Source organism: Rhineura floridana, chromosome 2 (genome assembly GCF_030035675.1).
Source record: "Rhineura floridana isolate rRhiFlo1 chromosome 2, rRhiFlo1.hap2, whole genome shotgun sequence".
Classification (NCBI taxonomy): domain Eukaryota; kingdom Metazoa; phylum Chordata; class Lepidosauria; order Squamata; family Rhineuridae; genus Rhineura; species Rhineura floridana.
Window position 1 is genome coordinate 209396717 of NC_084481.1, and position 121896 is coordinate 209518612.

Sequence of the window (121896 nt, forward strand, 5' to 3'; positions counted from 1 at the left end):
GAATCATCTAGATCCGCTGCAAAAATTACCTGAACATTTGGCAAATGAGACACTATCATCACAAACAGAATATCCAGACAATCAAACAGAGACTGATACAAATCAGGTAATAAATTTAATACAGAACCATCATTACTTACCTGAAGAATTGCTCCTCATGGATTCATACGGCGAACTTGACTGGAAGTCACAACTTGAGATTCTTGGCAGACTGAAAAAATTAATCACAACCCTGGAAAATAAAAGAAATCCTGGTAGTCAACATCCTTTACTAAAGCCTCTGGTAGAGTCAAACTCTCAGACTAACTTAATACTACCAGAACAAGAAATAAATAATCGACACGAAATTCATTTACCATCATCAGCTAAGACATCTACACTGACTCATGTAACCTTGCAAACGAATCATTTAACATCTTCTGATATTTGACTCAATAATAGTCCATTAATGAACAAATTAAAGATAGTATCCTGGAACATTGAGGGGTGGAAAACCAAGATAAACGATGAATACATAAGAAATTTCTTGTGCAAGCATGATTTTATTTTATTACAAGAAACCTGGGCGGTGGAAGAAATCAGTCTAGAAGGCTATACACCTTATTTTAGCGCCGCATCTACAAATGATAAGGGTGGACGCCCTAGTGGAGGTCTTACCATTTATATTGCAACTTCACTCAGAGTCAAGTTCATAAGGCAACACATCCTAAATAAATTGGCATTAGCCATCGTTTTAAGATTCCCAATTTTTTCTCTAATAATGGTCAACGTCTATCTCCCTCCATCCAGAGACAAAAAAACGACTAAAATCCAATTGGAGTTATTAGAACTCGAATTAATAAATCTGACCTCAATTTATCCAGAAATGCTGATGATTATAGCTGGCGATTTTAACGCCAGGATCGGATCATCTGATCTGTCTCTTTATACTAAATATCATCAGCCATCTCCAACATTCAAAAGTGAACAAAACATCCCATCTAGAAAATCAAAGGATGAACGAATAACTTATGCTGGCTTTTGCCTAATGACCTTGACTACTAAACTTAATCTTGTTTTACTAAATGGTCGTTCAAATGGTGATACAGAAGGTGAACTTACCTATTTTTCTGTTAGAGGCTCCTCCACCATAGATCTAGTTTTTGTTTCTGAAGAATTATTCCATTTAGTTGAAAATTATCGAATTATGAACCGCCCTGAGAGTGATCACTCCCCAATATCTTTTCTACTAAATCATAACGATAATTCTATACATCTAAAACAAAACACATTTCCAGACGGAAAAGTGGACATTCGTGCTGAGAAGATTAGATGGCGGCCCAAGATAGAAAAAGCTATAACAAACAGTTTAAATTCCCCCGAATTACAGGCTATAAGGGTTCTTCTTTTATCCCCCTTCTCCTTGTCTGAACCACTCCAGGATTTCCAAAATTTGATGGGAATTATACAAACAATTATTCAACAAAATCGAAATGCTACAACTAATGGGGTTGCCCATAAATCCAAACCATGGTTCGACAAGGAATGTAGAGATTCACATAATGATTTGGTCGATCTATATCATAGGTATAAAAATAGTAGATCCCTGACTCTCTTGCAAACATACTGTGAAGCAAAAAAGAAATATAAAACCCTGATAAAGAAGAAAAAAGAAATAGAAACAGCAGAAATATGGCAACGAATATTAATGGCTGTCAAATTGAAAAATTCTAATGTTTTTTGGAGCTTAATTGCCCATCAGTGGCCAAAATCTAGTCTTAAAATAAACTGTGTAATTCCATCTACAGATTGGGAGAGTTACTTTTTAAATTTCTACCAAGCAAATGACGATATGCCAGCTCCGAACCAACATCCTCTAAATGAGGTACCTTCTTGGCCTCCAGTAGCTGAAGATGAAATCTTAAAGCTGATAGCACAATTAAGACCAAATAAAGCTCCCAGCCCTGATAACATTCCCTCTGAGGTTTTCAAAACAAACGCAAAATGCTGGGCTCCTATTCTGGCAGCCTTTTTTTCATACATCGACCATTCAATGAAGATACCTAAGGACTGGGGTGCTGCAATAGTCATCCCAATCTATAAGAAAGGTCCACAATCCAATCCGGCCAATTATAGGCCAATAAGCCTCCTTAACATTATAAGTAAATTATATACAGCCCACCTCTACTCTAAGCTGACCACATGGATGGATCAAAATTATATATTAGCCCCCGAACAGGCAGGTTTTCGTCCTAATCGATCAGTATTAGATCAAGCTTTGATTTTACACCATTTAGTACAAAAATATGCGAATAGGCCAGACGGAGCTTTATACACTGCATTCATTGATTTAAAGAATGCTTTTGATTCAGTGGACAGAGCCAGATTGTGGGTAAAACTAACTAAGTTAAAGATAGACAAGAGATTACTCTTACTGATTCAAGAACTCCATCATAACACCTCTCTTCAAGTAAGAACTAACAACAAGGGCTACCTCACAAACCCAATTCCAACATTTAAAGGTCTTAAACAGGGCTGCCTTTTGGCACCCCTATTGTTTAACATCTACATTAATGATGTAGTATATAAAATAGCTTCCATATCTTCTCACTCGCCGATCTTAGCAAAGATCCCAAGAAACATCCTTCATTATGCCGATGATATGGTTCTTATTTCTAAGACCCCAATAGGCTTAAAACAACTAATGTCACAACTATCTGCATATTGCTCGTCGGAGAAGCTGAATATAAATTATCAAAAGACAAAAATAATGACCTTCACTAAAAAAAGATCTATGCACCGTTGGGTAATTAATGGCAACGCCATTGAACAAGTTAATTCCTTTAAATATCTAGGAATAACCTTTCAATCATCAGGCAGCTTTCAGCTACATAACAAACTTGCGATGATTAACGCAAAGAAAACATCGAAAGCATTAACAACCTTCTTTTACACCAAAGGAGGACAATCTATCAAACCTGCATTGAAAATTTTCAACGCAAAAATTATTCCGCAGCTTACTTTTGGGTCCCAAGTGGACTCCAATGACAATCTATCTGAACTAGAAACAGTTCAGAATAATTTCCTGAGAACAATTATGGTGGTCCCAAAATGTGTTCCCAACTGTGTACTAAGACTTGAGTTGGGTGTACAAACCATCGCAGCTAGAGTATGGTGGTCCAGAATCAATATGTGGTTAAAACTAATGTTTGAACCGATAGACCTAGCTCCCCATATTCTAAAGGACAATTGTGAATCGACCTGGGCAAACAACATACAAAACAGAGTAAAAAAGCTTGGCTTCTCTATTCAAGCAATTAACGAATTAGGTTTACTGGCCGCTCGATCTAATATTAGACAGCGCCTAAGTGATATTGACGTCCAACATCAGCTAATGCTAATTAAAAAACAAAGATATAATTTAAGCTTTTTAAAACCGATGTCGTATATATCGGACCTCACAATTCCAAAATATCGGAAAGCGTTTACTAGAATGCATCATAATGTCCTACCCTCATCGCTGCTAGACGGAAGATATAATAATATACCCTATCAAGAGCGTCTGTGCCCATGTGGATCTGGAGAAATTGAGACGAATGCACATGTTCTGTTACGTTGTCCATTTTATCACTCCCTAAGATCAGGTATAATTCTCCCTCTTATAGACTCTAAACCGCCCAGATCAGAAGTCCAAGTCACCTTGGACTAGTAACTCTCTTAACCACAGTTATTGTGAGGATAAAGGGCAGAGAACCAGGTATGTTGCCCTGAGCAACTTGGTAGAAGGACAGGATAAAGAATGTAATAAACAAATAGATGTTGAGCAGACACAGTGCTGCTGCTGCCGATTTATCATTTATTCGTTATTCTGCCAATGAGAGAGACCAGAGGTGCCATCAGTACACTAATGACACCTTTTTGTCTTTCCATTCCATTGGAATCCAGTGAGACTGTAGAAGTGCTTGACTGGTGTCTGGAAGTGATAAAGGGCTGGATGAGGGCCAAAAATTGATGCTGAATCCCAACAAGATTTAAACTTTGCTGGTGGATGGTTTCTCAGTCCAGGAAGTAAGTAGACAGCCTGAATTGGATGGCTTTGCAGTCCCTTGAAGAATCTGGGGATACTCCTAGATCCATCTCCACTGGAAGCTCGAGTGGTCTCAGTGATTAGGAATGCTTGTTTCCAGCTACACTGATCCACACACCCTGGTAACCTTGTACTTACGTTACTGCAGTGTGCTTTATGTGGAGCAGTCCTTGAAGACTGTTTGGAAGTTGCAGCTGATGCAGAATGCTGCCACCCAGTAATTGAGTGGCAGGCCATTTCAGAATCAAACTACACCTATTTTCCATTTTAAAAGACAACAAGCGGGGTGGGAGGACACACATAATAATGGTTTATACCTGGGGTGGAGAAAGTGGATAGAGAGACTCTTGCTCATAATACCTGAAATTTCATCTTACCCCTTGTATTCCCAATCAATCACTGCGCTCTGCAGGTGAGGGCCTCCTGCAGATATCATCTTATCAGGAATTCCGTTCTGCACAACATAGGAAATGGACCTTTAGTGTAGTGACACCTACCCTTTGGAATTCCCTCCCCTTAAATATTAGACAGGCACCATCTCTGTTATCTTTTTGGCGCCAGCTGAAGACCTTCCCTTTCAACAAGCCTTTTAAGCAGAGCCCTTATCCCAGTCTGTGGCTGTGTTGGAATTGTTTTGAGATTTTTAAAAAAATGTTTTAAAGATTTATTTTTTAAAGATGTTTTTAGTGTTTTTGTTTGCTGCCCTGGATTCCTTTTGGGAGGAAGGGCGGGATATAAAATTTAGTAAAACAAAACAAAACAAAACCACAGCAATGGAATTTGGGATAATCCAATGAAACTGATGACTGCAGGAGATATAAGAGGAGGAGGTATTTATTTATAGGGTACACTGCAACCTAGGAGACTAGAGTTCAAATCCCCACATAGCCATGAAGCTCACTGGGTGACTTTGGACCAGTCACTGCCTCTCAGCCTCGGAGGAAGGCAATGGTAAACCACTTCTGAGTATCGCTTACCATGAAAACCCTATTCATAGGGTCTCCATAAGTCGGAATCGACTTGAAGGCAGTCCATTTCCAATTCCAATTCTTTAATGAAACTTTCTCCCACAAGATGCGGTAATAACCAATAGCTATTAAGTCATGATGGTTATAGAGAACTTCCAGGTTGAGAGCACCATGCTCCTAAATACCAATTACTGTGGAGCAACAACGCAAGTGGGCTATTGTCCACATCATGCCATGCTTGTGAGCTTAGTGGAGGCAACTGGTTGGCCACTGTAGGGAACAGGATGTTGACCTAGATCAAGCTTCCCCAACCTGGTGCCCTCCAGATGTTGCTGGGGTACATTTCCTATCATCCCTGACAACTGAGCCATACCTGCCTGGAACTGATGGGAGCTGGAGTCCAACAACATCTGGAAGGAACCAGGTTGGGGAAGGCTGGTCTAGATGTCCAGTTGGTCAGATCCAGGAAGACACTTATGTTTCTACACTCTTATAAGGTGGAGTCATTTTTAAATTTAACATATGAACTTTGGTTTGACACTGAAAGAGTTGCTGTTGCTTGTTTAGTGATTGCTTGATCATGGCAGTGCTTTGGGTTGGTGGTAAAGAGGATTTGAAAAGAACCAAACCTTCGGTAGGTAACTTGGTTCAGCAAGATTCCATTCATCTGTGATACAGCCTGGAGATCCACTGATGGAATATATGCCTGTTTTATCTCCATGTGCTCTGCTGACATGGACTTCATTATTTTTGACAAGACAAGAGTTTTTGAGGGACATTAATCCTAACTCAATATTTCTCAGGTGTTTTATCCTGTCTGAAAGGCTACCAATCCCCAAGGATCCTTATTTGCTTCTTGCCCTTTTGTTTGTGCGCTCTGGGATTGATCAGCATTGCGCTCTTTCCAGACTCTGCCATGGGGCCAATTTGTCATATTTCTCACACAGAGTTCTTTCGATGAGGGCAAAGTGGACAGACAAATGATTGCCCTCCAGACAGTAATATGATGCACAGCCAGAATTGTTCTTTTGCCTGTGTATGTTATACATATGAAGACACAATTCATGACTGAACAATTGCACACACTGTGCTCTTCTTACGGAGTTCAACAAGAACCCATCACTAATGGCTCTTAGGAGGCTCAAGAGCTGATCCATTTGCAATGAATCCTTCAGGATATGCTGCAGTCTAATCTGTCACTATTCTTACAGCTGTCATTAAAGGTGGTGGATACTCAGGTGCTGTCACATGGCAGGGTTCTAACCCCTTTAAGAAGTCTGGACAGTGTCATGTGACTGGAGCCAGACCTGTAAATAACACTCACCAAGCAGCACTTTTGCATGTCATGCCTTTATTACACAGTGCAATACTGTTTCCTCTCTGTAATATCATGTTGTATTTTCCAGTATTCCCTGTAGTCTTTAGGTCAGTACTTAGGAAGCTTGAGAGCCTTGGAGTTTCGTAAAATCAAATGGATTTTCTAAAGCTAATGAAAGAACTAAAGTAGGGCACCAGATGTCTGTATTTGACCTGGGAAGCACAATAATTATCTGCAAGAAAGCCTTTGTCCTTGATGTATAATATCCACTATATATATATATAGTATAATATGGATTGTTGCTTTCTTCTAAGTTATATGGCTGCTTTTACACTGCACTTTATTCCATTATTCTGACGATTTCTTACCTGATCGTTTGCACATTATATTTGAACTTTCACATGACATACAAGCTAGTTCTGGAATTCTGTAAGAATATAGTGCAAGTTTTGCACAAATTTTCATGATAAATGGTACCAGAAACAATCCGTTTGCAAGCTTGAGAACCCAGAAAATCATGGGAGATTTTTGCTGGCTGCAGCTGCTCACATGACAGGCATCCCAGCATGCAGTGCATTCCTTCCTTTAGGTGCACCTTTAAACAAAAATTTGCCCGACAAAAATTGTACCAGTATTCCGGCATAGGCACGGGTAGCAAGCAGCATTTCCCACACACTCCCCTGTGTCTATACAACTACAAAAAAGAAAAACTCAGATGCTAAAGGGAGAGGGATTGCGGCTACAGGACAAGATCTTAAGACTTCCTACACAGTGGGAAACTACAGTGCACATGTGTATAGCAGGTGAGGGACTAAAATGAGACATTGTTCATTGCAGCCTGTGAAAGACATTTGTGCGAAATGCCGGTATATCGGTTGAAAAAGCTACTGTTCCTTAACACAACAGGTACTGCAGTGGGAAAGGAATGTTAGAAATCGGGACAGAAGTGCTACCATTTTCATCCATTAAACTAACGCAATCAGCCCCTTGTCTGAAAGCAACTCATGTCTCTCTCGTCTCTTCCTCCTTGTTCATGTACTGTTGGCATCTCCAGTTGAATTCTATTCTAGTAATAGTGCTTCCATCTCTGAATAATGTTCAGAGCGCTCCTGAGTGCTGGGTTGTTGTTGTTTAATCCTCTCTTCTAGAGGGGAAAAAACAAAATAGCTTGTTCATCTGAGTGAGAAGCAACTAGGAAAGAACACCTGACTCACCAGGCAGGGAGGAAGCATAAACTGTGCATATATGCCCCCTTACTTGGGAGTGCATCCACTGGAATTCGGTGAGACTTACTTCCAAGAGTCCCCTGTTTACAACTAGAGACAGGGTAGAAATTTGGTGCAGTTTGCATTTTAATGTGAACCTACCTATTTTATTTTATTTTATTATTTATTTGTTATTTGTTTATATCCTGCCCTTCCTCCCAGCAGGAGCCCAGGGTGGCAAAATTTGCAGTTCCCAAAATGATATACGAACCCAAACACAGCTATGCTTCAGAATTCACACTTCCTTGAATGAGGAGATTCAGTTCAATTCTTCACCCAAAAGAATGTATACCAAAATTACCAAAATATTAGGGGAGAATGTGCATAAACACACATATATTCATGAACATAACATGCAAAATGGCATTATATTGGGGGGTGGGGAACTGCACACAAAAATGTGTATTAAGAGAAATGCAAACTAAAATGCTGACAAATTTTCATGAGGACTTTTTTCTTTTTTGAAGCAAACTGATGTGGAAATGCAGTGAACTGAACTTAAGACTGGGAAAATGAGAAACCAAAGTGGTCAGATTTATCCATTACTAGTCGCAGCAGCTTCATTAATTGTATGTCAGATGTCTTGTCTGTTGTAAACCGCCCAGAGAGCTTCGGCTATGGGGCGGTATATAAACTGAATAAATAAATAAATAAACTTCCAGTTGGCTTCCAGTGTCCATGCACAGTTGAAAGCATTAGTTACAACCTTTGGGTTGCAATCTTATACATTAATACCTGGGAGGAAGCCCCAGAGAACAGCGAGACTTACTTCAGAGTAAGCGTTCACAGGATTATGCAGATACGGCTATGAACAGTTTAGGTGATCAAAAAAGAAGAGACTGGCTCTGCTGCTATGTAATGATTTATTGTAGTGCTCTGTGCGTTTCGGAGAATATATCTCCTCCTCAGGAGCTGTGGAGCTGTATATTTCCTTTGCTCTGTCCAAGCAGTAAAAATCCTTTGCCGAAGCCTCTCGCTGAACACATTGCCAAATGCGTCAAACTCTCCTACATAGCACCACAGCCAGTCTCTTATTTTTTGATCACCACTTGGTGTTTTTTTCCCCTTTGTTCCTATGACCAGGTTAGCTGAAAGGTCACCTCCAATATGAACCTGCCAGGGTATTGAGACCTTCTCTGCATCCCACCAACATGGGCCTTCTCAGTGGCTACACCCAGAATCTGGAATTCTCTTCTGAGAGACGCCTGTTTAACCCCCTCTTTCATTGCCTGTCTCCAACAGATGAGGATTTGTTTGTTTAGACAGGTCTTTCGCTTAGTAAGTCTGTAGTCTGTCTCAGAGGATAGTCTTTGTTTTAATTGGCTGCTGCCTGTGATTTGCTCTCATTTTTATTCGCTTATTGGTAGATGTTTTCTTCTGATTTTGCCAATTAGATTATATTTTATTGTGATTCTGTTTTTATTCTTTTGAGCCACCTGAGATGCCTGGTATAGAAAAGTAGGCTAAAAACTGAAATGATAAAATAGCATTATGTATTGCCATTCATTTCCTCTCTAATGGGTAGGTCTGGAGCAGAAGTAAATGCACTGGAGTGATCTAACATTAGACAAACAAACCTGACCCAAAGAATACATTTTCATTGGAGAAAATATGGACACTCTACTAATAATGATGACAAATAGTGCTGCCACTTACAGTAATACCTCAGTTAAGAAAGTAGATGCATTCCATTACTTCTTTAACAGAAACTTTGGTACCAGAAGTAGGAATAACACGGAAAGAACAAGGATAGGTTCCTATACCCGCTCATAGATGGTGGGGCACAGCGTCAACAGGAGCTTTAATGGGTGCCTACCCAGCAACCACCCATTCCCACTTCCACTTCTTCCCCCTCCTCTCCTTCTCCTCCTCTGAATCGTATTTGATCCTTCCCTGCCCAGCCCTGGGAGAAAGCAAAAGATCTCTTTAGTGCAAAGCAAAAACACAGGCTTGTCAATTTCACCCTAGCAAAGCAAAGGCCCAGGCTTATCAGTTTATTGATAGGAAAGCAAAGGCACAGGCTGGACAGCTTCACCTTAAAGCAAAGGCACAGGCTTGAAAGCTTATCCATAGCAAAGCAAAACTCATCAGTTTCACCTTTAAAAAAGCCTTCCTTAAAAAGAGCTTTGTTCCTGGAGGATTCATGAACTGGGGTACTACTATAAGCAATAGTAGAGTTGTAGCTCAGTGCATCCATAATTTATTATGCCATGGGCAAATCTCCAGTTTTCTGCTTTTGCCTTCTCCACCAGAAGGTTCCGGGATCAACATCCTGTGTCTCCAGGTAGGGTTGGGAGAGACTTCCTGTCTGAAACCTGGAGAGCCACTGCCAGACAGTATAGACAGTACTGAGCTAGGTGGACCCGTGTTCTGATCTGGTATAAGGCAGCTTCCTATGTTCCTATCTACTCTTGCCAACTTTGCTGGCCTTGAGTGCTGATGTGAATGGGCTCCCGGGACAGCATCCCTGCATTGTGGCACATAGAAAGATGCCTTATGCCAGATCAGCCTATTTATTTATTTTTACTTATTTGATTTATATCCTGCCCTTCCTCCCAGCAGGAGCCCAGGGCAGCAAACAGAAACGCTAAAAACACTTCAAAACATCATAAAAAGACCTTAAAATACATTCAAACAAAACAACGCTAAAATATTTTTTTTAAAAAGAAAAAGCTTTAAAAACATCTTTTAAAAAAGGGTTAAACACATTATTAAAGAAAACATATTAAAAGCAATTCTAAGACAGACACAGACTCGGATAGGTCTCAACTTAAAAGGCTTGTTGAAAGAGGAAAGTCTTCAAAAGACGCCGAAAAGATAGAGATGGCGCTTACCTAATATTTAAGGGGAGGGAATTCCACAGGGTAGGTGCAGCCACACTAAAGGTCCTTTTCCTATATTGTGCAGAATGAACCTCCTGATAAGATGGTATCTGCAGGAGGCCCTCACCTGCAGAGCGCAGTGATCGACTGGGTATATAAGGGGTAAGACGGCCTTTCAGGTATCCTGGTCCTGAGCTGTATAGGGCTTTGTACACCAAAACTAGAAACTTGAACTTGGCCCGGTAGCAAATGGGCAGCGTATCTATCTAGTCCACTGTCAGCTCTGACTGATAGCAGCTCTCTAGGACAGGGCAGCCAACATCATGCAGGGTGCTACTAGCTACTATCAGCTTATCATGAAACAAATCTACATAAAATTTGCATATGCTGATTTATATTTATAGATGAGTGGGGTCTCACCAGCAGTGTGACCAAATACCCTATAAGCAAAGTTTTTAAAAAGTTTTAAAAGGGGGGAGGCGGGAAATCCATTGTAAAAGACCTAGGCCTCAGTCTCCTAATAACACTCCTGGTGTGATGTCCCCCAGATGTGTGTTTATTTATTTCCTCTATTTATAGACTGCTTTTCACCTTAAATGGTCACAAAGCGGTTTACAGAATAATCAATAAAACAATGCATCCATCAAGTAAAATCGTGTTTTAAACAATAAAAACCACATGTAAAAACATAAAGTAGACATAATACAACATACTTACTGCCTGCTGGAACAGGAAAGTCTTTGTCAAGTGCCTGAAGTTCAACAGGGCTGTCTGATCTCATCTGAGAGGGAGTTCCACAGAGTCAGCCACACAATACTGAACAGAGGCTCCTAGTGGATATGAGCCATGTATCTGGGCCATGGGGGACCACTAACAGAAACTCTCCCAGTGACCTTACTGACTAGGCAAGGATATAAGGTATTGGGTGGTCCTAAAAGTATCCTGGACCCAAGCTGTTAAGGGCCTTTTAAATTAATACAAGAACCTTGGACGTGGCCTGGTAACTGCCTCCAGACCAAACCCAAGGGTTGTGCTCCATAGCGTGCTTTGCAATAATCAAGTCTAGAGGTTACCAAAACATGAATCATGGTGGCCAGGCCATCCCTGTTTAAGAATAGCCATAGCTGGTAAAAGGCACTCATAGTCACAGAGGCTACAGGAGCCTCAAGTGACAGGAATGGATGCAGGAGCACCCCCAAACTAGGAACCAGTTATTTCAGAGGGGGTTCAACCCTGGTCCAGAACAGGCAACTGGCTAATCTCCTGGACGGGGAAACAACCTGCCCACAGTGCCTTTGTCTTTCCAGGGTTCAAGCTGTTGGCCATGCTGGCTGGGACTGATGAGAATGGCAGGCCACCAACATCAGAAATGCACCATGCTGGTTATCCCTGCACTAGGGACAGAGTTTGTTCACATCACCTTTTGCCTGGAAATTCCAGAGACTGAACCAAGGACCTTCTGCATGCAAAGCATGTGGTGTACCACTAAGGGGTTGACTTCCCTCTTGATTTCATTCAACTGAGTGTACTTTGAAGAAAACATCTGTAATGTAAGTGGGTGGTACATATGCTCAGACAGTAACCTGTAGTCACTGTCTTTGCTGTTATGTCTTATGTGGGCAGGTACTCTGGTCTCTGAACCACAAAACATTTCTGTATCTATGATGTGTCTCTGCCCTAGAGCAAGGATGTTTGTGGCTACTTTCCTCCATCACACAATTGGATCTGAACTGGCAAGACAGCGGAGTCTTCAGAGGCTAATGACATTACAAAGAAATAAACAAAAACAAGGCAAGACACCGATTGCTTGTAGTGAAGTGAATTTACAGCATAACCTCACAATCCTCATTAGTTCCAGTGGTGAAACAAGCAATGGCTTACTCTACCATGGCTTAGCCATGGCTAAGGGCCTTTCTAGACAATCAGTTTGTAGTACAGCACATTGGACAGTTGTTGCTCGTTTGTCACAGCTGATCTGCACATTTCCCCCAAGATTTGTGCTTCTGTTGCAGAAGTATAACTTTTCCAGCATTCCAACCACACTATGGAGAGAGATTTCCCTCCACCCTAGAGATGGAAGGATCTGTCAATTTCTGTTTTCTCAATTTCTCATTTTTCCAGTCTTAAATTCATTTCTCCATATTTCTGCAGCAATTTGCTATTATTTTTTTTTAAATCCACATGGAAATTTTTCAGCATTTTAATGCAAATTTTTACCCATAAACACGTTTTTGTCTCTAGGTTTTGCAAACCATCCTAATATAATGCTTTTTTGTATGTTATTTTCACTAATATATTCATTTTGATGCACACTTTCTGCTAATATAACTTTCTGCTAAGGTTTTTAAAACACTATTTGGTTGGAAAACTGCACCACAAAATGTGGATATGTTTAAATTTCAAAGAATGGCTATGTTTTGGTTCTCATATTGTTTTGGAATGTGCGAATTTGATAAATTTGGCTTTAAAAGTGAACTAGATTGAATTCCCCCCCCATCCTTACTCCTTCCATATTGTACCACAATTATTATTGCAAGTCTCGTGTGCAGCATGATTGTGTGTACAGCATGGACGTCTATTGGAAGACTGTACCTGTGATGTCACAATTTTATTTATTTATTTATTTAAGTATTTATAAACCACACCTTCAGAAAAGTACATAAAGGTGGCTTACAACATACAAAAAATTAAAAACCAATAAGAACAATAATAAAAGCATCAAGAAATACTGCATTGGTTGGAAGAATAAACATGTTAAAAGTTTGGTTTTCAAGAGACACCTGAAAGAAAGAAGCCGAACCTTTGTTGGTAGGGAGTTCCACAGGGCAGGACCTGCCACACTAAAGGCTTGGTCCCTGGTGGAGGCCAACCAAAACTCAGGGGCATGGGGAACCACCAAAAGTGCTCCATCAGAAGATTCCAGTGATCGAGATGGAACATAGGGAGTCCAGGTGGTCCTTAGTTCATGAGTGACAACTCCCATCATGCCCAAATATATTTTTAATTTTGAAATTACTGCTTTTAAAATCCATTTGAAACGTTCCTTTCAAAGCTGTGCAGTCTGGCACCCACACTGCCTGAGTGCGAGAGCAACCTCAAAACAATCCTCGGAGGCAATTTTCTCCCCTCCATTTTGAGAACTCTGCCTTTTCATTTCAGTTATCTTTCAAAAAATGTTAATTTATTATTATCTTTTTTAATTCGGGCCTATTTGGAAGGGAGGTAAGCGGATGAGGGCAGTTTTAAATAGATAGTCCCTCCATGTAGCTGCCTCATGGCGAGATTTTTTTTCAACTGTGGGACTTGCCCTCCTGCTTGCTCCACTTGCCAACCCCCCGGTTGCCAACCTCACCCCCTACTTGCTCCACTCACCAACTGTATTGCCACATACATGGTCAGAGCAGGCAAGAGACAAATTAGGTTGACATTTCAGAAGGCAATGAACACAATGGTGGTGAAAAGGTTAACTAATTTATTAAAATGAAGCTAAACAGTCTTGGCTGGCTGGCTATAATGATGTTTACATTGAGTTGTAGGTAGTAAAGAAAACAGGGATCAAAGCAGTCTAACTAATGAATGCACCCACTCTAAGCTGCCAAGCTACTGGACCTCCACCCCTGTTTCACTTACATTTGCTCTGTGAGCTGGAAGTCTTTGAACAGCAGCAGCATGAGATCTCTTGTCTGGGAGGAGTTGCGGCTCCTTATCTATTCAAGCTGGTTTCTCTTCTTTAGAGAATCTTGAGGCTTCAAGCTGATGTTGAGGCTTATCTCCCCAATCTAGGGGTCTTCTATTTATACCAAAAAGGCACTCTGGGAGGGGGTACCTTATACCTATGAGATCATTATCTTCCCAGCACCCAGGCTGCCGGGTTCTTACACAGGTGACTTTGGTTTATCTCTTCTGAGCCTGAATTTGCTACAACCTGGACTGGGAATACAGCTGTGACACTCATTCCCAGCTTTTTCACTCTGCCCTCCCTCCATAGGCATAGCTACTTTATTTTGATTAACAGGAGTCTTTCTCTGACCCTTGTTTACATAAGCAGGATGAGAACATCTGCAAACCAATTAAGCTCATTGTCCCTTCTCAGCTTGGGAAAGCCCTAAAGAAGCCCACCTGGGCAAGCAGGGATGTGAGACGAGCTCATCTAGATTGTTTTGGATAATTGAACAACTTTTCCCAAGCCCTGCTTTTGAACATAGGCAGAGTGATAAACTTCTTTCTTGGCTTGTTGAAAACAATGTCAGAAAGCCTGTACTTTGAGCTCTCCAATACTACACAATGACAGTGTGCAAAAGCAATAAAAATGGAAATGGACTGCCTTCAAGTTGATTCCAACTTATGGCGACCCTATGAATAGGGTTTTCATGGTAAGCGGTATTCAGAAGTGGTTTACCATTGCTTTCCTCTGAGGCTGAGAGGCAGTGGAACTTCATGGCTATGTGGGGATTCAAACCCTGGTCTCCCAGGTCACAGTCCCACACTCTAACCCCTAAGCCACACTGGCTCTAAGCACCCCATAAATCAGGGGTCTCGAAGCAAGAATTATGGGGGAGGAAATGGGGCATGCCAAACTAACCTTCCTCAGCCCTCACATCAAGATGTCTTCTGGAGATATTTGGCACTACACCACCACCACCCCACAACTCCCCCACCCACCCTTCCAGGCACCTCCCACCCTCCTATGCACCTCCCATCACCAATCCACTTGCCTCACCTGTTCCTCCTCCTCCTCCACTGCCCCGGACAAATGGTGCTGCTGCATAGTGCGGCTAGGCTGTACACTGCCCCCCCCATCCAGGCTGCTGTTGCCCCACACTACCTCTGCCTCCCCTGGACAAATGCCACACAGCACACTGGCTGGCCTCCACCCCAGCCAGGCTGTTGCTGCCGCCTTGCCTGCTCGCTAAGGTGGGTGGTGGCGGGCAGTGCGGGTGGGGGGGAAACATTGATGCTACAGTTCTGATGGGAGATTCTAACCATGTTCAGGTAAATGCCTGCATTATCATGGTTTGGGAAGCGTAGCCAATGCACACAGTGAGGTTAGAGGTGGGGCCTCCTTGTCTGATCCCTCCCCACCTTAAGCCTGACCGCATTTACCCAAACGCCTGAATAGGGTTTATGTCAAGGTCATTCTTCTCTCTCCTCACTATGCTGGAATGGTTTCTTAATGTCTTGGATTGTTTGCACCATTCATCCACCAGATTGGTCCATACCACAGGGATGAAAAGTGGGGGAGGGGAGAGGGCCATTATCTCACTGCACCCCCATCCCACTCCAGTTTACATTTGTCAACCATAATTTATGCCCCTGCATAATTCATTGCTTAAAATAAATATTGAAACCCAAGAGAAAAGCTCTGTGCAGGATTTGTAATGTTTTTTAAAAAAAGAGTCGCAAAAAAGTGCCAAGTGAATGCAAGTTGTGGTTAACTTCAGTTCTAGTCTTATTAGCATTCTCTAGGAGTATTGTAAAACAGGCTTAACTTTTTTTTTTAAAGTCTTTTACTAGCCTCTATTGTGTCTGTTGAACTGCTGCTCTGTCTTTAGTACAATCTCTCGCAATCGAAATCTTCTATTAAAACCACCTGCAGGGCTTTGTCAGCTGAGGCGAACTCTGTCAAATAATGGAGCTGCTTAAGCCAATACAAGTCATTAGGACGAAGGTGAATTAGAGATTTTGACGTTGCCAATAGGAGCTATCTATGATCAATTGATACCTTCCTCTGATAAAGTGGAGCTCAGCGGATGACACCAACTCGCCCCTCCCATGGCTCTCCCCTGCCTCATCCACCTAGGCCTCAAGCCCTGGATCCAATTAGGAGTGAGGAATACCAGGCGCAAGTTTGTGCTGAAAGGCCATCAGTAGGCCTATCCATTAATAACTCTCCAGTGCGCTGTACATTGTAATTGTCAGGCTGCAATTTACAGTAATCCTCCAATGCAAAAAAGGAAAATGGGGAGGGGGGCTTAAAGAGTTGCAGCTGATTTGAAATTCATACAACCAGTTGAAAGAGAGAAAAACAAGATGCACGGGTTAAAAGGCCAAAGCGTGCAAGTGTGTGTGTTGAGTGACAGACATTTTAGTACTAGCAGGGGACTATATTTTAAAAGGTCACTGAAAACTTTTGGCTTGGGCCCTCTGACAAACAATGAACTTTCCATATATTTATTTGCCATCTCTTTGTTTTTACAGCAAGCAGAATAAATGAGTTAAATGACGTTGCAGGGGCCTGCACATTGTCAGCACAGGTTATAAGTCATTATTAAACTCCATCAAATCAGACCCAACCCGGTCTAGGCAACGAGACTAAAAGTTATTTGCATTCCTTCTGTCATAAAAAATCATATCCCCTTACCCCAAGACTTTCGTTTCTTTATTAAATACAGCCACAAGAGTATTTCAGGTCTGGCAACGTGAGCTCAGGAAACCTTACTCTGTATAACTCAGTGTAACAGCTTAGAACCGATTCCACTAAAATGTCCCAGTTGAGTGTATCTGGGCACTCAATCAAGAAACACATATTACTTTTAAATAAGATTAGCCTTTCTATTTTGCTGCTTAAGTTAAAACTTTTCATGTCATTCTCTGGCTTTGTGTAAACCCCAACCTTACTTTCTGGGGTGTTTTTTTTTTGGAGAATGTGTTGCACAAAATTAAAAACCTCAGGCTAAAGGTGTCCAAGCACATGTCACCTAATGGCAGGACAGGCTAGTTGATGACAATCAAGTGCCATTAAAGAAGATGGATGTCCCTTGTGCTTCCCTGGATTTGTAATTATGCTGGAGCAGCAAGCATCTTTTCCTTCCAATGGCAAAAGCAGCATCTCCGAATCAAGGACTTAAATGACCTCTAATCCTGGCCTTTCACCTTCTCCACAATTTCAAGTGAGTGCCTACAATTCTTTGTTTTTAAAAGGCATATCCTTCAGGATCCTGTCATACCCTCTACAACAGAGGTGGAGAACCTGTGGCCCTCCAGATATTGTTAGATCCCCAACTCCCATCTGCCGTGGGCAGCACTGCCAATGGTCAAAGATGATGGGAGTTGAAGTCCAACAACACCTTGGAGAGCCACAACTTCACCAGTCCTGCACTATGAAGTAAGCCCTAGATGAGTCCAGTATGCGGGTCCCCCTGCTGGTTGTGCACATATTTGCCAACTGGTAAGATATTTAATAAATGCACTACTGCTCCTGTATGGCCCATACTGGTGACATGGTCTTAGCTTTATCTTTCCCATTACACTTTTTATTTTATTTATTGATATACCATGTAGTGCCCAAATAGGCTTCTAACAGAGCAATCCTAAACACAGAAAGCCGGTGGAACTTATGGTGGCTTAAATTAAGCTGGTGTAAGTTACCCCTGTTCCACACTCTGTTTAGGAGTGGGGGTACTGCTGGCTGAGCCTACCCAAGCCTAGTGGAGGGAAAACAATACTTTAAAATAGAGTTTGATTTGCACCACACTTTTTGCCGGCGTAAGATTTACCAGGTTTCCAGGTCATGTGACTGAGATGAAAGAGGTTTGGAATAGGTGTAAGTCTCCTCTTGCCCCATCCAACCCCCAGAGCACCCTTTTTGGGGGGACTTACCCTGGTGTAAGTTCCGCCTAGTTAAGTTCCACTGTCTGAGCTGGGACAGCCCAAGATCCAACTATTCCAAATGCGCCCATCCTTGTGGAACTTGGGTTTGTATTGCACTCTTAGTGGTTTACAAGTATAGAAAACAATTACACAAGCATGAAAATATAACAATTCATCATTAAAATACCCAGTAAAACAATTCCATTAAAATATTAAAAGATAAAACATTTATAATTAAAACATTAAAAGATTAACACCCATAATTACCTTTCCCCATTTGGCAGGTAAAACCACATTGGTAAATGCCCCTGGTCTTGTTCCAAGGACCATTGGCAAGTCCTTCAAGCACACCTCTAACCCCTTGATGAATGCTGCACTCCAGTTGCTACGGACTGTTTTGATTTACTTTGCAGTAGCCTAACTGCTGTGAATTAAAATATCAAGTAGATGCTGTTTCTTTCGGTTACGCATATTCGAAAAATGTAACTGTCCTATAATATGCCATCCCCAGTTCTAAATAAACCTCAACACACAAGGCCAGCTGAGGTCATTTTGCAGCCTGAGGCAAAGGACAAGATAGCGCATCGTACCCCATTCCGTGTACAGAAGTCAACTGGACAGGAACTTGAATCTTCCCTCATAACAGGCAATGGGACGACATCCTCTGCCACAACCAAGGGCAGCAGACTACCTTAGAGAGACACAGGGCAGGCTGCGCAGCACAAACATCTCTGTCCTCTACCAGAGAGGAATGGTTAGGGTGGGGGCTACCACCTCTGACCACCACAGCTGCCTCAATCTGCCTAGTAGAAGGATGCAAAACAATGTCTTCCCAACAGATCTGCCTGGGCAGTGCTTGCCATGAAGTGGGTGGCAGCACAACCAAGGTCCAACTCAAAGACCTCATTGTTCTATTTATAAAGTCCTCTTTATCAGGGACAGTCTCTGGAAGCTGGCCTCAGTATGTTGCTATCTCTATTTTTTCCATTAGGGGGTGCCAACTTTTAAAAAAGTGGTTTGTCAGTCAGTCTTTCTTCCCAGGGAACTCTGGGAATTGTTGCTGTGCAAGATGAAAAGGAATCTCCTAACAACTCTCAGAAGCCTTCACAAGCTACCCTTCCTAGGATTCTTTGGGGAAAGCCATGGCTGTTTAAAATGGCATGCTGCTGCTTTAAATGTGTAGTGCAGACAAGGCCTATGAAGTGCAGAAAGTAAGCTGAATTTAGGGACGCAAGATATACATGGGTCCAGAAAGGCTGTAGGTGTAATGATCTGTGTTTTGGAGTGTGACTACAGGGGTGGGTGAATTGGTTGGAGAATGAAATATTGAAGTATGTCGCCTAGGGAATATTTTGTATTAGGCGAGTCATAAATGGAGTAAAATAAAGAGGGAGAGGAAGTCTTCTGGAAGGTGGAAAGTTGGGATTTGTCAACTAAAGCAGTTAGCGGGCCTGGGCCAGAGAAGGGGAGAAAACATGGTGTGCTTAAGTTAGGAATAAGTCTAAGAGAGATCACCTGTACTGAAGGTTTCTCTGCAAAGAGTCCGTGCCATAAGTCACACGGCCCTAATCAATAAACATAGCTTGACATTTGTTTTTCATTCTCCCCTGAATAAAATCTATTCATCTGTTAATCCTAGCCAGTCTTTTTTATGGCACTCATTTCTGAAGGATTTGAACACCTACCCCAAAGGAAGGTATTTGTGGTGAGACTGACACAGGCTACCACAAAAGGGGCCACATAAGCACTCTCAAATCCAGTGCTCAAATCTAGCTTTGTGAGCTCTCATCATGTCTGAGAAATGGAGCCACTGTGCTAGGCTCCTCCCCCACCCCTCTGTCAAAGTTGACTCTCACCACCATTTGTTCCGCAGGAGAGATTCTCATGGCCAGCAACACATGCACAGCTTTTTATGGTGTGAGAGCATCTGGGGACTGGGCCCATAGCTGTAAAATGCAGACCTGAGATTTGCTGCTTTAAAATAGAAACTGTACATTTAAAAGCTGGGGGATAAAGAATAAGACTTCTGCAGAATTTCTCCACACAGCCTTCTAATTTGTTACATTAAGGATCATTATATACCGTTAGTGAACAAATTCCAGCTAAAACAGTAACTGCAAACTGCAGTAACTCAGTGGCATAAACTGCAGATTCAAAGTGAACAGAATCAGAATTCATCACCTATGATGAATGAAGCTTCATTGATTTAATAGTATATATCTTTTTTTCCCATACACAGTGCGACCTCTTCAAATCGCATGCAGCAACAGAGCATTCAAGCAATAATAATTGAAATGGACCAGTGGAAAGAATAACCATAGTTCAGTGGTAGAGCACACACTTTGTATATAGAAGGTCTAGCATCTCTAGTATAAGAATCCAGTAACAAGTAACAGGCAAAATCTCTGCCTGAGAACCTGGCTAGTTGGACAAATTGACATATACAAGGCAGCTTCCTATGTGTCTGTATGGCTCATGGTCAGCTCTGCTATTAGGCAGAATGAGTCAGGTGCCTCAGGCTGCAGATTTGGGGGACAGAACCAGTGGTGAAATATTAAGAGGACAGGGCTGGGTGTGCCATTTGGGCTCCCCTGCACTTCCTAAGCTAGCCAGCTGCCTCAGGTGTGATGGAAGGCACTGTCCAATTACCAGTGTTGAAGTAAACTTCAGCCACAAGTCTGGTCATCTTCTGTTGATGGAATGGGAAAGGCCTCCATCTGGTCTGGGCAAAATGTCTTGGGACACCCTGATGTGGCTCTAGTGGGGAATGGAATAGTTCAGACTTCCAACACTGAATGGATGCAGGACAGGATGCTAAGAAAACATACTCCAGATTGCCAGAGGGTAATCCAAAGCACATCATTAAGATAAAGCTCCACCAAACTTTCCCACACTTTGAGAATATGCTCCAGGATAGTGTGCATCAGACATGTGTAGAGAGGATAAATCTGTAAACTAGAGATGGAGAACTTGTGGCCCTCCAGGTGATGCTGGACTACAACTCCCATCAGTCCCAGCCAGTATGGCCAATAACCAGGGTTTATGGGAGCTTTGAGCATACCATGGACTGCAGAAAAGACAAATAATTGGGTGTTAGATCAAATTAAAACAGAACTGTCACTAGAAGCTAAAATGATGAAACTGAGGTTATTATACTTTGGACACGATCATGAGAAGACACGATTCACTAGAAAAGACAATAATGCTGGGGAAAACAGCAGGGAGTAGAAAAAGAGGAAGGCCAAACAAGAGATGGATTGATTCCATAAAGGAAGCCACAGCCCTGAACTTACAAGATCTGAGCAGGGTGGTTCATGACAGATGCTCTTGGAGGTCACTGATTCATAGGGTCGCCATAAGTCATAATCGACTTGAAGGCACATAACAACAACATGGGAGCTGTAATCCCAACATCTGGAAAGCCGCAGGTTACCCATCTCTGCTGTAAACATAAGCTTGTACATTTTCCTCTCTTGCAGGTATGAATCACTGAAATGTACCAAAACAGGGATCCCTAGCATGAGACAATGGAATACTAGTTGGGGCAGGGTGAAGAACACCATGCACACACAGAAAGGAGTACTACCAAAAAGGGTAATATAATGAGTTTCCCCCTCTATTATATCTAGTTTCATTATAATGTACATTTTCCTACTCCACGCTCAACATCATTAGCTGCTTCTGACAGGGCATGGAAATGCAAATTGTAATGATGGCAAGATACAAGAGTAGGTTGTGCTGGGTGTTATAGGAGAGGGGAACTTGGCATATGCTTGCCATTTTTGCTAGCAGTCCCTTTTTTTTTTTAAGCATCCAGAGTTGTATCCAACACTGCAGCACACACAAAAGGACTTCTCCCAGTGCACCCCCAAAATCTGCACCAGAGGGGGCTCCCCCCAGAGCTGATTTTGAGGGCATGAAAGAAGTTCCATTGCATGCACTGAAGATACTTTGGAGACAGCCTGAATACTTTAAAGCTAGGTGCTTCAGTTCTATATTTGTTCACCTTATTGGTAAGTTGCCATGGTTAATTAAATAAACCCAGATGATACTTGGAAGCATCAGTGAAAGGTGTGGAACAGACAGAACCATAACACTCATTTTTGCTACTGAGGGATGAGAACAGGCCTTCCCAAGGTGGATAGTACTGCAAGGAACACGCAGCAGTCATTTTAATTAGATTGCAGCTGCATGTGGGTAACGCACATTTTCCCCATAACTCTATCCATCTGCATGAGGCCCTCCCAAAGCAACTGAAGCAAGCAGGCCACGGAATCAGCACACAAAAGCACTGCTCTTCTACTGTGATAAAAGGCTTTTGAGGAGTATAGCTTCATTCCTAAATTCTTTCTTGCCTGCCTCTAGAAACAAGAAAAGGTATAGGGGAGATATAATTAGTTCCAACCTGTTAGGGCCAGTATATGCTCAGTGATCTTTTTGTTAAAAAAAAATCCATTTGCTTGTAGACATAGGTAGGGCTGGCTAGCTGCAGGATAGCAATAGCTTTTTTCCTACCTTTCAGTCCAGTCACTCAATGAGGAAGTAAGTTATAGAACTGGCTTCCTTGAAATGTACAGGGCACCTGATCCTGAATCAATCCTCAAGGATCCTGAAGTAAGTGGTGCCTTCATCCCTACCCCCAACAAATATGAGGGTGGATGAGATGTCTGTCAGAAGACACCTCATTGATATGAGATTGACTGCTCCTGGAAGAGAATGTACTCTCTGAAAGAGTAGCTCCTGTAATCATCTCCCTGTGCGTGGCTGGAGATGAAAGCACTTTCCACACTGATTTGCCCAGCATGGAATCGTTCCATGCTACAGACTTTTTACATCTAAGGACGGTCCTTCAGCTCAAACTACTTTGGGTTGTGTTTTTCAAAGTGAAGAAAGTAACATCTAATAATTTTGCAGTGCATATTATATGTAACACTTAATTTTCCTGATTTTTTAGAAGAACTCACTGATGTTTTCTTCTTATTGTTGCTATAGTCTGCTGGGTAAAAGCCCATAAATTTATCATGTGCAGTTTTGGAGTGCAAGAAAGCCACCTTGATCACTCAGCTACTCACTTTTCACTCACATATTGGTAATGCTTAAGAGCAACAAATATAATTAACTGTTTTTAAAACTATATGGGTTGATAATATTTGGGAGTGACATGCTATAATTCCAAATACATTTTGCAAATATTTGAAAATAGGTCTCCCAATTCCCCCAGCTTTCAAACCAATGAATGCAGACAATCACATTTAGAAGACTCTGTGTCTGGAACTGTAGTGATTAATGCCTGATTATGACTAACCCCCACTACATTCAGTCTGCTCTCAGTCTAACCTACATCACAAGGGTGTTGTGAGGATAAAATGGAGGAGACGGAGAATTTATGTATGCTGCCCTGGGCTACTTGGAGGAAGGACAAGCTAAAATGTAATCAATATTCATATTAATGTTATCATTACTGAATTAACACGCATTATACAAGGCTTTAAGAAAAAAGAAAACACAAAAATGAACAGACCATAACTTTATTGGAGATATATTTAGCTACAATTATTACAAAAATCTATTAAAGGTAATTGTGATCCATAAGGTGCAGACTGCAAATTTCTGCAGCATGATTACAGTATGAATGAATTACATTTTATGTCCCTTAGACAGCTGCAGCATGTGATGGGAAATATTTTATTGTCCATCAAATTATGTTATTCATTCTATTTGATTTTAACCATCTTTACAGTCAAACTGTTTACAATAAAAAAGCCTGCAATTTTCAATGCTTGTTCAACTTTTGTTTGTCTAGATAACTTGCTGCTGTAGTAAACTGAGTTCATCTATTATATCAGTTTAAACAGTCTGTGGTGGTTATCCAAATTAAAAATACACAAGAGGGGAAGCTATAAAAAGACTTAGGAAGTAAGACTGATAGATTAATGTTGAGTTACTTTTGCATGAAGTTGCAACGGTTTTCGGGTTGGATCCAGACTAAGTTAGTTGAACTTGGGTCCCACTGAAATCAATGGGTCAAGCTAGTCATGACATAGTGGAACATGTCCCATTGGTTTCAATGGGAACTAACAGTCTGGATACAACCCTTTGTTTTCTACCTGACTCCTATGGATATCTGTTATCAAATGTCTGCTGGTGAAAACTTAGGTTTCGGTTACATTTTATCATTGTGAAATCTTAAGGATTTAAAGACATATTTGTACAAATATTAACACACCTTAGCTTACTGAAAGTGAAAATATTTGTCATTAATAGCCCAACACTGTACTAGGTTCAATCTCTCTTTCATTAGTCACATACAACAAATTCTATTACATTCATTGAGGAATGGAGGAGAACAGCATAAGGCTCAAATATGGTCAAATGACTATTTTTCAGTTTGAAAAGACTGTGACTTTGGGGCTAGCAGTTTATGCCACTTGCACTTGTGGTCTTACCTTTTACAGGACTTCTCAGAGTGGTAATAGCAGATCCCACATTCAGTATTATACAAAACAAAACCCCTGTCCTCTGCACTAGACTAGATACCTATAGATTCCTTCACATCCAAAATGCAGAGATTTAATTGACACTATGTATGCATGTTCAATGAAATTACAGCAAGGTAGGGCAAAAGGAGTTATAAAGAGGCCATTTTAAATTTCAATTGTTTCTCAAAATAGTAAAAGAATGGCATAAAAGACAATGGATGGGACCCAGAGAATAGCTCAGCAGAGTTCTGCTTGTGCAGTGTGGATCTCTCACCTCTGTTGTACTTCTTGTATCCACTGAAAAGATATGTCTGTGGGTTAGGGTAGGGGCAACCAGAGGTCCTCCAAATGTTGCTGGACTCCAACTCCCATCAGCCCCAAGCAGCATGACCAGTAGTCAAAGATGATGGTAACTGTAGTTCTGCAACATCTGGAGGCCACAGGTTTCCCATCTCTGGGAAGATCTTCCAGAAAGGTATGGGATGAGTGTTGGTAGCTGCAGCTAGGGGAAGATTCATTGGAAATTGGAGAATACCCCTCCCTCCACTTGCAGAAGTGCCTTCCAATAGTGCAAGGGGCTCTCTGAATCCTGGCCAATAGTTTTAAATCCTTACGATACAGGAAATGTCACAGACAAAAAGCAAACAGATGGCCTATTTCAATTGTGCAATTTAAGTGACAACACTTCAGGCATTCTAATGATATTTTTCAAATTCAGTAAATCAAAGCAGCAGCAAGGCCCGAACCACATTTATTCCTCTAATTAAGCTTATTTCTCCTTGGAATGAGGTAAAGCATGGTACCATGTGCAATGCTTATTTGTGCTACATGAACAGAACAGCACAAAACCGAGCCATAACAAAAATTAAAATGCAGCACAGTTAGAAGGACTGTCTAAGTAATACAGTGTAACAGAACACACACATGAAATTCCAAAATTAGGTTCATGCCAATTAACTCCTCTGCTGTCTACATGAGGAGTCTCTGGCACAATGTGAAGACAGGCTTGCAACCGTCCATTTCCTCTCATGCTTGTAGCATGTCAAGGGATTTTGATTCTAACCTTCAAATGATCAGACCTAGGTCTTAATAGCATATATTTTCCAATACCCCAATTGTACTTAAAAAAAGGTAAAGAAGTTGTACAGCATGGAAACTGTGCGTTTTTGCATTCTAACAGTATTATGAAATATCTGAATTCAATCATACAGCAAAAAAGTTGTGGCATTAAACACAAACGCATAAACAGCAGCAGGACCTACATTTACAATTGGCCCCCTACTCAATATTTTCAGTTCATTAGCTTGATGCAACAGGGAGGCATTGAATACTTCTGATTAGAGAGTAATTATCATATCCTATTGCCAACTTAACCTTTGAAATTATCCAACATTTATCTGAACTGTTTACTATCGATCTCACAAGACTGGTTTTGATTTTACATATGGCATTTTAAAAAAAATCTTATTGGGATAATACATGAACTTTTTTGAACTATGAACCTTGTGAGTTTTTAAAGGATGACCTGGGCATCAGCAGAGAAAATTATCAACATTAGAAACATTCATTACTAGAGTTGCAAAATCCTCACTTTGGGCTACAATTGTAGATTCAACAGTGTTCATTCATAAACTACCTAAGCAGGCTTATTCTTGCATGAAGAGAACTTAGACAGCAATGCTCAATCCACTTTAGCGCTGAAAGGTCATGTTAAAAATCTGGGTGTACGAATACTTTTACAGTATGTCAAATTAGGGACTTGAGAACTATACCCTTACCTAAATGTTGTAACGAAAGTCACAATCAAAAGCTGTATTTGGGGAATATTATGCATGTAGTGAGTTTTCTTTGACATTTTTACAGCAGCTGCTCATATCGAAGCTGAAGAGAACTGCCACTGTTCGTACTGAAAAAGAGGTTTGCTTCTTTATCAGTGCGTGAGGGCTGCAGTGAAAAACTAAGAAATTTTGAGACGTGTGCAGTTCACCCTTGCACAGGATCATGCCTTTTCATCCTTCCATGATATTTTACTTGCTCATTGTGACTGAAGTCACAAAAACAAAATGTTTCACTGTTATTATTAGAAGCCTAAAGAAGAAATTTGTTAAAACCAAATTCTGTATTTCAGAAAAGCTTAATGTCTTCTGTCACTAAAGTACGATTCTTCTCTTTTGCAAAGGTAAACCAGATGTTTTCTTTAAATTTTGAATGCACATGTGTAGGGGAAGGGGGTCTTTAAAAACAGAACACAGTATTATCTGTAATTTAACACATAAAACAGCATCAAGAGCAGACCACTGTGCTGGAAAACATTAAAAACCTTGCTCAGCTCTCTCCCAAACTTCAAGCATAATTAATGGGGTAAAATTGCAGCAAACCTCTATTGATATTGGTGGGAGTACAAGACGACCCACAGCTTTTTAACAAGGTAAAATTAAGAGGTATTATAGTTACAGTGCAAAAATTAAAATTTCAAGCATAATACATACACATAGCACCAAAACAAACAAAAATGCATGCAAAAGGGAAAAGACACAAAAGAACAAGAACTGAGGTATTTAAGTGAAGGGTGCCTACAAATATCTAAAGAAATTTAGGCATAGCCCAAAAAGTATGCTTTCATATCAACTGAAACAATAATGAGCTAGTTATTCTGTGGTAAAGGACCTAAATCACAGATGTATCAAAGTATGGCAGTTTCTCTCACATAACAACTTCCATGGCATTTTAACAGCACAGCTTTGGTAGGTGAAATATGCATGCAATTCTGAAAAGTACAGTAAGAAATTTATGTGGAAATCACTCTTAAAGGTGCTCTATTTGTTAAATATGTATCCAATATAAAACCTGCAGCATATTTTAGGTGTGATATATCAAAAGTTCTTTTTAAAGCAACAGTTTGCACTGTGCAATTAACTATTATTACAAAGTTCCAATACAGGAAACAATGCCTGCTATCCACCAAGAAAATCTCTTGCACAAGTCCTTTGAAGTGAAAGGAGGTTATACAAGAGTGATGGACTGTGCTCAGTCTTTGTAGCAATGGAAATTAGCGAGAGACTTTTTTTGTCTGCAATATCAAATAAAGTCTGTACTAACCATTTTCTCTGAATTGTTAAAAATAACGTCACTACATATATATGAATACAATTTCTATTACAGTCCTGTAGTAAGTTAGGTCACAGCCAAAGTAACATGTTTTACTGTAAATATGGAGCTTTATCATTGTAAAATGCATTCTAAATGTGAAGGGAATGTAATACAATTTGCTCCAAGAGTTCAGAAATGAAAGGTTGCATTAGTGAGGGCTTATGTACTTTTAAGGCAAGAACCTTTTAATGCAAGACTATGTGGCATCAATTTTAAATTTTATCAGATGCCAAACATTTCAGTTAAAAACCTGTCCCTAACAAATAAGTGCAATAATGATTGGGAATGCCATCTTAATGCAAAGATGACATGGAAAGAACAAGGACAATACTGGCACACTTAATCCTTACACCAAATCATCCAGTACAGTTTATAAACTGCTTTGTGACTGGCACTAGTGCACAGATTTGAGGAATTTCAAGATTACTATATATATAGATATAGATATAAATCTAGTAACTGCAAATAAGCATAAGCTCCCTGGCCTTTAAACACTAAGCAAAGCTGCACTGACAAAGTAAACCAAAGATACCTGACAACAATTATTTTGAACACTTGCTAAATGTCATCAATAAAGCACTCTTGTGATTAAACAAAGCAGAAGTGAGGAAAGAAGACAAGATTGTGTTTGCGCAAAACCCCCCTATTACTACATTTAGTTCCAAAAGTATGTGTACATGTTAGATGTTGTTAGCTATTTGTTATCAAACTTTAAATGCTGTTTTCAATTTGTTCCTCTCAACATTTTACTTCTTTTTTTAAAGAGGTGTCTCAGCTATTTGGAACCTGAGGTTGATTTGCTTTGAGGCTTCGTAGAGCTCTTCTTGCTGCTGCAGATTTGGCGATCCGATAACTCCTTCCAACACCTTTGAACTTTCCCTTTCCTACAACTTCCACAGTTACTCTGACCTTTCCATCATAGGTTCTTTCTGCAGGACTGCATGAATTTGGGGGGGGGGAGAGAAAAATAGGGGAAAATATATATATATGAATTACAACCAAGATATTCAAAGTGGAATCCATTCCAAAAGAATAACCATAAACAGTCCTGTTATAGAAACAACAGCTTACTTCATTAGATGCATGAAGTAGGCAGAGACAATGTGCATACACACAGATATCCAGTGGGTGGAAGGAACCAAAATTATTCATGTACTTCAAATGGAAGCAAAAGTGTAGTTTGATGTTCACTACTGTGAGATTTCTTCTCTAGAAGAGTACACCATCAAAATTATTACATTATAATCCATTGTATGGTGTTTAACCTCAGGAATACTGTATAGAAATATGCAGCAGATGAATTCTTACCTAAATTTAGCTGTCTCTGGCTCCATCTCCAGCAGCTCTCGTACTGGGGAACGGGGCACATTTGCAGAGAATTTTTCTGTGATTTAAAAATTATGTTTTTAAACCCTCTTAAGAACAAACAATGAATTACTGAATATTTCTTGTGAAAGCTCTTATGTTACCTATTAACGGCCTCATCATTGGATAGTACACTTGCCAAACCATTTCCAGAGACATTTCACTATCCATGTAAATGGCACCAGCAAGAGACTCAAATATATCCCCCATAGCCTTTGGTACTTCTATGTCTTCTTCTTTTTCTTCATCTTCTTCAGATCTTCGGAGCTAAAAAAAGCAAAGTTGCCTTATACAATTGTTGCAAAGTTTCAATTTAAATAAAGCTACTCACTTTGAACTTCTAACTTTCACCAGCTTGTTTTTTGGTTATTTGAACTCTGGATAAGCAAGAATGGACTGAACAAAGTCTGAAGCAATCAATGTTAAACCATCAGTGATAACAATTCAGACATCTATCCAAACAGATAGATCAATTTGACTTCAGATGTCATTGAACTAGTTAGCCATTACTCAAATCAAACAGAAAGGACATCATCTTTCCCACATAGAAGGATCCTTAGGGCTGAAGAGCCCTGTTTCTTCCCTCAGTCATCAGAGTTTGCAAAAAGAACCGTTGGTTCCCTACCTGAAAGGTAGTTCTGTGTTGCTGGACGGAAACTCATCAACTTGGTTATAACTCCACCTTGTGGTTGTAGGTAGGAAAGACGAATTGAGGGAAGTAGGTCGCTTCCAGCATTCCTCAGTTCGCGTCCTCACCAAGCTCGAATAAGTTAAAGGAAAAACAACCATGCAATGGTGGAGGACAACAACCTACTTCCCTTTATGCTAGACTCACATGAGAAAACATTGGATAAACAAGAAAAAGGAAGGACAGACACAAAGGTGGGGCTAACGAGCTTCTGTCCAGCAACACAGAACTACCTTTCAGGTAGGGAACCGACAGTTCTTTCTTGTGTTGCTGGAGAAACTTATCAGCTTGGGATGATCTAGACTAGAGCTTCCCATGTAGGAACATATGGAAAAGGCTGTCCATCAAACAGTGAGAACATGCTGTAGGACCCTTTGGCCAAAAGCAGCTTCTGCTGAGGTGTATGTATTAATTTTATAGTGCTTGGTGAATGAACTGGGCGATGCCCAAGTGGCCGTTCTGCAGATCTCATCCAATGAAGCATTGGCTGACAGACCTGCAGAGATGGCAGGAACTCTTATAGAATGAGCTATAATTCTAGTCAGGGTGGGCAATTGCTGTATCTCATAGGCAAGTGCTATACACGCCCTAATCCACCTCGAGGGTGTAGAGGAGGTGACCCTCTTTCCCAATGAGGCTGGGTGGACAGAGATAAAGAGAGAGTCCATTTGTCTAAGGGCTTTTGTTCTAGAAATGTAAACTTTGAGGGCTTTCCTTACATAAAGGCAAATGCCACATTCATTCAAGGGGGTGGGTAGGATTAGGGCGCAAGGTGAGAAAAAATAACTCTTGCTGCCTATGAAATATAGTCAGAAGCTCAGGGTGAAAGAAGGGGTCCGTATGGAGGATCACTCTAACTGAATGAAAAATACAAAGGTGTTTAGCCACTGACAATGCATTTAATTCTGAAATCCTACAGGCAGTTATGTTATCACCATGAGAAAAAGCACTTGCAGTGACAGAGGTCTAAGGGAAACCTTACTGAGGGGCTCTAAGGGTGGCTTCTATAAGCCCTGAAAACCTTATGGAGATTCCAAGATGGGTATCTATGCACTGTAGGAGAACATTTAAGAGTTGCCTCCCCCAAGAAATCTCTTCAACAGTAGATGATGGGAGATAAGAACATGGGAGAGATGCAGTTGAGGTACAAAGAACTGCAGGGCGTTGGACTCAGTGGCCTTGTAGGCCCCTTCCAACTCTACTATTCTATGATTCTATGATTCTTTGTGCAGCCCTGAGCTCGAGCAAGGTGATATTCATCATTCTTTTGACCATAGACCAGTGACCTTGTACAAAATGGCCTTGGCAGGGGGCACCCCACCCTAGGAGACTTGCACCTGTAGTGAGGGAGACCTGTGTTGGATCTCTGAAAGGACGACCCTTCTGCAGGTGGTGGAGGCTGGTCCACCAGGTCATTGCTTTCTGGAGGTCTGGAGACATACGAATCTGGAGATGCCACTTGGCAGCAATGGCATCCTGATAAGGTAGGAAAGACCACTGTAACTTGAGAGGATGGTGCCTGGCCCATGGCATCACTTGTGAGGCTGATATCAGGAGGCCCAGAACCCTTGCTAGAAAATGAGAACTGCATATGTAGAGCATGATAGGAGAAGGGCCGCCAATCTGATGATTTGAATTCTGTCGTGTGAAAGTGAGATTGTTCCTTTGGTAGTGTCCAGGAAGGCCCCCAGATTACCCAAGGTCTGAATTGGACTTAGTTGGCTTTTTTGAAAATTCACTAGAAAGCTGTGATCTTGTAGGCAAGCCAAGGTAAGCTATAGACCTCAATAAGCTCTCTGTCTGAACAGGGAGCGAATCAGTAAATCATCCAGAGATGCACCACCAGGGCAACCATTATTTTTGTAAATGCCTTTGGGGCTGAGGCCAACCTGAAGGGAAGGGCCTGAAACTGAAAATGCTGGCCATTGTAGAAAAATCAAAGGAATTTCCGATGGTCAGAATAAATGCATACATGAAGATAAGCCTACCTGAGGTCTATTGACATGAGGAAGTCTTGAGGATGAAGGACTTTCCTGATGGAGGCCAATGTTTCCATCCTGAACTTCTTATACACGGCCCATTGGTTCAGAAATTTGAGGTCAAGAATGGCTCTCCAGGCATTTCGATCCTTCTTTGAGACCTTGTAGAATACTGAGTAGACGATGAAGAAAGACTTGTCTGGAGACACCAGCTTGATGGCTGCCATGGAGAGCAGATGAAGGATAGCATTCTGAATGATGTCCCTCTTCTCCCGAGAGTTGGAAACTTGAGAAGGGAGAAGTTGGAAGAGTGGCTGGGCGCAGAGTTCCAATTTGTAGCCCTGAAGGATGGTGTTGAGATCCCATTTGTCAGTGTTGAAGACTCCCAGGCTGGAAAAAAGTGCTGTAGTCTACCACTGACTTGTGAGACTATGGTGCCATTGTGATTACTGATTCCATCCACCCTCACTGGAGGTGGAGGGCTTGGAGTTTTGCTGAAAACATGGAGAGAAGCAGGATCTGTTCTAGTTGCCTCTGATTGGTTTGGTATCCTTGTATCTTGATGGTACATGGGAACCATGAAAGGCATCACTTTGTTGGTATGATGAGTGCCTGCAAGGAAATAGCCTGTGATTTCAGTGTGAGGAGACGAAAACCTTTCTCTTATCCCACGATTCCACCAGAACATCTTTCAATGTCTCTTCACGAAAGAGATTTCCTCTTGTATAAGGAGCCGTGGAAATGAAGACTCTTGAGGTGGTGTTTGCATCCCAGTGCTTTAGCCGTAAGGTCCTCCTGGTCACCACATCTGCTACAAGGAATCTGGCTGCAAACCAAGTGGCATCCAGATTTGCATCTGCCATGTAGGCTACTGTCCTAGAAATTTGCAACATGGTTTTGTATAGATGACCCAGATCCTAGTTGGGATTGTCAATTAAGTGATCCAGCCAAACTAAGGTGAAGACAGAAGTAGCACAGGATGCATGCATGGCGAAAGCTGTGGCTTCATGCGCTCTACATATGACATAATCCAGGCGCCTCTCATTAGGATATTTGAGCTGAGCATCTCCATCTTTTGCAGGACATTTTTGGCTATGAGAGCCGAAACAGGATGATCAATGGCTGGAATTTTCAGTAAGTCTGAATTCAGAGTCCAGGTCATAAAGGAGTTAGGTATAGGAATACATTTGACCAAGGCTTTTGGTTCCAGTAGCACCGCCTTGCATTTAGACTGGGCTGGAGGCAGGTCAATAGGAGGAGAATTAAGTTCCAGAGTGGTTAATGCTCTGTGCAGCAATGGAGCAAAGTAAGAGTAATGGAACAGGAAATGGGGCGTGCGCTCTTCCCCCATGCAGCCCTCACTTCATCCCCCCTTCCTCCGACCCAGGATCTACAAAGGGATCAAGAGAATCTACATTTATAGAAAGGGTGACCTGGTCATCCCTGAAGGAGATGACCCTGGTTGTACCCCTATCCAAAGCAAAGGGGTCAGGAGAAAAAGAGGTAGAGACATGTTCTGTGGAAGTAGAGGCTTGCCTATTGTTAGAGCAATTAGCGTGTGCCCGCAACTGTCTAGGAGATCTGGCCTGCGATGAGGAAGGCACACCAGGGTCTGCAGAACCACGAGTCACATTGTATTATGCTACAGAAGCAGGAGAAGGGGAACGGGCAGCCCTTAACTCTGCAGATAATTCTCCCATTGGGGCTTCTTTAATTTGCCTCAGTATGTTGGCATTGGGAAGGAACTCTTGGCTAGTGTCATTAGAGCCCTGAGTATGGATTGGAGGCTATCTGACTTCTGAAAAGGCTGGAAAGGTCTGTTAAGCTAGTGGAGGAGACTCCAGAAAGCCCAGAAAGTCCTCCTCTCCAGAAGAATGAGTAGATGGAGACCACTGTTGCTGAACACACCCCATTTCCTGCGGCCAGAGTTCTTACTGGGACAAAAAAAATTGATCATATAACACTTGTCCTGGCCCAGCTGCACTGGCTACCAGTATGTTTCCGGGCCAGATTCAAAGTGTTGGTTCTTACCTATAAAGCCCTTAACGGCATCGGACCGCAATACCTGGCGGAACGCCTCTCCCGCTATGTACCTACCCGGTCGCTGCGCTCGACGTCGAAGGCCCTTCTCCGTGTCCCAACGCATAGGGAGGCACGGAGAACGATAACTAGAGCTAGGGCCTTCTCAGTGGTGGCCCCCGAACTATGGAACGCCCTCCCTGATGAGATACGCCTGGCGCCTTCTTTGTTATCTTTTCGGCGCCAGGTAAAGACCTACCTCTTCGCCCAGGCATTTTAAAAATTTTAAAATTTGAATTTAAAATTGGAAATTTTTAATTATGTTTTATTGTGTATTGTATTTACATCCACTTGTATTTTAACCTGTTTTATTATGCTGTACACCGCCCTGGGAGCTTATTGCTATAGGGCGGTCTAAAAATGTAATAAAATAAATAAATAAATAAACTTGGCCCCCCATATCTCCATGACAGGGAGAAAGGCACCCCTCTCCTTTTGTGCTTCGCAGCTGTAAGTAAATACTTGCTGTTCACAACGTGAGAGAGAAGGCTCCAAGGTACACAGCTTTTTTGCCCCCAAGGCTTGGTTTTTGCCATAGGAAGGCTCCAAATGTCTGCGCTTCTGCTTGGCCTTGCAGGCTGCAGGGAATGTGGCAGCTGTGGATGCCTCTGGTGAATGACTGCTGGATGCCATTACTGCAGACCCAGCTGAGGTAAAAGAGGCAAGTGGAGTGCAATACATGCGCCTGACACAAAGGCACAGTGGACTCAGGTGGAAAAAGGCTAGTCATATGAGAAGAGAAGGGACAATGGCTTCATTCCTCCCCCCTCCCACAAACAAGGCTGAGACAGGAGTAGCAAGCAGAGAAAGCTTAAGGCGGGAAAGAGGGTTGTGGGTTTTTTGGAGAATCACTGGAACAGTATAGCAGGATAAAAGGGAGGAAGAAAGGCTTTAGAAGAGAACCAATGATAGTCAAAAGAAGAAGAAAACAAACGAAAAAGAGGAGCAAAGGCAGAATGCAACCAGTTTGATGGAGGCAGGAAAGTGAACTGGGGAATGCTGGGAGCGACTTATTTCCCTCAACTCGTCTTTCCTGCCTACAATCACAAGGTGGAGCTATAACCCAAGCTGATAAGTTTCTCCAGTAACACAAGAACAGTGGTGCAACACAGTGTTCTAGGAAATGCCTCCTACAGTATGTCCCCATTTAGTCTCTCCTATGTGTGCTATTTAAGCTGAGATTGGCTTTCTTTTCTTAAAGCAAGCAATCAACCCTTACAGTTATGAAGAAGTGGTTAAGTAAAATCTCAGAAGCCAGAGAAATGACCGAATAAGACTTCAGAGTAAGTGGGAGCCGGTTTCAGTGCCCTGCATAATTCCTCCCGACTCCCCCAAATGTAAAAACTAGAATTATTTGCAAAATAATTGTGACATTAATTAAAACAGAGATGGTGTAAATGTGCTCCTGTTATGTAATTTACATGGGTATCAGAATCCTGTTTTGATTGGCACAGAATCTGGACTGCTTGACTATATATATATATATTAATATAGAATACATCAGGGAGCCCTAGCCATAGGGTCAACAGTTTAGAAATTTTCTGAAGTAGTGTTAGGAAGGCCTCTGCTTGTATATGGCACAGAATTTAGAAAGGAGTAAGAATCGAATAACTAGTTGCTGTTCATAATCTCGTATTTAATAGAATGCCTCTACCTGATCTTGCTGACTTGTGTTAGATGTTTAAATTCTTTAATACAAACTTTATATAATAAACTCTCACTAAAATAGGCTTCAACACACACCAAAACTATTTACCAACACCACTAACCTCAGAATCCATTCCTTGCATTTCATTTTTTTCCATCTGAAACTGTACAAAGTCATCAATAACATGAAACAGCTCAGGGGAGACAGCTTTGAAGTATTTGTGGTAGTCGTACTTTACAGCCAATGAGGCAAAGATGGTGTTGTTAACAAGAGCAGATCGCAGATCTGTTAGAACTCCGGGAGAGTGCTGCCGTGGGTCTTCATAAAGGTGCTTGGTTATGAGGTAGTCCAAAATTGCATCTCCCAGGAATTCCAACCGCTGGTAACAATCTTCACACACAAGGGTTAAGGGATTGGCAGAAAACAGACAGCAATACAATTAACATTCCACTTAAATAATCTGAATTTCTTCATATATGCAAGCTTAAGACAAAAACGGATTTTCACATGACTTACCGGTAATGGTGTTGTAATGATAGGAGGCATGAGTAAATGCTTGAAGTAGATAAGCCTTGTTCTTAAAACTGTAGCTAATTTTCTTCTCAAAGTTTTCAAAGCCAGATATAAGATGATGTAAAGTTCTCTCAGCATCTGGATGATCAAACATACATCTTGGCGGAATCTTTAAACAGCCATACATCAAGTCTTTATACAGAGAAGACTCTTGATTGGCTAGAGAGGCAGAAACACAGTTTGCTGAAGGATGTTTTTGTTGGCTGTTGACGTGGTCTCTGTAGGAATACAGAGCACTCTCCCAATCACTTTTCTTAATAACCGGAAGTACTTTCAGTCCCAGTGAACAGAGGAAAAGCTGGGCAGCTCTTTCACCACAGCTGGTCAGATAGCAGCCCAGAAGGGCTTCCACACAGTCTGCAATGCTTTTGTCAGCAATGCACTGTTCTGTATGCAAGTCATAGGAGATGGACTGTTTTCCAGCATCAATACCACAGTTTTCCTCCGATGGATTCCAAAAACCTACTACAAAGTCATCCTCTTCGACAGCCTTGCTAGGGTCTAGATAGCACATTGCATCCCATGAGCTATAATCAAAATCATCAAAATCTGATGAAAACTGAACATTAGTCAAGGTTGATTTTTTGGGTGCTTTCCATTCATAACTGTTATCGGTGGGTGACAATGGGGAGAGAGATATTTTCTTGACAAATGCTCCAGAGCCCATTAACATATTGTCAATAAATTTGATATGCTCCTGATCATATTCCAAAAAGTCATCCTCAAAGTCAGCTTCCTCCTTGGGTACCCGCCACATCAAGTCGTCGTCGTCATCATCGTCATAATCATCATCAAGTTTTCCATTAGACATCAACCCCTCTTTTGTCTGAAAGTAGAAAAATAAAACATGAAGGACCACCAAGTTAAGCTTTCACACAAGTAATTTCACAACTTCGTAAGAAAATAGCTGTGAATAGTATTAACTATAGTAATGTCTTTTGTCTTTTACTAACCAAGTTGGATTCAAATACATTATTATTAATGCTGTCAAAGAACTGTAGATGCCCAGGTCACCTAGCCACAATGCTAGGTATTGGAGACAATGTTTCACAGGTGTTCTCATCCTTTCTGGAAAAAAGTCTCAGAATGTGGCACAAGGGGTTGCTGTTCAACCCCAAAACTTTACTGTTTGGTGAGCTGCTGGATTCCATCTTGACCCCAAAATATGGGGTTACCCTTGAAAATGGTCCGGAAGCTGCAACTGGTACAGAATGCGGCAGCTCACCTGAACAAAGGCAGCCGCTGGCGAGATCACATCAGGGTTGAAGGAGTTGCACTGGTTGCCGGTTATTTTCCGGGTCCAATTCAAAGTGTTGGTTTTGACCTTTAAAACCCTATACAGTCTCAGCCAGTTTATCTGAAAGAGCGTCTCCAGCCTCATCAAGGATGCCGCGCAACAAGATCAGCCTCAAAAGGCCTCCTCTCTATCCCACCAGTTAAAACAGCTAGACTGGTGAGGACTAGGGAGAGGGCTTTTTCTATTGGGGCTCCCACTCTGTGAATTCCCTCCCAAACAATCTCCGTCACGCCCCCGCTATGATGAGCTTCCGCCGGGCCTTGAAGACCTGGCTCTTCAGACAGGCTTTTAGGTTTTTTATATTATTGAGATTTTAATGTTTTAATGTATCTGTATGTTTTTATTCGGTACGTCACCCAGAGTGGCTGGACAACCAGCCAGATGGGCGACTAATAAATCTAATAAATAAATAAAAACTATTAACATCTAAACAGAACAGTTGAGTGACTTCACCTTGAAGTCATCAGTATGCCAATGACACCCCACTATATCCTTTTCTTTTTTTCATTGTAAGATCAAAGGGAAGCAGTGGAAATTCTGAATTAGTGACTGGGGGCAGATTTCGATTGGGTAAAGCTGAATAAAGTGGAACTCCATCCAGATAAGACAGCTGGATCTAATGATGGAGGTGGAGATGTATAGCCTCTTTCGCATTCAGGCTACTCCTGGATGCTTGGCTGAGGAGAGTGGCTGGGAATGCCTTATACCAATTTCATCTGCTACACAAGCTAGACTCTCTTGCTGAAGAAAATGGTCATACTCTCAGTCATGCATGCTCTAGAACAGCATCAGCCTGCCTTGGATGCCCAAATGTTTTTGGACGACAACGCCCATTGGCCCTAGCCAGCTTAGCTGAAGTCTAGGGCTGTAGTTCAACAAGATCTGGAGACCCAAGGTTGAAGAATACTGCTCTAGAATTGTTGTTGTTATGTGCCTTCAAGTCAATTACGACCCTATGAATCAGTCCAGATCTTGTAAGTTCAGGTCTGTGGCTTCCTTTATGGAATCAATCCATCTCTTGTTTGGCCTTCCTCTTTTTTACTCCCTTCTGTTTTTCCCAGCATTATCGTCCTTTCTAGTGAATCATGTCTTCTCATTATATGTCCAAAGTATGATAACCTCAGTTTCATCACTTTAGCTTCTAGTGATAGTTCTGGTTTAATGTGTTCTAACCCCCAATTATTTGTCTTTAGATACCTCTAGTTAAAAATAGAAAAAGACCTCAATGGATAACTGAAGAAACTCTTAAAATGGTTAGAGGGAGAAGGAAAGCAAAAGCAAAAGGAGACAGGAACACGGTTAGAACCCTAAATGCAACAATACAGTGACTAGTACGTAGGGACAAAGAGAACTATTATAATGGTTATTGTATAGAAATAGAAAAGGACAACAAAAACGGTAGAACAAGAGCCTTATTCCAAAAGATTAGAGAAATTAAAGGGAAATTTAAACCAATGGTAGGGATGTTGAATAATCAACAGGGGAACACACTGACTGACTGAGATGAAATAAAAGGAAGATGGACGTAATACATGGAGGAACTCTACAAAAGAGATGCCAGGATGACAGATTCATTCATGGAGGAACCGTATGATGAAGAACCAGAAATTTTAGAATGTGAGTTGAAAGCTGCTCCTAAAATACTTGGAAGAAACAAATCGCCAGGAACAGATGGCATACCAATATAGTTGCTATAAGCTACTGAGACTGAATCTGTCCAAAGTTTGACAAACATTTGGCAACAAATATGGAAAACTAAACAATGGCTCACAGACTGGAAATGTTCAATATATATCCCAATTCCAAAGGGGATCCCAAGGAATGCAGTAATTATCGAACTATTGCCATGCAAGTAAAGTAATGCTCAAGATTCTACAACAAAGGCTCTTACCATATATGGAGCGAAAAATGCCAGATGTCCAAGCTGGATTTAGAAAGGGAAGAGGCACCAGAGATCATATCACAAACATACATTCGATAATGGAACGGAGCAGGAATTTCAGAAGTAAATCACCTTGTGCTTTATAGATTACAGCAAAGCCTTTGACTGTGTAGATCATGAAAAACTATGGAATGCCTTAAAAGAAATGGGGGTGCCACAGCATCTGATTGTCCTGGTGCGCACCCTATACTCTGCACAAGAGGCTACTGTAAGGACAGAATATGGAGAAACTGATTGGTTCCCCATCAAAAAGGGTGTGAGACAGGGGTGTATTTTATCACCCTACTTGTTTAATCTATATGCAGAACATATACAGAAAGCAGGATTTGACCAAGATGAAGGAGGTATGAAAACTGGAGGAACAAATATCAATAATTTAAGATATGCAGACGATACCATACTCTTAGCAGAAACCAGTAACAATTTGAAATGAATGGTGATAAAAGTTAAAGACGAAAGCACCAAAGCAGGACTACAGCTGAACGTCAGGAAGACTTAAGTAATGAGAGCAGAAAATTTATGTAACTTTAAAGTTGACAACGAGGACATTGAACTTGTCAAGGATTATCAATACCTTGGCACAGTCATTAACCAAAATGGTGACAATAGTCAAGAAATCAGAAGAAGGCTAGGACTGGGGAGGGCAGCTATAAGAGAACTCGAAAAGGTCCTCAAATGCAAAGATGTATCACTGAATACTAAAGTCAGGATCATTCAGACCATGGTATCCCCAATATCTATGTATGGATGTGAAAGTTGGACAGTGAAAAAAGCAGATAAAAGTCAACTCATCTGAAATGTGGTATTGGAGGAGACCTTTGCGCATACCATGGACTGCGAAAAAGACTGTTCTAGAATAGCGGTTCCCAAACTGTGGTCTACTGACCACCAATGGTCCATGAGCTTCAACCAGGTGGAAGGTGTCGTGCCTGTGAAGAATGCTTATAATCCTATGCTATAACAGGCAGAAAAATAATTAAGTGGTCTGCCAAGAGCCTCAACAATTTTCAAGTGATCGGGGGGGGAAGCTTGGGAACTGCTGCTCTAGGTATCTTCAGGTGTGCTTTTTTCTGTGGCTGCCCTTGAACAGTTTGGAAAGTTCAATAGGTTCAATCTGGAAGCTACCAAGCTTATGTCTGGGGCCAGGATATCAGATCAGACCTACCCAGACCAACTGCATTGATTACCAATGTAGTTGGATGGGATAAGCTGCTGGTTTTGACCTTTACAGACCTAAACGGCTGGACCAGGATATCTCAAGCACCTTCCTCTTCTCACCCTCACCTCCTATGAACCTGTCAGAGAACTCCATTCCACTTCCATGTCCTCCTACATGTTGCGTAGTCACTGAGAAGGGTGGCAAGTGTGTACAGAAAATAGGATATTTTACACTATGACATCCAGATTATCAATTAGCCTCCAAAGACAGGAGTGCATGTCCTTGTCTCTGCCCACTTTTAAATTGACAGTGGAAACTATATTGTTACATTGAGCATTTTAGATCTGTTGCCTATTCAAAATTTAAGTATTTTTTAGTCTATTCAAAACACAGTGTCTTCTTCCCATTGTGATTTACAGCAGTGGTGGAAAACCTCCAGCCCACTGAATTATTTCAGCCTGCCAGGCCCCTCCAGGCACTGGGCTCCTGATGGGAGGAAGGGCGGGATATATATGTAATAAATAAATAAATAGCCTACAAGGCCATTTCTAGCAAACTCCACCCAACTATTAACCATGTGACATCATTTGACATTACCTACCAATCATTTTCTGTATTTTCCTGGGACTACGTTTAAAATTTTATGTATTTTACATACATTTTACATATTTTATGTATAATCCCATTTAAGAATAAGACAGATGAGAATGTAAATTAGGTAAAATGTATGCCAAATGCATAAAATTCTTATTTGGTCTCACCCACCATTAGAATGTTGCCACCAGAAGGTTGGCCAGGTGTGGATCTGGCCCTTGGGCTGAAAGTGGTTCCCCATCCCTGGCTTACAGCATTTAAAACTATAGGAATGTATCTGTATGCACAAAGAGGAAACATAAATTTAACACCACCATCAGAATTACTTATGTACTTAAGCACATAAAGGAAGGCAGTAAAATGAATTGTATGAACAACTACTGAACAGAAGTTTGGCGCCCTGGGCTCCTGCTGGGAGGAAGGGCGGGATATAAATCAAATAATAATATTAATAATAATATTAATATTAATAATAATGATAATAATAATAATACAACATTTATATCCCGCCCTTGCTCCCAGCAGGAGCCCAGGGCGGCAAACAAAAGCACTAAAACGTAATAAAAACAAACAAATAAATAAATAAATAAAATAAGTTTCAAAAAAGGCTCCTGTGTGCATTCAAGTGACACAACCAGCACAAAATTTATAGAATCCCCCGTCATGTTTTAAATCATATATTGTCACACCAGTGTTGCAATATTAAAATCTGTTTAGTAACAAATTGTTTCAGTGAGAAAACAGAAATCTCTGTTATCCTGGACTACTGTAATTATACTGTGTTTAAGCAGAAAAATGTCATTTTTTCACATTAGTAAATATAGCTTGTTGCAGATCAGTGAGAAACCAATTTGCTCAGCATGAATGAAACCAGTTTAGACAATTGTTAAATTATACCTATAAACAGATGCAAGAGCTGTAGACAAAACATTTTAAGCAAGGGTTGACACTGATGTAAACAATTACTTGGATAGTACTGAAACACTGGGCTAGGAATTTGGTAAAGGCTGTAGGTTTGATGAAGGTTTTAGTTTTCAGATACAAATTATATTTGGAAAAAAATCAGAACAAATTAGGAATTTTTTAGTCTTCATAGATAACATTTCTGATGCAGTTCTGCCAAAATGTTATTCTTCAACTATGAAGTACGACAAGAATGATACTGTATTCAAATCTACAAAGAAAACTAAGGTAATACAGAAATACATCCAAACAGAAAGAAGCCACATTGATATAAACATTTCCTAATTCTAATTTTCAGAGTAGGGCAAAAAGAGAAAACGGAGGTGCCTATGAATCAGCGGAACAAACTTCTGCTTGCACAATGGGATTTCTCCTCCCTGCAACCTGCAACTTGTCGTGTGCTTCCAAAATGTGCTCTGGGTGGTTGGGTGATCTGAGCAATGTTAGATTTCACCCATTAAGAAAAGCCAGGGCTTGGAAGATTACTTTTAAAAGGTAATAAATTACAGTTACATGGCCCCAAAAAGCAGCAGTTGCCATTACAATTACAATTGCTTTGAAAGTAACTGATTACTTTACTTTTAATCGCTACAATTACATTTTAGCTACTTTTTAAAAAAAATGCCTACAGGGTGCCTACAAGGTGCTGGCCTTGGCTGCTGCACATCTAAGTAGCCTAAAACAACATTAAAAACAAGAACACACATACAGAGGGTAGTAGAATAATTTTTTTTATCTGTAAGAATAACAGAATCTCACATCCTCCTACCCCACCTCCAGCAATGGTGATACTAAAGGTGGTTAGGACAATTCATTGAGAGGTTGCTGCATTGTCTATTGCTTAATTGCACTATTTTAATTTGTTTTATTTACTTTAAGTGGATGTTAAATGTTTTAATCTTGCTAATGGTTTAATCTTATTTTAATGTAGAATTTTGAATGTTTTAATCATATGTATTTATGTTGTAAGCCGCCCTGAGTTCCACTGGAAAAAGGGCAGGGTATAAATAAAGATAACAAATAAATAAATAATAAATACCCCAACACACATATAATTCACTTGAAATCAAATTTTACATTTGAAATGCTGCTTTTACAATACATTTCTGTTATGTCTCAAAAGAACAGGACGCTCAAAGAGCACATCAGACAAAATCTGCTATGGGCCAGGACAACTCATACACCTCAAGAAAGAGGGTGTCCTCTACAAGATGCTAGTACGTCCTGCCTGGCCCACAACATTTGCTGGGTGCAGGGCAGGGATAAGGGCATATATGCACAACCAAAAGAGACAAAAAGCAAAGAATAAATATCTGGGGGTGTTCACCACAAAATCTTGTCTGGGCCAAGATAAATCAGACACCCCAGAAAATGATAGGTTGTCCTCTATGCTATGCCAGTGCTTACAATCTATGTGGATTTTAAAAAAAATTGTATTGGTCTTCCCTGTTACTCTGTTATAGCTCAATTATTATTTTTAAAAGCCATTGATGTTGGTGACAGAAGGACTTGCGGCAGGGTCAACAAACAATGATTTCTTGAAGAAGATGTAATTTCATAGATGACACCCTAAAGTATGCATGGATGGCATCTCATAGAACACACTCTCCCAGATGCATAAAAGTATTATATGTGGTGCCCCAAATCATCTTTTAGGATGAGCACTCTCATTTATTTTCTTTCCTCTACATATTCTCTATTTTTCTAATACATATATGCCCTTGTCTGTAACATACATACATACAAAAGAAGCTCTAAACTGGGTAGGAACCCTCTCCTGCATGCATGGAAGTATGACTTATAGTGCCCAAAGCATGTTTCGGGATGGGAACCTGCAGCTCATTATATACGTTCTACATTGCTTGCTGCGCATAGATGCATATATCTGTTTCGCGTGTCCACAAGAAAATCCATTCCAGGCAGGATGCAGTGGCATCTTGTTGAGGACACTCCTTTGCTCAGGTGAATGTTTCATGGCCCACAGCAGATTTTGGAGTGGTCACCCCAAATTACATATTTTTCTCTACTTACTCTTCATTATTTAAGTTCTGCACAGATGACCTTATGGGCACCCTGCACCCAGCAGAAAGTATAGGCCAGGTGGGAAGTACTGGCATCTTGTAGAGGCCACCCTCCCCCTTCCTGGGATGTATGATTTGTCCTGGCAGCAGGGGTGTAGTTGTCTAGTAAGTTGCCCCTTTCTTTTTTGGGAGCAGGGTTCCTTATGTCTCTAGAATCATATGAGCTGACCGGCATGAAATGGGAGTGTGTTAGCCACTGAGAAGAGTCTTCTAATATGCTTCCTTGTCCTTTCCTGCTGATTGGAGCCAATCAGAGTGAAAAGAAGTGAGTCACCCACTGAGAAGACTCTTTTCAGTAGCTAATACTCTCCCCTTTCATACTGATTGTCTCCTAGGGACATCAGTTGTTATGGGAGAAGGCATTAACAAGGACCTCATTCTAAACCCAGGAGCAAAATAAGGGGGGAGGGGGGTCTGGCTGTGGCTGATACTGTCATGAAGGGAACTTGCACTTCTGAATTTGCCACTACACTACTGCCTGGCACAGTGCATATTTTTGAGTGGGCACCCCCAAGTTTCTTATTGTTTTCTGCATATTTTTGTCGCTTTGGGTTGTACATATATACCCTTATCCCTGCCCTGCACCCAGCAAAAGCTCTGGGCCAGGCAGGACACACTGGCATCTTGTACAAGATACCCTCCCCTTGCCTGGGGTGTATGAGTTGTCCTGGCCCAGAACAGACTATCATGTGGGCACACCCAGTTACTTATTTTTTATGATTTTATGACATCATTATGCATTTATGAGCATTTCAGAAGCCTGATAATTTTGACTGAATAAATTTGTTGTTATTCTTGACGGGGAGAGTCCCCAGATCACAGCGATATATGATATGGGGTACTCCAACATATATTTTGGGGTTCAGAGACATGTTAACTTTGGCTTGGAGTTATTGTAGCTGTGAACTTGTACTGGGAACTAGGAACCAACTTCAGCATCATTAAGTTATCTGAGACTGATGGGAGTTGTAGTCCAATAACATCTGGAGGGCACTATGTTGAAGACCCAACTCTCTTCCCACCTACCCGTTTCAAACACATCCAGAAAAGTATGTCTCTTAAATTCTATGTCTGACAGTGCGTTCCTTTCAGAGGTAAAAATTAATCTGCAATCCTATATACTTATCCATTTAACCCAATGAGGCTTAATTTGGAGCAGACATATATAGGACTGGACTCTACCAGAATACATTTCAGGGGCTATACTTTATTAATGCTGTACCAACTACAACTACCAACTGCTGCTTATGTACATATATTGTCTCAGCCTAAGCTACCTCACAGGGTTGTTGCAAAGATAAACGGGGGGAGGGAATGGCAATGGTCATGGCATTCACAAATCAAAAATAAATCTGGGGAGGGGGGCACACACAAGTAATAAGATGTCTGACAGATAGAATGTTAACAGGTGAAACTTTCCCCATAATTGTATTTCCATACAAAAAAGGCTTACTCCATTTAATTTCTACCTGCCCCACAGCTGTCCATAAGAGCCTGATCTCCTGCAATGCCACCCCTAAACCGTGCAAAGAACTCAAGTTAAAAAAATAAACATCACAGAATTTGGGCAATTTTTTTTAAAAAAAGAACATCTGTAACAGTAAGAAATACGACATTCTCAGGCAAAAAGAAGTTATGAGACAGTAGACATGAAAACCCACACACAAAGCATTGTCAAAGAGCGACAAAAATACTCTGAGCATGAGCATTTTCACATTTTAAATTTTTACTCATCATTGTTTTTGCTTATTTATTGCCTTGGGCCAGTCCCTAACTCTCAGCCTAACCTACCTCACAGGGCTGTTGTGAAGATACAGAAGGCAGAATTAAAATGGGGGGGGGAAGGAAACCAAGGCTGCAGTCCATGTCTACTCAGAAGTAAGCTTTATTGGGTTCAATGGGACTTACTCCCAGGTAAGTGTGTACTCAATACACACTTGCCTGAGAATAAGTCCCATTAAACTCAATGGGACTGGATTGCAGGTTAGTCCTTGTATTACATGCATAAAATTTTACTTGCCTTAACCAGATTGATGCATCTTTGTACTATAAGGGTTATATCCCCCCCCCTGCAAATTGGTACATCTTCATCCGGTCCTCATGTTGCCCAATTAGTGCAAACCTATACCCAATTTGATTTACCTGGGAATAAGCTGCATTAAACATAAAGAGACTTACTTCTGAGTAGACTGGTATATATTGTACTGTAAGTCAGCTACACAGTCATTTTTAACAAGTGCCTGTTTGGAACTCTGAATTTGCCATGGGGAGAAGGATTTACACAAAAGAGCTTCCAGGGAATATCTTCCTCACAAGACGAAGATGCATTCTGCTTGTTAGGAAAAGGAAGGGCAGGAAACAAAGCAGCAGCTCTTTAGGACCTGCTGCAACGTCTGCCTGCCACCCTGAAGCCCTGCATTTGGCTCTGCTCTGGTCTCTCAGCTGGTAAGAGGAGCTTTGCTTTACTTCTAACGAGTTACTTCCAAGCTCTGAGAAAAGCTTTCAACAAACTCCCTCATCATAGGATCCTGACTATATTGACAGTCATGGAGTAAGAGGACAGGTCTTCATATGGACCAGGAACTGGTTAAAGAACAGGAATAAATAGTTTTCACAGTGGAGAGAAGCAGTGGTTTTCCACAAGGATCCGTATTATTGTTGGTGCTATTTTAACTTGCTCATTAATTATCTGGAGTCATGAGTGTGAAGTGAGATAGTCACATTTGTGGATATGCAGGATATGAAATTATGCAGGACATGAAAACCCAAGGTAACTGAACAGTTCCAAAAGGACCTTCCAAGTTGGAGAATGGGAAGTCAAGTTCCAAGAGGAAAGTGATTCATTTATTGCAGCAAATAACCCTACCTTCACATAATAGGACCGCCACTGGCTGTAGCTAGGAAAGAAATACTAGAATCATGATGGACAGAATATGGAGAAACTGATTGGTTCCCAATCGGAAAGGGTGTGAGACAGGGGTGTATTTTATCACCCTATTTGTTTAATCTATAAGCAGAACATATACAGAAAATGGGATTGGATTAAGATGAAGGTGGTGTGAAAATTGGAGCGAGAGATCAATAATTTAAGATATACAGACGATACCATACTAGTTGCAGAAACTAGTAATGATTTGAAATGAATGCTGATGAAAGTTAAAGAGAAAAGTGCAAAAGCAGGACTACAGCTGAACGTCAAAAAGACTAAAGTAATGACAACAGAAGATTTATGTGACTTTAAAGTTGACAACGAGAACATTGAACTTGTCAAGGATTATCAGTATCTTGGCACAGTGATTAACCAAAATGGAGACAATAGGCAAGAAATCAGAAGAAGGTAGGACTGGGGAGGGCAGCTATGACAGAACTAAAAAAGGTCCTCAAATGCAAAGATGTATCACTGAACACTAAAGTCAGGATCATTCAGACCACGGTATTTCCGATCTCTATGTATAGATGTGAAAGTTGGACAGTTTAAAAAGTGGATAAGAGAAAAATCAACTCATTTGAAAGGTGGTGTTGGAGGACAGCTTTGTGCATACCATGGACTGCAAAGACGACAAATAATTGGGTGTTTTAAACCAGAACTGTCACTAGAAGCTAAAATGATGAAACTGATACTTTGGACACATAATGAGAAGACATGATTTGCTAGCAAAGACAATAATGCTGGCAAAAACAGAAGACAGTAGAAAAAGAGGAAGATCAAACAAGGGATTGATTCCATAAACGAAGCCACAGACCTGAACTTACAAGATCTGAACAGGGTGGTTCATGACAGATGCTCTTGGAGGTCGCTGATTCATAGGGTCGCCATAAGTCGTAATCAACTTTAAGGCACGTAACAACAACAGCTCAGTGAAGAAGATATCGATGTATAAAGAAGAGGTAGTAAAAAAAATTCACGTTAGAGTTCATTAAGTAAAGGCATGAAAATTAGACTATTACTATTGAAAGGTTAAAGTGTTGGAGTACGACCTGGGAGATCAGGGTTCAAATCCCCACACAGCCATGAAGCTCACTGGGTGACCTTGGGCCAGTCACTGCCTCTCAGCCTCAGAGGAAGGCAATGGTAAACCCCCTCTGAATATCGCTTACCATGAAAACCCTATTCATAGGGTCACCATACATTCGAATTGACTTGAAGGCAGTCCATTTCCATTGAAATATTAATAGCACAGTCACATTTGGAAGATTCTATATACCAGAGTAACCCGATGTTGCCTGACCACTCAGCATGGGGGACTGATGCGAGCTGTAGCCCACATCATCAGGGCATCACGTTGGCTACCCTCAATACACAGTTCTTGTTGCCCAATCTCAACAGAACTTCAGGAACATGCAACCAAAATGATCAAAGCAGCATCATGGATAGGTTGAGGTGAACAAGTTTTTTTAGTTTATGTTTAGAAAAAAGTGACTAAAGGGAGCATGACAGAAGTTTATAAAATCATTAAAACTGGAACGAGACAAGTTGATATAAACAATTTTCTCTTCTGCCTAACAGAATTCCACTGGTTACCCAATGAAATTGACCATAAGTAAATTTAAAGTCAAAGGAAGTATTTCCTGACTAACCTATTTTTACATGAATATATTGCTACAAGATGTGATGATAGCCACCAGCTTGGATAAACTAAAATGATTACTATTAATATTTAGTGCTAAGTGTTATCCTATTATTTCATATTCTATACATTGTTCTCAGATTTATTTTATTGTAGGGAGGGCAAGTGGATGTACAAGACTGCTGCAAGACAGCTTCTTCCCTTTTTGTTTGGGGAATACCTGCAATAATTCTACCCACGCAACTAGGGCCTACTGGTGCTTCTTTTATCCATACAATTCCATGTTGGTTCACTGTGTTGGCAGGATCATTTCCCACCACCACTTTATGCCCCCCTCCCAACTTGTGTGCCCTTCCTTTCTGTAACAGCCTATATACTGCTAAGGGATTATAAAAGACAAGCTGTATTATAAAATATACATGTGTTATATGTGAGAGTTATATCATTAAAACCATTGTATTTTGAGAGAAGCATATAATTATTCTGTTTTGAAGCCAAAATATTTGGAATGTTTTACTCCACAATAACAAGTCTGTCTGAAATAATCTTTATTGTAAATTAAAAATATAAAACAAAACGAAGCATTTTTGGGTAAAAAGCAAGAATAAAGCAAACAAGGTAACTTTAGTGGTAATCATAATACCACCACCACTAATAGCAACAACAATTAATAAAAAAATTACCCAAATGTATAAATATATTTACATATGTGTACATATATTAAATAAATCACAGCAAAGAAAATAATTTGTAAGGATACTTATTCTCAAATACATTTGATTCCAAAACACGATACAGAGTGTCCAGTTCTTTATATATGTTTTATTGTCCATTTTTCTCTCTTAGGTAGTACCGTATATTCCGGCGTATAAGATGACTTTTTAACCCTTGAAAATCTTCTCCAAAGTCGGGTGTCGTCTAATACGCCGGGTGTCGTCTTATTAGGGTTGCCATATTGCCCGGATAGCCGGGTTTTACCCAGATTCTAAGCATGCCACCCGGCGCCCGGCTAGCCCCTTAGGTGGCCCGGATTCTCAGCTTTCATTTTAAAAAAAATTAAGTTTCTAGGTGGTGCGGTTCTCGAGATATATATAAAAACGTCAGGCACCCCCCCCCGGTTAAATCTTTTTTTAAACTACTGTATAGCACTTCGTAGCTTTAACCCCGCCCGTTCAGGATTTCAGCCAATCAGTGAAGTGTTTGTTTGGTGGCAGTGTCTGCAAAACTTCATTGCGAGGCCAGAAAATGGTGGTTTCCCCTCCTGTTTATCTGAAAATCTCATAAATTGGGTAGGTATATACATTTCAGTTTTTCCCCGTTATGTGTAGGAGTCAGATCCTGGGCAGTGTTTTGAAAACCTTCCCAATAGTTGCTTTTGGGGGTAAAAACAGTTCTAATCCCATATGTCCAGAGTAAATCCTATTGAATTCAGTAGGAATTACTTTTGAGTAGACATGATTATGAATGTGCTGAAAATCAATGGGACTTTGGAGTGAATGTAAAATAGAATTGTGTTTGTGTTCTCTTTCTGCCCCCCCCCCAGTCCTATTTTAAAGCAAGTAGGCAGGGCTTACTTAGGTATTGCAGTTTTTATTCTGTAGGAAACTAATACTGATTTTTAAAAAACTAATACTGATTTTTCTGCAATGACCAATTGGTTTGACAATAAACTATTATATGGGCTGTATGTATTTATACATCTGCAGTGTGTGCGTGTGTGTATGGAGTCTTTCCAACACCCCTGTGAGGTAGGGTTGGAAACCAAGGCAGCTCACAACAAGAAATAAAGCCATTTAAAATCCAATAACCATAAAAACAAGTATAAACAGTTGCAAAACAGTGTAAAGTGGCATGATTCGGAATTTTGGGTTGTGTGAATGAAGTTGCTTATCACTTGAGGTTGCATTTCTGTCCCTGTTTGAGTAAGCCCCATTGAATGCGCTGGGACTTGCTTCTGAATAAATAAATTTAGGATTGCACTATAAATATCTTTACAGTTTGTGTAAATAATAAATATATTTGATAGTCATGCTTATATAAATATTTCTTCATTTATCATATTTTTGGTTTTTGGTTAGGAATCCTGACTGGTTGTGAGATGCTTAGTTTTTTGCCTTATAGGAATCTTGTTGTGGTTCGTATGGTATTACATTTAGGAAAGTGTTACTGCCTTCTGTATTTTTTTTCCTATTTGCATTTCACTTATCTTTAACCTCACTCTGTTACAGCCATAGAAGCAACAGCAGCATATGCAAGATAATTAACTCCCATTAGTGATAAGAACAAGAATTTATAATTATTATTTCAATTAAAACAAGAGGCTTATCAATACTTTGAAGAGGACCAGATATTTATTTTCTTTCTGAGCCCAGGACTGGGTCTTTCATGATGCCTGGTGTGTGTGTGTGGGGGGGGGAGCAGGAGAGTAGTCGATAAGACAGACATCCTGGCATTGATAATCGAATTAGCAAGGTATGTGTGGGGTTGTTGTACACTTCCAGGCCCAGTTTCATTTTGAGTATGGAGGTGGAACCTGTGTAGATGTGGTTATCAAAGGGAGAAGAAATTTTGAGTTAAGCAAAGCTCTGCTTTTATAAAACCTAAGAAACATACAGTACTTTGAACGTCTGAGTGCCTGCACCAGTGGAATACTGGAGGAACTTGTAAAACTTGCTGCAACAGTATTTAGAACTGAGCATGTGGTGTGAAAGACTCCTTTTCCTAACATTTTGGCTTGTTTTTCTCTGATTGTGTATTTTTATTGTTTTTACTATATTTGTAAGCTGTGCTGAGCTCTGTTTTTAACAGCAAAAGGGCAGGATATAAATTCTCTTAATCAATCAATAAATACTCCATAGTGTTGGAAACTAGAGTCTAGGCATTTAATGTTGCTTTTAAAAAAAAGATTTCTCACATCTTTCCCCAGTTTTTGGTGGTAATTCCTAGGCACAAAAACAAAACAACTGGACAATCCAAATATTAATATTTATAAGTTTATAAGTGACAGTTTTCCTGCTAAGTACCTGCATGTCATAAGCAGGGGTAGTCTTATACGGCGAGTATATCCCAAACTCTATACTGGAAAAGTTGGGGGTCGTCTTATACGCCCAGTCGTCTTATACGCCGGAATATACGGTATGTTACTTTTATCAAATTGATGGTATCCCAGAATCCATTAACCCAACCAAGGAGCAATGGTGATCTAGATTGCTTCCAATGTTTTGCAATTTTGATTTTTGCCAATGTTGATAAGGTTGTGATTTCTAGATCTGTATCTATGACTATATCTTTTAGATAAATTAACAAAATGATATATGGCTCACGTGGCAGTCTGTATCCACAGTAACTATTCTACAGTACAAATGTTAATAGTCTTTCAGTGTGCCCTCTGGTGGCTTTGTAGTCAAAGTATGCATTTCAGAAAATTGATGAGCTCATTCTTCTTTGAGCTCAAAGAAAGCATTCTTTGCTCTTTATAATCAAGATTTTGACTTTCTGTGAAAGAATAAAGCAAAGGATCATTGGTTTTTCCTTTTTGTACTGCTGAACACAAATATTTAAAAATAAATAGAAACAAGAATGTTATTCAGTTTTAAATCACCCACCAAGTAGCAGAGTCTAGCAATCTTTTTTGTGATTTAGCGTTGGATTCTTTTTACCAGTCAGTATTCTTTGACAGTGAAATAATTCCTAGTAAAAGCAGCATCTGGAATGGTCCAAACGTCTGTGCCAATGTTTTACAGTAAGCTGAGTAAAGGCTTCAGAACCTCAATAACCGTCACCATGCAGTAACAATTTTGGCAAAGCAAAACAAATAATCAGTTCAAATCTAAGATTTCAAAGCTTTTTATTCTTAATGAAGATATAACGAACGGTAATGAGTTAACAATCCCAATGCAAAATGTCAGCAAGATCACATCCCTTCCCAAAAATACTACAAGCAGAACCTTTATCTGGCATCACTAAAACATCTGCTTCAGTCATGCAACAGCATACAAGTCCAAAGATTCTGGAAGTTGGGTAGTAAGGAATTCTAGAATTGTGTGGGTTGAGATATTAGGAAGTTTGGAAAATTTCCTTTATGTGTATACACTCTGGGATAACCATACCAGCCACTACATAACAGAAGTCACCTATGAACCAAGTATATGAAAATACAAATGTACACTAAGAACTTTTCTTCCATCTCTATTTGGAAGGGAGCACAATTGCTTTATTTTAGTAAACAGCTTGTACGTCTGAAGATGCAGTCATACAAATATTTGCATGCATATTTGTGTGAAGAGTCAAAACACTGCTTCTCTTGAGAGGAGGTGGGAGAATGTGAACCTGAGGATCTTGACTGAATCTTAGTTCATGTTACATTAAACCATTGCTGGGGCTAAATCCGAGCCATGTTTTATTCAACATAACAACAAGAGTATGGGAGTCGGGGTGGAGTGGGATATCAAAAGAGAACACTCCGCCATGATGTTCACTAAAAACTGCATAACAGTGTTATACACATATCTAACCCAGACACTATTGCTCTTCTAGTCGCATGAAGCTAGAGGAACTGGAAACTCTTTGTCAATCTCCAAGTCTGGTGCTAGCATCAAGGTGAATAGGGCATCCAGATCAAAACCCTTTTTTTCCAATGAATATTCATGTTCATTCACAGCAAAAACATAAATGCTCTTGAGGGACGAGTTTCTCAACAGTAGGCAAAAGAAAATAAACAGTATATTTTCACAGCAAGTATTTCTGCTCTTTTTCACTTTATTACTAAACCAATTTCCACAAACTGCCCTTCATAAGTCCTCCAACATCACCTTCCTCCCTATTTTTATTAATTAAAGCAATGTTTTAAGAGGAGCTAAACACAAAGATGTAGTAGGTGATATTTTGCTGAAGTATGATAAGAAGCAGAGGCCCCATTTCCCTATTTCACTTGTAATGATATGCTCATACACAGTCATTTAATTTTAAAATCATTTCAACAAAGGCTTACCATTTCATCTTTTTCCCATTTGTCTGTATTACTCTTGTCTTGGTTTACTATGTAACCAGGAGGAAGCCAGTTGACAGGTGGATCAAAAATAGATACCACCATGCGACTAGGAAGCCCTTTCTTTTTTCCAAGACGATACAAGTTACAATTGCTGACCTTTAAGAAAGAGTATTTAACATAATCTATAGATAAATATTCAAAAATTATGAGAAGACATATAAACATAAACTTTGATTTAAAAACTCAAGTTATAAGCTTAGTTGTGTGGCAAAATCTGTCCCCCATATATCTAAACCACAGCAATTAAAAAATATATGGGGTTGTACTCAATGTAGCACTAAGGCTAAGGTTTTGTCAGCACAAAGATTTCTTCTTAAGCAAGAGAACAATCTCTCCCTCCCCTCCCCTCTGTGTCCTCTAAATCTATTCTGAGAGTTCCCCCAACCTTCCGGAGCAGATTTGAGGCTAGCGTGAGGCATATGCAGGGGGAAGAGAAGACAGAAATCCCCTTGCGCTAGGCTACTGCTAATCCTTGTACTAGCACAAAATGTTGAATAAAGTCCATAATTGCACAAGTTTTAGCCCACAGTTAAATTATGTTCAGATATGGACTGGGCTGGGGAAGGAACTGGCAATTCCACCCCATATATACGGTCTGCCTAGTAAACGTCGCAAGACGTCACCCTAAGAGTTGGAAATGACTCGCACTACAAGTGCGGGGACACCTTTACCTTTTATGGATTGGAACCCATTACTCGTGGTTTATAAAAAAAAGTGTATAGTTCCTGCAAGGAAAGCCAAGGAATTAGATCAAAACAACACTGCTCTTCCATTAAAACCCTAGTCATATATAGCCACAAATGGCTGGCAACATGAATCCACAAAATTCACTAGAACAGGTAATATTTAGGTTTTATTTTCTCCAGTATAAAACTTAATGCTATGATATCTCAATTAAGTTTAAGGGGGGAAATTTCACATACCATTATTGTGCAATGGGTAGACTAAAAAAAATCTGATTTAGTAAAATAGCAGTTAAATTTACCAGCCTGATGCCGTATTGTAATGACAGACTTCAAGGGAAAGGACCATAGATCAGTGGCAGAGCATCTGCTGTGCAAGCAGAAGGTCCCGGGTTCAATCCAGGTATAACTGGGAAGGTCCGCTTTGTTAAACCCCTGGAGAGCCACTGCCTTATCAGTGTAGAAATTACTGAGCTAGATGAATCAGTGGTCTGACTTGGTATAGGGCAGCTTTCTATGCTACCAATATTTGCATTGTATCTTCTGCTAAAATCATAGAATAGCAGAGTTGGAAGGGGCCTAGAAAGCCCTACTCATAGCAAGAATCCAAATCAAAGCATACCCGACAGGTGGCTGTCCAGGTGCCTCCTGAATGCTTCCAGTGTTGGAAAGCCCACCACCTCCCTAGGTAATTGGTTCCATGGTTGTACTGCTCTAACAGGAAGTTTTTCTGGTTGTTTAGCCGAAATCTGGCTTCCTTAATGTGAGCCCATTATACTGTATCCTGCACTCTGGGATGATAGAGAAGAGATTCTGGACCTCCTCTGTGTGACACCCTTTCAAATACTTGAAAAGTGCTATATTGTATCTTCCCTCAGTCTTCTCTTCCCGGGTACTCAGTACTCAAGATGAGGCCCAACCAGTGCTGAATAGAGGAGAACTAGTACTGCTAAAATAGCACTTGCCTTTTTTGCAGCCACATATTCATGGCTCATATTCAGCTTGTGATCAACAACAATTCCAAGATCCTTCTCACATACAGGTTTGCTGAGCCAAGTATCTCCCATCTTATAACTGTGTATTTGGTTCCTTTTTCCTTGGTGTATGGCTTTGAACTTATTCCTGTTAAATTTCATTGTTTTCAGCCCAATGCTCCAGCCTATCAAGATCCGTTCGAATTTTGTTTTTGTCTTCAAGATTATTAGCTATCCAATTTTGTATCATCTGCATATTTGATAAGCATTCCTTGCACCTCCTCATCCAAGTCATAAAAATGCTGAAGAGGACTGGGCCCAGAATTGAGCCCTGCAGTACCCAGCTCATTAGTGTACCTCCCCCAACTTTGAGAAGAAACCACTGAAAAGCACTCTTTGGGTACGATTCCGTAGCCAATTGTGGATTCACCTGTTCCATACAACCCACATTTAGCTATTCATTCAGAATATAGTGGGGCAATTTGTCAAAAGTTTTGCTGCAGTAGAGATATATTATGACCACAGCATTCCCACTGTATACCTGGGGGGTTGCCCGATCAAAATAATGAGATTAGTCTGGAAGGATTTGCTCTTGACAAATCCACGTTGGCTTCTAGAAACCACTGTGTTGGTTACAAACTGACCACTTTATAATCTGCTCAAGAATTTTCCCAGGGACTGATGTCAGAATGACTGGTCTGTAGTTCCCAGGTTCCTCCCTTTTGCCCTTTTTGAGGACAGGGACAACATTAGCCCTCCTCCAGTCATCTGGCACTTCACCCATCCTCCATGATTTCGCAAAGATAATAGTGGTTCTGAGAGATCTTCAGCCAGTTCCTTCATTACTCTAGGATGTTCATAGGGCCCTGGAGATTTGAACTCGTTCAAATTAGGTATTCCTTGACCATTTGCCTATCAATTTCAAGCTGCAATCCTGCCCCTTCAACTTGTACTTCATTGTTTAGCAAGAGGGTAAACCCTCTTTTGGGAGAAGATTGAGCTAAAGCAGGAGTTGAGCACTGCTGCCTTTTCTTTGTCATCTGTTATCATTTTGCCATCATTGAGTAGCTGAACTATCATTTCTTTTCTGTTTTTTTTATTATAGATGTACCTGAAAAAAAGCTTTTTGGTTGCTATTAGCATTCCTCGTCTCACCTTTAGCTTTCCTGATGCCATCCCTGCAATTCTGTGCTACATGAGTGTAATCTTCCTTTGTGGCCTGGTCTTTCTTCCACTTCCTATGTGTGTACTTTTAAATTTTCAGGTCATCTCTAAGCTTTTGGTGAAGCCACATTGGCTTCTTCTGCTCTTCCACCTGTTTTCCTTGTTGGAATTGTTTGCAATTGTACCTTTAGAATTTCCTTTTTTAGAAACTCCCACCTATTTTGGACTCCTTTTCTCATTAGGGTTGCTTGCCATGGAATTTCATTGATCATTGTTCTAAGTTTATTAAAATTGGCTTTCCTGAAGTCCAGGATATGCATATGGCTACTCTCAGCTTTTGTTTCTTTTAAAATCAGGGACTCAAGTATAACGTGGTCACTTTCCTCCGAAGTTCCTGTAACTGCCATTTCATCCACTAAGTCATCTCTATTGGTTGGAATCAAATCATGTTCCTCACTCAATTCAAAATGAGTTTTATGCAGGAACCTTATTCAAAGTTCAGAAAAGGGCAACCAGAATGATCAAGGGGATGAAGCAACTTACCCACAAGGAAGGGGTACTTTCAAGGCTTTTTACGTTTAGAAAAAAGGGAGAGTAAGGGAGATGGTCGAGATTATGTGTAAACCAACTGGATAGATAAAAAATATCTCCCTCTCTAATAATCCTAAAACCTAGGACCATCCAATGAAGCTGAATGGTGGAAGATTTAGGACAAAAGGAAAGTATTTCTTCACACTGCACATAGTTTAACTATGGAATTCTCTTCCACGAGATGCGATGGCCACCAATTTGGATGGCTTTAAAGGAGGATTAATAAAATTCATGGAGGAAAAGACTATCAATAGCTATTAGCCATGATAGCTGTGTTCTATCTCCAGGGTCAGAGTCAGTATGCCTCTGAATAGCAGTTGCTGGGAATCAGAAATGGGGCGAGTGCTACTGTACACATGTCCTGCTTGTGGTTATCCACAGGCATCTGGTTGGCCACTGTAAGAACAGGATGCTGGACTGGGGGGCTTTTGGACTGATTCAGCAACATTCTTCTTATATCAATCTTCCTATTTTTCAGAATAGAAGAATCACCTTTCAGCAGTACCCTCAAATACCTTGAAGCTGACTTTCTCTCACAAACAAATTAGTTTAATGACTGCTTCATGTAACAAGCTTTTGAGCAGCATAGAATATCAGGTATATTCAGTCATCCCTTCTGAGTGAAAGCAAATCTGCTTGCCTTTAGAAATCCATTAACAATTAATTGATACTAGCATTGGTTCTGCAACATCAGAAGCTGCCTTATAGAATCAATCTATTGGTCCACCTAGCTCAGTATTGTCTACACTGATTGCCAGCTGCTCTCCAGGATTTCAGGCAGGGGTTTCTCCTAGGCCTTCCTGGAGATGAAGGCGATTGAATGCAGGACCTTCTGCATGCAAGGCAGATGTTCTACCACTGAGCTATGGCCCTTCATCACAGCATCATAATATATACTAACAAATAAATCCAATGACTGAAATGCTTAAGAAAAAAGTGTTACAATGCTATCCATCAATTTCCATCAGGTATACATAATTTTTTTAAGAGTTCTGGATCATGGAAATACTACTCACTTTTTTGCTCCTCATATATGACAGGCGTCCCTCATGAGCATCAGGGTAAGTGCAAAACAAATATGTAGTGATGGCATGCTTTAGAAATGAATCGCCAAGCATTTCAAGACGCTCCAGGTTAAATCCATCGCTAGCATTTGAGAGAGTCAAAGCCTGAAGAATGAGACCAGGGTTTGGGCCAAGGGTTTTTGAGGAGTATCCACTGGAAGGGCTTGTTATAGAATCCATTCTTTCTTTTGAAAGATTACAAGCATCAGAAGCACTAGCGGTCATTGCCATTCTGGGACATCCATCTGAGGTAGATTTGTTAGTATTTCCATCAAGATATTTATTACTCAGCAGAGTACATTCATTGCTGGGCTTGAGCTGGTTCTCACTGTTGTATAAATTCTGAATAGGATATGAGGTAGTTGGTTGTACAGGTATTTCCTGCCTGCAATAATTTAGCTGATTTCCTTGGCAAAAGTCTTGGTTAGTTAAGTCACAATTGCCGTTGGCAAGATTCTTATTGTAAGAAACACCATTAACTGTTGCCAGTTCTACTGAGACATCATTTTGGAGTTTACTAGGTGACTCAATCAATGTTCTGTAGTTCACAGACATTTGGTCATGCTTATCTGCAGAAGAGGTTTTATTAGCACCTTGATATGCAGCATGTTCAGGGACTATAATTGTGCTGTGCTTAAAATAATTTTCACTCTCTGCTAGAGAAGAGTTAGAAGCAGAGATGAAGGATTTGCTGTCAATAGACTTTTTCCACCCAAAATCCAGGTTAGGATATCTGTAAGATAAATTATCTGATTAATCATATGCACACATATATGGGCATAGGGCCACAATGCTGGTGCTCCCATCACATACCCCAACAGCCCTAACGTGATGCACTGAAAACTGCTTTTGGAACTTGTGTCCCAAGTCATGTTGTGAACAGGAATGGAGGCACTCCTAGTAGAATTTAAAAGATGAAGATCCTGCTGCACAGGTAGCACTAACAGTTCAGCACACTTGGTGGTGGCCACAGTATAATAGTTTATTTTATATCAAATTATTTTTATTTATTTATTTATTTTATTATTTGATTTATATTCCGCCCTTCCTCCCAGCAAGAGCCCATGGCGGCAATTTTTGATAGTTGTTAGATTACAAAATGGATCCAAAGAATCATGAGCAGAACAAAATAGTTGCTAGTGCTTTTCCTCAAATACGTATGCCAAGTGCTACTGTTATACGAATTGTGCAATTAAAAAATAGTGCTTACATTTGCTTTTTTCCTTTTCTGCCATGCCTTTTATATTATACGTCTGAGAGAAGAATACCGGTGCATACCGGTGCTTACCGGTGCGTTCCGCTGATGCAGTGGCTTTCAATTCAGGGAAATTCCCCGTTTTAAAGCCAATTTTGTGATTTTACGGCATTTTCGCGCAACGCAGCCCATTATAGTCAATGGGTTCTGCTTTACGGTGATCTCCACTTTACGGCGGGGGCCTGGTCCCTAACCCGCCGTATAAGCGGGGCCCTATACTGTATATATTTTCAATGATGTTGGTATGCCAGCCTGGAATTTTTTTTAGTGGAAGTGTGGGGTAAAAATCCTTCACACACACAGAGTTTGCACAGTGCTATAATAGGCAGGCTACAGAACAGATCTCATACTTGTGCAGGAAGAACATTACGTTTTAATTTAACTTCAATGCTTGCACAGCACAGTAAGCATAAGGTGTTAACAGCAGCCCTTCTATGAGCAGAAGATTCTTCCTACATATGAAAGGTGCATCTTTGGTAATCAGTCCCACACACACTAAATTAAATAACAGAACTTATCTACGCTATCTTATACTCCAACTTGCATGGACGAAAGGCAAGAATGAACTGGAGAGTGGGAGGGGCCTGATGCTCCTAGTCTTGACTTCAAAACATTCTTGCCTTTGGACGATAGGTGGAGCTATGTTACCCGCTTGATGGCAGTCCTCCTGTGGAAAATACAGCATTTCAACACTGTTTAACAGAATGATACAAAGATCATCTACACTAATTCAATACCTGAAATCTGAAGGAAGCGATTTAACTCCTACACCAGCATCAATGGCAGTTTGGGATCTGAGTTCCTCGGCTGTCAAAAGGCAGTGAAGACGATAAAGAATGCTAGGAAGGCAAACTGCTTTTCTCCACAGTGAAGCTGGAATAGGATGTATAGCACAGAGTTCCGGAACCAGAATCTTTAAAATAGAAAAAAAATCCTTTGAAGTATGATATTTTAGAGCAGGGGTGACAACCCTCATTTTGAAGGCCTGACTCCCAAGCAAGCTTTTATGCTCCTCCCGAGACCCAAATAATTTTGCCAACAGCAGACTCCCTTCTAAAAAAAAACATAATAGGAAATGGTGGAGCCCAGTGCCCTGATGGGGTTGCTGATCGCCACCCCACAATCATCAGATTGAACATTTGATGAGCTTAGAGTGGGCAATAACTTATCTCCTCAGCTCATCTAAGTAGGATTGCCTGTCTTTATATGTCTTTTATGTGTGTGTATGTATGCAAGTATGTGCGTTCAACCTCCAACAGTGTCAGGCCCAGGATATGACTCAGGAAGCAGACCAGAGGTTGTAGTTAATTCGTGTTTTATTAGGGTAATGTCCAAACAAAGACTGCGCTTTCTCATGAAGCAATACAAGGATACAGGTCCTGCGACATTGGGAGAAAGTTGACAGAGCAAGGGGCTGCTTCCCGCCTGTTCTTTAAGAAGGGGCTAAACGGGCGCGCAACCTTTCGCTCCTCCTTAACTCCCCCTCAGGTACTGCCCGCCTTCCCCCCCTTCTCTCCTGTCTTTTCAACCGTCTGCGTGTGCGTGGTGAGGGGGGAGGCATCACCTCCTCCTCTTCTGAAGTGTCCGATTCCACTATGGGTGATAAAGGAAGAGCTGAGGGTAAACCATCTCTCCGCCTTTCTGCTGTGATCAGCCCTCCCTCTTGCTCTGAGCTGCGGAGAAGGGAGGGCCTGGGAATGTCTGGGGGGGATTCTAAAACTTCAAGGCTCTCAGGCTCCCCGTTGCTAGGCGACCCTATCTCTGGCATGTCCTCTGTTTCGGCTTCGCTACACAAAGGGTGAGTTCCTCCCTCCTCCCTCTGCCAGCCATCTGAATCTTCTTCCAATCCCCCAGGAGCCCAGCTCATCCTCCCGACACCATCCCCCTTCTCAAGCTGTGCCCCCCTCCCCCTGTCTGGTTTGGGGCGTTGAGGACAACGTTGATGGAAAAGTTTTACTAACTCTGGAGCATGCACATCATCTGCATTTTCCCATGATGTCAGCCACCCCATAGCCCTTCCAGTGAATCAAATACTGCAGCTTGTGGCGTCGGATCCTGGAATCCAAGATTTCCTCAACTTCAAACTCAAGCTGCTCATTTATCAGGAGTGGGGATCCAGGAGGCTCCTCCGGCCGCAGCTCACTGGGAGGGGCAGCTTTCGTCAAGAGGGATCGATGGAACACAGGATGTATTTTAAACGTGTCAGGTAGCTTCAGCCGGTACGCCACGGGATTAATTTGAGTTTCTATTTCGAAAGGACCCACCCTTTTGTCTTGTAATTTTCTACATTTGCCCGGCATCTGGAGGAAACGGGTGGACAGCCATACCTGGTCTCCCGGTTGAAGGAGGGGGGCCCTCCTTCCTGTGCAGGTCAGCAACTCGTTTGTACTCTGTTTTGGCTTCGTTTAACTGCTGTTTCAGTGTTTGTTGCACCGCTTGCAATTCTTTTAGGAAGTCCTCAGCTGCCGGCACCAGCATTCCTTCTGAGCTGCTTGGAAAGACTTTAGGATGGAATCCATAATTCGCGAAGAATGGGGTTTGTTGAGTGCTGGAGTGTAGAGAATTGTTGTAGGCAAACTCTGCAAAATGCAAATAAGATACCCAGTCAGTCTGTTGATAGGACACATAACTTCTTAGATATCTTTCCAAAACGGCGTTCAAGCGTTCCGTTTGCCCATCTGTCTGGGGGTGATGGGCGGAGGAGAGTTTTAATTCCGTCTGCAACTGCTCCACATTGCTCTCCAAAATTTGGCTGTGAACTGAGTTCCTCGGTCTGAGACTACACTGTTTGGCAACCCATGCAGTCGGTAGACTTCTTTGATGAATAACTTGGCCGTTTCCTTAGCCTCTAAGGCCCCTGCACAAGGGAGGAAATGCACCATTTTGGTGAGTAGATCTACCACGACTAAAACGGCTGTCATTCCTTGGGATTTGGGCAGATCAGTTATAAAATCCATGGAGAGATCCTTCCAGGGTTCATGTGGGACAGGTAGCGGTTGTAACAGTCCTGCTGGTTTCCCTGTTTGTGTTTTTGTCCGCAGACAGACAGAGCAGGACTTTACATAGCTTTCAATATCCCTACGCATTTTAGGCCACCAGAAGTCCTTGGCCATGTTCTGAATGGACTTGTAAATCCCAAAGTGTCCCGCTGTGATGGAATCATGGCACTGGCGCAGGATTCTGAGCCTTAATTCTCCTTCTGGCACATATCTGGCTGTTTTGAACCATAATAGTCCATTCCTCCAGTGAAAAGTTACTTCTGAGTCTTGACTTTGTCCCGTCTCCTGCCCATATTTGAGTACGTCTGCATCTTCTTGTTGTGCCTTTTTGAGTTCCTCTTCCCACGAAGACTGGCATGATCCCAACATTAATTTCTCTGGCGGGATCACGTACTGAGGCTGGTCCTCGGATTCACTTTCTTTGTACTGTGGCTGTCTGGATAAGGCATCAGCTCTCTGGTTTTTGGCTTGGGCTTGGTAAGTGACCTTGAAGTTAAACCTGGTGAAGAACTGGGACCATCTTATTTGTCTCTGGTTCAGCTTTCTGGCAGTTTGGAGGCTTTCCAGGTTCTTGTGGTCGGAGCGCACTTCGATCTGATGAGGGGCCCCCTCTAGGTATTGTCTCCAGTTTTCAAAAGAGTCCTTGATGGCCAGCAGCTCCTTCTCCCAAACTGTGTAATTCTTCTCTGCAGGCTTTAACTTCCGAGAGAAGTACGCACAGGGGTGCAGCTCCTTTCCTTCTTGGTCTAATTGCAGAAGGACCCCCCCCCGATAGCAAAATCTGAAGCATCTGCTTCCACGATGAAAGGTCGGGTCGGATCAGCAAAGTGCAGAATGGGCTCGGAAGCGAACCTTCTCTTCAGCTCCTCAAAGGCCTGGGTGGCGTTCTCTGTCCATTGAAACTTCTTCTTTCCCCTTAAGCAGTCAGTCAGAGGAGCTGTCAATTTGGAAAACCCTGGAATGAACTTTCTGTAATAATTGGCAAACCCCAAAAACCGTTGTACATCCTTTTTGGTGACAGGTTGGCCCCAGTCCAATATACAGCTTACTTTCCCTGGGTCCATCTCCACGCCTTCCGCTGAGATTCGATATCCAAGGAAGTCTAGAGACTTGAGGTCAAATCCACATTTCTCTAATTTAGCATACAGGTGATTTTCTCTCAGTCTCTGCAACACCGTCTTCACATGCTGGTCGTGGTCTTCCTGGTTCTTTGAGAACACCAGGATATCATCTAAGTAACAGATTACATATGTGTCCAACAAGTCTCTAAACACGTCGTTCATGAATTTTTGAAAAATTCCTGGCCTTCCACAAAGCCCGAACGGCATGACCAGGTATTCATACTGTCCGTAAGCGGTCAAGTACCCTGTTTTCCATTCATCTCCCTGCTTCATCCTGATCAGATTGTACGCTCCTCTCAAATCCAACTTCGTGAAGATTTTTGCAGAGCGCAGTCGGTCCAACAACTCTGAGATCAGGGGCAGCGGGTAGCTGTTGGGGATGGTGATCTGGTTCAATGCGCAATAGTCGTTACAGGGTCTGAGTTTTCCCCCCTTCTTTTTAACAAACAATAGCGGCGCTCCAGCAGGGGATTGTGAGGGGCGTATGAATCCTCGCCTCAGGTTTTTATCCAGGAATTCCTTCAAGGCCTCCCTCTCAACCTCTGTGAGAGAGTAGATTCTCCCTGATGGAATGCTGGCTCCTGGCACTAGATCAATCGCACAGTCGTAAGGGCGGTGGGGGGGTAAAGTCTCTGCCTCCTTTTCATCAAACACATCTTTGAATTCTTCATACTTTGGCGGCAGGGTCACTTGCTCGATCTCTTGCACTGCCCCCGCTAAGGTGTTCTTGATTCCTTCAGGTTGACAGTTCTCCTGGCAATACTGTGAGGTGAACCACACCACCGCCTCCTTCCAACTTATTTTGGGTTCATGTTTTGCTAGCCAGGGCATTCCCAGAATCACCTCAAAGTTCGAGAGATCTGACACGTATAGCGAAATGAACTCTTCGTGCCAGGGGATTTGAAGTTTCACTTCCTCCGTGGCTTGTGTCACCCGTCCTGACTTCAGGGCTCTCCCATCGATAGTCTCCACAGCTAGGGGAGCGTTCAGTTTCCACCGGGAAATTCCATGACGCTTGACTAACTTTGCATCAATAAAATTTGTGGAGGCTCCACTGTCAATTAAGGCAGTGGAATTAAACACCACTCCTCTGGAAGTTGTAATCCGAATAGGCAAGACCAACACCCCCTTTGAGGGAGGTTGGATCGTTGGGGGGCCTTTATACAACGCTGCCCCCAGTCCACCGGCCTGCACGTGGACTGGGTGTTCTAGTTTCCCGACGGCTCAGCTTTCCCCCCTTTTAGTCCACAGTCCCTGGCCACGTGGCCCGGCTTTGAACAATAAAAGCATAAACGTTCTCGGCGGCGTCTTTCCTTTTCTTCTTCCGACAGTCTTGGCCTAGCCCCTCCCTGTCCCTCAGCTGCATTACCTGCCATTCCTGCAGAGGGAAGGGTCTTGCTGCAAGATGCCGAGGCTGAGTATCTCGGGACTTCCTGCTTCCTTTCCATGCGCCTTCCTTCCATCCGGTGATCTATCTGTAGGCATAGCCGGATGAGCCCTGGTAGGTAAGCGGGGGGGGAGGTCCTGGCCAACTCATCCAGGATTTCAGCATTTAATCCACTCCGGTACATAAACATCAGGGCGGCGTCATTGTAACCCGTTTCCTGGGACAGAATTTTAAAAGCGTTAGTGTACTCGGAAACAGTCCCTTTAGCTTGCTTCAGAGCGCCTAGTTGCCGCGCTACTGTTTCAGCCCTTTGCGGGTCTTGGAACATCTCGGTCATCTCCTGTATAAATCCTCTGTACCTTCTTAAGACAGTATCTTTTCTCACGAGATACGGAGTCACCCATTTTGCAGCTTCTCCCTCCAGGAGGCTAATCACGAAGGCCACTTTAGCCCCATCGTCTGGAAATTCTGTGTGCCTGACATCCAGATATAACTCACATTGAGCCACGAAAGTTGCCAACTGATCACTTTGTCCCGCGTATTTTGGGGGCAATCCAATGGGAACCTTTACTGCGGCAGCTGGAGGGGCTGTTTGCATCTGGTCTATCGTGGCCTTCAAGGTTTGATTATCCGTCTTCAACGCCTTGACTGCTGCTAGCAGGGCTTGGACATCCGTCTGCAAATCAGCTACCTTAGTCCTCAAGAGTTTCACTTCTTCCGTCTCAGAAGTGGGGTTCGTCCCCCCCGCTGCTCCCTTTGACATCTTGTCCCGGTCAAGTGAAGAGAGCGTTGAGGGTGATTTAGGTGGCTCTGTCAAGCTGTCAGGCCCAGGATGTGACTCAGGAAGCAGACCAGAGGTTGTAGTTAATTCGTGTTTTATTAGGGTAATGTCCAAACAAAGACTGCGCTTTCTCATGAAGCAATACAAGGATACAGGTCCTGCGACATTGGGAGAAAGTTGACAGAGCAAGGGGCTGCTTCCCGCCTGTTCTTTAAGAAGGGGCTAAACAGGCACGCAACCTTTCGCTCCTCCTTAACTCCCCCTCAGGTACTGCCCGCCTTCCCCCCCTTCTCTCCTGTCTTTTCAACCGTCTGCGTGTGCGTGGTGAGGGGGGAGGCATCACCTCCTCCTCTTCTAAGTGTCCGATTCCACTATGGGTGATAAAGGAAGAGCTGAGGGTAAACCATCTCTCCGCCTTTCTGCTGTGATCAGCCCTCCCTCTTGCTCTGAGCTGCGGAGAAGGGAGGGCCTGGGAATGTCTGGGGGGGGGATTCTAAAACTTCAAGGCTCTCAGGCTCCCCGTTGCTAGGCGACCCTATCTCTGGCATGTCCTCTGTTTCGGCTTCGCTCCACAGAGGGTGAGTTCCTCCCTCCTCCCTCTGCCAGCCATCTGAATCTTCTTCCAACCCCCCAGGAGCCCAGCTCATCCTCCCAACAAACAGGAAATACAGCCCTCAGACAAAAAATGGTTAGCCACCGCTGTTTTAGATTAAGAGGCGCTGAGCACCATAAAATGGGAAATTCTCCATTACCTGCTTATTCTGCAGACTTTCCCACTTAGCTTTCCTCTTCTCAGCACTGCTTAATGGAAGAGCTTTTCCCTTCTGATTCAAATGACGAGGCGTCAAAAGATTAAGTCTAGAAAGAAAATGTTCTTTAACATAGAATCATAGTAGAGTTGGAAGGAGCCTATAAGGTTATTGGGTCCAAGCCCCTGCTCAATGCAGGAATCCAACTTAAAGCATACCTAACAGCTGGCTGTCCAGCTGCCCCTTGAATGGCTTTAGTCCAACACATCCTTAGGTAATTAGTTCCATTGTCGTACTGCTACTGTTACAGTTAAGAAGTTTTTCCTGATGTTCAATCAAAATCTGGCTTCCCATAACTTGAGCCCATTATTCAGTGTCATGCACTCTGAGATGATCGAGAAGAGATCCTGGCCCTCCTCTGTGTAACCCCTTTGAAAGTATTTCAAGAGTGCTATCATATCTCTCCTGTTTTCTCTTCTTGAGGGTAAACAAGCTCAGTTCTTTCAGTCTCTCCTCATGGGGCTTTCTTTCTATTCCAGTAATCATCTTCATTGCCCTCCTCTGAACCCGCTCAAGTTTGTCTGCATCCTTCTTAAAGTGTGGTGTCCAGAATTGGACACGGTACTCAAGATGAGGCCTACCACGGCCAGATAGAGGGGTACTAGTACTTTGCGTGATTTGGAAACTATACATCTGTTAATGCAGCCTAAAACAGCTTTTGCTTTTTTTGCAGCCACATCACACTGTTGGCTCATATTCAGCTTGTGATCAATAATAATTCCAAGATCCTTCTTGCATGTTGTATTGCTGAGTCAAGTATCCCCCATCTTATAACTATGTATGTGGTTTCTTTTTCCTAGGTGTAGAACTTTGCATTTATCCCTGTTCAATTTCATTCTATTATTTCAGTTCAACACTCCAGCTTATCAAGATCCTTTTGAATTTTGTTTCTGTCTTCCAGGGTATTAGGTATCCCTCCCAATTTTGTGTAATTTGCAAATTTAATAAGCATTCGCAGCACCTACTTATCCAAGTCATTAATAAAAATGTTGAAGAACACTGGGCCCAGGACTGAGCCCTGCAGTACTCCACTCGTTACCTCCCCCCAAGTTTGAGAAGGAACCGTTGATAAGCACTCTTTGAGTACAATTCTGTAGACACAGTATGACAACTCTGCATTTAGTGCAAAGTAATGCTTGATTAAAAGATGTTAAATCCAGGTAAGACTAGTAAAATATTTATTTTTGTTTCCCTTTAAATTCCCCAGATGTTTCGCCTGAGCAGGAACCTCCAAATTCACTTTAGGTCAATGTCAACTCTAGTTAACAAATGGGGCCTGCAACAAAATGTTGCAGAATGGAGTGCTGCTGTTCAGGACTCCAGACATTCCATCTTTTCCCCTTCCCATCTTTCTCTCTCTCTCTCTCTCATGCACACAACCCCCCTACCTACCTCCCACAGCCCCAGCTGGCATTCTGTGGCCACTTTTTCTGAAGTATTCTGTATTTTTTCAAATCTTGGGATTCCAAACCTTGAGTTTCATTTTGACTACTTAAGCAATGACACTTGCAGCTTCAACATTGGAAATAGAGGGAAAGATACTTTATTTCTAAAAAAATAAGTACCTATTGTTTTTTTAAAAGTTAGAGGAGCAACATCTAAAATCACTACTTAATTTGAAAAAATTAAGCTATGTACTTTTAAATTAACCACACAACTAAAAAAATAATATTTATAAACTGCTGCAGTATTGAACAATACAAATTAGAACTGATTGTAAGGTATCAAAACCCTCTTTACCTTGAAGATGTGTGGTCCACATCCAGCAATGGCTGGTTGAGATTGGTCAGGTCAAGGTTATACTTGGTTTTATAATATTCAGCAAAAGTTTCATATTCTGGGGAAGGAAATTTGCTCAGTGGAGTAAGATCTGTGTAGACATCAGCAACATAAAATCGATGAGGCTGATCAAAATTTCGATACCTAGACAGGAGTAGATATATGGGTTGCAATGTCAAATGTTCTGCTGAACAAGCTCCCAAAAACGTCCTAAAGTTGGACATTAGAGTCCTAGCATGCAGCCACATGCAAGTCCAAAACAAAATATAAAATAGCTCCATTAATGCTGAGCTCATTGGCTGGATTTACCAAAATAGCCAGTTAAACATCCTATAATTATTGGTCAGGACACAAAGAGCTACTTTAGACATATCCAGAACCTTGTGCCCAATGGGATTTTTTAAAAAATGCAGACACTCTGTCTCTGTATCTCAAAATATTTTTAAAGTGTCCTCTCTTTCAAAATGAGTCTGCCATGTGATACTGCAGCAGAAGGTGTTTTCAAACCAGTATGAGGTGCAGATCAACTGCCTAGATCTTTTCATCTGGACTACTGTGTTTGTTGGAATTGGAAGCAAGTATCATTTAAAAAACACATATTTTTAAAAGCATGAGTAGACATAAACATATTTTAGCTTTTATTCCTGTTTTAAATCTCATTATAATCTTTAACAGAGAATCTTCATTGCTTTCAATTTTTGCTGAACACTTGAAGTATTCCATGAGTTGTACCCAATGTTATTCCTGCTCAGAGAAGACCCATTGAAGTCAAAAGGCAAGTCGACTTATTTCAATGAATCAACTCTGGGTAGGAGTAACATGTGATACAACCCCTTTTTTTTTTTTTACTAGCAAAGCTTCCAGTAATCTGGATGCTGTCACATTAAAGATTTTAAATAACACATTGGTTTTGTATGGCACTTGAGACAGTTTTTCCTTTCCAGTAGGCAAGCTGACTATTGTACTACAAAAGCCAAATAGGTACCGATAGGAACCTTAGACAATTATTAGGAATAAGCAAGTTTTATAACATCTTGCTTAGGAAGAATAATTCTTTTTTACTTTGACATGAAATCTTTTCAAGCAACCAGGAAAGCACTTGCTGTAAGCTAGGACTGAGCATCAGTAATTATGTTTGCACCTGTGAAATATTAGCAACTGACAAATATTGATTACACACACACAGGTTTATATTTCACAGGATAGTCACCTTGGAATGATAACGGCATCCTGGTAATCTTCTAATTTGAAAATAAAAGGTGTCTCTTTTGTATACTGTGTACTGGGAATGCCTGTACGTGCTTCAGATTTTTCAATATCTTCCATAAATTTAAAATCAATGTCCAAAGTACTGGAGCCATCAACTCGAAAGAAAGAAAGATTTTGTTTGATTTAGCAGTCAAAACTGAGAATCTTTTTCTTAGCGTATATTCTTAAACATCAGCCATTTGTTGTAGCAAAAACTATCAAGTCTTATCATTATCATTAATTATATTAGTCACTTTTCTTTCCAAACTGAAAACTCAAAGTGACTTAAATCAAAAACAGATATAAAAACAAAATAAAATAATCACACAATACTCAAATTACGTATAAACAAAATCCAACTTATCCCCAACTGACTAAAGACAGACGGTGATGGCGCCAGGTGAAGAGCCACCACTGAGAAGGCCCGTTCTCATGTCACCATCCTTCACACAGAGGGAGCATGGAGAAGGGCCTCAGATGATGAACACCAGGTCTGGCTTGGTTCATGTGAGGAGAGGCAGTCCTTGATGTATTGGGGTCCTGAGCTGCATAAGGCTTTATTGGGCAAAACCAGCACTTTGCATTTGGCCCAGAAATTAATTGGTAGCCAGTGCAGTCATGTCAGATTTGGTGTCATGTGTTCCAACTGCCTTGCCCTGGTCAGTAATCTGGCTGTTGAGCTCTGCATCAGTTGCAGTTTCTGAACAGTCTTCAAAGGCAGCCCCGTGTATAACACATTGCAGTAATCTAACCTAGAGGTTACCAGAGCGTAGACAAGTCTTACATCTCCATAAATTTGCTGTTGTTATAGGAGTCTTGCTGCATTACAGGGGTAACCAACATAGTGCCCTCCAAATGTTTTGGATTGCAACCTCCATCAGCCCCAGCAAATGGGATAATGAAGGTTGTAATCTACATCATCTAGAGTGTACTATGTTGGCTACTCTTGCTGTATTATATACCTCTGATACCATTCTAACTAGGACCAGTGCCCTTCTCTTAAACCACAAAGCTAACATAAACAGAACCACTGATTGAATACAAAGGACCATTGTCAGGCCCAGGATGTGACTCAGAACCAGACCAACGGCTGTAGTTAATTCGTGTTTTATTAGGGTAATGTCCAAACAAAGACTGCGTTTTCTCATGAAGCAATACAGGGATACAGGTCCTGCGGCATTGGGAGAAAGTTAACAGAGCAAGGGACTTCTTCCCACCTGTTCTTTAAGAACGGGCCAAACGGGCGCACAATCTTTCGCTCCTCCTTAACTGCCCCTCAGGTACAGCCCGCCTTCCCCCCCTTCTCTCCTGTCTTTTCAGCTGTCTGCGTGTGCGCGGTGAGGGGGGAAGCATCACCCCCTCCTCTTCTGAAGTTTCCGATTCCAGGATGGGGGATAGGGGAGGGGCTGATGGTAAACTGCCTCCCCGCTTTTCGGCTGTGAGCAGCCCTCCCTCTTTCCCCTCTTGCTCTGAGCCTGAAAGAGGGGGAGGCGTGAGAATGTCCAGGGAGGGCTCAGGCTCCCCGTTGCTAAGCGACCTTATCACTGGCAGTTCCTCTGTTTCGTCTTCGCTCCAAAGGGGGGAAGTTCCTCCCCCTTCCCTCTGCCATCCATCCGAATACTCTTCTCCCAACTCTCCGGGATCCAGCTCCCCGGGATTGGGACCCCAGCTCTGCCTTCCGACAACCATGAATAAAAGTTAGCCACTAGCATTGTTCCACAAACATATGCACAAGAGTGTCTCCAATGATGTAAGAGGAAGGTTATACAGCAGGTCTCAAGATTCTGGTTATAAATGCAAGTGAAAGAACATAGCTAGATTTATTTTCACTTTTTTTGCACTATACCCCTTCAATGAGAGGAAGACCCTTTCTGCATTCAGATGGGCACCTTTGGATCCAACCCACTGTATGTAAAAGAACATTAATATTTACAACAGCACTTTCCTCACCAACATTAAGAGGTAGAACACAATAGGCTGAATCAGCATCGGTGGGTCTGAATTCTAGTGCAGGTTTCTCAAGCCGAAGAATGTGAGAGAAAATGTACTGGTGAAGTCTTGTGATCAACTCAAGCATTTGTAAAGATAAAGTGAAACCTGATTTCTTTAGCTCAATAGATATAGTCACTTCTCCCGAGCGGGTGTACACAGGAAAGTGAGGAATCTGAGTACAGAAAATAAAAACAAAGTCAATATGAGATTGTTCCAATAAAACAATGACCTAAGTTGGTATATCTGGTTAGCTGCTAAGGTTCAACTATTGCTGAACACATACAGAAGTGAGATAGCTCTGTTTATGAAAATACATGCAATACTTGCAGTCAACCAGTCCTTACGGTCGTGCCATGATCAGAAACAGAGGGAAGAATGTGCTAATATCAGGTACAAAGGTATACAATTGGTTCAGTTCATAGAACTAGGAACAAAATGCAAAAAGCAGCTAGTACTATTCTGTAAACACTTGTGTAAGAGTTTATGTAAGCTTTACCACCTCTTGCACAGAGTTAATTTTGGATTTTCACTTTTCTTGTACAATGGTCTAGCATGAGGTGTTAAGACTTCTTCTACATGCATAAGGGAATCTCTGGATCCAAACCAACAGATTTCTGTGACTCACAGGTAACAACCCACAAATAATAATCTTTGGGAAGATAATCATACCTTCTTTTAACTTTAAGAAAATATTATTTGGTGCAACTGAAGAGAATGACATGGGTACTATTGCAGTACCCTTACACTTTATATAGGTACACAAGTTTTGGAAGAGAAACGGAAACAGGATAATAGTGCCATGCTCTGACAAGATTGAGTCCAAACATTAATACTGACTGAGCCCATCATTATATATAACATATTTAAACACATTTATCTCCTCTGAGGGAGTTTTTAAAGACTACACACATTTGTGTGAGAGTGAGGAAGAAGCAGACAAAGCTTTTTGTAACCATTTCGACATAACAACCTTATCTGTTTCCAAGCTATTTTTATCAACTGCAAAAGCTATTGCATTGCGACATAAGAAGCCACAGAAATACAAAAAGATGAGCTACTGCTCTGGATTGTGGCACATGATTTCAGTAGCAAGAACTTTTTGAAATGCTACATTTGAAAGGATAAATAATGCACTGCAAGGATTTTTGATACAACTTTTAGTAGTGAACTAGAATGAATCAATGTGATACAATGACCTGCTCCAAATTTTGAACTTCTCAAACCAGACTAGACTGAGCACAAGCACACATTTATTTACCTGAGGTATAGGTTCGGCTGTCAGTATTCCAAAACATCTTGTAGTATCCTCAGGAGGATATAGCTTTCGCCGCCTGAAGTTGAGCTCATCAGGTAGAGGGGTAGTTAATACCATTCCAATTACATAAAGGTAACAGGGTTGGTCAGGTTTGGGATAACTATCCGTCAAACATTCTGGAATCTACATAGTGCACATAAGTGTTTTTTAAAAATCAAGTGTTTTCTTAAATAAGCATAAAAGCAATGCAGAGTTGTTTTTACTTATAAATTATATTTGTACACAAGTACCGTATATTCCGGCGTATAAGATGACTTTTTAACCCTTGAAAATCTTCTCCAAAGTCGGGGGTCGTCTTATACGCCGGGTGTCGTCTTATTAGAGTTGCCATATTGCCCGGATAGCCGGGTTTTACCTGGATTCTAAGCATGCCACCTGGCGCCCGGCTAGCCCCTTAGGTGGCCCGGATTCTCAGCTTTCATTTAAAAAAAAAAATAAGTTTCTAGGTGGTGCGGTTCTCGAGATATATATACAAACGTCAGGCACCCCCCCCCCCGGTTAAATCTTTTTTTAAACTACTGTATAGCACTTCGTAGCTTTAACCCCGCCCGTTCAGGATTTCAGCCAATCAGTGAAGTGTTTGTTTGGTGGCAGTGTCTGCAAAACTTCATTGTGAGGCCAGAAAATGGTGGTTTCCCCTCCTGTTTATCTGAAAATCTCATAAATTGGGTAGGTATATACATTTCAGTTTTTCCCCCTGTTGTGTGTAGGAGTCAGATCCTGGGCAGTGTTTTGGAAACCTTCCCAATAGTTGCTTTTGGGGGTAAAAACAGTGCTAATCCCATATGTCCAGAGTAAATCCTATTGAATTCAGTAGGAATTACTTTTGAGTAGACATGATTATGAATGTGCTGAAAATCAATGGGACTTTGGAGTGAATGTAAAAAAGAATTGTGTTTGTGTTCTCTTTCTGCTCCCCCCCCCAGTCCTATTTTAAAGCAAGTAGGCAGGGCTTACTTAGGTATTGCAGTTTTTATTCTGTAGGAAACTAATACTGATTTTTAAAAAACTAATACTGATTTTTCTGCAATGACCAATTGGTTTGACAATAAACTATTATATGGGCTGTATGTATTTATACATCTGCAGTGTGTGCGTGTGTGTATGGAGTCTTTCCAACACCCCTGTGAGGTAGGGTTGGAAACCAAGGCAGCTCACAACAAGAAATAAAGCCATTTAAAATCCAATAACCATAAAAACAAGTATAAACAGTTGCAAAACAGTGTAAAGTGGCATGATTCGGAATTTTGGGTTGTGTGAATGAAGTTGCTTATCACTTGAGGTTGCATTTCTGTCCCTGTTTGAGTAAGCCCCATTGAATACACTGGGACTTGCTTCTGAATAAATAAATTTAGGATTGCACTATAAATATCTTTACAGTTTGTGTAAATAATAAATATATTTGATAGTTATGCTTATATAAATATTCCTTCATTTACCCTATTTTTGGTTTTTGGTTAGGAATCCTGACTGGTTGTGAGATGCTTAGTTTTTTGCCTTATAGGAATCTTGTTGTAGTTGGTATGGTATGGTACAGCTTGAGGATGTTGACAAGATCCTTGGACTGGTGCGGGCGACCACATCTGTTCTGGACCCTTGCCCCTCTTGGCTGGTGAAAGCTGCCAGGACCGGAACCGCCGGCTGGGCCAAGGAGATAATAAACGCCTCTTTGAGAGAGGGAGTGGTCCCTGACTGCCTAAAAGAGGCGGTAGTGAGACCACTCCTGAAGAAATCCTCTTTGGACCCAGATAAACTGAACAACTATAGACCTGTGGCGAATGTTCCGTTCTTGGGCAAGGTACTGGAACGGGTGGTTGCCGGCCAGCTCCAGGGGCTCTTGGATGACACTGATTATCTTGATCCATTTCAATCCGGTTTTAGGCCTGGGTTTGGTACCGAAACAGCCTTGGTTGCGCTGTACGATGACCTTTGTCGGGAGAGGGACAGGGGGAGTGTGACTCTGTTGATTCTCCTTGATCTCTCAGCTGCTTTTGATACCATCGACCATGGTATCCTTCTGGGAAGACTCACAGAGTTGGGAGTTGGGGGTACTGCTTGGCAGTGGCTCTGCTCCTACTTGGTGGGTCGCCACCAGAAGGTAGTGCTTGGGGAACATTGCTCGATACCCTGGACTCTCCATTGTGGAGTTCCGCAGGGATTGGTACTGTCCCCCATGCTTTTCAACATCTACATGAAGCCGCTGGGTGCGGTCATCAGGAGTTTTGGGCTGCGTTGTCATCAGTACGCTGATGACACGCAGCTCTATTTCTCCTTTTCATCCTCCTCAGGTGAGGCTGTTAACGTGCTAAACCGTTGCCTGACCGCGATAATGGACTGGATGGGAGCTAACAGACTGAAGCTCAATCCAGACAAGACTGAGACGCTGTTGGTGAGTGCCTTCTCTGCTCAGATGGTGGATGTTCATCCTGTTCTTGATGGGGTTACACTCCCCTTGAAGGAACAGGTTCGTAGCTTGGGAGTTCTTTTAGATCCTTCCCTGTCTCTTGAGGCCCAGGTGGCCTCGGTGGCACGGAATGCTTTTTACCATCTTCGATTGGTAGCCCAGCTACGTCCCTATCTGGACAGTGACGACCTCGCTTCAGTTGTTCATGCTCTGGTAACTTCTAGATTGGACTACTGCAACGCGCTCTACGTGGGGCTGCCCTTGAAGACTGTTAACTACAGCTAGTCCAGAATGCCGCGGCCAGATTGTTGACGCGGACCAGAAGGTCCGCTCATATAACACCTGTTCTGGCCCGTCTGCACTGGCTTCCTATTTGTTTCCGGGCTAGATTCAAAGTGCTGGTTTTGACCTATAAAGCCCTACACGGCATGGGACCGCAATACCTGGTGGAACGCCTCTCCCAATATGAACCTACCCGTACACTACGCTCAACATCTAAGGCCCTCCTCCGAGTACCATCCCATCGAGAGGCTCGGAGGATGATGACTAGAACCAGGGCCTTTTCAGTAGTGGCCCCCGAACTGTGGAACAGTCTCCTTGATGAGGTGCACCTGGCGCCGACGCTACTATCTTTTCGGCGCCAGGTGAAAACCTTTTTATACTCCCAGGCATTTTAAAGTGTATTTTAAACAGCATTTCCGTAGTTTGGATGTTGTTTGGTTCTTTTATTGTTTGTTTGTTTGTTTTTTATTATTTATTGTATTTATATATTGTGCTTGTTTTTATCTTTTTGTACACCGCCCAGAGAGCCTTCGGGCTTAGGGCGGTATATAAATTAAACTAAATAAATAAAAATAAAAAATAAATAACATTTAGGAAAGTGTTACTGCCTTCTGTATTTTTTTTCCTATTTGCATTTCACTTATCTTTAACCTCACTCTGTTACAGCCATAGAAGCAACAGCAGCATATGCAAGATAATTAACTCCCATTAGTGATAAGAACAAGAATTTATAATTATTATTTCAATTAAAACAAGAGGCTTATCAATACTTTGAAGAGGACCAGATATTTATTTTCTTTCTGAGCCCAGGACTGGGTCTTTCATGATGCCTGGTGTGTGTGTGTGTGGGGGGGGAGCAGGAGAGTAGTCGATAAGACAGACATCCTGGCATTGATAATCGAATTAGCAAGGTATGTGTGGGGTTGTTGTACACTTCCAGGCCCAGTTTCATTTTGAGTATGGAGGTGGAACCTGTGTAGATGTGGTTATCAAAGGGAGAAGAAATTTTGAGTTAAGCAAAGCTCTGCTTTTATAAAACCTAAGAAACATACAGTACTTTGAACGTCTGAGTGCCTGCACCAGTGGAATACTGGAGGAACTTGTAAAACTTGCTGCAACAGTATTTAGAACTGAGCATGTGGTGTGAAAGACTCCTTTTCCTAACATTTTGGCTTGTTTTTCTCTGATTGTGTATTTTTATTGTTTTTACTATATTTGTAAGCTGTGCTGAGCTCTGTTTTTAACAGCAAAAGGGCAGGATATAAATTCTCTTAATCAATCAATAAATACTCCATAGTGTTGGAAACTAGAGTCTAGGCATTTAATGTTGCTTTTAAAAAAAAGATTTCTCACATCTTTCCCCAGTTTTTGGTGGTAATTCCTAGGCACAAAAACAAAACAACTGGACAATCCAAATATTAATATTTATAAGTTTATAAGTGACAGTTTTCCTGCTAAGTACCTGCATGTCATAAGCAGGGGTAGTCTTATACGGCGAGTATATCCCAAACTCTATATTTTAACTGGAAAAGTTGGGGGTCGTCTTATACGCCCAGTCGTCTTATACGCCGGAATATACGGTATTTTAAAAAGGGAAAAGACATCAGGATACAGTAATAAATTTCAGTCTGTTTACAGAGTGCAAGCAAATCTAGAAGTTTGGTTATTTCTGCTTCACAACATGGATAATTTCTACCCTTACAGTTCCAGAATTGTTGTAAACCGCTCAGAGAGCTTCGGTTATGGGGCGGTATACAAATGTAATAAATAATAATAAAACAGCCCAGCACCATCTAGAGGGCACCACACTGGCCACACCTGGTATACACTATAAGAAGTTTGATGGACCAATGACTTGCAGGGAACCCAGTTTTGGCTGAACATTAGAATAAACCTAACAGGAAGCAGTCTCCAGTGGAACAGATTGCCTTGTGAGGTGACAAGCTCTTCTTTGCCAGAGATATTTAAGCAGAACCTATATGATCATATGTCAGGAATGATATAATTGCATCCTGCATGACAGATCCTGTATTGAGCAAGGAGTAGAGTTTGGAGTAGAAGACCTTCATGAATCCTTCTATTTCTTTGACTTGGTATAACACAACCTCCTACCTTCTGTTAGCTCAAAGTAATTTCAGATGTGATAGTGAAGGGGGCTGTGAAGTAGAAAAGCCAGTAGCTCATGTTTCCCATTAGTTTGCAACATCTTGGAATCCAAAATATTGCCTGTATCTCCCTGGCCTAGTTTGCCCATCTGTAAGTGGATGGCAATAATGTTGCATTTCAATACAGCATGATTTTTCTTTTTGTTAGAATATCCTGCCTTTATTTCAGAGAGCTCAATAATGCTTATATAGATTTTCCCAGACAGACTTTCATTCAGGCAATCATTAGTCCCAGACCTGCTCAGGTTCCGTAATCATGCTGCATCATGTGCCATCAAACCATGTCTTGTCTCATACAAGCAAGAACATGAAGTAGAAGCATACCTTTTGTTGCTGTGCTGTTTAAACATAAAAAGGAAAGAAAAGCAAGTACTGCACATTTGTAGGTAGGAGTGAAAATCATCAGTTTTCCTTCATGTCAGATTAGCGTCCACAGGACAAAACTTTATTTGAAATTAGGTTTTCCCCTCAATCTCTCCTCCACACACATTCCTCAGATTTGAATGGGAAAGAGTCTGAGGTCTTAGCCTATGTGATCATGACCATAACTACTACCATTACTCTGTGGTAGGGTAACAAGACTCCTTTCCTTAAACTTTCTGGGAAACAATTATTGTTTGCATAACCTTTCTGTAGGACCCCAGGGTTAGTCTATTCATGTGTCTATTTATATCACCACTTCCATCATGCAAGTTAAAAGAACCTTAAACACTTCACAGCACAATCACACATAGTGAGGACACAGAACTATACTAACAGCTTTAGGGTAGCATTGCCTTCGTTTTGTAGAGCCTGGCCTTCCTGGAACACTGGTTTCTTCTTCATCATGCAAATCAAGTTCTTCCTCATATTTCACTGTCTCTTTCCCAACAGGCATCAAGTGATCATCCAGTTCACCTAAAACATATTGATAAAGAACAAGTTATAACTCCAATAGTATTTGATGAACTGTGGAAGTATCCACCCATCCAACAAAATAACATTTATATGACCTATAACAAAAATATTGAGAAACTGTGGCATTTTGGTGACCTCAATAACAACGTATTAGCAATAATTCCAAATGCACCTTATTTTCCTTGCCAATGGCAGGTCTAAAATTCCTCATCTGTTTAAAGCATTGTAGGTAAAACGGACTTTCCAAGTAGACATAAAAGAATAACAAATAATCATCTTTGTTGAGAGTGACAGAGAACTTAATTTCCTGCATTGAAAATTCACTTGAGCAACTGGGCTTACCTGGCATATTCTCTTGACTACAACCCCAAAACTCTCAAAAAGCTACAGAAGGCCTGAGGAGCCTCCAGAACAGCATGAACTGAAGTACAAGGGGGCTGCAGTGTGTGTGGGGGAATAGGAAAAATCAGGCTGAGACACCTCTTAGGTGAGGGGCTGCTGCTCAGTGGCAGAACATCTGCCTTGCCTGCAGAAGGTCCCAGCTTCAATCTCTGGTATCTCCAAGTAGGGCTGGGAGAGACTCCTGTCTCAAACTCTGGAGAGCTGCTGCCAGTCAATGCAGACAATATTGAGCTAGATGGACCGATGGTCTGATTCAGTAAGAGGCAGCTTCCTATGCTCACATCCGGCCTTCTGGAGTTACGGGGGGGGGGGGAATGGAGGCTGCATTAAGGAAAGGTGGGAAACCCACATTGTACAAGTGGCCTTCCCACTCACATGCATCTGGCTCCAAATCATATTTCCCTCTGATCAACAAAGTTATATCTTCAGCAAAAAAACTCTAGACGAAGTGTTCCAACATTCCTATTGTGCTTTCTACAATCAGTTGAAATATGTTGGGCAGATTTGTAATCCAAGAAATTGTGACCAAAATTGCTATAATTAGAAATATGAAGGAATTGACAAGCAAATCAATAGAATATCACAAAATTTCAAGACAGTACCCCTTTAAGGTTTTTTGTTACCAAATAGTGGCTCTTTGCTTTCATAGATGCTTACCGATTTTATGCAATTTTTCACAGCAAATAAGAGCAACAACTCTCTCTGCCAATCTTGTACAATTCATTGGAGGACCCTAGAAATAAAATTTGAACCAATCTCATTAACGAATCATATGTTCTCATATAAACATGCATGCACACAAAAACATACCCTCTATGCAAATGACAAACAATTAAAAAAGAACATTAAAAAACATAGCTCTAAATCGAATAGATAAAATTTATATGACCCACATAAGTTGGTAACAGTTTTTCATATGTTGCAGCAAGCAAGATACATGGCATCTTATTGTATAATAAATACCAAACCACAGATGAATATTTCAAATAAATACTGCACATGAAGGAAGATATTTTCCTTTACTCATCTCATAAGCTCTGTGCTAAGACAGTTCCTAAAAGAAACAGGGGCTAACCTAGCACTTCCTATACCACTTCAACGGCTCTGCCATTCAAAGTATTAATATTGTAGCCTAGTGCGGATAGAGGCAAGGAAGATCTTCCTACATTTTAATTGGGCTCTATGTTTTGTAGTGATTAGAGCAGTCAGCTGTGCCCCATTTGAGAGTTTTAGCTGAGACAACATAAATCACTGCTTATGGAAAATCCATGGGATCAGGCTGCCAAGCAGAAGCAGAGTACACTAGTATCTAGTTGCAAAATATTCACTCAAGCAAGGTAAGCTTTATCATAAACCAATGCCAATGGAAAAAGTAGAACTTGGTACCTGATCAAAAGATAAATTAACCTAAACAAACTGAAATACTTACAACAATTGATGCTCGAAGAGGAGAGTTGATAGGCAGATAAAGAGTTGAATAAAATGTGTTATCAGGGAGTTCCCTAGTTTTACACTTGGGAGCCAGATGAGTAAACGGGTCACTTGGCAGTCTAGCACAGTACCTATTTGACACAAGATTAATAAACAAATCAATCTAAAGAGACATGCTATTCAAGAATTTACGATAAAGTGCAGGGCAGTGGTTCCCCCCATGGACCACTTGAAAATTGCTGAGTATCTTGGTAGACCAATTAATGATTCTTCTGCCTGGTGTAGCCATTGTAATGCGAGATGCTGTATGATTTTTAACTGCAGTTTTACAGACACATCATGGGCCATCTGAATGAATCTTATGACCACGGTTTGGGAACCCCTAATGTAAGACTTAATCTGGGAAGGAGAAATGAGTGCCCACATGTGCACCCCCTCCACTTCTGACCTTTTTGTTGAACTCAGTCCACTTCTCTTAACTACTATACCACACAGGCTCTCACGGCAAGGTTTCTGATCATGGAGAGGCTGAATACACTTACAAATCCCTTTCAAACCTTCCTGCTCAACAATGAAAGGTCAGGAACTGAGCGGACATGCCTAGAATACATGACCACTCCTCTTCTGGTTTAAGCCCTCCCACGAGGTTTGGGAGGGTTACTTCACCTAGTACAAGAAGGAGGAACCAACAGTTCATAAGGTTTCTGTTTCAAGTTATGTAATAACATCGAAGCTCAGAGTCCTCAGCGGGGATTGCTTATAAGGATGAACAATTGGTAGTTCCATACTGCTATTGACTGGGAATGAACTGGTGAAGGAACGAAGAGGTTTCAGGCGTAAGGGCAGGGAAAGGCTAGTGTGTAGTAGGAGTGATTACATAAGCTTTAACGACTGAATTAAACTGGACTCCCTCTGTATCATTTCATTACAAAAAAATAGGATTAAAGCATTTGTACACCAGGAAATGTTACAGAAATAAACAATCCCCTATGAGTAAGGCAGCAATCAAACTCCCCCTGAGCCCAGGGCTTTAAAGACTGGTAGGGCCACTATGACATCCACAGTCCTGTCATGTATGGTGGCTGGGATGAAGGTGAGGGCTGATGGCAGCAGGGCCAGCTAAGCCCACTCCTAGAAAGCCCAATTTTGGTGCTATTTGGCAGCTGAGCCTGCTAGCATCACTTTCACCTGTTTGCTTTGGCCCTAATCCCAGCCCAGTACAAAGGGGGGTTGGATTGCTATGCAAGACATATAGGGGTAAGTATTTATTTATGTTTGCAGGCCATAATGAAGGGTTGCATGGCAAGAGCAGGTTCGTTTCTAATGCTACAACACTTGCACATCTGTTTTTTCCTCATCCTTGTACGTTTCAGTTAATTTAATGTGATGTATCAAAACAAGCACTGGTAACTGCGATGAGTAGTTGCTCCCTTGAGGGGGGAGGTTTCAGCTAATGGAACATTTGCTGCTTCTTATAGAAGATTTAAAACGTAAACATATTCTTCTGCACCATGAACACTTTCTTCCTGCAACATCCTAATATTGATACAAATCAGTATTTGTGTAATGATTTGAGTGCCTTAATTCTTGGAAGGTGGAGAACCGATAGCACAACCACAACAGACAATTGCCTCAAACCTGAAGACAGTCTCCCTCAGATTATTAGCCAGTAAGCAGGTTGCCATATGCCATATCAACCATGGGGCTTAGAAATTCAGCACATTATCTCCAAAGTGAAATAACAATAGGTTTCATACCTATTAATGTGCCCAATAGCAGTGTTTATTGTCACTCTTGGACCGCCATCATCTGGTCTTAACACATATGGTGGAAAGATATCATCATCATCTATAATGGGTTCATTTTCTGTTTCACTTGTATCTACAGACTTTGAGCATTTGTTCCTTAGGATCTTAAAAAAAATGACAGAATGACAAAATAATTCCATGCAGGTCACACTGATCTACCATATATTTTGGAAAGTTGTTTGTCTTTCTGTCTGTTCCCTATACATTTGGACACCTCTTAAGTTACCATAACCAAATTTTACATGATAGTTCCTGAGATCAGGGAGCAGCTTCTTGTCTATGTTTGGGCACAGCTGGATGTGATTTTTGAAATAAGATGGCAGACTGAACCTTTCAAAAGCATACTGTTTTTAACCACTGACTTTAACACTGCACTGATTTTGTTGGATTCTTAGAATTCCACTTTCCACTAGTATTAAATATTTAAGTATAAGAGGAAGGGGAATTGAGGGTTACCATCAACAGCTGCCCCTGACAGAAGCTACCTAGAGCAGCATTAAGAAGCAATGGCTAAGCCCTGGCATGCTGTGATATTACAACCTCTGAGAATCCTTAACAAGCTCACATCCAAGAACTACTAACCCCAGTAACTGACTAGCCACTCTCAGCCCCTCCCCCTTTTAAAGGAGGCAGTTCATCACACTTGTTCATCACACACAGCACTGACAAACAGTACAGTCTAACAGAGAGAAAACCTGGAACACTAATACAGGATGCAGTGAAAAAGGAAATGGGTCTTAAGTGAACATATATACTTGCCTAAGGGGGGGAAAAGTCTGCCACCCCTTTTCCAGGCTACTATGTATATAGTAGCCTGGAAAAAAAGGCTGATCTCCAAGCCCTCCATCAGTTGATATGCAAGTCTTCCAGCCTAGTCACTTGCTCCTGTCATTTGTCAAGGTGTCATTTTCAATTAAGCCTGGATTCCCATGTCTCCAGCACCTAGATCTTCTCCATCTCTGGTTCTCGATATTTCTTTTAAGAACTGAATGTCTTCTTTGGGTCCTAGGCTCTGTTGTCACTTTTCCCTTCCCCCATTTCTATTGCTGCTCCTGCAAAGGTTTTTTTGTTACATACCTTCTCAATTGCTTTGTAGGTTTTAAGATCTTCTTCAAAACATTTAATTTTGTCTGAATCTGCTAACATGATGTAATTTGAAATAGGTGCCCTGGCTCTTCCTTTGGACTGCACATAGGACCGGTATTCTGTGGGCAAATCAAAACGAACCACCAAATTGCATTTTGGTATGTCAACACCCTCTTCTACAATACTAGTTGCAATTAGCAAGTTGGTCTCGTGTGCTCGAAATTTTCTAAGTACCTACAAAAGTAACCAAGAAGATACATTTCTAAGACCAATCAGTTATGAAAATCATCAGCTTGACAAATGTTGAATAAATATTTCCAAATTCAAGAATTCAAGTTTACAAATCTGCCCACAAGTCATCAGTTAGTAATAACAGGTTATAAGCAGAAAATAATTTTGGAGTGTTACACAAACATCTTACTAATTATTCTACTTCCTTCTTACTACCATTCTTTTGATTTAGTTTTCCTGTTTATTGTGCATGATCTTTACGGCCTTCTTGTACAACTTATCTGTTATACCTGTGGCCTCTCTGCATTTTAGAATATATCTAAAATTTAATCAGATCTCCAACAAGTTTTCCTTCTACTGTCATTTTGAAGGAAAAGAAGTGGAATTTGAATACTTTCAGCTCATTATGCCAACATGGTAAATCTTATAACATATCTGTATGCAAATCAGTATTTTTTCCACCATACAGCTGATGGACCAGCCTCTAAGGCTTATTTGAGTTTGTGGCTGAGGTTAGATTTGAACCACGCATTTCCCAAAGCAGGGATAGCCAATGACGTACCCTCCAGATGTCATTGGATTATTACTCCCATCATCCCTTACGAATGACCATGCTGGCTAGGGCTAATTGGAATTCTAGTCCAACAACGTCTGTAAGACACTATGTTGGCTCCTTCCATTCTAGATCATAGCCCATTCTTCTACTCACTATACTATTCCAGCTTTGGTTTGAAAGAGCATCTTAGCCACTACACATAAAATGAACTGGTTTCTAGAACACTTTACTATAGTGAAGCAAAGGAGTTATTGCTATAAAACTTTTAAATAACTAACTCTGGGTTTTATTTAAACATTAAAATTAAATCTAAATGGTTTCAATTTAATTTTCAAATGTTAATCACTTCCAGTTTACAGTACAGAATTCAGACATATAAGTTACTTTCATGAGACCAGAAAAAAACCCAGTGGCATAGCTAAATACAGAACTAAGATCTTATGAATTTAAATCCAGTGTCCTGTTTAAGACAGGCAGAGAGAAAGCCAGGCACTGACAAAGGAACATCTTGGCAGCAACAACAACAGAGGTGGTGGCATCTGGGTTATCAAGGAAAGAACAAGGGAGGTAAACTTCAATTATCTTACTCCCTGCCCTTTTATGGCTGAAGCTACCCTCTAAGAGAGTTAATAATATACATATATATACACACTAATTTGCTGTCGATTTGATTCATAGAACAATGTTGATTATGATGGAAAGAGAGAAGCTGGTCATGCTGAGGCAATGGGCTGCACAGTGAGGCAAGGGGGGCACCACAAGGGATTACCCCTGTGGTGTCTTCCCTTCTGGGATGCTACTGGGGGCAATGACTTCACCCACATGAAAGAGGTTTGTATCCAAAGTAGCACTAAGTCCAAGGATTTAAGCTTGTGCAACAGAACTTCCCTCTCCTAACCCCACGTGCCCTGTAAATCTATTCGAGTTCCCAAAAGCCTCCATAGCAGATTTGGGGAGAGCACAGCATACACATGGGGGAGTGGGAAGTTCTAGCTGTGTGTAAGTTTTAGCCATGTTTTATAACACAGCATGCTGAACTGATCCAAACAGGCACTACACATTGACGCAAACCCACTGGCTTAGAAATCTTTGATGTAGGCAATGGAAATCAGATCACAGAGCAACTATGCTCATACATGAAAATGGGCACAGCACCCAAGTATTCCATGATGTTGCACTGTTCTATTCCTTCTTAAAACAAGATTGATCCACCTATGAAAGCAGACTGCCACTTTTGCCCAAGCTTAGAACTAAAGCCAATTATATTTTCTAGAAAACCTCACTGCCTGTTGTTTTATTTATTTATTTATTTACTTTCTATCCCGCCCTTCCTCCCAGCAGGAGCCCAGGGCGGCAAATAAGGCACTAAAAACACTTTAAAACATCATAAAAAGAAATCTTAAAATACATTAAGACAAAACAGTGTTAAAAACTTTTTTAAAAGGTTAAAAACATTACTAAAAACATATTGAGCAAATCTTACAGAGACAGACTGGGATAGCTCTCAACTTAAAAGGCTTGTTGAAAAAGAAGTCTTCAAAAGGCGCCGAAAAGAAAGCAGAGATGGCGCCTGCCTAATATTCAAAGGGAGGGAGTTCCACAGGGTAGGTGCTGCCACGCTAAAGGTCCGTTTCCTATATTGTACAGAACGAACCTCCAGATAAGATGGTATCTGCAGGAGGCCCTCACCTGCAGAGCGCAGTGAACGACTGGGTATGTAAGGGATAAGACGGTCTTTCAGGTAACCTGGTCCTGAGCTGTATAGGGCTTTGTACACCAAAACTAGAACCTTCAACTTGGCCCGGTAGCAAATGGGCAGCCAGTGCAATTCTTTCAGCAGCGGGGTGACATGTTGGTGATACCCTGCTCCAGTGAGCAGTCTTGCTGCCGCATTTTGCACCAGCTGCAGCTTCCAGACCAACCTCAAGAGCAGCCCCACATAGAACGCATTACAGTAATTCAGCCTGGAGGTTACCAGTGCATGGACAACAGCGGTCAGGCTATCCCGGTCCAGAAACGGCCGCAGCTGTCTCACCAGCCGAAGCTGGTAAAAGGCATTCCTAGCCACTGAGTTTTTATTTTTTATTTATTTTATTCGATTTATATACCGCCCATAGCCCGAAGGCTCTCAGTTTTCACTGCTTTTTGATTCACCCACCCACTCAAAGAACTAATATTGTATCAATACTTCAGAATCAGGACATTTACAGTGGCTTTGTGGAAACTTAAATGTTATCATTGAAACTTTTTCATTCTGCATAAATTATAGCTCATAAACAGTAAAATTATAGTTATGACCGTACACAAAAGGTTTAGCCCATTTCAAGAATATGATATTTTTTAATGTTTATTGTAAAACTTTTCACATACATAGAATGACAGGACACAATGTCCAACAAGGAAGTAAAACAACCCTAGTACAATCAAACAACAACAACAATAATAGGGGAGAGAGAAAGAAAAAAGGGTGTTAAAGAGGTTGGAGAACTTTTTTTAAAAAATTCAGGTTTCAGAAACTAAAGCATGTTTCTTCTATATATTAATACCAACTATGCAGAATTTTTGAGATGGGGAATTTCCTGGGCTTGGCAAAGGTTTTAAATGCAAGAAACTATACAGCATTTTTGACAATTATTTTCATTAAAGTTACCTCTTCCTGCTTTCGGAATTCTACTTCCATCTGTTTACTACGGGGCTGATTCTTTCCAATGCCATGTCCAGTTATAAAATTGCTGCTGATGTAAGCCAGCTCTGGGTCTTGTTTGCCAGCTTCTTTTATCAACCTAAACACATTATACACATTTTGGAAGTCACATATAGTTGAGAAAATGTAAGCTAATCTTCTGTTTGAAATCCTATACTGACAATGAAGGCATGGTAATTGGCTATCTTGCCAGTACATACAAACACAGATGGCATTCTCTTTAAAAATTCCTAAAATAAATTTCTCCTGTGGTTCTACCTGACACTGCCAAAAAATGCTTCATACCTGAAGCACAAAAGGTAACATGAAGAACATCTAGTTCATGTATTCTCAATGGTTCCAAAGTCTACTACAGAAATTATATGAAATAAAATGGAGTTCCAAGTCCCAATAGGGTTAATTTAGCAGAGACTGATGGGCAAACTAATACACATTGACAGAGGCCATGTAACACCATGCATTAAAGCAAGATTCTTACATCTAAGAAAAGCAATCCCTAGGACAGAAAACCCCTATGCTTTCTTAGTAAGTTGCTCCTAGGTTTAGACATTTTAATTACTTCTGTGGCTTAGTTTACACATTACCTATTTTACAAGAGATCATTATGTTTTAAAATCCCTCATGCCCGAAGCGGCCTGCGATTCCAACAACCTTTAAAAATGGCCATGGCCAGGCCTTGTTCTTGCCTACATTTGTATGAACGAGAGTGCTGCTGTACATTCACTCACACTAGTGCCTCTCTTTTCCTTGCCAGAAGAATCAAGGAAATTACAAGTGTTTTCCTTTCTTGTTCTCTCTGCCAGCAATGGATTTCCCCCTCTCTCATTTGGCATTACCAGAATGCATATTGTCCATGGTTTGCTGGACAGCTAGTAAGATGGCTTTGTATATATGCATGTATATAAGGGCTCCTCATGTCTTGAGAAGCATTTTAAAAGAAACGATTGCTGGAAAGGCAGATGTTAAAAGGCTAATTTACCACCACCACCCCATCCACTACAGTTTGTATTTCTTTTTTGCCCCAGAGTGGTCTTTGGTCCCATCTACCCTATACATTTAAAGCAGTATCATACTACTTTAAACAGTCATGGCTTCTCCCAAAGTATACTGGGAACTGTAGTTTGTTATGGGTGCCGAGAGTTGTCAGGAAACCTCCTTTCCCCTCCAGCTACAACTTCCTCCCTGGGAAGAGGGATTGACTGTTAAACTACTTTGAAAATTGTAACTCTGAGTGAAATAGGGGGTGTCCTAACAACTCTTGGCACCCTTAAAAAACTGTAGTTCCCAGGATTTTTTTTTTGGGGGGGGGAAGCCACAACTGATTAAAATGGTATGTTACTGCTTTAAATTTATAGGATACATGGAGACTGTGGCTCAAGGACAAGAAAATTTCAGTATTGGAAAACAAAGATCTTCTGGAGTAAAACTCTTTTAAAGCATAATGGAGACTTCCTATAGTCTTTCTCATTTCAATAAAATAAAACCAGTTTTTACAGTGAATTACATGCAAATAAAATTTTAATATTGGTATCATTTTCCATGCAATTATTTTTAAAAGCTTAATATACAATTCGACTACAAAAATGTGTTTTAAGTAAATGTAATGCATTCTTTACTGTTTTTGTTATGTATCCTTTTTATAACAAGCCTTTAGTTTCTGGCTTTATGAAGACACAAAATGGGACCACACAGAACACTACTCAGGATATTTTTTAAACAGAATGGAGGACGTTTTTATCTATATATTCCCATATAAATAATGCATATGTCTACTGCCTCTTTCTGATTACTCTATATATTATCACCTTACATGATAATTAATGTAAGGCTTACATGCCTGATATTTGTGGTTAGAAATATCTGAATTCTATTAGAATTATCCCAAACTTTTAAATAGCTGATAACTGCATATTCTACATAGCCCAGCTTCAATGAATCATATAAATATTTTTAGAAGTAGTATTTGCTAATTATTAACCATCCTTACATTATTTTGTGTATATTTTGACCACATTTTTCTCCTTTTGTGAAGGGTGGTTTAGAGATTTGCAAAAATTAGCACCTTTCATGCCAATGATAGGTCTGACTATTTAGACATCAATCCTGAACAGTTATTCTAGATTAGCATTCAGTTAGTTCTTTCATAACCAATAATATTTTGGCATTTTATTAAGAAATCATACCTGTTTAAAACAACTGCTGTGTATCTTCTTTCAACAAAAATAATTCCACATAAAATATTGGTAAAGGGAGAAGGAAAATTAGTTTCTGTTTTCTCTTTCTCCTCTATTTCTTCATCTTCATCTTCATCTTCAGAATCACTCCAGGACACATAATTATCCTGATTCCGATTATTATACCACTCAACACTTTCAAATTGCTGCCGTTCATAGGGCTTATATTTACGCAAAATTTCAAGCAGTTTTATTACTTTTGGGGTTACAAATTTCAGGTCAAGTGAGGCAGGTGAGAAGTGCTCTTCACAGAGTGCATGTATTTTCCTTAGGAAAGTATCTGTAAACAATAAAAATTTCCTGTGCAGCTCTTCCTGCTCATGTTTTATGTACTTCTGTAGCTCTCTCACCATCATCCCAGCTACTTTATCGGCACACCAGGGTCCCAGAACAAGCAGCACTGCTCGGCAGTCTGACAGTATCTACAAACAAATTAAATTCATCAGTTCAGTACAGCACAGTAGCAGTTGACACAGCTGACACTGAGCTCTCAAACTGTGTTTCAAGAAAAAAAAATCAAATGATATATACAGGACTTACTGTTTCTCATAAATATCATTTTAGGAGGCAACACACACATATGGAACAGGTTTTGAATTGAACTGTGTAGTATCCTGGTTAAAATAAGTCACAGAAATTTGATAGATGATCAAACAGTCTGAATGCTAAAGGTTTAATACAGAAACATGGCAGACCATTGCAGAGTTGTACATTAAAATTTACCAGATACTTTGCCAAGGGCATTTCTATTTGCAGTTCCAAATAAGACACATCAAACAGGGTTCATCTAGATATTCCAAGAAGATTTATGCAACTTTACAGTTGACAATGAGGACATTGAACTTGTCAAGGATTATCAATACCTTGGCACAGTCATTAACCAAAATGGAGACAATAGTCAAGAAATCAGAAGAAGGCTAGGACTGGGGAGGACAGCTGTGAGAGAACTAGAAAAGGTCCTCAAATGTAAAGATGTATCACTGAACACTAAAGTCAGGATCATTCAGACCATGGTATTTCCGATCACTATGTATGGATGTGAAAGTTGGACAGTGAAAAAAGCTGATAAGAGAAATATCAACTCATTTGAAATCTGGTGTTGGAGAAGAGCTTTACGCATACCATGGACTGCAAAAAAGACAAATAATTGGGTGTTAGAACAAATTAAACCAGAACTATCACTAGAAGCTAAAATGATGAAACTGAGGTTATCATAATTTGGACACATCATGAGAAGACACGATTCATTCATTAGAAAAGATAATAATGCTTGGAAAAACAGAAGGAAGTAGAAAAAGAGGAAGGCCAAACAAGAGATGGACTGATTCCATAAAGGAAGCCACAGACCTGAACTTACAAGATCTGAACAGGGTGGTTCATGACAGATGCTCTTGGAGGTCACTGATTCATAGGGTCGCCATAAGTTGTAATCGACTTGGAGGCACATAACAACAACAGATATTCCAATATCTGCTCTCTGTGTATTCACTTCGTTAGTTAAAAATAGCTTTCACAATTGCTAGTTTCATAAGCAATTAATATTGCAGAAATATCATGGGGTGACGCAAGTGAAAATATTGATATACCAGCAGAATGATCCAAGTATATTATGCACTAGTTGTCATTAGCTTGATGTTCAAACTGGGCATGTTACCATTACTATAAACAACTGTATGCCTCCATACCAGAACTGGAAAGTCATTGCTTCAGACTAGTTAAGAAGTCATGGCAAACTATAGTTACCCCAAAAAGAAATGAAGAGGGAATTGGACCACCCAGACGGAAGTGTGGATTGGGAGTGTACAAGTTCACAACGCACGCTCATGACTGAATCAGGTCATTATTTAAATTAACTTTGCTCCTTCAAATATGAGCTGCTTGTAGGCCTAGGAAACGGCTTGCTGAGTTTCTACTGCTCATTTGTTCAGGTATCATAAAAGAATCTCAGACAAGGTCAAAAGGGACAATTCTTGGGGTACAGAGCAAGTTAGTATCAAGAGTGAAGTGAGCACCCTGACAAACACTATCTGAAATGCACTTTGTTTCCCATACTTAGCGAAGTATTCAAGTTTGATCTGGAGATGTAACTGGGAATTTATGTTAACTTGACAAACCGACTGGCTACTAACAAGCACAAATAATTATACATAGTGAAAAAAGGCAGTTTTTCTGGAGAGATGTAGTGAAGGTTTCTATGAAGCAGTCTGAATCACACTGCAGTTAAGCAATGATAAATTATGCATCCATACCTGTTTCGAAATCAAGGTAGAATCTCTCTCTCTGCACTGTACAGATACGTTACAATCATTCAGAAAGCGAAGTGCATCATCCAGCTCTGTTAACAACCTTTCATAGAGCCCACTTTTGTCAGCATATGGTCCACAATCTACCACAATCTCACAAGGTTGAGAAGTATACCTTTAGCATAAAAAAAAACACAAGCAAGTCAACCATATTTTTAACAGTTGAGAATGTATATAAAAAGAGTTTTTTTTAAAAAGCTATACAGGCTGCAAAGAAAGATACAAAATTCAAGTTGACCTTACTTTATCAAAATAGGTTTAAAGGACGTATTTCAGATTTATTTTATTTTTCAAAAATGCTAAGGATGCAGAAATCAATTCAAGTTATCCAACATAATTTTTTATGAGTGGCATTCGTACAAAATTATCAAAATATACCTGTCCAAAACTACTAAATCAGTTGCTGTTTCAGCACTACTCTTTAGAATGTTCTCCAGTTTCTGAATCTTCTCTTCTAATTCTGCTGGATCGCATTTCCCATTTAAAATGGAAGCTGTTAATCCCAAGATTCGAGGGCATGATGGACAACTCTCACAAAGCTGAAAAATAAACCAGAATAATTCACAAGGCTGCTAATGTTGCTGTTAAGCAGGGAAAATACCCAATTCCAGGGAGAAACTGATTTCAGTGAAGTCCTGTACCTCCTTTGCCAACATGGGGAAAATTGCAGGAAAAAGGGGTGGAAGAGAATAGGTTTACAGGACTCCTCCAGAATAATAAAAAGACTGCCTGCCTAACACACACAAACCTGGTAAATTTAGGATTGGAACTGATCCTCTAATACAGCCTTTCCCAACCGGTGTGCCTCCAGATGTTGTTGGACCACAACTCCCATCTTCCTGACCATTGGCAATGCTGGCTGAGGCTGATGGGAGTTGTGGTCCAACAACATCTGGAGGCACACTGGTTGGGAAAGGCTGCTCTAATACGTTAATATTTAAACATAACAATATTTTCATTTTAAGCAATAAACTTCCATGTTAGTGTAGTAGGGTAGCAGCTTTGAAGCACTTTAGGAGGCAAGGCCATGTGACCCTATAAAGAAGAAAATTAATGTAACTTTATCCCTCTACCACATGCTTCCAAAGGAGGAAGCTCAACGCTCATTTCGCAGGAGTTCTACAGAATGAGGGGTAAGGCTATTTGTGCAATGTAATGGCTATTCAGAAAGCTCTCCTGCAGTTTTCTGTTTAACATTTGGCAATGAGAGGTCACCACAAATTTTCTGCTAACTCACTCACTGGATAGTTTCAAGCCTGCCCACACTTAATACAGCAATGAATACTCCCCTTTTAGACCTTCTTGATGGAGTATATTTAATCAAGCTCCTTTCTACCTTCATTAGCCTCCAGAAATATGGAGCAGACTTCTGACTCTGGCAATTATTACAATCAGTGGTGGCCGAAGGGCACTTCCAAATGCAGTTGCTTTCCCTTAGGTTCAAATACCCTTGGCACACTGAGGGAACTGCACTGGCTCCATTCCTTTCCAAACAACATAGAAGCATTTGCTGAGCATTTGAGTACACTCCTTTCACCTCAATCTTTAACAAGAGGGGGAATTTGTCCATTTCCTCAATGGAAAGCATCTGGGATGAGAATGAGTGAGATACAGAGAACGAAAGCTTGGTGCAGGTTGAATGAGCCAGTGTCTGCACGTGAATAGAAATGCATGGCAAAGGGATAGGAAAGTACATGCTTCAGCCAGTTGTGCCTATGGTAGCCTGTTCACTTTTTCTAGGAGCCGGGAGGGGGGGTTGAATAAATTCATTCCCCCAATGAAAAGTAATCTGAAAGTCAGTCTAAAGAACAGATCAGAAATAACAGGTGCCAAGGGAAGTGAAGCATTAACACATATTATGCAAGCCATTCCATTTGCCTACTTTTTATTTATTTTATTTATTTATTATTTTATTTATATCCCACCCTTCCACTCACTAGGAGCCCAGGGCGGCAACGATCCACTATGTCAGCAGTTAAAGATATATAGCTGGGTCACAACCTACCTTCATAATTTCTTGATAGGGGTGATCCTGGATTGCAAGATGGCACTCATCAAAAATAAGAAGATTAATGTTTGACAGGGATAAATGGTCATTTTTTAAAACATTCAAAGCGACACAACAGGTCATAACGAGAACCTGAAATATGAAGAGATGCAAGGTAAAACTTACTTTATATTTAAAAAAATTAGTCAGCATTAATAAAAATTAAACATTACTTCTTCCCTCTATAACACATTCAGACTTTAACAATTGACATTCACTCATGAGCGAGCATTAAATAACACGCCTTGTAACTCCACCAAAAGCCACTCAACTGAAAATTACAACAGATTTCCATCTCCATCTAGTCTAAGGATTGAACTAGACATTACATTAAGAATGTATAATCATATAATAAATATCATCATCATGCAAGCTGCTCTTGGAGCTTTTCCTGCTGAAGAGCAGGGTATAAATTTTTTGAATGGGTATTTTCAGTGGTGGCTCCTGTCTGTGAAATGCTCTCCCAAGGGAAACATGTCTGGCACCATCTTTGTCAGTTTTTAGGAGCTATGTTTAAAAATATTATTTATCCAGACTTTTGATATTTAAGTTATTCTCTACTGTTGTGCTCATTTTTTTAGCAGGGTGGACTAGGACTTATTCTTCATATTGTATTGCTGGATGAGTACTTTAGAAATTGTATATGCTGTTTTAGAATTTGGCTTTTAATTGATTTTATCCGTTTGTATTTTATTCTGTTGAGTCACTCAGACATTTCTTCTTCTAGAACCAACCCTGGAGACAAAACTGGAACCACTGCAGAATAGTGTGCCCAATACCCACGTCTCGTAGATATCCAGAAAGATACCGTGATTGATGGTATCCAACGTTGATGAAAGACTGAGCAGGAGCAGCAGGGTCACCTCCAACCCTCCCCTTTCCCAATAAAGGTCAACCAAGGCTGATTCAATCCCAAACCCAGGTCTGAACCCAAACTGGAATGGGTCTAGATAATCTCTTTCCTCCAAGAATGCCTGCAACTGCACCACCACACCCTTTGATTACCTTGGCCAAAAAGGGTAGTTTGGATCTGGGTGGTTGTTGTTAAATACCATCAGGTCCAGTGTAGTTTTTTGAGGAGTGGCTATACTATCACCTCCTTCAAGCTGGCAGAAACTACTTCCTCACACAAAGATACATTCACCATATATTACGAGGTTGAAGGCCCTGGAGCCTGCCGACTAAAATTCCCACCCCACACTCTCCTTGTATTGTTGGTTATGTGTTCCTGAGGTATTGTGCAAAGCTCAAGGCCACGCTGTGTGCAACAAAAATAACCAAGAGCAATTGGAATACACGTTATCTCCTCCTTGGCAATTTCCCTCATGCTTAGCAGAATAATCCCATTGTTCAAGCAAGCATTAGAAAGTAGCCTGAGTTTCTCAGTGTCATCTAGAAACGCAGACACACACACAGTCACCTCATACCCAGACCCCTCCTTTGCAGGGGGGTGAGAGAGAAAAAGTCTTTTAAAAAAGAGGCTTGAATCTAGAAAGGGAGTGTAATGGTGATCTGAGCTCCAACACGTGTAACAACGCTCTCCACACAGGACTGCAGAGAGAAAAACCAGGAAGGGATTTTGTGTCTCAGCACACGCTTTGAGACAAACAGAATCTTTCCTGCTTTGGGGCCAGAGCTCTTCCACATCGCTTCAGCTGTACTCAACTGCCCACTCCTGGGCCTAGGACAGGTAATCTCTCCTACCTGTCACTCCTTATAGTAATAGGTCCTTTAATCTCTTTAGTTTGAAGTTATGAATGGGTTAGGATATTAATGGTTAATGCTGCCACGCACCCAGTAATTTTGTAATGCCATTCTTCTCTTTTCTCTCGATAAAAGAAAGCTTTGCATCAGTCTGGTTTGGACCTGCATTTCTTGGGTTATACATGCACCATTTAGACACACTTCAGGGCAACGCACTTGTTTTATCCCTAGCAAAAGATCCCCCTCCTCTCAAGGAGGTGTGTTTCATGGGACATGTGGGTGGCAAGTTCACACACTCAGGTTCCCAAGAACACATGTCGTTAACACATACCTTGGACTCACCCAAGTCACCCCTGCCCAGCTTTAAATAGCAATGAAGGGCAATTATTGGGAGGACATACCATTGTGCACATACTCATAAGAACCTTGTCAATGTCATCAAGCTGCACAAATTTTAACTGATGCCACAAAACAAGGCTTCATGGAGCATTGGAAACCTCTCTTGGAGCTGCATCAATCCTGGTGTCAAGTTCACTACGAACATGAATAGCTTTGTCCTCAATTACAGAGGATTCCTAGGCTTGATCCACCAATATAGGTATCGACCGCCTATGGATGATCCTGAGGAGCTCCGCTAGGCAATTACATGGGGACATGATGTAAGCAGCGAAGTAGGCCCTCTTTCCTGCTTTCACTGCCACCCAGTACACATAGTTATGTGTTCTAACTCATGCTTTGTCATCTTCAAAGTGGGACTTTCACCACCTGTGCTCTAGCCGTCATACAGCCTGCTTCATACTATGTAGCTTCCCAGTATAGCAGAGGGCCAATTGTGCTTCACAGCATGTGAGAAAGTGCTCAGGAGCAATGTATCGATGGCCCTCCACATCTCACTGTTGCACAATGAAACAAGGACCTCAGCAGGATCGCTAGCTGTATCCACTAGAAAATCCTCAAGAGCATTCACAAATACATCAGAATCTAAGGAGGTGGACCATCCAAACCAGTACCCTACCTTGCAAGGGAAATTGGTACCATTAGCTCGAAGTTCTCCAAAAAGTGGTCTGACCATGACAATGGGATCACAGAAATCCATCCACCTCTATTTCCAGTCTACCAGCCTTGCCACAAGCAGAAAAACTCAACTAGAGTGTGCACCCTGCACTAGGAGATGGGTCAATGACCATTTAAGACTGCCCCATTGTTGCCATGAAGTCTCCCAGGACCACATTCCTAGAGTTCTCCAACACTACCTCAGAGACCGCCTCTGTCAGTTCAGTCAGTGACCACTGAGCGTCTGGGTGAGTGGTATACAAGCAGTACCCCCAGTCTCTTTGGTCTGACACTGGGTGCAGGTTCTCAAGGCCAGGCCCTATATATAGAGGTCTCCTGATCAAGACGACAAAAGATTTATGGACCATAGCAACACCTCAACCTCAACTCTCCATTCTGTAGTAGTGCTGCATTGAGGAGCTGGGTGGGATAGCTGGATAAGATCCACTCCTCCCAGCTCACCCAAGCATGTCTCAGTGATAACTGCTAGATCGACTCCTTCATCCCCTATCAATACAGAACTGCAGCCTTTGTGATTTTGGCAGTAGGGCTATGAAAAAAAGCAGTATTTCTTGGGCTCAGCTTGCCACACAGAGGAAAGTAAGATCAGGCAACAGTTGCTTCTCATTCAGGGAATGGGAGAGGATCAGAAACAGCATCTGTTGTGGCACAGGAAAGCTATTGTGCAAACAAAACAAAAAACTCCATTGCATACTTGGATCTTCCCACACGCTTCCCTGAATTGACACTATCGTCTATTTTGCAATTCGTGCTAGAAATCAGAAAACCTTCACAATATTTTATAACTTACGGACAGTTGTGGTATATTCATTCTCCTTACCTGATACTTAGCAAATTCTTGGTTCCATTTCTCTTTTGTCCATGCTTCCGTTATTTCCAAACTTGAATACTCTCCCACCTTAAGATCTGAATGAGTCCTAATAGTTGACACTTGCTGAGCAACTTGATTCGCTATATAGGAAAGAACAGGTGAAATATAGGCAGCAAAGTAACTATTTTGAAATGGGCTCTCAAGCATAAATGCAACTGCAGTATAGACTAGGGGTGCTTCCACAGTAAGCATTTAGTGTAGGATTGCCATGCTTCATTCATTCACGTTATACAGGACAACCCTAAAATGCCATCATCCAGTCATTGTCATCTTTGTTTTCCCTATAATTTTTTCATCTTTTATTCAAAAACAGAACATTTGACTTTCAGAAGAACAAAAGAGAAGCAGAATCTCCATAGGTGTAGCATTATTGTAGTACGGTGCTACATCACTTTGACACCACAATACAAAATTAACAGTACAGCACTGTGGGGCTCTAGCATTATTTCTCGTTCATTTTTTAAGAAAATTATTACTGGAGAAGCATTTTACTACTAATTAAAAGATTTATTAAAAACAAACAGGGGGCAAAAAATGGTGCCTACCACATGATTTATAGCAAATGTGTGCGGAACTTCAAATGGTCCCACCCACAGCAGCTATGTCATGTCCACTGATGTGGATGGAATACAGTGGGATGTGCACAAAGAAAAGGCACAATACTCCTGATAGTGTGAAAATTCAACTGCAATTCCACTCTTTAGCTTACAACAGAAGACTATAATTGGACAGTGCTAGCAGGCACATGTTTGGAAACAGCCTACCGGTGCAAAAGCTAGAGTAAGAAAACCCAATTTACTCAGGTAAATTAATCTGTTTCTTGCAAATGCTTCTCATCTTCCCAGTAACAAAATATGAACTTTGACAAAACACCTGAGAAAGGTCATGGTGATTTCACTTTAGTTATTGTTTTCTTGGAAATGCTAGTTTTGCCCACTAATTTTATTGCACAAATTGAACATTTATCCAGTCCTTACATCCCTTACACAAAGGTGTATTACTTCCTTACCAGAGTTGACCAAGAATACTGTTCTTTTCCCATTTTTGTTAAAAACTCCCCTGATCTGATAAGACAGTTCTTTAATGAGTAGTACTGCAATAAACGTCTTCCCTGAGCCAGTGTTTAAACAGACTATTGTATTATGATCCAGAGCTGCTTCTAGCAGTTCAACCTGTATTAGAAAATACAAAATGTTTTATTCAAAAAAAACCCTCCAAAATTACATAAAGACAGACTTCAGCTGAATCATTGAAAGACCATCAAATATGTAGATGTCACTCTGACATATTATACAAGGAAAGTCAATGAACTACATACCTAAAGCATCTTCTTTACCTTAAAAATATATTCTAAAATAACGTTTTGTAATATTTGGCCTCTGTGAAACAACTTTTGAAATTATTCTGTAAACACTTAAGGAGTACTAGTTGCATTACAATGAACTGCCATGTAAAGTTTCCAAGGGGTGATCCTGGGAGCAGCATGCAACAGCACCTTAAGATCCTCACAGAGTAATTGCAGAAAGGTTACAGTATAAGCAACAAATGCTCTGCCTAAATCAGCTCTAAAAATATTTAGTATTCAAACCTTTGCAAACTGAAGTCATGTGAAATGTTCAGAAAATTGTGATTGCCAAGAAAACTTTAAAATGTACACGGTTCTCAAAATATGCAGTTCTGAACATTTTACTGAGTTCTTATTTGTTCAGAATGTTTATGCCCCACTTTTTATTCCCAAGAGGCTCTCAAAGCAGTTTTAAGACTTTCATAATAAAAATTATACTTAAATCTGATATCAGGAACAGAAACATCCCTACGATGACATGATTATTTGGGTGGTATTTTCTGCCCTCATCCTAGGTGTTGCCTTTTGGTTTCTGTCTACTAGGGAGCATAGCCCACAGAGGCCTTCTGAGGTAATGGAGTGGAGCTAAGCAGCTGGAATTTATTCAGCCCATGATAAAAACAAGCCATCCCTTGCAGACAATTGATAGTCATACCTATGTTTTACATCCTGGATTAGGCTGTCTTTTCTAGAAACCAGTATACACATTTTTGAGGGACAGGGAGAAGAGTGTTTATTGTTAAACTTCATGGTTAACTTTAAGTGTGCATATTAAATGCCTAGAGAAGTTTTGCATCAGGTAACAAACAAGCAAAGATTGTGAACGCTTTAGTCAAATGTCTCTGTGCTATATTTTTACATGACAAACTAACGGCCACATCTTATATATATTCACTAACAGGCAAAAAAACCTTGTGGTTTAAGAACTTATCTATAGCGTTATATCTATCTATAACTCTGAGAGAAAAAAGTCCAAAAGGGCTCTGGGTTTTTTTTCTGTCTTTTTAGACTTTGAACTCTCTATTCTCTCTGACTGTTTTGTGTATCACCATGAAAATTGAGAGGGTTGTTAAGCAAGCATTTCTGAGTTCAAGAATATAAGTTTTGTAAGGTTTTGTTTTGAAATGAGCTTATGGGAAGCATCAGAATGGCACGGGGGGCTTTTTTCAATTTAACATTACGGAACTTGAAAATTCCACGCTGGCTATAGTATACAGCCACTCTTGTGGCTGTATAATAAATCATACAATTAAGAGGAAATTATTTCAGCAGGCCAAGGATGCTAGTACTGATATATTTTCTGCTTCTAGTATTAGCAAGGAAGAGAAAGAATGAACCACGGTTAATAGATACTCTCACGGAAATGCAGGTAAAATACGGACACCAGTCTCATGGCCAGTCTCCAGGAAGCAGCCGGTTTTCACTTTCCTTAACAAATATTAGCACTGTCATTAGTACCTGGTATTTTCTTGGTGTATAAATGTTATCATGAATTGCTTCTTGCTGCCATGGTAGTCCAAAAAAAGGACCCATTGGTGAGGAAGCAGGGGTCATGAGTTGTAGTCCTGCCATGCTGAAGAACTGCAAAGCAGGGCTTTTCATTCATTCATCCAGTGTTTCTTTCATTGCATTTTTGTTTCAGCGCAGCTTACTATGAGGAGAGGAAAAAGAGAAGTAAAACCATTTATCGATCATATCTTACAGAATTCTTTTTAAAATATTAAAGATTTTACAAGATGAATTCTCCATTCAGGTTTTAGCGCAACAGTAAAATTTTAGATATGTCAATAGATTCTTCAAGGGCAAACTAGAGGCACCATTCAAGGCCCAATTCTACTTGGTAACATCCAATAACTTCCACCCACTTGCACAAAAGAAATCCACATACACCAAGATTTCTGGCTTCTCTTCTCACCACTAAAATCTGCTTTCAAGCAGATTTGGGGGACAAATGGGGGACTGCAAGGGAAGAAAGGAAGGAGAAGCTCCATTACCCAAGTAGAAATTTGCTCGCATAATGCTGAATCTCATCCATTGTCACCCCAACTACACTGGTGTCCCTACAGCATACCTCCTTTAAGTGCCATGGGATAGCAAGAAGCCCCAGACTATATGGCAAGAACCCACACCACAGCTTCTGTCCAGATCACATCAGCGTTAACCCAGTTTCTGGAGAGCTGCTGCTGCAGCAGCTCTCACCACCAGAGTAACATGAGCACCAGGCCCAATTCACATTCTAGAGATTAATTTCAAGTTAAGTTGGGACATTTTAGGAACTTAAGTGTCCTTTTGTACTCAGTAAAAAAGCATGATAAAATTTAGCTAAGTACATGTAGAAATGCTGCCAATAATAATGGTAATAGAATAAAAGGAGTATTTGGATAGTGTCATCAGTGTTCAAAGTGCTTCATATCACTGCAAGTGCTATATAACTACTTACAACAGCTGTGTAAATTAGACAGGTCCCCATAATAGGGCATTGAGATTGAGAGGCAGTAGCTTGCCTAAGTTCACCGGAAGAGCAATCCATCTTGATGGAGGGCAGCAGGAGTGAAGCCAGGGGAAAGTGCGACCATATCTGGCTGCCATTTGGAGGCATCTTGGAGGGGAGGACACTGGCTGTGCTGGCAGAGAAAGAAATGCCTTTCCCTTTCCACCACTCCTTTTCCTGGCATACCAGCTGCCAGGACGGAGGGCCTTGGGACAGAGCCAAATGGGACCTGGATATCATGTAAAGTCTCCCCCTTGGCTCCTCCACTGAAACACCCCTGGAATGACCCTTTTGCAGGCCTTCTGCTGGCTCCCCTTCTGCTGGGCTGGGCTTCTCTGGAGGACCTCCAGCTGACCCAGGCTGATGGACTTACACCAGTATAAGCCGGCTGAGTTGGGACCCAGCCGGCTCTGCCGGAGGGTCCACCATATCCAACTCCCCTCAGCCCAGCATAAACAGCAGTTTGATTGTGCTCTTAGTGAGCCAGATCTGTCCTAACTTTAGGAACATAGCAGAATTTACATTGGCTTAATTTAAACTGGCACAAGTTACCCCATTCCAAACTCCATTCAGAAGCGAGGTTACTGCCAGCTGAGCTGCCCCAAGGCTGGCAGAGGGAAAACGAGCCTTTAAAAGAGAGTTTGACTTACATCATCCTTTTTGCCAATGTAAATTCCACCGGATTGCCAGATCAAGTGACTTGAGCTGAACGATGTTTGGATTAGGTTGAAGTCTCCCCCTGCCCAATCCAGGTGAACTGGGATGAGAGACTTACACTACCATATCTCCAACTGAGTTGGGGTTGGGTTCAGCCAGCTGAGCTGGAGATCTGCCAAGTCTTAACTCACTCATTCCGGCGGATCTTGGGTTTGAATTATCCCCTTAGTGGCAAATATAAGATTAAACTAGAAACCTTGCAGATAACTGTTCATTCACCACTATATTACATTAGCTCTTTATCCTGTATACATTCCATTAATTAATGACTTTCAACTATACTTCATGACTGAAGCCAAATTTTGTATACCTGCCTCCTTATGCTCTTACAGTAAATCAAAGAATTTTTAACTGAAAAATCTGTGAATAATTACAAGGTGATTTCCACACTCCAGGATTGGAAAACGAGGACAAACTTGTAATGGAAAACTTCTAACGGACAAACTTGGTATAACATAGTTATACCAAGCAAACAAGATGGTACCCACTTTCCCCATATCATGTACATCAGAACAGCTAAATGACGAAGAACACAAATAGTGAGCATACTTTCCATTCTGAGTTAATCCTGTCCTTGGTATTCTCCAAACTTAAACTGGAATGTTCACTGCTGGTCATTGACCATAATAAATGAAATGAAATGAAACCTGGAATGTTCTCTCCAGCTGAAACTCTTTAGAACAATTGGTTCACTAAGTTCTCCCTGAAGACTGCTGGGGGGCAGATCCTCCATTATTGCACTTTAAAAGGCTATGAATTCTATAAGCAATTATTTTTATTATTGATGTCAAAAAATAACCACCTAATTATGAAGTGAACTTATAAATACTGTTTTCTGCTTTTAGTACTTATTTTGAATGGGAAAGTCCACACATAAAAACTATATTATCAACAGAAAAGAACTAAAAGGCTAGGTCCAGCAAGGCCTTATGGAAGTATTTCAGTCTACAGTCCTACACACTTATCTGGAAGCAATAGCCCCATTGAACTCAATGGAGGATTGAACACGTGGAGGATTGAAAATGGACTGTTGGTCTCACCTGAAAGGTGGTTTTCCCAGGTATCATACCATCAGGCAGGTAGTAGCACTGCCTAGTGTCCAAAGGCAGAAATGCACAAGAGTCAAGACTTCAGCAGCTCCTTCCGGCTTGACCCCATTCCATTCCAAACGAATGGTAGACTGGATCCAGACAGCTCTTTTCAGACAGAACACTCTCAGCCAGACAATAATAAAAGGACCAGCAAATATAATACACATCTTGACTCCGAATAAGAAAAAAGCAAACAGTAAGAACAGCCTTAGCAGTAACTTAACTCATAACCCATGCAGTAAATGTAACGTAAAACAAACTTTATCGAATTGAGACAAGTGGAAGAGTTATTAAACAGTAATGAAAATTATCTCCAGTACAGGTAGGCAGCCCCCCCTCAACAGGGAGGACCCTGATGGTATGATACCTGGGAGAGCCACCTTTCAGGTGACACTGACGGTCCATTTTCCCCAGGTAGCATACCATGAGGTGGGATGTACCAAAGCAATCCCAGTAGGGCGGGCCCAGGCTGCCTAAGAGGAAAGGAACTGGAAAGAAGGCAGAGTATCCCTCCTGGCCAAGAAATTCAGAACGCATTGATCTCTTTGGCATCCTGTTGATGATATCCGGCAAAGAACCTTGGAAGTTGAGCATTCTGAGTGGTGGCAAAGAGATCTACTGTAAAGGGACTGAATCAACGGTGCAGCTGCAGGAAGATCCTGGGATGCAGTTTCCACTCCCAAGGAAGAACCTGTTTTCTGCTGGGCCAGTCTATTGTAATATTGAGGTCGCCACTGAGATGCTCCGCTCTCAAGGAATGAAGGTGACATTTGGCCTAATTGAAAATGAGAATCGACTCCGCCTGGAGACCCCTCGACCATGTTGCCCCCTGAAGGTTCAAATGTGCATTCACAGTGACGTTGTTGGTCTGAATGAGAACACTGGTCAAATGCAACTTTTGGTGAAATTGGAGGAGAGCCAGACACACTGCTCGCAACTCCAGCAAGTTTATGCTAAGACGTTGCTAGGTAGCCGTCCACTGGCCTTGAACAAAGAGGGAGTTGCAATGGGCACCCCATCCCAGGAGACTGGCATCGGTTGTAATCAGAGTCCTCACAGGTTCTCTGAAGGGAGTTCTTTTCTGTAGATTCTTGGTCACTGTCCACCAACGAAACGACAACCTCAGCGGAGGACAGAGATGCACTCTCCTGTGTCTGGAATTCGTGATGTCCAGCTGAAAAGACTGCAGAGCCCACTGGAGTGGTCAAGTATGGTAGTGAGCCCAACGGAAAATGTGAATGAGGGAGAGTAAGAGTCCCAGGGCCTTAGCTAGAAGCATCACACCCTCCATCCTTCTTGTCATGAGATGGCAAGCGGTGTGGATGCTGGCAGCTATCCTGTCTGGGGACAGAAACACCATCATACGGGCTGTGTCCAATATGGTGCCAAGACGGTGAAGACGCTGCAACAGAATCAGGTGATGAGGGTGAGACATACTTGGAGGGATGCCTGAGGCATGGAGGGTGCCCATACCAGGAGATTGTCCAGGTAGGGGTAGATGTGGATCCCCCGGAGCCAAAGGTGAACCACCAGAGCAACCATACAGCTGATGAGAGACCAACGGAAGGGCCATTACTGGAAGTGAGCCTGGTTGTAAGCAAATCTCAGGAAAATTCGGTGGATGGGCAGGATGCGAACATGCAGGTAGGCTTCCTTCAGATCGATAGAAGCCAAAAAGTCTCTTTTGTGAAGCACCTCCAGAATCAATGCCAGAGACTCCATCTTGAAATGCCAACGCCTGACAAAGGAGTTGAGGAATTTGAGATCTAGGATTGCCCTCGTTGAATGATCTTTTTTGGGCACTGCGAAAAGAATAGACACCTGAGTAAAATTCGGCGGGATTCACTGGCTCTATAGCAGCTATAGAAAGTAAGTGGCTTATGGCCTCTGTCATCACTGCCCACCTCTTGGGAGAGGGAGGACGGTAGGAACCTTCGAGGAGGAAGCTCCCCAAATTCTACAGTGTAACCATGACTTAGTCTCTTGCACCCAGGCATCCATTGTAACATGTCTCTGTGATGTTCCTGCTTATATTGTAAATATAGTAAGTGCTGTTTATATAGAAGACATATGGTAAGTGAAGTGAAAGAGGAGAGGGGAGTACATGAGCAGTAGAATGCTGGATGATTGGCTGAGCATTTGAATGGCTGGGAGTATAAATGGAAGAATGGCAGTTGAATCTGGGAGATTGTGGTTGAGGTGGTATCTTTGAGAGGTTGAGAGAGAGGTTGGAGGTCAGGAGCGTGGAGAAAGAGGGAGTTGGAGTTCTGATTAATAATAAGTCAAGTACAAAACAGGAATAGATGAAACCATACGCTTGTGTAAAATTCCTTAAGTAATCTTGTTATTTCTGATATTTAATAAATTCTTATTTTGTTTACCAAAGGCCTGATCCTTGGCTGGGGGAATATACAGACCAGAAGGGAGGGCAAGGTAATTACCAAGGCTGAACAGAAACTGTATCTAATGGTGGCAGCGGTGAAGGGAGAGATTGTAACAAGTCACGTATCAAGAGCAACCCAGAGTTGGATGCTTTAAATATAAAGATACAAGGGGGTTGGGAACAGCATAGGCACACAGTCACAAAGTAACAAGCTATAGAGAGACTTAGGCAAAGTCTCTGGGAGTTTGGGTTACAGAAAGTGACTGGTAGTGCTGCCTAGCAGTGGGATTAGTTGAATCTGTGCTAGAGCTGAAAAGGGTAAGAGGAAAACCTGACGTTCCTGTCTGCTGGTAGCCACAAGTGAGAGCTTCACTGGTGGTGCTGGGGAAGGACGTCACAGTCTCCAAGCTGTGGCAAAGTGGAGACGTCTGCCCCCTATTGGGATGGTGTCAGTACCAGTGTTGCTGACTTCCTCCACAACCAACGGTCAGAGTACACCTCTGGCATCCTGAGAACTGATACTGGGTGTGGCCGAAGCATCTTAGTCTGCTCCAATAGCCTCTTGAGGAACAAAAATCACAGACCCTACCTGCAGGCCACGAAGACCAAAAGGACTTCTGGTATGGGTAAGATGACGATCTGTGGACAGCCCTGCAATCAACTCATTTAGAAGTGGCCAACACAGGCTTCCTCTTATTCTTGGGATCAATGAGCATAGCCTTGAGGGGCTCATCCCCAAAAGAGAAGGAGCCTGAATAGGAGGCCGTGGAAAGGTTGATACGAGCAATGTTGTCACCATCCTAGTGACATAGCCAAAGGGTCCTACAAGCTACCACACCTGTGGACATAGCCCTAGAGGCAAATTGTGTTGCATCAAGCATTGCATCTGCCACAAATGCTGTGGCCTTGTGTAGCTTGACCAATGTCCGACAAAGTCTAGCTGGATCCAGCTGACGATTGCCGAGTAACTCATCAAGTAACATCATTGAGGCTCTGATGATCAAAGATGCCACACAGGAAGCTCGAACTGCATATGCCGAAGCGCTATGGTTCTTTCGAACAGCAAAGTCCAGTCTCTGCTCAGGTGGATCTCTTGAGCATTGAGAATTGCCTTCCTTGGGAAGGAGAGACATGGAAACAAGAGTGGAAATGGGCCAATCCACTGCAGGAACCTTCAGAAAGTTCATGAAGTCAGGATCTAGTGAGTGAAACTTGTTACCAAATGCTGTCATGCGACATACATAAAGAGGATGACCCCATACCTTGTTCACCATTTTGTTGAGAGGGTCAGGCACTGGGAATGAATGAACTGAAGACTTGGGAACTTTTAGCCCCCTTGACTGGAGCCAAAGAGGGTTCATAATGTACTCAAGGATTTGCAGAACAAGGCAAGACAGTCTGAAGACTCAAACAGACGATGCAAGCAATCCTCCTCTCCATCCGACTCCCTGCTCCACTCAGCTTCCTCTCCATCAGGAGTGATGAAGGGATCAAGAGGATCTGCCTCTAGAGCATGTTGGGCCCTGCCTCTGGAGAAGTCAAACGGATTAGGAGACAAAGCCCATTGTTGTTCTGGACATTCCTCAGAGGGTGAAGGTTGTGGTCGATGTGTAGACCTGAGGGCAGGCCCTTGAATCTCAGAGGAGATGGAACCAAGGAGCACATCTCTGAATTGAGAGAGAAAAGCTTGGTTCAGGAGAAGACCCTGCAAGGGAGGCGAGATCCAAGGGCAACTGAGGCTGCAGATGGCCCAAGTTGCTCAGCCGAAGTTAAAGGTGCGGGGGTCAAGGGCTGTGAGAGGGGAACCCTCTAGTGAGGCTGCACCACCGGAGGCTGGTCCGGAAAGCCTTCAAATTCCTCCTCCAAAGACTCAGCAGGTGAATGGAAAAGGGCTTCCAGGCTCTGCTAACCCTCAACGGAAGCCCCACGTGAAGATGGAAGACTGATATAACGAGCTTGTCTGTTAGCTACCCGTTTAGCAGACAGAAGTGACTTCTTAGCCCCTTTGGAGGAAACATGCTTGGAAGGCCTATGCTTACATGACTTGGCTTGAGACACGGCTCAGGTTGTCAGTGGCTGCAGAGGGATTGGAGGCTGCACATCACCGATGAGTGGCTGCGACTCTGTAATTAATTCCATAGGTGCAGCTGAAGATGGCCCAACCATGGTAAGCACGCACACAGTAGGGGGAGCAGTACCAGGCAGTCAAGGTCCAATCACACATGCACAGACTGCAGGGTGCAGTGGAAAACCAATCAACACATGCACAGGTAGAGGGGTGTGGTGGATTGAGTGAGGCCAGTAGAACACGCACGTAGTAGAGGGGAGGGGTATGACCTCAAAGCAGCCAAAACCTTATTCATATATGTGTTCCTTATTACGTCCTCCCTTTCTTCTCTGTACCCTCCTTTCTTTCCTTTATTCTCTATTTCCTCCCATCCTGTACTTGCCCCTTGTATAAGGTGGGGAGAAAACAGGAGGAGACCAAGGACAGATAGGCACTGACTGAGGGGGGGAAAAGAGCGGGAAAATGCTAACCAAAATGGCAGACGGAGGAAAAATAGCAGGAAAGCAGCAACACAAAATGGCAGTTCTATTGAGCCTATGTGGAAGAAGGGGAAATAATGGTGGAAACCCCCTCAGCAGCGGGAACAATGATCAGGTCTGCCCGAGGTGGAGGAGAAACGCGGGCTGCAGCCGCAAGCTTCTGGGCAAGCGGAGTATGAGCAGGAGAGAGGGCAGTTGCAGCTTGCAAGCTCCGAAAAGGAATCCACCGCTGAGGGAAGAGTGCCGAATGGAGCAAAGCCACCTCCGCAAGCTCTGTGGGGCGGGAGAGGAAGGCAAGGGAGCGGAACCGCCGCCACCACATGACAGGCAGGGTGGGCGAAGCGGCAGCCAGAGCTCCAAAGGTAGGTGGAAGCCACCACAGCTGCCAACGCAGGCAAGCAGGGGAGAGAGAGATGCTGCTGTGAAGGGTAGGCGGACAGGAGAGGGAGCCGCTGCCACGCGTTCCAGGGATGATTAGAGCCACAGCTGCAAGCTCTGAAGGGAGCCGCCACCGCAAAGGGCAGGAAGGCAAGGAGGGAGCCGCTGCCACAAAAGACAGCTGGGCAGGGAAGGAGCCACCGCAGCAAACCCTGGAGACGACTGGAGCCGCAGCCGCGAGCTCTGAAGGATGGGGAAGACAAGGCTAGGACGGGCAAGGATCAGAGCCGCGGGTGCAAGCTCTGAGAAACAGGTGGGGATGGGAAGGGAAGGTAGAGGGAGCAAGACAAACCTCAGCCCCTGAAAAAGGCCCCAATGGCCCCTGAAAAAGGCCCTCTCTGCTCAGGGAAGAGAGCCCCCCCAGAAAAAGGAACATAAGAAAAAAGGCCCCCCTTTAAAAAAAATATAATATATAACTAAAAAGGACAAATGCTGAACAAAAGAAAGCAAAGAAAAGATACAGCAATGACAAGGAACAGACTCACTAAAAGAGCTCTGGCTGAAAGATCTCCCTAGGACAAAAGGCAGGAATGGGAATGGGGACAAGCCGGAAGGAGCAGCTAAAGTCTTGACTCTCATGAATTCCTTCCTTTGGACACTAGGCGGTGCTACTACCCACTTGATGGTATGCTACCTGGTAAAAACAAGTTGTATTGAAATTTATGCTGGATTGAATAATTCCTGGAAAGTTGCATATGTAATCAATCAGTCCAGTACTGCTAAAAGTTGGAAACCCAAATCTTTCTTAGAAGTGAGGACACTTGACAATCTCATCAAGAATGTGGTATACAGGAACGAAGATGAGGTTTTATTTTTACAACTCATATCAGGCTTTATTTCAACACCTTACTAGATCTCTCTCCAGTATTTGCTTTCTTTATACTTTTGTTCAACATTTTCAATGTTATGTTCTAATAGTATATTTAAAATGGCTGCCTCATGATTTTTCTTGTTTTAATTTGTCCCTTAAGTTTTCATGTACAAATATACTTTGAAATCACATTTTGATTTTGTAGTTATAATTCACAGTGATCAAACTTAATTTTATCACCACTTTAACATGCACAAGATTTTGGTATATACATTTAAAACTAAAGTACTTTACTTAACACTATATATGGAAATGGACTGCCTTCAAGTCGATTCCGACTTATGGCGACCCTATGAATAGGATTTTCATGGTAAGCAGTATTCAGAGGGGGTTTACCATTGCCTTCCTCCGGGGCTGAGGCAGTGACTGGCCCAAGGTCACCCAGTGAGCTTCATGGTTATGTGGAGATTCAAACCCTGGTCTCCCAGGTCATAGTCCAACACTTTAGCCACTACACCACACTGGCGCACGCTCTCGCTCCCCCCCTCTCCCTCTCTCTCTCACACACATATAATATTTCAGAAACTCAAAATGTTTCATTTTAAGATTACTAGCAATACCCAGCAATTCTAGTAAAAGTAGAATTTTGGTGGTTGTTGGTTTAAGCTGTAACATTACCACTGTTACTCATAAAAAAAAAATTACTCATAAGACAAATTGACCAATGAGATTTGAAGCTTTCTTCCAAAGAAATGACTTTTTAGAAATGCCAGTGTTAAGCAGAATATTCATAATGATATGAAGTTCTAGCCCTGTTAGGTACCGCAGACTTACTGTATTAGTTTCTGTGACCTCTGTGTATACGTTTTCTGAACTGCATGTTGACACCATTATATCCGCTTCAAAGCTAATCACATTGCTGTGAAGCTCCTGTTCAGTCAATTGAAGAAAATTGTCAGTGAAGAATAAGAGATAACATACTGTTAAAATATTAAGTGTAAGAAATCTACTTCTGCAGTTGAATCTATATCTTGTTTCTCTATAGAACCAGCATTGCATAGTACCTAGATAACTGATGCACATAAAATGCAGGCCTGTGGAGTTGGAGTCGTGAGCAATTTTGGGTGGAGTCGGAAGAAATGTACTGACTCCGACTTCAAAATAAATTTTGATTGACAATTTTTTTAAAATATAAATTCAAAATGTCAAAGAAGCTTCTCATGAAGTCAGCTGTAGTTGAGCATTTCACCATAACTCAAGATGGAAAACATTGTGTGTGTCAGTGTACGACACAGGACCAAGATGAAGACAAATGCTGTGATGCCAAGATCAGCGCATATTCAGGTGATACAAATGCTACTACGAGAGCTTCCAATTTAAAAAGACATTTACAGCGCTTTCCAGGGCTGTGGAGTTGGAAGCAATCTTGGGTGGAGTCGGAGTCAGTAGAAAAATAGGAGTCGGAGTCAAAGGTTTGGTGTACTGACTCCACAGTCCTGATAAAATGTTAAAACTGTAGTATTAAATCTGAATTATTAAAACAGATGGGGAAGAGTTGGTTACATGCATCTTTAGATGTGCCCAGCCGTACTTGCAAGCTAATATGTCAGTTTGTGAGTGGGCTGCCAACAAAGGGGATGGGGGAACAGCAGGAAACTCCTGTACAAGGAGCAGCAAAGGGTAGGGAGAATGCAGCAAGCAACTATAATGACCCAAAATAATTTTAGATTTCTCAGACCTGTCAAAAGCTAAGTGAAGAAAGTTAACTAGGTGACTAACTGTGTTACACCATAAATCCCTGAAAACTAGAAGCTGGAAGAATCGAAATTCTAGAATAAATATTTTTCTTCATTAACAAAAGAAAACCTGGTTATTAAAACGATAAACTCACAAAGTGTTAATAAAATTGAATAAGGTATGGGGAACAAAGAAGGGGAAGTACACTTACAGATGTTGGTTGTCACCTACTGTATTTAAAGTTACACAGAATGCTTTGGGGAATTGGGGTCGGAATTGAAATAAATGGTGCCATTCAGGGGGCACAAAATTTGTTCCAAAGCAGCCGGTCTCTCCTGGGTGGATGGGGGAATAAATCATGTTTGGCTGGGGGGAATCCCTGTACCTCTCTGTGCAAAGCACTGTTCAAGGGAGGCAGATTGATTTTAATGGCCATTTTGCTGCAGTTTGCCTTCTCTAGAATAGCTGCAACAGCCACCTTATCTCTTTCTATAGGTAGGTACCATTCCATGTTTGACGTCAGGTGTTGTTCTACTCCACCTCGTACATATGGTCTATGCAGAAGGGTAAACCATGACAAGGACTTTTAGGAGGCAGCATGGTACAAGCTGTGGAGTCATAGTTCATTTTCCACCTTAAAGGAGATAAAACATTTGCTCTCCTTGTCATTTTCACTCTCTGGGGTGAAATTGTTCAAAAAGCAGCAGGGATTTCAAGCTTAGCTCTAATTAGCTTAGATTCTAACAACCATAAGCATCACTATCAGAATTAGGTTTTCCTGCCCTCTTCTCCCCACACAGGAGAGGAGAGTTGATGTAAATCACAACATCTTCCCTCCCACCTCCCACCATGAGAAGTGCCTCTTCACTCACACTTTACATATTTGGATCCAAACCAGTATAATTTAATGACATTGTAAGCTGGTTTTGAGGATGTAATAAACATCTTACGTAGGATATATTTTTAAACAAACAAAAAATAAACCAGTGTAATTCTCCATCACAGCTAAATAAATACAACCATTAGCTCTAAACCATCCTGCTAGGATAGTTTTTTTTTATATACAAAGCACCAGGGATTATGACTTCTACTTACTCAACAGGCTAAGTAAGAAAATCTATATTTATACTTCTCAAGATGACTAAAGCAGCAAGGTTGCCAGCCATTCTAGATGATGTACATAATCATTTTCTAAACTCTGGATGATATTTTTCAATAATTATCATTGTCAGAACTTACTAAGATGATCCTGCCACATAACTAAATTTCAAATGTAAAAATACTTGTACTTATAAAATCGAGGTTTTGGCAGCCACAATAGAGTCAATGTTCTACTTTTTATGTAGTGAATAAAAGAAAATTTCCTCCTCCTAATGAACTGTTCAGAAATAAATAGCATTCTGATTGTAAATCATTTTTAAAAGTTAAAACAAAGTGAGAATAATTAAAAGGAACCAAATTTAATGAAAATTTCTACCCAATTAGCTTTTAAACATTAAGGAGCACACCTTAGTATTATTTCAGAGCATTTTATTTCTACCTTGAATGCTGATATTGAGCTTTTCCAGAGTTTCCAAGCCTGTAATTTTGTTTCAAACCTAGGTATCCTAGAAGGCAATAGAAAAACAGTACATTTTAACAAACTCTAATGAAAGCCAACCACGCCATGTGGTACTCTGCTTTCTTGCATTTTGATATTTAGCTCTGGGGCAACAGAACATTACCCTTTGAAATCTAAACTTCATACGTCCGTTATGGCCGAGGATGCAGAGAGCAAGTGTCTGAAATATCAACTTAAGGGCCTCAAAATATATGCGTATTTTCTATTTTATCTGCTAAAGTAATTGTTCACTAACATCAGAGTTACAGTTGGTTCTTCACTTTCTTTAACTATGAAAATGAAATCTTAAAGAAACTTAATATTTACTATGTTATGCATCCATGTTTTTGTAAATTTCAAATAAAACTACCACTTTATACTGAGAAACTACTGAGAAAAAACCCAATACATAGAAACAGATAGTCATTACCTAATTGTGTGCACTCTTGTAAAACAAGGCACTGTATCAACACCCCTTTCCCCATTTCACTATGAGAATGCTGCAGATATCAAAGAATACTTATTGGTGTTAAAATTACATTTTCTTTTAATTTTTCTGTTTCCCGTGCACCATAGCCACTTCCAAGAAGTGAAATCATGTTCTGAAAAGCATAGTACTAATCAGTGTAATCCACAAAAATAGCTTATTTAACAAAAAGCAAGGCAAAATTCATCCACAGAAGTTTAAAAAAGCAGTTCACTACTAGTGAAGAATATTGGGGCAATTATCAACAGCTGCTTTGGGATGTGGATGTTCATGGAGCAGATTAGGACAGTACCCAGCAGATTAGGACACTACTCAAACAAAAGATCCAGCCAGAACTATTAATTTTCCTATCCCAGCTGTGACGCAGTTCAAGAGGTGGCATGCAACGCCATCACAATACAGATGGTTCTTCTGTCAAAAAAAGGATAAAGGTACATTAGGTGTCAATGAGTGTAGCCCCACTCTGTGACAGAAATTCTGCATAAATTGTAAGATATCTTGTGTCATAGGCTGGGAGTAGGGCTACATCACACTTTTCCCCCATGACTTTATTATACCCTATCCTCTAAAGCAGGGATGGGGAACCTGTGACCCTCCATATGGTTGCTAGATTCCCTCCCATCATACCCAGCCACCATGGCTAATGGTCAAGGATGATGGGACTCAGAAGTCCAACAATGTCTAGAGGACCACAGGTTCCACATCCTGGTTTAGGCAGTAGAACTACAAATATTGAATTGATTATCCCACACTGCAAACAAAATGAAGAGATCAGAGCTTGAAAAATTTGCAGATGATTGCTTGCCTGGCTTGAACCAAGGCAAAACCAAAGCAGCCCCAGCTGTAGCTCTGCCCATACCATTTCTGTAGTAAATAGGTAGGGCTATGCCAGTTTAAATTTAAATAACATGTAAGAAGAATATAAAGATCAAATAAGGAACGGATTTGAGGCTTAAACTTACTGACAGACAACCAGAAGAACTATGGAGTGAAATCAGAGACATTATCAGGGAAGAATGCAAAAAGACAATACCTCTAGTTAAAAAGAAAGACCTCAATGGATGACTGAAGAATCCATTCTTAATTGTGTAGCTACTAGTTTCATCCTAGTGTGCTCATCCAACAATAAATTCTATGCTCTAAGAATATTGCAGAAGTTAAATGCTACATGTTGCTTCTTAGATTACTTCCAGGAAGCACTGAGTCTTTAAAATACAGAAACCTTTGTGTTAAGTATAATGAAACCTACTTAAAGGCTCTTACCATATATGGAGCAAGAAATGCCAGACATCCAAGCTGGATTTAGAAAGGGAAGAGGCACCAGAGATCATATCGCAAACATACGTTGGATAATGGAACAGACCAAGGAATTTCAGAAGAAAATCACCCTGTGCTTTATAGATTACAACAAAGCCTTTGATTGTGTAGATCATGAAAAACTATGAAATGCTTTAAAAGAAATGGGGTGCCACAGCATCTGATGGCCCTGATGCGCAACCTATACTCTGGACAAGAGGACAGAATATGGAGAAACCGACTGGTTCCCAATCGGAAAGGGTATGAGACAGGGGTGTATTTTATCACCCTATTTATTTAATCTATACGCAGAATATATCATATGGAAAGCGGGATTGGACCAAGATGCAGGAGGTGTGAAAGTTGGAGGGAGAAATATCAATAATTTAAGATATGCAGATGATACCATACTACTAGCAGAAACCAGTAATATTTGAAACGAATGCTGATGAAAGTTAAAAAGGAAAGCACAAGAGCAGGACTGAACATCAAAAAGACTAAAGTAATGACAACAGAAGATTTATGTAACTTTAAAGTTGACAATGAGGACATTGAACTTGTCAAGGATTATCAATACCTCGGCACAGTCATTAACCAAAATGGAGACAATAGTCAAGAAATCAGAAGAAGGCTAGGACTGGGGAGGGCTGCTATGAGAGAACTAGAAAAGGTCCTCTAATGCAAAGATGTATCACTGAACACCAACGTCAGGATCATTCAGACCACGGTATTCCCAATCTCTATGTATGAATGTGAAAGTTGGACAGTGAAAAAGGCTGATAAGAGAAAAATCGACTCATTTGAAACGTGGTGTTGGAAGAGAGCTTTGCGCATACCATGGACTGCAAAAAAGACAAATAATTGGGTGTTAGAACAAATTAAACCAGAACTGTCACTAGAAGCTAAAATGATGAAATGGAAGTTATCATACTTTGGACACATCATGAGAAGACATGATTCACTAGAAAGGACAGTAATGCTTGGAAAACAGAAGGGAGTAGAAAAAGAGGAAGGCCAAACAAGAGATGAATTGATTCCATATAGGAAGCCACAGCCCTGAATTTACAAGATCTGAACAGGGTGGTTTATGACGGATGCTCTTGGAGGTCACTGATTCATAGGGTCGCCATAAGTCGTAATCGACTTGAAGGCACATAACAATAACAACCTTAAATTATATCTTAAAATGCAAAAGCAATTGAAGTTCTCTATACACAAATTAAAAGGTTTTTTTAAAACACATCTAGTTTTTCAGGATGCAATAACTTTTTACTACTACTACTACAAAATACCGTTGTGGGATTTTGAACACAAAAACTGCTTAAATTAAGCTATCTAGAACTAGTTTCAACACATTTCCCCCAAGTTTTCATTGTTATCACCCACTCAACTAGTGTCAGTCAAGTTTAGAAACATCTGAAGAATACTGCTAATACAGAAACACTGACCATCTGATCACCTCCCTGAAACCTTTTCAGGTTCTAGACTATGACCTCCAGAATTCATGAACTTGTCTTAGCATTCATGATTGCACCTCCTATACAAGTATCATTAAAAACATCCACCATAATGTATTGTTCCATCCACTGTGTGACAAGATGAATCTTGTTTCCATTTATGGATAGTGTGGAATGTCTAACTTCCTTTTAAAACAAGAATCGGGAACCTGTGGCCCTTTCAGATGTTGTTGGACTCCAGTTTCCATCAGCCGCAGCCAGCACGGCCAATGGTCCAAGATGGCGGGCAGCTATACCAGCAATATCTGGAGGGCCACAGGTTCCCCATCCCTACCTTAAAAAAAAGTCTGTTTTGATAAGTAATGTTCACTAGATTACCATTTCTTCCACCACTTTTTAAATAGTAGCATCAACAATCAGAATACACTTGTATCATCAATTGTAATATGCCATTCTGAGGCACCATTTTATTTTATTTATTTTAATTATTTCTTTGGTGTAGCCAGACTTAGAATTATATTAATCTAATTCTACTGTGTTTTTATACTTCACAACATACCAGCAAAAAGGGGGAAATGCACAAAACCTCAGTAACAAGGCAGAATGGCTTACTAATTTTATAAGGGTCCTAGAACTGAGATAGTTTACAACACGCATCCAATTCAGCAACAGATCATACAAAAACAGACACAAATGTATTCATACACATCCTAAGCTGGATGAGGAACTGAGTGCATCAATGGGCAACTGCTGCACATGATTTCCTTCCCCGGAGCTGCAACTGCAGGAATGACAGTGGGAGCCATTCTTTACAGGAAAAGCGGTGGCCAGCTGAAGTTGTCTCTAGTCAAGAATGGAGGACAAGGGCGAAGTTTCCCCAGTTCAGCCTCACCTCATCAACCTTTCAAATAAAGGCATAGGCAATGGACAGATTTTAATAATACCAGTAAAGTACAAGGTACTTAGCAGATATTATGATAACTTTTGATGAGATGTGAAAAGGCTGAGGGCACATGACTAAATATTAAGCAAGGGGCATAACAGTAATTTTAAAAATATTATCATAAAGGCAAGTAATATGCTAAAGTACATTAGCACAGGTACTTTATAAATATCAGGATGTTAACTTATTTTAGAGATGTTTGATATATTGCCTGAAGTGTTATGGAATCCCTATCCTGCACACAAAGGAAGTTTGGGTAGTGGCAACATATCAGCAAGGAAGAAATAGCTGCACAACACCTAAAACAGAAAGATGGTCAGAATTCCAAATTTTATAAAGGTCTCAGACTTAGGCAATATTTCAAAAATATGCACCTCAGTCCGGCTACAGGCTTCCAGATATACAGGAAGTGGCTTCGAAATTTCTATCCCTTATCTGGATGGGGAAATACACAAACAAGTATTGGGCCTGAAATTCCCTTTGCTGATACAACAGTCCAAGCCACAAAGTAATTTTTAGTTGCAAGACAGGACAAGTGTTCTATAACCCTTAAAAGTGCGACTCAAGAAAGACACAGAAAGATATTCCCTGTCCAAATACTGAAGCAGAGGGAAATGTGTACCTATTAAGAAGTACTACCATTGGGGGGGGGGAGATCAGGAATGAAAATTCCCTCCATAGCAAATTTATCCCAGAATTCTTTCATTGCGAATGTATTTCTAGTAGTTTTATTATTTTTATTATGTGTCACCTTGAGTTCCTTCCAGGAGAAAAGTGGGATATATGTTCTAAAAATAAAAAAAGACTGACACTACTCCCAAATTTTCTAATTTAGGTACCCAGTCAAAAGGACTAATAGATTCTGGATGTAAAGTCACCTCAGCAATTATTCTTTTGACAATCTTAACATTGATGTGGTGTCATAACTGATCTTTGATGCTTTTAGAATTTCTTAAGAATCCATTTCCATTTAATGTAACATTTTCAGTAAATGCTAAAAGGCTTATTTTAGTCTAGGGTGGATATAAACATACAGTGGGAAATATTTCAGATTATTAAATGCCAATAGTCCTGACAGTACCTCTCCGCCTCCACCAATTCCAAGCACTAGCAATTACATCCATCCACTTCTCTGCAGCTTATATTTCAGACACAGTGGCTGCTAGGGGGTTGCAGGTTCTAGTTACAGGGCACTACATCAGCATAGGAAGTAGGCTTCTGGACAGTTTGCTCAAAAAGAAAATTTATAACCTCTTCAAATCAGCACAACCAGCCCTTCAAGATAAGGTGCAGAGTTGTACTCTGAGGACCAACCTACACATTATACCAGGAATAAGGAACCTATGGCCTTCAGAATATTGTTGGACTCCATTTCCATCAGCCCCAGCTAGCATGCGCAATAGTCAAGGACAATGGAGTTGACAACATCTGGAGGATCACTGTTTGCCCATGACTGCATTGCAGTTTCTTGCAACGTTCTTCTTTCTTTTGTAAGGAAAGGGAAAGTTGCCACTGGAGGTTACAATTGAGAGGAGTCATTTTTAGTTCTCAAAACTGACTCGCCCACCACACTCTTTTTTTCCTTCGGAGAAAAAATTCAGGAGAGCAGCAACAATAGCGCAAAGATTCTTATGGGAGAAGGGGTGAAAATGGAAAGGTCTTGCAGCAGCAACAGGTGTCAGGAATTCTGATTAATGAGAAAATTAATTTCTCCCCAGAATTAGCAGTGGGCACTTTTGTTAAGGTGGTGAACAGGTGAAGTTTCCCCAGCTTTACACCCTTCAAAAAGAACAGCTGCTATCTGTAGTAAAGAATGCATAGTGTACAGTTAGCAGTGCATTTAGCAAGGATAAAATTGTTTTATTGTCTAGAAGCACACAGAACTTCATGAAATGTTACTGAATAAACTGTAGGATCATTGTTCTATAGCAAACTATCAAACCTGAAGCCTAATGAGCATGAAGACAGCTAGCTTTTTCCCAGTGAAAAATGGACTGCTTTCAGGTCGATTCCGACTTATGGGCGACCCTATGAATACGGTTTTCATGGTAAGTGGTATTCAGAGGTGGTCTATGTGATGTTCCTATATATTAATGTATATATGGTAAGTGCTGGTTGTTTAGAGTATACATGGTAAGTAGTGAAAGAGGAGGGGGAGTGAATGGGCAATAGAATGCTTGATGATTGGCTGAATGTTTAAAATGGCTGACAGTATAAATGAAAGGATGACAGGTAAATCTGGGTGAATGTGAGGTGGTAAATTGTGGAATCTGGGGAGGAGAAGAGAAAGAGTGGATTGCTTGGTGGGGTTTAGAGAGTTGTTTACCAGGAGGGAGGTGGAGTTCGGATTAGTATTGAGTAAAACCATATGCTTATGTGCCTTAAGAAGAAATCTTGTTAATCTTGTTAGCTTTGTTATCTGTAATAAATACTTAATTTGGTTTACCAAAGGCCTGATCCTTGGCTGGGGTTTCACAGACCAGAAGGGAGGGTAAGGTAATGACCAAGGCTGAAGGGGAACTGTAACAAATGGTGGCAGCGGTGAAGAGAACAACAATACCAGTATTCAGAGTCTCTGGGAATACTAGTATTGGGACGTTACTGGTGGTTGCCTAGCAGGGGGATCTGTTGAGATCTGTGCTAGAGCGGATAGGTAAACCATAAGAGAGTGCGGTCCGGACTGGTGGAGTCCCTGGTGGTGCCTAGAGACAGGCAGTAACCACGAGCAGGTAGGAACCTGACAGGGAGAGCCAGGGAAGGATGCATCACAGTCTACTATTGCCTTCCTCTGAGGTTGAGCGCCGTGACTGGCCCAAGGTCACCCAGTGAGCTTCATGGCTGTGTTGAGATTCGAACCCTGGTCTCCCACGTCATAGTCCAACAGTTAACCACTACACCAGAGCTGAGACTCAAATGGGCTGAGATGATCCGGAATATAAAATGCTACTTTCCCATCATGTGATTAGTGTTCTTACAATACTCCAAAAGCATTAAGAGAATTCTGCTTTAAATAGTCCAGGCCTTTCAAAAGATCACTCTACCATAGTATAACATATAAGAAACATTTCTTACAAAGATGACTACACCCAGGATATATTGTTTGGTGCTTCTTGAAGCTTGAATGATACAATAAAAACATCCCTCACCACCACTACCTTCTCCTCACTATCAAGTTACTGGCACACTTCATGAAGGCTTAGGGTTCTTAAAGCACTACCCATTTCGGATTTCAATTCAACATAAAGACAGTATACTAGATGAGCAAAATATTATCTAAGCATTTTGTTTTACATCACAACAGTAAATGTATTTTTACAATTGCTTCATATTTCTGATTTGTTAACCATCATACTTCCAATCTTCTCATGAAGCCATAAGGGCAACATTAGAAGCAGTAGTGAATAAAATTCACCAGGTCTTTTCTCAGTGGCAATTTGAGAGAATAAGGAGAGGAGATATATTTCTTCCAAGCAAATGGAATTAATTTAAAAGGGTGAGACAGACAGCCCTCCTGTAATCCCAGTGATGCCAGAGACAGAAAGAAGGAATCAACGTGAGGCAGCATGCACAGGACAAATCAGGGTTACCAGACAACTCTTATTTATTCCAGCCTCATGGACATGGATTGATGGTCACTGCTTTAATTCAAGCCCCTGTAAGCCTACATTATAGTGAGACTCTCTTATTTCTCGGGACACACACACATGTATCTGTTGTCACTCTTGATTTCTGTTGTGCAACTAAAGAGGAAGGCTGACTAGTTCTCTCCCTGTCTAGCAGATGGCAATCCTAAAGTACTGTACAGGGGAAGGAGAAGGAAGAAAGAACCTGCTCCAGAATGCCAACTTCTACCATGTTGTTGCCCTGTTTTGGCACACAAAATTGGCGGGGGGGGGGACAGGAAAGCACATCTAACTACTCTCTTTATACAAAGTGCAGCAGCCCAAAAGAGATGCCCCCAAGATCACACGAATGCTACATATTCCTCCCCACTCTATAACAGCATATCCTGCAGCCCAATCCTTATGCTGTTTTTAAAAAGGGAGAAAAAGCCTTACTGAATCCAATGAGAATTACTCCCCAGTGAGCTCACAGAGGAATTTATCCAAGCCTGGCATAATCATGATTTTTTAAAACAAAAAACTGGAAGTGTATCTCCTATTACTATGGATTACAGGCAGAAACGATAGTGTGGGTACTATATTAAAATCACTGAATAAAACTTAGCAAGTGTACAGGTTGTATCCAACGTTAGTTATACGCAGGAGCACACCCACTGAAATTAATGGACACGATTCACATAGGCCCATTAATTTTGATGGATCCACTCAGAAGAATCTTAGTTGGATACAACCTTATGTGTTTATATGAACAGGTTTTTCCTTGCCCCCCCCCCGATTGACGGGGGGGGGCATTTTAAGAAAAAGAGAAAAGTGTTGAATGATCCCCCCCCTTGTGTCTCCAACTGCTCCGTCCTCAGGTCGGAAGAACTGAACGGAGGGGGTTAACTTTGAGGGGAGGCCCCGGCCCTGCTTGCCAAGGCGAGAGAGAAAGAGAAAGCGGTACTGAGGGGAAGACAAAGGCTTTCCCCTCCGCACGTCCCTCCCACTCGGCGCTCCCCGAACCGAGGATGGTGGAGACAGTCCAACTCCACTCAGGGGAAAGAAAAGTAAGCCTTGTAAGCTCCAGCAGGTGCTGGGCCCCAAGGCAGGCCACTGGAAACGACGACGACCCGGAGAACTCAGGACTTCTCACGGGGCGAAGGGAAGGAAGGAAGGAAGGAGACTAGGGCTTAGGAAGAAGGAGGAAGAGGGAAGGCCGGCGGCGCCTCATACCTGCCAGGCGGGACCCAGCCTGGAGCTGCCCCGGCTACAGGCGTCGCCTCATTATACCGCCATTGCTAATGCTGATACGGTTCCTGCCGCCACCGCCATTTCGCCTTCGCCTCTTCCTCCGCCTCTTAACTGTCAGGTTCCTCCATTCACCTGGGGCCGACTAGGACAAGCCTCCTCCCCGCCCCTGCCTACGCAAAAAGCTCCACCCTCGCTTTCGCCGATAGGGTCAGGGACAACGCTGTTGGCGCAAAAGCGTTCCGAGAATTAGGAGGTGTTGTAGTCTTTGCTGCTGCTGCCGCCGCCGCCGCCGCCGCCGCCTTCACGTCCACCTTCCGGCCATAGCAAACACAGACGCGCGCGAGAGACACGCTCGCCTAAATGTGTGTCGTCTCTCCGTTTTACTCAGTAGATGAAACAGCGGGCGCGATTGGAGAGGAGGGCTGGGTGAGAGGTTAAAGGTGGAGAGACGGACCAATCGGGTGGCAGAAGACGGCAACGGGCTAGGAAAGCTGCTAGAGGGAGAGGAGGGGCTTTGGTGGGGAGAGATTCACGTGCGTTTATGGCTGTAGGTCCGGGATTTTCAGAGCTAGCGTTTCTTTGGGAGTCTCTAGGAGCAAAAGGGCTCGTTGTATTTCGGAGACTTCGTTATGGGGCCCTGAAAGAAAACTACCCCCCCAAGGGTGCTTTTAAATGTTTCTTCCAACCCTGGACAA

The 121896-nt window shown here is 41.4% G+C and overlaps 1 protein-coding gene across 3 annotated transcripts; it reads right to left on the minus strand.

Annotated features, from left to right (window-relative positions):
- Positions 1–23541: 23541 nt before the first annotated feature.
- Positions 23542–121611, minus strand: DICER1 (dicer 1, ribonuclease III). Of its 3 annotated transcripts, none has more exons than XM_061612060.1 (29): positions 121184–121611; positions 112106–112172; positions 109663–109758; positions 99809–100001; positions 98015–98177; positions 96955–97085; positions 93315–93449; positions 91688–91848; positions 91256–91424; positions 88956–89428; positions 86719–86851; positions 83273–83515; positions 82145–82299; positions 80386–80518; positions 79614–79689; positions 78415–78554; positions 72750–72929; positions 71450–71663; positions 69462–69612; positions 68213–68395; positions 66416–66521; positions 60113–60288; positions 58073–58853; positions 53585–53740; positions 35934–36816; positions 35539–35807; positions 29128–29290; positions 28967–29042; positions 23542–28595 (listed from the first exon to the last, which is right to left on the minus strand). In XM_061612060.1, the coding sequence occupies exons 4-29, from the start codon at positions 99950–99952 to the stop codon at positions 28430–28432; spliced, it is 5760 nt and encodes a 1919-aa protein (XP_061468044.1). In that variant the 5' UTR covers positions 99953–100001; positions 109663–109758; positions 112106–112172; positions 121184–121611; the 3' UTR covers positions 23542–28429. The 3 variants fall into 3 exon arrangements, with proteins under 3 accessions (XP_061468044.1, XP_061468042.1, XP_061468043.1); XM_061612058.1 differs by having other exon boundaries at positions 69462–69615; XM_061612059.1 differs by lacking the exons at positions 109663–109758; positions 112106–112172 and having other exon boundaries at positions 69462–69615.
- Between the last annotated feature and the right edge of the window lie 285 nt (positions 121612–121896).

What these genes read in the sequence shown, in the direction of transcription:
- DICER1 (XM_061612059.1), bottom strand. Translation starts at nt 99,952, where the DNA reads ATGAAAAGCCCTGCTTTGCAGTTCTTCAGCATGGCAGGACTACAACTC. An exon ending in GCTATTGGGCACATTAATAG is followed by an intron (nt 80,519 to 82,144) that starts GTATGAAACCTA and finishes TGTGTCAAATAG; the next exon opens with GTACTGTGCTAGACTGCCAA. An exon ending in GATGCCGTTATCATTCCAAG is followed by an intron (nt 68,396 to 69,461) that starts GTGACTATCCTG and finishes ACTCCTGTCTAG; the next exon opens with GTATCGAAATTTTGATCAGC.